The following is a 107988-nucleotide window of genomic DNA, read 5'->3' as shown; positions in this document are numbered from 1 at the left end:
CCATATGAAACAAGTCCATATAATTTATTGTTGTGTGTAAGTGGACCACCAGAATCTCCGTAACAAGCATCTTTACCGCTTGTGAATGCACAGAAATTTGAAGAAGTTAATGAATAGTATCGAGAGCATGATGATCTAGACGTAGTTTTAATATCAACAACACGTAAAACCTTAGATTGGGAACCAGAATTATCTATACCCCAACCCCAAACTTTTACAACGACATTATCAGCGAGAGCTGTTGTGCCTAAAGCGATTGGTGTGATATTGGTACCAGTTAGTGCAGATGTTAAGTGTAACATTGCTATATCCATATTGTAATTATTGGTGTTGTAAAGTTTTGATCTCACAATTCTAGTTACACTACGAACCACTCCACCGCTGTTCAAGTTAGTAGTTCCTCCTCGAACTTGTATTTGACTGACTGTTGAATCAGATACACAATGTGCAGCAGTAAGAACTAAAGTTGTTGATATCAATGCTCCGCCACATATAACTTGCCCGTTCTTCATTAACTGTATTATATATGGTGCCTGGGATATTGTTGTTGTTGTTCCTCCAACGATTTTCGCATCCTTTTCGGCACATTGTATGTGTGGAATCGAAAATAGTCCTATAACGAACAAAAAACTGCAGATGGAGTATTTGACGAACATTTTACCTTTCTACACTGATCTTAGGCAGTCACTGATCGATACTTTTTTCACAGCTGCCCTTTATAGCAACTACGTAAATCTGATTTTTATTAATTTTTTTATAATTGTCTAAAAAAATAAAACGTTTTATATAAAAAATGTCTCTATGTCTCTACCAACTGAATAAACAGTTTGAAACCATTTTATATCTTACGTTGGTAAATATATCATTTATCAACACTTTAGTTAAATATAATAACGTCATTCATATCCTATTATTGTTTATTTGAATTAAATACATAAATTCTTTTCATCATTGTTTTCTGAAAATTAATAGTTGATGTTTAATTAACATAATTTTAACGATTTTTTAAGAAAGATTTTGATAGAATTAATGATGACAGCATTAGGAAAATAATTACGTAAAGATGCCGCAATTCTTATAGTATTTTCGCTTTAGATCGTCAGTTATTTGTTATATGAAGCTAGACTTAAGTTTTTTTTGATTATTTTTTTAGATGTTATCGTACTTTGTGACTATTATCAAAAGTTTGTAGTATTGATTACTTCCAAATCCTAATTGCAGGGTAATTGTAAATTGGCATTCAGAATTTCAATTGTAATTGAAACACCAAAATCCAAATTACAAGTAATTGGAATATGTAATTTAAATGTAAGATAATAGTCTATTATCACCTATGCTTACAAGGGTCTTTTACACCTCGTAACTATAATAACAGTGCAAATAAAATATTTAATATGCTGTAATTGAAATGCTAATAATCCACATAAGAAACGCAGAGGATGTCGTTCAGATCAAAAGTCATAAATTTTAAAGGCTTATACCTTATATTATTAAGTAAATCGATAGAAAATTGAGATTATATCAAGATTATGACACCCGGTAAAAAATCTTCATGCAAGGGATAATAAAATGTCATCTAAACGCTCCATGAGAAAAGATTTATAGATAGCGGAATTGGGATAGTATCTGCCATTGATGTGATAGTATCAAGATTATGACACCCGGTAAAATATCTCGAGCTAAAAATGGGATAATAAAATGTCATCTAAACGCTTGATGAGAAAAGATTTATAGATAGCGGAATAGGGAAAGTATCTGTCATTCGAGTAAGAGATCTAACATCTACTGCCGTTTTTATAGATTTATATTATTTCTTCAAGTCGAACTTTTTCGATATATTGTAGTATTCAATCCACTTCATCTAGCTTCATTTCTTCAACGAATATGATACCAATCTAGATATATATTTCGTTTATGTATTAGAATTACTTAGTGGCACACTACTAAAAAGTCAGTCAAAAAAAGTCAGATTAGCAAACATTTTTATTTAGAATTCAATAGATATTTTCTTTTAGTCAAATTTATTAAACAAATGGTTGCGATTCTTAATTATGCAAAAGTTTAAATAAATAAAGCTTTTTTAATTAAACAACTGATAAAATATAAATAAAGTAAATCATCAGACATGTATTCATATCAGTACTCGGATAATATCTATAAGGAATATAATTAAAAGACAAATAAATTCATAAATAAAATAAATTTTGGTCTGTTATTGTGTCCATGCATATATATTTCTTTAACTATTCAGACTATATCAATTTCAAAATTTCAGATATTTGTTTCTGTTAAATGATACAAATAAGAAATATGATCAATGGCAGTACTTATATTTTTAAATAAATACACGAAACGAAAATTGTTTTAAATAACTACTAAAATTAGATTGATTGGGTTAGATTGGAATAGTTACAATAGTGAACATTTCTCTTTCTCTTTCATAAGTTCTCTCTTTCATAAACCATAGTTAAAGTACAGAAAAACTATTATGCAGTTTCAGAAATAAAATATACTTATGATTAAAATTTTGATATAATTTTTTTTCAAACATGTTCATCGAACCTTGCCATTAGATGTAAAAAACAATATCATTGAATTATTTTCCATAGGATATCTTACAGTATTGCATTCTTTTGATTTAACTTTATGCGTTATTGGCACATAGCTGGCATGAAGTCGGAGCTCAACGGAGCTACGTTACTTTCAAAACGTAAAGAATTTAAAGATTTTTCACATAAACACGATCCTTTGCGTAGTGATCAGAATTGATTATTAGCTTAATGTGAGCTAAATCCCTGCTCCCAGTAATGCCTGTTATTTGCTCAAGATATTTACTTGTAGATTACAACTGCACAAAATACAAAAATTTTGTTTGTTGATATATCCACCAAAGGGTAAATAAGATAACAGTGCTGTTTGACATATGCCACTCAAACAGTGCTGCCAAGATAGAAATACAAAATTTGTTATATTTAGGTTAGGTTAGGTTAGGTTAGGTTCTACCGGTGATTCTTAGGATCCACTAAGGCCTATTAGCTCATTTTATATTGGACCTTATAAGAAATTAAACGTTTAAAAATTGCAAAAGGTTGCAAAGCCTGAAATACAATTTAGAAGAAAGTCCTATAACTGGTACTCCGATCATATGTTGGACAGTAATAAAGCAGATGTGAGAGATAGTACGAAGCTCTCCAGGTCATGGAGTTTACTAAACAATTCTAAACAATTTTGATAGGAATCTGATTTGATGCTCCTATATATTCCGAAATATGATATATATATATATATATAAATATATGTGCATGTATGTATGTATGCATAAATTATAAGACATTATAAGCTAATGTATTACTTATTTATTAAAAATTATTTAATTTTAATTAAATATGTTTATAATTAAATTTATTTATAATGATTATGAATAATAATGATAACGAATAATAATGATAATGAGACTTATTTCTTAATATGTATATTTCAGTTTCTGCAAGTGGTAACAAAGTTATAACCGGACCATTTCTACAAATAGAAAAACAATTATCAAGACTGACTATAACAAAACCGCACTTGGCTTACTGCCTACCATGCAAAGCAACAATCACAGAAAATTTTTATAAAAGTATGCCTTGTACCATAGTATAGTATTGTTTCCAATCATTAATAATGCATTCCTTTTACATTTAAGATAACTTCAAATTTTTCTATACTTGGTTTCGAAACGATAATAAACTGATTGATCCACCTAAATATAGAAATGGTACTTTGTGTTTACCGCCGAATGAGAGAGCAACTGGAGTTTATCGTTGCATAATCAATGCTAATGAAACGGCACTACTTTCAGAACAAATTAATGTAGAATATCCTGGTGAGTGTAAAAGTATAATACATGTGTATATCGGTACTAATGAAATGTTTTATTTAGTATTGAGACGTGTTCTGAATATCTCAACGAATATAACAGCATTATATGGTCTACCTCTGACACTTAATTGCCCCGTTGTGAGTGTACCTCCTGCAAATATATCCTGGTATATTGGGAATACAACGTTATCGAAAAATTACAAAGACGACAGGCGAGTAAAGATCAAAGATGTGATATCAATCGAATTTCTATTACAATTAAAATTTTGGTTGTTCACTTATAGAGAACACAATTCGATTGGTTGAATCTAGTTTAAATTTTTTTAATTAAATTATTTTCAGTTTTCTATAATATGCAATAATTTTTCATCTTACAGTTTCATTGTCCTTGCCAATGGCAGTTTAGTTTTAAGGAATATTACTTTAAGAGAAAATGGAAAGTATAAGTAAGTACTAAAAATAAATTGAATTAAAATATTTTTTAAATTAATATCTTAAAAATTTTATATCAAATGTTAGATATGTGCAATTATTAATAAATTAATTATTTATCTCAGATGCTTAGCTCGAAATGAATTTACAATAAAAAATCATCGTAAAATCACTCTGACTGTAACAGTGGATGGCGCAAAAGATCGTCGTAAACGTTCGCAGCTAATACCATATTTACAGAATCCTACAGAATATGTGCCACAAGGAGATGAGTTGAAACTTTATTGTAGTGGAGTCAACAATTCAGTTTCAATTGAATGGTGGTTTCAGCGTACAACACACTCTCCACTAACTAAACTCAATAACGATAGCAACGAATATCACATAAGCTATGCAACTGTTGAGGATCACGAAGGTTACTACACATGTTCAATACCAAACACATTAGATACTCAAGTAAATAATTTTTGAAACTAATGGTTATTATAAAGTATATCATTGTTCTCATTATTTTAGACTTTTTACGTGATTGTAACAATACCACCAAAGATAATCGAGCCTCTACCCTCATATGAAAGTCTAATAACATCTGCGATGACACTTCAATGTCGTATTAGTGGTAACCCCAAGCCAATTGTACGTTGGTACCACAATGGGTCTCCTTTAAATAGTTCCTATACACGTAACATAAACGGTAATGATCTTGTTTTTTATTCGTTCGATCCAGATGAAGCAGGCATGTATCAGTGCTTTGCGCATAATATTGCTGGTGAAGTATACTCTGCTGCGGAAATACGTTTGGGAAGCAAAAGTGAAGAAATAAGAAGTAATCCACTACAAAATATTCGTTGTTTTCCACACAGCTCGAATACAATCAATGTTACTTTTGATAGCAAAGCTACTGACGTAAGCTTGTATTGCCCTTACTCATTTCAGATCACAAAAAATGAATTAAATATATACTTTTCACTTACAGCCCCTGTTTATTGCATACATTGTACAAAATAATCCTTATCGTTGGACGGCTCCATTTCCTCCTAGAAAACTAAACAGTACCTCTTATGTGATATTATCTAATGATTTTCCTTATTATCGTCCATTTGCGTTAATTATTCGTGCTCTATTTCCTACATCAGAATATCGATACCAAGGTAGCAAACCTCAGCAACAATCAATGCAAAGCTCAATTCGAAGTCCGCCAATTACATGCTTCACTCAAGGATGTAAGGGTTTTCTCCTTTTTTTAAGCATAACTATGAAATCATTTTGAAATTATTTATTTTTTATAGTGCCGTTACATGTTGTATATTTTGGCAATGACACTTTTGTTACATGGTCCCAACCCGATCTAAGTTTAAAGAAGTATTTTATTCTACAATTTTCCATAAACTATACTAATCCACATCCAAAACAAATGCTTGATCAACAATTACTTGGCACCACTCGTCACGTAAACCTCACTCAAGAAGATGTTTCTAAAGATCTCACTAACATCGAGCCACTTAACGGCACAGTAGTGCGTGCCATTCTCAAACGAGCGGAAAGTAAGTACATTGACAATGATGCTCGAGTGAATCATTTGGAAACTGATGAGGACATTTTCAACTTGGTGGTACCAGCGAATGTCTCTGGTGTTTTGATGCAAAATTTTACATGTATCAAATTACGGGTTCTCATTATAACATCAGAAAATGAAAATTTGGCACAAGATTTCCGTTATGTACATTGGAAGTCAGTAAGTTAAATTCAGAATTCTAAATTTTCTTCGGGCATAAAAATACTCATTTTTTTTCGTAATATTTAATGAAACTTTTTTTGTTATTATATGTATATATATATTTAACTATATTATTTATATATTTAATCCAGATCGACAACAATACTTCAGAACTTTTAAGTACACCATTTCGTTTGAAAATCGTGGAATCGCGTATGGTGGTTTTTCATTTTCAGGACAATTTCAATGAATCGTGCATACGTGTTTGTCATTCACTAACAAAATATCCAAACATCAACAAAGATAAGCCTATATGTAATGATCGTATGATTAAAAACTCTCAACTAGAAGTTAGTGGCTTAAAACCAATAAAAAGTTATCGTTTGAGCTTTTCAAACTGTGCATCACACCATTTTTACGGACAACTGGATGTCAATACTTTACCAGATCGTAAGATTAAGGCTGAATACAAATCACTTAAAATTTTAAACCTATTTATTTTTAGCACCAGGCACCATCAGTAATCAACGTATAACAAGGCACAATGGCTTAAAGTTGAGCTGGGATCCGCCACTCCAACCAAATGGTCAGGTACATCATTACAATATAATTTGGACGCTAGGCAATGTAACGCATGAGGCTAATGTTATGGAGTGCAACATATGCTATTATAAGGTTTGCATTATAAAATACTATTTTATGTAAAAATTTGTTAATAATATTTTTTTTATCTACTAGTTTCCTAATATTTCTGAAAGTGCAAAAATAAATGTAACAGTGCGAGTGGTAGGTGAAACAGGTATTGGTGCACCAATTTTTATAGATCTAAGGGGCATAAATCATCACATGATCGAGATAGAACAGAATTCAAGCACGGAGTTATATAGTGGTATTTTAATTGGAACCTTGCTTTCGGTACTGTGCGTTGTTATTTTTGCTTTGATAATTATATTGCAACGTCGGCGTTTCAAAGCACGTCAACAAGGTCCAGTACACTTAACATCTACCTCAGAAATGAATTTTGGCAATTTAAGTAACACGGGAATTCAATGTGATAGTGCGGGTGGCTTGAGTGGTAGTACTTTACAACATGAATTCTACGAAATGCAGACACTAATACCAAAGACTGTAAGACGAGCTGATAATGTGACAAATCGACCGAATGATTATCAAACTACACCATTACCAAATGGTAATAAACAAGCTAATCGTGCTGATCACAGTCTTGTCATTGAAACTAATAGGCAAGGTTTCGATGGCACTTCCAGTCATAATAGCTCACAATTACCGCTATGCAGTTCTACACCAGAACGTAACGGAAAAGATGAAGTGCCACAAGATGCTAGACCCTTCTTTATTCCATTCAAAAACTCTGCAAATGCAGTAGTAACAATTCAGAAACGAGGCATTCCACCAAATTTGACAGCAGTTTGCAGTAAATTGCCACAAACTAATTTACCACTTATAGCTGCACTACCGAGTGGTACTAATAGTAATAGCACACGACGCAGTGGAAGTTTAAGTAATAGTAGCACGGGAAGTGCCAGTAGTAGTAATAAGAAACAGAATCACTCAAGTTTTTCTAAACATTCTCAGTCTATTGATGGTATATGCCTTTTAGCTGAAGAAGAATCTGCTGCAACACTAACCCCAACTTCTGAAACAGTTGCGGACAGTCCTATGGGAATACCTATGAAAAAAGAGGTAAATATAGTGATATATAACTTTAAGATTACATTGTTTTTTTAAATTTTTAAACTCTGTTTATTTTGTATAAATAATTATTATTTTATATTAAATGTTATGTGCAATATTATAAATAAAAATATTGGATTTTTGGATGGAAGTGAATTACAATAACCAAATTTTATATAATTAATTCAATTTTTGTCTGACCATATAGCCTTTTGAAGTACTGCCAAATATCCATTATTTTTAGATATATTCTTTGACTTTATAAGTGCATATTTAATTGTTGAGTTACAAATATCAGACTTTAAACTTTTATCAAAATCAAAATGCTGTTTAGTAAATTTGCATTTAACAATTATAATTAATTAATTATTCAAGCTTTAGTACTAGTCATTTTGTAATTTACTATTCTATTCAAAAATCATACTCTTAGTAAAATAGTTTTGTTTATAATAAAATTTAAAAATTAAATTTAAGCATAATGTATAGATCCTTAATTTGTATAATTTACCTCATTTATTTCTATTTTTCAAATCTTGTCTTTATTCAGAATGATTCCCATCCAATTATAAATGACAATTTAAAGTCAATTGAAAGAGCTACAACATCATCAATAGCAGTAACGAAACCCACCTTAAATTCTATTAAGTCAAATCTGGTTAATCTATGTAACAATTCAAATCAAACGAATTTAATATCAACTGATCGTTCTTTTAATCATCAAAACAAAAACAAATCTATAGTTCCTGCCGGTGGATCCATTACGGAAGTACATGTTTCCACACCACCAAATGCCAAATGTTGGCCAAAAACAACTGTTCCAAATTTTCCAATTTCGAATGCTGAGCTTTCATCAATCGGTCATTTATATCGTCGCCCCAATGTGGATCCAAATGGCTAATTTTTTTTTTTATACAGAATATTTCCAATTATTTATTAAGTTTAAATTATGTTATCCGGAGAAATTGTCGGGATCATCATGAATACATTCCAGATAGAAGCATGCTTACATACATACGTATACAAATATATATATATACATATATATGTATATATAATTTTATATATAATATATAAGATAAAAGTATATACCTATGTTGATTATGTACATTTTATAAATGTATTGATACGTATAGATAAGAAAGAAAGATATTTACATACATACATAAATATATATATATATCTATATATACAAACAAAAACGAATAAAAATTTTACATAAAGAAAATCAATAAAATATTTAATAAAATTTATACATAACATATTAAGATGCTCCTATTACTGTAGATTAATTTTTTTTTATTGTGAACTTTTTTATTTAAACTGAGGCTAATTTTATATGTAACATTTAATAAAAGTTATACATAATTATTCTTAATAAGTTGCTGTTATACAGAAAGTACGTACATATATAAAGTAATTTATTCAAAAAATATTTCACATAAATGCAATAGCAAATACCAAAATACACATAAGCATTTGCCTGTTCCAGCGTGAGCTGGTAAATAGGCTAATGAAGCAATAGCTCCCAAATGTTCCATATAGTTCAATAGTACCGTGTTCGATTATAACCAGTTTTACAAATCATTTATTTAAAAATCAAATATATATGTTTATATACAAGTATAAATCTATAGTAAAACTTTATTTTTAGTTATATATATATTTCTTTTTTTATTTTTATGCAGAAATTAAATTCAGTTAAACATATATTTCAAACGTACCTGACAACAAATTTGTACTCTTCTGTTTTTGTTATATTTTTGTTTTTATTTTAATATATATTATTTCATTTTTTAATTATAAAAATAAAGATATTTTTGCTGAATTTCTAACAATTAAGTAAAAAATAATGCTGTTTTCAAGTATTGAGAATATTTATAAAAATTTTAGTACATGTTTCATTGTTTCTATTATATTTTAAGCACATAAATGTATTTTTTACAATTAAGTTCATTATATAAATTTAAAAAATTCTCATGAAATTCTTATATAAAACAAATAAATGTTAAACGATTTTATGTATTTTAACACAACTAAGTTTTAACAGAATGATTTTAATAGTACTAAATTTTAAAAGCATAAAACCTTTCATTTTTTGTATCAATTTTATTTTTTTTGATTAAAATGATTATAATGCTTTAAAAATATTGAAAAAATTATTTTTATTTAATATTAATATCTTTATGACTCCAATAAAATAATTGTTATTCAAATAGTTTAATATGGGTTCTGAAAATAATATTTTTCTGTAGAGAATGACTAAGTACTTCTGATTATAATACAAAAGATTTAATATAAAAATAGCAAAAATATTAAAAACAAAATTTTTTATTGTAATAGTATATAAAATAAATTTGAACTTCTACAATATTTTTCGGACTAATAGATTCAGTTACCATAAAATCAATTTGCATTACAATATAACAATATATATATATTTTTTTTCTTTATATTCTGAATTAACAAGTTTTTTAATTTTTACTGGACTTAGGTCCTTTATTTGACGTATAAAAATGTTATAAAAATTAATTAATTTTATGTTAAAATTTTATGTTAAAATTAATTAAAATTTTATGTTATTAATTAATTTTATGTTTTTATCATATTTTTTAAAAAATATATGTAATACAGATATTCTGTATTAATAATAAAAATATTTAAAATCTGTATGAAAATATATATGTTGCATTTGGGTGGATAATAATCTCAAAATTGATGTTAATAATTGTAAAGTTAATTTTTTTTAATATATATCATTTGTGTTGAATATTAAAGTTGGAACACAATAATTTTATGCAGATCAAAAAAAGATACTATTTTGTCTGAATTTTTAACTAACATAATTAAGATATATCACAAAAATAAAATCTAATTAAAGTATCACTCAACAGATATACACTCAACAACAATTATTAAATAATAATGTTCAGTGTTCAATATATTTTCTTATTAATTTGATATTATAAACACTTTCCGTTTAATATATTATGAGATAAACTAAAGATTACATATATATATATACATACACATAATTTTTCTAAATGTTTTGTATCGTGTCATAGATCAGTGTTATAAATGAGGTAAAAATTAAGTGAGAAACATTTTATTCGAAATATTTAGTAAAAAAATTAAATTTTAATGAAGTGTATTTATGCCAAATATCATTACTACTTTTAAAATAATTTTTGGTTTCGCCAAATTGCCAGGAACTGAATACTGCTTGGCTCATGTGTTAGGCAGAGTTCAATTCCTATGTAAAATTTATACTTAGACAGGTAAAACTATAAAATACATTTGAAAATGTCATAGATATTTGAGTCTTCAAATCTACAGTATAAAAATAGTGTTCAAGTTCTATGAATAATTTTGATATAGATAAGTGAAACCAAAAATTTTTTTAAAAAGAATTTTTTCAGATATATAGATCATTTTTTAATTGGAATATAGATCGAAATTTTTTAATTTCAATAATATATAAAAAATTTGTATTTTAGTTTGTAATAAATTATTCATTTGACGATCAAATTTTTTTTGATAATAATTATGTTTTTAAAACGGACTAATTGGTTAATAGTTAAATAACAGACTTTTTTAAAAAAATTTAGTTTTTAAACAATTTTTTTATTTAAATAAATAAATTAATTTTATTTATAATAAATATTATTTCATAAATATTAATTTTATTAAAAATAATTTAAATTTATTTATTTAAAATTAAAATTTATTTAAAAAAAAATTTAAAATATTAATATATTTCGACTAATTTTTATAGTCATCTATAGAAAAAAGACTATATGATTATAGAATTAAGTGGAAATATTATAAAAGTTTTTGTAAAAACTAAATTTTTTTAAAGGAATGTATTATTTAACTATTATCGAATTAGCCCGTTTTAAAAGCAAATTAATTATTCCTTTTTTGTTATCAATGTTTTTATTTTATAATAAGTCAGCTAAACCGAATAATGCTTACTAAATACATTAAATTTTTTAAATTAAATTAATATAAACAATTCAAATTAAGTGTTTTTTATTTCATCTTTACTTCATTTATATTCACAATATATGTTTAATTAATAAATACATTATAATTAATAATTGATGTTTAAAACTCAACAATTGTTGTTATTTATAAAATAATTATAAATCTTTCATTTTACATATTTTTAAATCAAACAGAATTTAAAAACAAAACATTCCATTGACGTACAAAAGTAACTCTTATATATTCATTTGCATTTCAATATAAAAATTCCTCTGTATTTATATAACATATAGTATATTAAATATATATGTGTGTAACTGTATTTAAAAATTAATTCAATTAAACCAGAAATAAATAGGCTATAAGTGCAATAACTCCAAACATAATTACAAATTACATTAACAAAAACAAACTCAAAAAATAAAAAATAGTAACAAAATATAAAACAAATTGTCAAATACAAATGTAGTACCTTCCTTAAAAAACAAAAAAAAAATTAAATATAAATAAAGAAATTAAAAACAATTAATTTAAAAATAGTAAATTGTGTTCATATTAAATAAGAAGTTTGTTATGTTTGCATTCAATAATTTAATTTCATTTAAATTTATATATATATTTTATTGTGTTCCACATTCTATGCAGAAGTATACAAACATTATGTTTTATGTAAAAATATTTAAAAATAAGTTTTAAGCAACTACAAACATTCAGAGAACGAACGTACTAAACATTCAGGTTAAGTGAAATTATGATATTCCGAAACGAACTCAAAATTCCTACTGATAAAATTAACAACAAAAAAAACAAAAAATATAAAAACTTATTAAAGGCAAATATATTAAAAATCTATTAAAACAAAAAACATACCAAAACTTAAATTTAGTACTAATTAAGAAAATAAAAGAATAGAATTAAATTAAAAAACAAAAATTAATTTAACAAAAACAAAAAATGTTTGAAACTTTGCGATTGTGATCGCCGTGCAAGTGGATGTGATAAATGTTTCATTTTGTATAAAATTAATAATTATAACTAAATGAGTTAAACATAAAACATAATTTCTACACAAAACTAAAAAGTAATTTTTATACTTTTAAAAATAATTATGTGTATAAGAATTATTTTGGGAATGAATGTTTCAAAAATTTTGTAAAATAAAAAACAAAATATTTTAATTTAATATTTATTTGCATATTTGTTACATTTTATATTTTCATAAATTTTATTTTTTAAATTTAAATATAATAATATTAAAAACTATTTTTTTTTTGTGAAAAAATTAAAAACTAAAACAATTAACAGTAACAACATAAAAACAAAATATGCTTTCAGCATTAACTGAAATTTTCGAAATTTTATGTAGTGTTGTTAAACGTAATTATAAATTGGATGTTATTTGGAAAGTTGTTTCAGCTAAAAATTAAACTGTAAGTTTGTGTTAAGCATTAATATTTGATAATTTTTGTAAAAAATTGTGAAATTTTGTATTTGTAATTCAATTAATTGTGTTTGGCAACAACACGACAAAAACGTGATTGAATATGTAATAAAATTAAGAAAAAAAAACTAATCTAACCGTTGAATTTTTTTTTAATTGTAAAATCAATAGGCAAAATACAGTTTATATTGCTACATCTATGTTTTATGGTACGCATATAATGCCTCAACTGCCTTAAATAGAGCGTAACCGGCTCAGCAGTACGATATCGGTGCTTAGCGTAGGTAACTGTTTACTGGGAAGACATGTTATAAGACTGGGAATACACTAAAATGACTTTTGTCGGGGTTGTGGTTTTGAGTATGAGGAAGAAACTGTACTTAACTTCATGTGTCAGTGTCCATTATTGGCTGGGAGAAGATTCAAATTCTATGGAGCTCGATTTCTTAACAATTTGACAGAACTGTCATGCTTGGAAAATTAGGGACTTTGTTAAATCAATAAATTTGCCAGATTGGTTTACATTCAATAGAGGGATCGTACTTTGGACATACGTTAACCATGTTCGTTTGAGAATCGCTTATTCCAAAAACTGTTTAGTTTATAAATCGCATCTCTATATTGGTTTTCCCAAACGATTGTAAAATATCCCCATACGGCAGTTATTATCTCTCCATTTGATGGAAGCTTTGTTTTACAAAATAATTTCTTTTAGGTACGAGAAGAATTAGTTGTTCCAACAACTCCTTGTCTATGTAAAATATATACCTGTTGATATTGTGCACGTTGGGATGGTTAAGTGGTTAAGAGCAACTCTGGAATCGCAATAGTTTGTAGCATATTTCATAGATTTTAGCGAAGGTTTTTTGAGCTGCGTGAGCAAGTGCAATGTCTTGATAATAATATTCTTTTTACAAATTTCCCATACAATTGGACCAAAACGCTGTTATTAAACTATGTTTATAGTTTTGACAGTATAGAAGTAATTATTTAACAAAATTCCTTTTGCATTTCAAACAGACCCTAACACCTTTATGGGCGATATTTGAAAACAAACTCTTCAGAGCTGAAGATTACGTTACGATTCACTCTTCAGCTTTGATTTAGGTTTATAGTAGATGATTCAAGTCTCATACAAAGCCATGAAACAATGCATGAGAGCATTTTTGTCCTTTCTAGAAAGTATGTGATTTGCTTACAAAGTTCTATATAATTACTTTTTTTTTGCATTGCTAATAAATATAGCAATATAGCAAATATATATTATGCCCACAGATTCTTGTAAACCAAAACTTTACATAATATATTCCCATTGTACTCAATCAAGTAGTTAAAGCTGCTACTATACTGCAATCAGTAAAACAAAGATTTTCTAAATTATATCCTATATTCTTAAGACAATTACTGGAGTTGATATGATTTTTGGTCGTCTTTATATGAAATGTCTTTAAGATTTTTGCGTATGTTTTTATACAATATATTCCTATTGTACCCAATTGAATTATATTACTATACTTCGATCGGTATAGTTAATATTTTCTAAAATCACATCATGTATACTTAAGACGATTTCTGGAGCTGAAATGGTTTTTGGACATTTTTATATGAAATGTCTTTGAGGCTTTTGCGATTATTTTTATACAACTCAGCCCATTTACAAACTATAGCTCTCAAAGAAGCATTTTTATCGAATATATTATGATTATAAGTCAATGTTTTAGTAAGATTCTGAAAATATGAATCCGTTATGACACCTACAACTCAAGATATATTAAATTGAAAAACGCACTATTTTATAATCTTAATACAAAGGTTAAAATTAATTGAACATGAATTGGTTGCTCTCAATTGTAAACATTAAAAAGATTTTTTTGGCTTTCAATTCCATTTCATTTAAAAATAAAATAATAAAAATTATATATTTATTTATCAAATTTATTTAATGTAATTTGTTGTGCCATTACAGAATAAAAATTCTCTATTAACAAATTTTTATTAATAATTAAACTTAACTTTAATGTTATAAAATATCTAATGATCACAATAATCATTATTCCAGTTGATCACAATTTTTACTTATACATAATAATATTCAAAAAACATGTCTCATATATTGTATAAAATATATAACAAGCTTAAATCTTATATTTACTTTTTGGTTAACGGTTAATAAACTTTTTTAATCATTTTAACCAGTTCCTTATACAAAATGCATTCTCTACTCCGTGGCTTACAAATTTCGCGATGGTCTAAACGTATTCCACATACATCTCCAATTCCAGGATCTGAAATTTTATTTAATAGACATTTATGTTACAAATATAAAATATAATATATAATTCAAGCAATTACCAGCTGAGTCTACGCCTACAATGCGTAAATATAGTACCGACATTAATGTTAAAGCAGTTTCCACAAAACTAAAAACTTCTATTCTTAGGTGTCCCATATGGTATAGGCAAGCAAACCGTTTATGCAAATCCAATAGATACTTACTATCTGTTTTTTAAAATACGAGTATGTTAAAGACAAGAAATACAAAAAAAACCGTACTCACTCTTTTCTATGTCTATCAATTCTATTGATCTAGTTAAAAGTGGCGCTTTAATTGAGGCTAAATGCGAACCTCTATGTGGCACTGAATAAAAAAAGCATCCCCTTGCTGAACGCCAAAAGGGTGCCATTGATGGCTTTCCGCTCTCCCATGCATCGACAATTATTTGTTTCACAAAAAGACCACCCTTTGAATGTCCAACCCATATAATAGGATGGCCATAACCAACTTGATGCTTGATTAGTAACTCAGCCATTTCATGTGATCTCTGTACTAAATTCGTACGTGCTTCCTTTTTCTTCCATAATGGTCGCCAAAGATATTGATCGGTTGTATAGTTCACAGCTATTACACGTACTCCTGGACAATCTAATGGCAACCAATCTCCAGGCCAGCATTTTGAGTAATTTGGATCGTCTGGCGATAGTTTCGTAGATGACTTACCTTTGCGATGATCATTGTCTTTATTGTTATTATTATTTTCTGCTAAATCGGACTTATTTAAAATCGACTCCAGCTCTGCTTGCAAAAGGCGACCATTATCATTCATACGCAAACGAAAAGTTGGAAAACTGTATTCTACACCTTCACAGGTTTTAATATCTATCGGTTTTCCGCATACATAGGAGAAGCTACTAGAAATTTTAGAGATATAAGTAAATTTTCAATATTACATTGTATTTACAACAATTTACCCATGTCCGAAATCGGTGGTTTCTAATTCATCCTGAGTGTCTCTTTCACTGGACTGTTTAAAGGAGTTGGAGTGTGCAAAACGTGCACGTTTTTGTTTGTGTGGTGGTCGTAATACAGTTGAACGAGAGTGACGTGGTCTCTTTGGTGGACGTACTGGTGGCTTAGGTGGACGCTCAAACTCTACAGGTTGCCGTTCATTTTCCCACAGACCCTGTTTCCATGTATTCACCAGTGATCCGTGTAGCCCATGGATAAAAACGATATCAGCACGTATAGGCTCCCCTGCTGGCGGCTCAGCTAAAATGTTAAGTGTACAGCATTTAGGGGCCGCTTGTACTGGTACCGTGGTTTTGCGTTTATAAGTCGAAAACCGCGGTAGAGATCCTTTGGGCTCGCGAATAAAAGGAGAATACATCAGGGGTGCAATTGGCGTAGCAGGTGCAGAAATATCTGGTAGACTTTCTAAGCCATCTTGCGACTTACGAACTTTCAATAATTTTAGAATTGGTTCCAATCGATGGGTAACTACTAAAAACAGGTGGTTTATCACAATTAAAATTGTAAATAGATCATTACACAAACCTTGCACGGAAGATAAATTCATGGATATTGTGTTAGCTGCAAATGCAACCATATTTGTTAGAGCCTGTCGACTAGAGACTATCGACTTTAACATTCGAAGAAAGTTAGTATCTCGTATCCCTTTTATACTACGTGCGACGCCATTAGCTAAGGGCAGCATTAAACGAAGAATTATTCCAAATGCTACCCGCATGCTACTATTCTGTCCCCTGCAAAAATGTATTTTTAATAAGTGTCATTAGAGTGAAATATATATACATACACTTCCACGATTTCTTTACTATCTGATACACGAACCAACTCTGTTATGGCTTGCTCTTCTTCATTACGATCAATTTCTATGTCATTAAGGTATAAATCTGTTAAGCTTACTTCATCGCTATTCTGTGAAGTTGTACTAGAGGAATTTTTTCGCGTTGGGGCTTCAGTAAATAAATCGAGCGACTCATCACGATTAAGAGAACTACATTCTGAAAGTGACAAGTCGTAACCATCATTCTCCTCATTCTGTTCATCATTGCTTGTTAAGTCGTTTATATCTTCCATATTTTCTTGGATGTTGTTATCTGAGTTTGCTTCAAAATATACATCGACGGTTTCGGTGGTATCGTTTACATTATTTGAACTTGTCTTAATCATTTTGGACTGTGCAAGGTTGGCTTTCAATAATCAGGAAGATAGTTGTTGTTGCAATCTTAAAACATTTTTAATAATATGAGATCTGTAAAAAATAAAGGATAAATATTTAATATTCAAATATTTGTAAAAAAAAAAATTATTTGGAAAAATTTAACAAAAAACTTAATTTTAGGAGGATTTTAAGTTTCCAATATTTTAAAAATTATTTTTTTAATGAATATTATATTAATTTTCAAATCATAGTTCTTAAATATATAAATATAATTTTAGTATATAATATAAGAGCAATACGCTATTTAAAGCGTTTATCAAATAATGAATAGTTCTAAACTCTACTGTTTCATTCCGCAGTGCCTTATCTATAGCAATCAAACACCGTTAAACTCTTGTTAGAGTTACACTTTCGATAGTCTATTAGATTTCCCAGAGAATGAGTAAAGACCACAGGATACTAACAATAAACAAAAAAAAATATTATATATTAATATCATTATTTTTGGTAGAAATTATCGTTTATTCCAGATAGAGTCACTTAGATTATAAGGACATCATAACTGGACATCATAATAAACCATCTGACATCACAAGAAGTTATCTTGCACGGTAGCTGACTTGTATGTCATAACATACATCAAAATCATCTGGTTTATAACCAAGAAATTAATATGTTGTATGTTTTCATCAAATGTATATTTGAGATATGGAGCTCTCATTATTGAAGGAGTCTCCTCTTTGAGACTGCAATTTGGATGCAGTCTTTCTTTGGTTGATAGGATACAAATTTGTACAATATTTAAAAAAAGTAAAAGGGCTGGTTAAAAAGAATATAGCTTGTTTTAGTTCGTTGAACTTGTAGGTATTCTAACTTTGAAAAGTTTAATTGCATCTGGAAAAATTGTTCTTCAACATTTTCTTCAAGATTATTGGTGAATATTTGATTGACATCGATGCTTCAAACTTAAATTTATTGTAAAATAAATTTAAATAAATTTATGCTATTGAAATAGCATAAATAATACAAAAAAAAAAAATTAAACTAAGACATTGCAGTATATTCCCTGCAGTACCTCTGCAATATATCACAGAATATTCTCTGCAATACCTTAGTTTTGCATACCTTTGTAATACTACAGATATTGTAGTAATAATTTGTAATACTTTTGTAATACCTAAAATTTTTTTAGAAAATATATCTTGCCACCTGAAGATTCGTGTAATGAGAAAGTTTCCTTTCAGTATTAGAAAAACAAAAATACATAGTGAAATTTAAAAATGTTTTATAATTCTCTTTTTACTTTTTCAACAAAACCCCTGTCTACTACAGGCTGAGGTGGACTTCACAAAGTCTCTTCTAGTTTTAAGAGTCTTGCACAAATATTATATATTTTTCATTTTTCTTCAAAGTTCCGTCACTCTCATTGCTAAAATTAGTGTTGTTGTTTCCACTTACTCCGTTATTTAAAGTTTAGCCCTCAACACACTTTTCGATATTTTTTATTTTGACATAATAGATATGTCTCCAAACAGTACTCTATGTTGTAAAAACTTCTTGCGAAAAATTTATTTCCAAACGTTGCATTTGACATTTTTCCTTTTTTAATCAATTAATTTATTTATAACAAGCTCATTTATATGAAAATTCCTTTGTGGTAAATTATCCTCATTAACGGCATTAATAAGCAAAACTGCCTAAATAAGACAGTGGAAACATGGTATAAGTGATATATAAGTTGTTGCTATACTATACTCCAAATGTTATTTATCATATATCATATATTTATATATATGTGTTTCTTATTTAGAAGATATTTAGTTAACGGAAAGAAAAAGACTATTAATGTCCATAATTCAGATAATAATTTCTTTGATAATGAAATTTTTGCTTCAGAGTTAACATTTTATTTATTTAAAAGCTTATGTTAAATTTTAAATATTTCAGTATCTACACTTTTCTTGCTTTTAATACAAGACAACATTTAATTAGATTCTGAAATACAGGGAGGAAGGGGGAAAAAAAAGTAGGTGGATTAATTTGTTACCAAAAGAAGAAATTTGTAACCCTTCGAATCCATACAAAACAATTTGTTTACCAAATGACGCAAGAATTGTGTTTAGCATAATTTTCGATTTTGCAACAATTTAATGGACACTCACCCCTCAACTATATTCTGCAACGCAATATTATTTCAGCATTTCCGTGGTTAAAAATGTTGATTTCGAATACTCAGTGCCAGTAAAATCCTACGTTCTAAAATATCTTACGACAGAACATTCTTTGGCATGGCATGCAAAACTAATTAAATTAGTTTCACTATGCAGTTTAGGTGAAATGTGAATTTATTTTTAACTATAAAATTTTCTAATATTAAATAATACTTTATACCTATGCTGCTGGAATATGTCACAAAGCCACATTTTCGAAGTTATCACATATTCCGCTCGAGTAGCTAATCGTTATGTTATATTACATATCAAGGTGACTATGTGGTTGCATTTTATTGCTTATTAAAATTGATTTATTTTGTTGCATTTTTGAAAAAAAAACCATAAATTGTATGAATTTATAGTTATTTATTTATTATGTGTTAAAAAAAAATTCATACTAATTTGTCGAAAATTTAATTTAATTTAAAAAAATTAATTTAATCTATGTAATAGGTCATCGTTGTCACTCGATAACATTTTATGTTAGATGAAATTATAAATAAAATAAATAAATATATTTACCTTTCAACATATTAATATTAAATAACATTTTATGTTAGATGAAAATATATATAAATAATATAAAAAAATAATAATATGATATATATAAGTATAATTTAAGTCTCCAAATATTTGGAGACTTAAACTTACTTCAAACTAAACAGAAGAGGAGTAACGGTGAAATCAGAACATACAGATGAAATTGGATTGAAAACACCATTAGTGAGCTAGAAAAAACTATATAAAGTAGTCTTATTCTACGATATAACTTAGAGTAGAATAAACAGAAAACAATCTTCGGTACATAGGCACGTAATATGATATTTTCAGAGAAGCAGCATTATGACACTTTTTTCCACTAAACGAAATGCATACTAAGAATAACCTTTCAGTTTCGTTAAGTTATTAATCCCCGAAGTATCATTTTTCTACTCTAAAATTCTCGCCAAAACTCTAAAAATTTCGCCAACTCTAGATATTTTGGTTTGTTTCAGAAAATAAATATAAACTCTGTATATTTCGGTTAAAAAATGGTAATTTAAAACGTCTCTTTTAGAAAAAATAAATAAATGAAAGTTTAAGAAATACCAAGTGTTTTTTCAATATATTATGTCCGCACACGACTAGGGAACTACATAGTACATTCAATTGGTCACTCCGATTATTCCTAGAACTAAGAAACGTTTGATATCATTTGGCTCTTGGAAACATGTTTGATATGAAGTTTCTCAACATGCAATATAAGATCATATAAATTATTATAATTTATTATTACATAAATAATATAAATTATTTTAAATTATTTTAATATTTAAATTATTTATTTTATATATAATATAAATTACATAAATAATAAATATATAAATTAATGCATATATGCATCCAAAATTGATAATCAATAAAAAATGATTATAGAGTGCTATATGATGAAATACGATGCTTCCTTTCGACTCAGTAAGTTTGTTCATTAAAATAATTGTGACATTTGGAGTAAAAGAAACCCAAAGCCAATCAATCATATATCTCTGGACTCTTAAAAATGCAAATTTTGTGCTATTTATGAACTGGTCTAATATTATTAGTCCTTACTTGTTTAAAAATAAAGATAATTGAAATATAATCGCGAATGGTGCCCAGAATAGTTCAATGAATAATGAGTTATTTTTCTATGTGTGGATCAAAATGCTCTGGATAGCTTTTCGTTTCAACGAAACTGTGCTGCGTGTTATATTGTTAGAGCAACCAAGGAATTGTTAAGGCATATGCCAGATAATTATATGGTCTCCAAATTTTGAACCTTGGTGTTACCTTATAGATCGTGTGTTTTAAAGACTGTATTTAATTATTTGTAGAAATATTTAAAGCTATTGACCAATGCGGAAACGTAAATACCGACTTCACACTTAAACGCAATCAATGATTGCAATATTCAATATAATCCTGAATATTTCAAGGCAAATAGAAGCTCAAAGACATAGTTTTTAAGATGGTTCTGGAACGATAAATCGGCTTAAATTATTTCTCCTTATAAAAGTCATAAAATTATATGTCGCTTAAATTAATATTTGTTTCATTTATTGTTTTTAAATTTGTTTTATTTAATTTAAATATTGAAAACTACACTGTATACTTTCCTTTAATGTTTCTTCCATTGTTGTTATATTTCATACAATTTTTTTAATAATTCATTGAATTGTCCTACTGAATTTAGTATCTGGATAATTAGTGAAAATCCGTTTAAGGTTATAATTGTTCAATATATTGAACTGAACTGAATTCTGGATAATTAGTGAAGATCCGTTTAAGGTTATAGTTGTTGAATATACTGAAGTGAACTGAATTCAGTATCTGGATAATTAGTGAAAATCCGTTTACAGTTATGTGGTAATTATTGAATATGAGGTCTTACTCATGCGACATTTACATTGAAAAATTCAATTGTAATTGATCATTAAGATTTAGGTACTAAGTCCAAAGTTCTAGATTAAGACTTTGAAAAAAATCAATTATAAGATTTTGATATTCTTTGTAAATATAATGAAAATGGTGTTATTTTCAATTTAGAAAACAATAGGATGACTAATGTAGAAACGTTCTAACTTTGATATTCTTAGAAAAATATTTGAAAAAAACATGTACTTATTTACATAATGTACCAGATGTTTTTTCTTTCTTGTGACAGTAACGAGTGTAATTTTTCCAAGGCGAAATAACAATAATGAAAAATAATATTTATAATTTAAATTAATAAATAAGTAAGTCAATTTTTGCAATAATAAAGTTGTGTGATAACTCATTATAAAAAATAAATTAAACATAATATTCGACTAATTATTTCAATGTGTCGTATTTGTCACAAATATTACAAGATTAGAACTCGGACTTGGTGTTTTCGATAAATTTGGACTTTACTCTTTAGCAAAAAAATAAATTGTTAGTTTTTATGTTTTATCAAAGTTAATAGTTTTGTTTACATTACTTATAATCTGTTATGTTAATATTTGACAGGCTTAAATAAAACTGATAAGAGATTATATTATATTTTCTTATATGAGTTTTTAATAATTACAAAATTGCAAAAAATAATAAATTGTTATTTTCAAATATATTGTCTTTAAACAACTTTCTATGATCAACGCAAGCATTATATTTTTAGACATCTTATTTCTAAAAACTCAAAACAAAAACTATTGTACTCAGTTACAAATAAATAAGGATCAGCTAAAATAATAAAATATTTTACAAATGGCTTGTTTTGCACATTGCTATCTTGAAATTTTGGCGATCCCGAGATCTGGGCGAACTTGAGATCTTGGCGATCTTGAGATCTTGCCGATTTTATCTACCCTTTCATTTCCTTCAATGCTTTTAAAACCCGTCACCCAATAGATATACAGCGGTCTATTCGCGGCAAATCTTTTCATAGCTTCTCTGTGTTGTATTTCTAGACATAATACGATATGAGATCATTGCTTTTAGATGATCATTTTAATACTTTATAAAGTAATATATAATTTTTTTATACATCATATTGATGTAAAATGAAGAATATCAATACTAATAATTTCGTAGTAATTTTTTAAGATGATATCAGTTTATAATAAAAAATTTTGCTCTTAAACCAGTAATAAGGTTTGCAAAAAAGTGTTTAAAATAATGATTAATATAAATTGAAATGAAAAAATGATTAATAAATTAGTACCATAGTCTTAAAAAAAAGAATCACTTTATATATAAATATTAATATTCTTAATAATGACTGACTTAAATCCTGAAGAATTAATAGGAGTTACTACGATTTGTGAACAAAACACTAAAGCTCTATAATTTAACGAACTGATCTTTTATTTATACTTTTATATATTTATATTCTAAAAATTTTATATTTTCACTTATAAAATGTTAGATGTACTATCTTAATTTATTTCTATATTATCATGTAATTAAAGGCAGTGGAAACACGCATATGAAAACAATACATCAGATAATACAAAATACTATCATTAATCAATCTAAATAGTTTGTATTAATAATATACATTGAAATAATTATTAAATATGCATAAACAATAACTTTATATCTATAAATAAAACACTTTTATGGTAGTATCTGAACAATTCTACGGAGAACTGCGAACTGAAAGTTGAGTGGGGGGTAAACCAGATAATATATGGTACATATATGGCATAAAATTGAAAACCGTATGTTGCAATGGAATATAAAATAATAAACAAACTCATATTACAATCTCATAATAATATTTTGTATATAATTAGTAGTCACAGCTTTGGCTAAGAACCACAAATGTCAAGTAATATATATAGTAATATTGTATATATACAAAACTAAAGCGTCGTACGTACGAGAATTCACAGCAATCAATAGTTTTCATATATAAAAAAAAAACACTTGTAAATCGAATAAAGATAACAACACTTAAGTGAAAAAAACTAATAACTTAAGTAAATATTTATTTGATATGTTATAAATTTAATGGTGGGGCACCGAGTCAGTTGCTATGCGGAGGAACTGAATCGCCAATGCACTTTGCCGAATCCGATTTTTCTTATGATTTTCTAGACAAATTCTAAGGCTTAGCACGCAATCCAAGCCGTCTTGGGTAACGTTTGCGACTGTGATTTGCTAAATTGAATCAAATGATTAAAATTTATGTCAATTGAGGTTTTCCATGTTGTCTACACGTGACTACATTCGCAACAATGGATACTCACAGATACACACATACATAGATACACAGATACTTTGTGTTAAAAAATTCATGAATTGAATTCTTGTTGCAAAAATTATTTCTAATTAAATTGATTTGCAGTTACGAAACCGAAAAATAAATTAAAAATTTGTTCGATACATAACATATAGTATTTCGCAAAGAGGCCTGCACTTGGCAATCAAAAGTAGATTGCATTCCAGCTATGCAAATTGTTTTACAATAAATGCGAAAATACGTTATATAATATATTTTGATATTTGTAGGTTTTAAAATCACTTAAGCGTTAAAAACAAAAAAAAATTTAATAATAGAAAACTGAGCTAAATGCACGTATTCTAAAAATTTATAATAGAAAGAAATTAATACATGTATCATGAATTTGTAACGATAAGTCTCTATTTCCATAGGTGATTTAGGTTCGCATAACCATCTGAGTCGCAGTGTGTAGAATTCCTGATACAATAATTATAATAATAACAGAAGTACCTACGTATTATATGTCAATTTTTAATTATAAATCGATAACTTGTCTAATAACTTTTCAAGTTCTTGTAAACCAACAAAGATACTGCGTCTACATAGTTCGATTTATAATAATAACAATATTATTGAATTTTAATTCAGTGCGAAATTAGAACTAATATTTGTATAAGGTTTCTTCCTCGTTAGTAGAACTGGATCGATCAGACTTCGGAGAAGTTCATAGTTCACAGTTAATGACATTCGCAGAAGCGCATTGTAGTGATATTGTCAAGGCAGCAGAAAAAAAAGCGACCTAGTAACCACAGCGAATATGGTTAGCGAATGAAATGATAGATAAGTTTAGACTTAAACATTTTATTAAGGTCCTAAGTTAAGAATAAAATTAAACAAAAAATAACATAATAATATAATGCTTTTCTTTTTATAAAGTCCTTTACGAACTGCTATCAACATAAAGTTCAACTGTAAGATCTATATGTACTACTATACTCAAGTGTATATACATAGTATTGTAAAAACAACATTGAGAACAGAATAGAGATAAAATTTTTGTATAAATATATATATGTATCTGCAATTTGATTGTTATTTGATATGTATTTCAAAAATTTTTATTATATCTGTTCCCTATAGATGAGTATAGACAATTATCGAAATATCCGTAGAAACAAATTTTTAAAAAGTGATCACTTAAAATTTACTTTTTCAAGTAAAAATATATAGAATTATAGTTTATCTCAACTATAATGTTTCTCCGTTCGTTGTAATAATGACCCATATGACCCAACGTTAGATATTGTTTGTTTTATAAAAATAGTATTTATTCTTCTAATCAGTAATATAAATTTTAGCAGTTCTTTGAACTACATATCATTTTCTAATTGTTATTGAGTGTAACATACTATAAGCATAAGTTTTTAATTCAATTTGATTTGCTTTAAATATTTACATTTATCTCTAATTGTGACCTTTTTTTGGTTTAATATTATAATATTATTCAACTATCATATAAAATAAAATAGAGGTAAACTCATGTCACTTTCTAAAAACTACAAGAAGTTGTATTTTTTTTGAATATGAATAGATTTTGCAAAACATTTTTTTTAAGTGTTCTGTAAATGGGTTATTTTGTTCTGAAGAACTTCTGGCTTTATTTTAAGTCCATTCAGAATGCGAAATCATATTTTTTAATTTGTAGGTGTTTTTAGAAATCTCTATTGGTCATATGAACAAATTTATTTTAATTCAAAACTCTTTCGAGTTCTTCAGTTTCCTTTTCATATGTCTTGTTAGTAACTTGGGTCTCTAAATTAATATAGATTATAACTGCAGAGTCAACTATTTAATTGTTCTTTGGTGAATATTAATGACTTAATGTATTTATGATTATGAAAAAATCTTAATCACAATTATTAGGAATAAAAAACCAAAATCAAATATAATATACTATATATAAAATAGTGTGCAAAATTAATAATAATAAAATATACTTTTCTATTAACTATTATGTTGAGTTATGGAATAGATCAATTAATCATTCTATATGCATATATATAAATATATATATAATGTATATATAAATATATATGTAATATATATATATTACATATATATATATTATGTATATATGTAATATATATTTACAATAAATTAATTACTAATTTCAGTTTTGCTGATTATATTTATATATATTTACAATGAATTTATAATTTATTAATTTCAGTTTAGCTGAATGTAAGATTTTCGTTAATAAAAAATTCTTAAACAAATAATTTGTTTATATAAAATTAATTACTTTGTAATATTTATATGCATATTTCTTATTTAATAAATTTTTAATTGCAAAGATTACAAAATCAATAAGTTTGTTTTCATTGCTACATTTTCATTTTTTTAAAATTTTAATTAAGAAAGTCTTATGAAATAATTTCTAATTAGTATAAGAAGTAAAATGATAAATAAATTGTAGTTTATTATGTTTAAAAAATTCGTAGATAATTTTTTAAAAAAGTCATATACTAAGTGAATCTTTATTAAGCCACATTAACCCATAGTTAGCAATCAATAAATAAATATTTCACAAAAACTTTGTTCAGTTAGTTAGTATTATATATATTAAATTCACAGATAGACAGCAACCTAAAAGATGGGATAATTACAGTGATTGTTAGCCTTTTTGTGAAATTAAGAAACAATTCTTCTTTAATATTCTAGATATCGAATACGTCGATATTAGTTGGTCTATTAAATACAGAACGGTTTCTATTTATAATTAGGCCGGCCGATCAATTTTTCGACTTGATTATTGATTTAAAGTTGCCATATCACCCAATTTATGATAAGTGAAGTGCAAAATATTTATAATAATCCATTAAGATTAAGAGTCATGGTATATGTTACTATCTATAAGAACCCTATTTAGATTTATGAAAATGAGTATAGTAACAAAGATTAGTCAATAAATATTTTAGTCCACACACAGCCATTAATACGATTGAAACTTCCACATTAAACATTCTATTATAGATTTATTGTGGGGTATATCGTGATAATTATTAATTAACTAATGAATAATAATATATTATTTATTTAATATATATTTTGAAATATATAAATAAATTCATTTATAGTCTAAATTGTGACTAGTTATTATAAATATAATAATATATTAAATGTATAATATATTATATATCTACTTTACTAATGGATTGAAAGTACGTTTAATCCCCTGTAGTTATTTTTAAACCCGTAGTTTTGCAGTATATAATTAGATCATATTGTCAAGAACCGATCCGAAGCCTAATCTCTCCAAGATATGCAACGAGAATAAATTATTATTTACTTTAAAAATTTGTTTAAAAAAAAAAAGTTCAGAAATTGTGAAATATTGACTATAAGTTGCGAAACTCGACTATTAGAAGAACTATTATCTAATTTGTAGATAATTAGATGTTAAGTTATATTTAATTTAAAATTAATTGCATTAATTACAATAATACAATAAAGTAAACAATTTATTGTTTAAAATTATTATTAATAAATTCAATTAAAATAAAAAGAAAATAATAAGGTGAAATTATTTAGTTCCCTAAACATTTATAAAAACTTTTAATTGCCGAAGAATGATTATTTTTTTTTATAAACAATAAAGTGCCATTTAAAATAAAATAAATGAGTTATTGATTTTTTTTTCAGTTGCAAAAAACATAATATTAGCTTCCAATAGCTAATCTTGATAGTATATTAAATACAAGTAAAACCAGAAAACATCGGTTCAAGAAATTAATCAATTAATCGTGGTAATATCTAGTGGGATGTAGTTAATAATTATCCCAAGAAATCTATATATAATATACTATGAAATATTAGTGTATTATAATTTTTTAATTTATTTTTAAATAGCTCGTTATAATATTAATATTTTATAGAGCAAGAAGAATAAACGTGACTTAACCTATGATTATACTGTGTACTATAATTATTATAAGAATTATTCAGGGAAGTAATTTAATAGAAATTTATTTTAAAATACTGTATATGTAGAGAATTTTTTTAAGTAACTTGTATTTTTACTTATATATATATATATTTCGACATTAGATTATAGTTTATTTTCATTCGATTATTTATTTTTTACAATATGCTAACATGAAGTAGTATGGAATATTGTACAGATCAAGCACATTTAAAAAGACTATATAAAATTAGTTAATGTTAAAGACACGTGATATAAATGAACAACAACCAACCTGAGAAACCCCATTGCCGAACTTTAGACTTAACTCTAAATATGAAATAGGTGAACTAATAAACAGAAGAGAAAGTGATTTGTTATATTTTAAAGGAAAAATCAGGAAAAAGGAAAACAAGTCTATTATAATTAATATCAATTATTAATAATAGCTATTATTGTAATTAATAATAATTACCTTATAAAACCGATTTTGATTGTTTCATGTTCCGAAAAACTGGCATAGGTTATCACATTTTATTAATAAAATTTCAATTCCAAAATAACGTTTCGCATGATTGAAAATCTGTGACGCCCGAGATATCAACCTACTCCTAATGCGCCCTTCCTATACACAAAATTCAGCTAAATCTAACAAAATTCTTGAATGTAGTATTGATTGAAAAGCCGTAATTTGCTTTTATGAATTAATATAATAAATAAACACTTAATTTGTTTACTATACGTTGTCAACTGAAAATACTGCTATAAATATCTGTGGAAATACCGATTATTATATACAATAAAACTGTCACATACAATATATCACTTAGCTGAGGTTTTGAATGTAATATTAATGAACTAATATTATTAAGTTAGAAAATTCTCGGTACAATATTCTTTAGTAATACTTAAAAATATCTAAATTTGTGCTTTATTCTTTATTTATAATATTTTCGTCATTTGATTATATAGACCTTAATATTTTTTTATTCATGCATATTTCTCAATTAGTCTGTAACTATAATCCAAACAATTGCAAATTTTGAAAATAAAAAATTTTTTTCGATAAGATAATGTTTTATAATGGTTTAAGAAAGTCTACTTTTATTATAGTTGATAAGGGTCATTGCTCGAATAACACACTAAAGTTTCACACAATAGTGAAAATAAAAAGCGTATATATTTAAATATTAATTAAAATTTATTTCAAACTACCCGACAAAATAAAAGTTATAATTATGTTGAAGAGTCCAAATAAAGATTGAAAGATAGCTGAAAGCTGATAATAAAATTACATATCAATGTATGATGTATTAAATCGATATAGCAAACACCATCGTCAAATTTAGTTTTGAAACTATTTAGACTAATAGTCTTCAATATTGAGTTTAATAAAGTCAGAGATAATGTTGATGTAATGTTATACCAAGTGATATCATTGTCATCAAGGTTTTCCACATATAGGTTCACATATATTCCAAATTATGATGAAACAAAATTTGTTATTAGTTATATAATTTAATATAGGTCGGTCTCTTTTTCAGGCACTTCTACGCAACGTTTTTATATAGTGAACATATGAAGGCATTTTGTATAGTAGATATGTTATAGCTGAAATAGAACTAGTGGGTTTTATACGGTAAAATAAAATTCTAACCTTTAAACTTAAATAAATTTACGGAGAAAAACTAAATGTAAGATATGGTCTTATATGTATATGATTTTTATTGGATGAGCAACTGTATCGGAAGGTTTATATTCAAGTCAAACTATATAAAACATTACTTGCACTACATTCATACAAATGAACAATTGGAATGAAATGGCGACAGACATTCACTTTAAACATCTATAGTTATACTGATTATCTGTTATAGAAAATTCTATCATTAGATAGATAAAAGAATTCATTTCAAGTCCATGAACAAAGTACAATGATTATTTTCTGTTTTTATAATGTGGGTCATGAGAACCACATTGTCGAAGATGTTTTAAAGTATTTAGAATCGAATTCCAGTCACTCACTTTGCCTTCTAGATTTTTATTAAATACGCTTTAAAATTAAACTCCAACAACAATAATGACAAGGAAATCAGGGTCAATCTGCAATTATGCACAGTGATCCTGATCCAGCTTGTTCATGTACCGATTCCTACGGTTACACTGATAATCCCACAACACTCAATAGTAGTTAAAAAATTTTAAATTCTGCAAGGTGTAATTAAAATTATGTACTGTTAAATAGTGATAAGTCAGTTCATATTTATACAGATTATTTAGAACTACGAAATTCATTTGAGGACCATATCTTTATAAATAGTCTTAAATACTGTAAATTCTTAAATACACTTGCTGTATTTTCTAAGCTAGAGTTAAGATTATTTATAAGACAATTAGGGTTAAGCTAGTATTGGGGTTTGTTTTCACCTACAGTTACGTTACTATTGATTCATTTTTAACACAAAACCAAAACCAATAGCATAGTATAGTTTATCTTTCAATAAAATATATAATCAATCAACGCTAATATCATTTAGGTTCTAAATCAATCAGATATAGCGGCATATCTAAACCTGGTGATTCTTCTGGTTGACATTACTCTTTCACAATAATAACACAATCATATCATAGATAGAAATGCATATATCCATCTTACCACATCTCATGAGATGAAAAATAATTATATAGACAGATAGTTACCAGAAGTTAAGGCCTATTTTTCAAATACCAATGCAACTTTGGCTGAAAATAATTAGAAGAAAATAAATGCATAAAAAATCACTAAATTTAACAAGAAAAGGTTTCATCGTGCTTTGTACAACATTACACATCATTGTTTGATGGGCATACAAATTAATACCCTGTATTAGTACAACGGCACTTTGCCTTTATACATAATTATCATATCTTTAGAATGCGTATCTAAGTATTGCGCGATATTAAAATATCTCACAACGCCTATACTTCTTATGGCAACATTGTTGCAAATTGTTTTCTTTTCAAACTGCAAGTATCTTGCAGAAAACATATCAAGTATCATTTGAAATACTTGATGGATGAGGTGTCCAAATACTATTGGATATTAATCTCATCACCTGGCTATTGACGTCAAAGCCAAAAACGCTTACGAGGCGCTTTAGAAAATAGAAGCTCCAATCTGAGGATGGAGAAAAAAAGTTTCTAGAATATTCTTATCTTCAAAATCTCATGAATGACTGTGGTTATTACAAAATAACTTCTTTCAAGTCAATCATTGGGAAGAGTTAAATAAGTATAATAGTTGGTTCTAAAATGTTCGAAATATTGTTATAAAAAATTAGTAAACTTTTAAATGTTAAACAAATTAAAATTATATTAAATAAAATTATTGTAAAAATTATATACATAAAACACAATTTATTTTTTAGAACCTGGTAGATTGGGTATCTGTAGCAGAGACTTCTCCAAAAACTTTCAATATGACAGAGTGTTTGAAACGGTTAATTATGTATAGAGAATATAACATAGGCATTTTCTGTCTAAAGTTAGAAGTTTTAAATTAGTCCGTAGGTTTTATTAAGGAAAAAAAATATTTAAAAAATCCTTGTTTGGTGATTTTTGGTACTAATGCTGTACTATAGAAATATTTACAAAAGTCAGCAACTCTGAGCACTCATGATGTCACTGTAAGATTCGCACCGGACAAAGCACTATCTATACCAATGGTTTCTAACCTTTTTCTGACTAAGGACTTTAAGAATAATAAATTCTATGATTATTTTAATATACTTTATGCATCTCTGTTATAATGTATAATGATCATATAAGTGCATAAGTACATTTTATAGGCTATAAGATAGGTATATAATTACTTGGAAAAATTTTGTGGGATCTCAGTGGACAAATTACAAGTTATGTATCTTTACTTGTTAAATTTGATTCACGCACCGTTTTTAATCATGGTTTCTGACCCCGGACCACCGCTTAGGAATCAATGATCTATATAAAAGATTTTTCGTTTGAGGAATTCGCATAGCTGTTCACATTTGACTTTATAAAACTTATGAGTTTTATTATTAAAACAAGTTGGTTTAATAATTGTCACAACAGATTGCTGATCAATGAAGGTCCCAATAGATATTAATTCGGACTGTTTTTCTGCTATAAATAAGCGTTTAGCATTCATTCACACAAATTACATATTAATATTAGTTTTGCAGTGTCAAAAAATTATTTACGAATAATTTAATATAAGAAATAGTTCCTAAATTTATTTGCGAAAACTGACAGACTTACCAACACCGCGTTATCAAATCTTAAAATGGTTACAGGCTCCTCGGGGAGGTATGCAGATCTGAAGTCAATTATTGCTTAGTCTGATGAAGTGATAAACAATAATTTAGTCAAGGTGTAAAGAGGGGTTTTGAAAATAGCTCGAGTTAAAAAAGATTATAAGTGCTTAAGTGCACTAGCTCAAAACAGCTTCAACATAATATAGTTCCAAGATTACTGTTGATGGGTATTTGGTTGTACTCGAAACAGCTGTACGGTCAGCCAAAACTTCAATTATTAATAAATTATAAACATTTTTTTTGTTGTAATTAACTATTGTTCGACATATCTCTCTACTGAAAGATATGTCGAACAATTTATTCTCTCTCTCTATTAAGAATTTAGTTTCTTTCGTCGAAACGGAGGTTAAAAATCAATTTAATATATGTTTTTGTGGAAAATTATATACATAATATCAAATATCAAAAATTATTTTGTTTTGTGATTATGTGATGGTATGAAGTATTCAACTTCAGTTGACTTAATAAATCAGTAGGAATTAAATAAATTTTTGATTTATGAAAATTTAAAGATTTATAAAGAATACAATCAACTTTTTGAACTATTTTAATCAGTATATATAGTGCGCAAAAATTATAAACACTGATAAGATTTGATAGTTGAGTACTGGAAAATCACACGAAAATTTATAAAAACTATTTGCTAATATTTTTATTTAGATTTTATTTATCAGCTAAGATATTGTTATAGATTCTTCTATTTATTCGTTTTCAACTCAAGAATTAGTTTATGCAAATTTTCACTGATTTTAACATTAATTTAAGCAATTTCTTTGATTGTTTTGAACTTCTCAGTTGAATAACTTTTTGAGAAATTCATGCCATCAATGATGTTTTTTACCGGATGCGGAAAGTTGCGATTTTCGTGCGTCTGGAAGTGTACGGTGTCTTCGAATTAATATACTTTTCGTGCTAAATTTATTATTCGAACTCAATGCAAATTTTTAAAATACAATAGAGTATGTTAGTAAGAATAAACAAAAATAGCAACAAGAAGAAAAAACAGAAATTAATTTTCAAGGCTTAATTAAATTAATTTTGTACATTTTGTCTAAAATTTGTAAATATGAAAAGTTATATGTTTAGAATACAAATCAAATTAACAATTTTTTTAAAAAATGTTAATTCAATAATTTATTATAATTACTGATTTGTTAATAAGTAATTAAAAATAACAGTTTACTTTAAGAATGTATGACATAAATAATTGGAAAGAGCAATAACCTATAACGATTGGCTCTCAACATTAAGCTATAACATCATAGATCTCTCTAATTTATCATGTTACTTTTGAGTACAATTAAATGAAAAACTTCATAGACTTTAAAATAGTTTTTAGTTATTAGAAATTAAAAAAAAAAACGTTTTTAATGGTATATTAATAAGACTCTACAAAAGGAGGAAATAATAATAGCTGCTTAAAACAAAGTCTTAAATCTTTGTACTCTTTGGTAGAGGACTTATGCTCCACGAGGAGAAGAGGACAACGCGAGACGATACTCTTTGAAAAGTGAAGAAAATAAAACTGAAAATAAATATAGTAGTTCTCAAGAAGTTTAAATGTCGATATAGAGTAATTTACAATAACTGCATTAATTGATTTTTTATTGATTAGTTTATTGTTTTTATTTACTAACAAATTTTTGTGGACTTTAAATCAAGTTTTTAATTAAAAACCAAATTTTAGATCATTAAAATATTACGACGGTAGTTAAAACAAAATTGAATTTAAAACAAAATTCAGTAATTTAAATTATATATTTTAAATAAAGAACTTGATCTAAACTCCTCAAAAATTTATTAATAATAATTTTATTCATATCATATGAATCTCTGGATCATTAATACAACAGTTTTATAAGTATCTTCAATACATTCAGAAATAAAAAAGATTCAACGAATACTTCAAAATAATCAATATGAACATTAGTCATATAATAACGAACCCTTCTATATATACCATAGTATTGTAATTTACATTCTGATATAATTATTCATAGACTAAATATGTAAGTAAATCATTGTCGTAAAAAACTCACTTGAAGTGAAAAAACACTTATTATACCATACTTTGTTTTGATATTTGATTAAGTATCGATAAAGATATTCTAAAAAAAAACAAAATACTTCAGAATTAAATAATAGTGATTAATTACAGTTTTACTACATATACAAATATTTCATTTTTAATAGAGAAATTCCTTGGGTAATTTGTTTTTATCAATTAAAATAGTTCCTATAGATTCCAATGATGGTTGGAAGTGTGAAAACGAAAAGTTGATGACATATTAAAGAAATTACAAGCTAATTTCATTAAATATAAAAGTTTTATGTACGTAATGACGTCAGAACTATTATTCTAAATAAAAAAACAACATATTCAATTAATAAGGAATATACAAATGTTTGCATTAAGATATCCTCATACACTTTAACAAAACATCATGGTATTAATAATTTTTATTTAGAAAGAAATAAGCTCCTTCGAATAAATAAATATAAAATAGCTAAGATTACAAAAGATTTGTATATCGATCAGTCATATTCAAATAATAACATAGCTACTGAAACTGAAAACAGCCTCAAGAAAGATGAAGAATAAGAAGATGGTCATAGCAAAAAGAATGGTAAAGACATCTTTATTTTATTGAAAAATTTTTTCCAAAATTCTCGGACATATTGTTTTCATGTAAACCAGCATACTCAAATTAATGGTAGCTGCTACGTATGAGTGATATTATTATTACTAAAATAACAAACTTATACGCAGTGTCGTCCTAAACAATTTGGAACCAATGAATCCAATAAAAAATTGTCGACTTTACAATTTATAGTGTATCAACTCATACACTAATTAAAATTGACGAGCCTAGTACGTTCCACATTATGCCTTGAGAATCGCTTTGGTAATTTACGATAAATATAGCCTGATGCTTCTTCGTAGGTAGGAAAGTGTAAATATAGTGGTTACCGCATCTCAGCTGAGTATTCAATATTGACTGTTTAGATTTTTATTTGATTTGTACACTAATCAAAATATTGTGCCGTGAGAATACCACGACTCTGGTTATGTGTGTCTCAATCCAAAATACATTACTAAATAAAGCCCCTCACTTTACCGTCGGTAGGAAAATATAGTTGTTACTGCATCTTAGCGGACTGTTCGACATACTTATGAATATCTATCTATGAGAACTGATGATCTCAGTATTGTGTCCTAGTATTGTCCGTATTCTGCTGTGAGAATACAATGGCTCTGGTTATGCATTTCAGTCCAAATGTATAACCATAACGAAATGCAGACAATGCATCACCCTTTGTCATAGGTGACAAAATCGAATAAAGTGGTTATCACATCTCAGCGAAACGATCGATATAGACTGTTTAGATATTTATTTGGTCTACACAGTAATCATTGATGGTTTAGGTGACAAATATATGATCTACATGCACATTTTTGACTGACTATTCAAATTTATTTTTTAAGTTTGATTAGTGGGTACTAATTACGATTTTAAATATTATTTGATCTATTCTAATAGTCCAGCATTTCTATGTTCGACTATGCTTGTATACGAACAGTTGACTTTTAAGTTAATAATGAATAACTTGAATATGTTGGAACACCAAATTGTGATCGAACTTTTGCTGTTATTCGTATTTATTTAAGAAAATCAAAAATAAAATGCACATGAAACAGATTTGTTGTTCGAATACATTGAATGGCTAGCCCATTTCCGAATTTTTGTAGTGTTCGTTTCAAGTTTTCGAATTCGAGCATACCCGACGATACTCTGATTGTTTGCGTAACAAACTGTTTGAGTATCAAACTGTTTGAATATTCATTTGATCTATATACGACTGATTGTTGGATGATATATATACGTATATAACCTACATATATATTTTTGACACGTATAGTTCGATGCTCGAACAGTTTCATGTTTGAATGTTGACACACTACTAATATATTATATATTAAAGTATAACAAAAGGTTAAAAATTGGGTAATATTATTGAAACAAGTTAGTTCCGACGACTTATAAAGAAAATGATAATTATAAGTGAGTGTTTTCATGATTTATATATGTATGTGTGTACGTTAATGCATGATTCAGAATTTTAGTTCCTTTGTGTAATTTTTTTCGAAATGGGTCTCGTGACGTTATTACAACTTATTTCAGTTCACTTAAGAAATTATAAGCATTTGTTTTTTTTTTTGTCATTAGTTTATTTGTTGAATCTTTCGAAATAGTAATTGACAATAATTTTGCGAGTCTTAAAAATCTTAAAAAATCATTAATCATAATTTATTTCTAAGACAATTTAGTGCAGAAGATAAGTTTTGAACATGAGGATTTGGGTGCGACTTGATTCTCTCTCGGAATTTAGATTATGCGTTTGTGAAGTACATAATAACACTCCTTAGGAAGCGCTGTGCGATAACTTGATTATATTGTAAGGATCAAAGATAAATTATTAAAATTATTTTGCTATTAAATTTTTTTTTGTTACTTTTTTCTTTGATTATTTCTGCATTTCATACACAATAAATAGAACAAAATTTTCTTTAACTAAATTTTTTCTATGGAAATAATTCCATGTCATTTCATATTTAAGGCGGTTCATGATACCATTTGGTTCGAGTGATTCTTTTGTGCATTTCGGAAAGTGTTTTGTGATACTTGACGATAGTAAAGGGGCGAGCGACTTTGTGGAGCGCATTATTGTGAAATCTTCTATAGTGCAATTGACTGATAATAATTTTCAACTTTAGTCTATCATCAAGCTATTCAATCCATTCAAAGCAGCTGTAATTACAAATACCGTAAATTGGCTTTTGTGCTTATCAAAAGTTTAGATAACAAAGCACAAATCTGCCTCGAAACAGAGCGAGCAGCGTTTGAATTGAATGCTTTGAAAATTTAATTTAATTAAATTAAAAAATTTAAAAATCAAAGAAAAAATTGTTTACATTACACAATGCGCGTACATAAGGAATCGAAACCGAAGCACATAATAGGAAGGGAATTAATTGTTTTGTTTGATAGCTCAGCGCACATATCATACAATATTATCAAGGCAAGGCAAGGCAAGGCAAATAAAGCAACAACAAGACGAGAGCAAAACAAAACAAGACAACAAAACAGAAAAAAATAACAATAAAGAAAACACAAACAAAAACAACAGCTAAAGTAGGCATATATTTTAAACCAACTCACTCACCTCAAGCTTTGTCAACTTGTTGAATATGGCAATTGTTGATCTCTTCTAAAAAATTATTCAAAAATTTAATCAATGGCAATAATTTTTTTGGTTTTGCTTTTGAATTGTATTTATTTTATTTTTATAGGGTTTAAGTAAATTTTTTTTTAAACATTTTCTTCACCACCAGCTCGTATAGCAACAAAATGAATTGTTGTGCTCTTTGTTTCTTTAAGTTAAACACACAGCCACGATGTCAGGTTCTTGTATTAACAGAAATAGTTAACATAGAAAACAAACTAAATTTATATGCACAAATCACGGCACGTGTGAATAATAGTTTATAAGCATTTTATATTTAGTTTATGTAGACGATTAAAAATTAATAAAAAAAAAAATAAATTAAATAGTTGTTGGGCGTCAAGAACAACAACAATGACAAAGTTTACGCAATACTTATGCTGCTCAACATACACAAAAGCAACTCATAGTAAATAAAAAAATATTTGTCAATTAAAAGGCGCAATTTACTCTTTACTATTTATTTACTATTTACATCGCTTATCAACCGCAACAACAACCGCACCGTTTAACGATCCAAACACAACTGAAAAACTGTTGCTCTTCAATTCTATGCTGAACACAATATAACAACACAGTTGGTGTCGTTTCCTATACATATGCGTATGTGTGCGACTGACGACTATTAAAGCCCATTAATGTGAAAGCTCTCTAAGTTTATTACATGAGAAAAAGCATAAAAAGTCATATACCGTATAGTTACACAAATCAAAATGACCGTGTAGCGAAGACCGTAAAAATTTATTTGAAGAAAACAAGTTTCAAATCATATTTTAATTGTTTTTATTTTATGTGTACTTATTTTGATAGCCACAGTATTTTATAAGTTTTAGAAGCAACTATAATTTGTGCATTGGCACTTAATATCAATTAAACTGCCTTGAATAAATTTAGGTACACTATTCCTGTAGTATGTTTCATTGTTAAATACATACGTTTTTTTATTGGGAGTGAAATATATCTAACCCAAACATATCCACAAAAGTTATATAATGTAGTATAATTAATTCTACAAACTTATTCTATATAATTTATTATTATATGTATAACTATTTAAATTAATAGTTATTAATTTTAAGCATATTATAGTACATATATTATAATATTATAATATAACTATTAAAATTGATATATTTAAACATATTAAAAATAAATAAATTAACTGGAATAATACTATAACATATTTTTCAATAAAACATATCATAGAAATAGTGTACCAAATTTTATTCAACGCAGTTTATTGATATTAAGTGCCAATGCATAAATTATCGTTGCTTCTAAAATTTAAAAATATTTTACCAATCAATATATATAAATATGTAAAGAATATGTGCATATGTACATATGTAACAATAATTTTTTGTTACATTGCTTGTTTTCTTCAAGTAAATAAGCAAACATTTTCTTTCATTAATAAATTTTTACAAAAAATTGATCTGCTTAAAGCAGTAAAAATTAGCAACAATTTGCTTTGCCTAGTAAAGCCGTCATATAAACAATTATTACAAATGCAAGTTGTGATCTTACTTTCTTTAACAGAATTGTATTAATTTCTGTTAAAATCATAATAACAAAATATACGGTGTGTAGAAAATGTGGATTGTGTTCATTGGACATCTAATGTTGGTATGCTTCAACGAAAGCTCTAAAGTGTATAAGAGCGAACTGCGACATCTTATAGAATTTATTATTTTTGTTTTTGCGTATAGTTACACAAATCAAAAAGACCGTGTAGCGAAGACCGTAAATTGAAAATCATATTATTACAAGATGACTCATTACAATGTCAATACGATCTTTGCTTATTACCACTTATAATAATTGAAACGACGGTTAAATTTTAAAGATTGTGTAATAGGAAAATAAATCCAAAAATCGTAAAATTGTAAAAATATAATAATTTTGTTTTTTTACGGGCTAATTGGTCAATAGTGAAATAACAAACTTTTTAAACTTTTTGTTTTTAAGAGATTTTATTTTAAACGATATTTCGACTATAATTTATTGTCATCATCAGGATATTATAAAATGTAAATACTTTTATTAAAAACAAAAAACAATTTAAAATTAGCCCGTAAAAAAATAAAATTATTATTAAAAATTTTTCGTCATTAAAACAATAAACTATTGTAAAATTATAAAATCGTAAAATTGTAAAATAGCAAAATCCAGTGAAAAAGCGACATAATGCATTTTGTTTTTGTTAATATTTCGTAACTGAAGTGTTATTATAAGAAGTGATCTTATATATAAGCGCATATCTCAACAACGCCTGGACCAATTTGGTCAATTCATTTTTTCAATGTTCGTTGAAGTCCAAGAATGGTTTTTACGGCGAGAAAAAAATCGGATTATTGCTAATTCCAAATTGGTCCAACCAGAATAGATGAGTTTGTGTGTTGTAATAAGTTTTTATTTATTGTAGGTAGGTTTATTAAATCCCCATGACTTCCTTTGCTGATCATTATCTCCACTATCCAAGCGAGCTACCCACTATTTACATATTTGTCACCTTTAGGTTTTCACTGTCCCTTTAGATTATTTTCCAATCAGGTTTGAACCCTAAGTTCACCTCTAAGTTTGAAACCCTCTGACAGACATCCCAGTCGGGGTTTTTTAGTGGATCCCAGACTGTTCCGTTCAGGAGATTTTTTGCCCCGACTATAAAATAGGTAGGAACAAAAAACTGCCACATTCCAAATCTTTTTGACAGAACGAAGTCTGTCGGGTCTGCTAGTTTATGATAAAAGTATTTATGTTTTTAACAAATTTTATATCCGGCTATAGGTCACTTTTCTTTTGAAAATAAAACCTTTGTATATATTAAAAAATATTAAACAAACGTTTCATTTTAAAAATGTTTAAAAAGGTGACCTGTAGCTGGATATAAAATATATAAAAAACATTATTAAAAAACCCCAGGTGGAGAAACAAACTATATAGTATTTAATACTTATATTTAATATATTTAATTATTATTATATTAATTATATGCTATATATTAATATATTACATATATTATTATATTAAAATTATGTTATTTAAAATAATAGTATAAATTTATATTTTAATAGTGCGAAAATGATGAAAAAAATATGAAAGCCATAATATTTATATGCTGTACATCTAAAATAAATTATTATGTTATAATATTTATATATTTAAAAAAAAGTCTTCTCTTTTTAAATCAATACAAAGTTTGATATTGCATAACATACCTCTTCCAAAATTTTTTCGTTAGATGTTAATAAAATTGACACTATACTAACATTTCCTACTTCTCATATATTTCAGTTGTTTTTGCTGTCGCCATCGTTTAGTATAATACTAATCTTTGGAAAGTCTAAAATAATTTGGAAAGTCTATTCTAATAATTTCTCTTAGAATAACCAAAAGTCAATTCTGTCATCAAAAGCATATTGCAATTAAATATATTGAAACTCTAACTGTAGAAGATTTCGACAGAAGAATATTCAATTGGGGTCCACCTCTTATTAAAAAAAGGAATATGAAAATAAAAAGTCTGCAATAAAGATCAAACAAAATTCGAAAAATATAGTTATAAATACAATATAAATATAATATAATATATAATATATATATAGACAATAATAATTACAATAAACACTTGGGGATTCATTAGTTCTGATCCATTATTGCTGTTCAACTGGTTATTCATATGTAAGGCCAATACTCTAATCAAACTCAGTCTCTGACAAAACTATTGTTAGCTATGTGTTAGCAATGAATTGAAAATTGTCTTAAAGGGATCATAAACTGAAAAATGTCCCATTGGAAGCCAAAAAAATATTATATTTCACACCCAATGGTAAGGTCCAAAAAATATATTGAAACAAAAATTTTAATAAAATCTAAATAACAAGTTTGTAATACTAGTAGTTTGTTTTTATGTTTGATCGATTGGTTATAGTAGCTGATAACTCTTATACGGACTATTCATAATTAACGACTATTCGAGCTATTAATACTACGTTTCTCAATAGAAATCATTCACATAAGTTAGATTAATTTTGTTGAGCTTATTTCTACTTGCTGTTGATGAATAGTCTGACATACTCTTAAGAAAGTACTCCCATAAAAAATGTTCCCAAAATTATCCAAATTTCATTTCAGTGCATCGATCAAAAAATTCGAATTTCGTTAACCGATTTTAATATTTTGAAAATGAAATGAAAGATTAAATTTCTTCATTCATGTCAGTAAATTTGTGTAAACTATTTGGTAGATATATTCAGATCTGTACGTCAAAGTTTAAAATTTTTAACTTGAATGAATTATTAATGCAGATTATTATGTTTTAAGTATCTTTTAGAGTACAGAAAAATATATCTAAATATATTGAAGCAAACTAAAGTGATCATATTTTGTATAAGCGCAAATATATATATTTATTTCATAACATTTTTTTAATACAAATTTATGATATTCAACAGTACAAAAGTATTATCTCCTTACAAATTTCTTTCAACTTTTTTATAGTTTTTTTTATAAATATTCAATATTTTTCGTTTTCAATTTCTTCCAAGAAATTGAAACAAAGACAAAAATCTCATGAGATGCTTAATAACCTCAAAGCCCTATTTTTTAGGACTACAAATACAAAAAAATCTTATTTGATTTAACAAATTTTCTAACGACTTCTACTCCTAAGCTCTTATGCATCAGTTCAGGACGATTCGGACGACGAGTTATCTGAAGAATCTGTTGAGCTGGATGAACTTGAAGAGCGCTTATGTCGTTTCGATTTTTGTTTCTTTTCATTGATGACCTCATAACTAGGTAGCGTTGAGTGACTAGAATCCGATGAATTACTAGAATTTAATGACTCTTCAATAACCGCTTCGATTCTTTTTGATTTTCTGCAAGAGAAAGAGAATATGTTAAATATAGTTTAATTCTTATTCATTGCGAACCTTTCGTTCAACCAACTTTTTATCGTTCTTATCAGCATTTTTATTTCGCCTTCCTTTCTTCGCATCCACGTTTTCACTGCCACTTGGAGAACTGCTACGATCTCGTTTAGATTTTTTGCCTTTCTTGTCCTTGCGTCTTGAGTCTTTCTCGTGTACGATTTTCGTCGAGTAAAGGTTTTGGGAGCTGCCAGTAGAGTAACCGGTATCCTTTCGTTTCCGTTTCTTTTTTCTAAAGTGGGGAATTCATAAAATAATTTATTTTTGATATATATTTATGGAGGAAAAAATATTTGTGTATTACTTGTCTTTCTTCGCCTTTTTCTTATGATCATAATCATCTTCTACATAGTCTTTAGCTCTATGAAAAAAAGAAATAATTATTTATGATTTTATTCCCGATTGATATAAATATAGTTAATTATTCAATTTGAATAAAACTATGCAAGGATAGTATGTAATCAATAATTTAATTCATACATACATAGATTATTTATATAAATACATTGGTATATAGATATATATACATATGCATAAATATATTTTTTAATAATTTTATGTCAAGAATCAATTTTTGCTATAATTCAGCAATTTCAAAGAGATTATGTTTAGAATATTATATATTATATATAAAATATAATATATCATTTTAGTTTAAAAGTAAGTAATTTCTCTTATGTATAACACGAAGTATTACATATTGATGTGTTCAAGATGATGTCTCAGGTATTTAATAATTAATAATATTTAATAACCTCAAATATTACATTTAAAAATAAAATAATATTTTACCTCTTAATTTTTCTCTTCATATCCGTGCCTCGTTCGGAGGATATCATATAGATACTATTTGCATCTTCATCGCGTACTCTTCGTCGTGACTTATAATGTCGAGATTTTGAAGCATTTTTGAGTTCCCGACGATGTTTCCAAAACTCAGCATTCACAACATAAAGTCGATATAATTGCAAAATAATGACCAATGAATTTTTGCCTGCAATATTTAAACATTTTACATATGTACAATATAGTTCAATAATATATGTCAGGGATATGCTGTTATCTTATGCCACTGTTAGTCAAAAGTTTCATTTATTTACTCATTAACTTACAAGTGAAAAAGACGTTCATGTAATTAATAATTTTATATTGAAAAATGATGAGTAGACGAAATGTCAGGAAGGGCGCATCCTGTAATATAACATTGAGAACAATTCCCCAAACATCAATTCCGCAGCAGCAGTTGTCGCAGCAACCGGTGGGACTGAAATATTTACAAGTTTAATATATAGAATAATAATTAGGACTAAGACCTTCTACTAACTCATCGCTTTGTTGTGAACCACTGCCGCGTGGTCTACGTGCTCTAGTCGCTGATAAAACAATAGTGAATTGTAAAAGACTCCATGACCAAATGCCAAGAGTTAAATATACCAAAAGCGGTATCTTGGCTATGGAATCATCCTTATATGAATCAAAAAATTCTATTATATCAGCAGCCGTACCTTAATAATTATAATTATTAAACTGTATATAAAATACGTAATTATTTTTAAACAAAAAACTTCATTACCGATATAAACTAAAAGCAACTGACTTAGTTGATCCCGCGTTAGATCACCTTTTGGAAGTAACCAACGTCCAACAATCAGAATCAACATTAGAAATTGTTCAATTAAAGTAGTCCATGTATCAACATTTATTTGAGGCATATCAATGCCTGTATCGCCTAGTAAGTTATCGAATTTATCGAGTGGTGATTGATCACTGGCATTTGTTCCAGTATTAGATTTACCAGATAAACGGCGTTCGACTTTATCCAATTCCAGAAGCCAAATTGCAGGTACTATACTGCCTAAATACAAAAACACTGATGGGCAAAACCTAAGAATTGAAAGAATAATAAAAATATATAATATTCGATTTTAAAATATTAGAATGTCTAAATTATGAATTTATAATTCGAAGTCAAAATTTCACAATTCCGGTTTATGACTAAATTGGATGATTTAAATATCGAGTCCAAGTAAAGTAAGTCTCAAATGAAAAATAATAATCTGTTAATGTAACTGTAACATCGAAATTCGGGTAACTCAATAAATAGAGTAATAATAAAAAGACTCCCAAACTGAATATTTAGGAAGACCGTTTGCTTATATTTATTGTAAAGCACTTTCTTCCTTTTCCCAACAATTGCGATTAAAATCTTTAAATGGAAATGGAAGATTAAATATTCTTGAACAGTTCCCTAAACGGTTGTGATTCGTTTACAACCAAAAGTTGTATTCTTACAGGGTATTTTAATAAGACTGCTAGATTTATTTTAAATAAATAGAACTCATATCTGCATATCATTGAATCTTCCTATTTTTAATTAAATTTCTCGATACAGAAAGATTTCAATAACAGTTTGCACGCAGTATGCTCAGATCTTTTAGTTGTTTCGAATAAGTACTTCATGGGTCAAATGTGCGAGCGGTCTCGTCCGACCCAGTTCATCTGCTACACGATTATTAAGAAGATCAATGTTGAATTATGTGAACTATCACTTAAAAATACATTCTAAAATAGCCCTAGGTATAAATTGGATTGAAAATAAGAATTTCAAAGCAGTCCTTCTCTCTTTATCTGATTTAGTCTATATATTCCTAATCAATACATTATCCATTTCAAGGTACGCTATAGCTTTTCTAAGAGCATCTACTTACAACAGAAAATACTGCAGTAAGCAAAAACCTATAATATGTAGATGGAAATGAGAGAGAAGAGAAGAGGAGAAATTGGAGAACTAAAAATTTCTCCTGTGTCTACATTCTCACCGATTTTATAACTGTCTAAAATTATATTTTTTCCAAAGACCGACCTACAACTAAGTGTCTCTGGATAAAAAATTAATTTTTTAAAAGTTTGATACCATATATTATAATAGTTAGTTTAATAATAGTATCCTGTTAAACCTAAAATGGCAGAGATCTGAAAGTGAGATTAAAAAGTATATATAAATATAGTATATATCAGGTGAACTGTGCCGAGGAAAACTATAAACAAATACATATAGTAACACTAAACGAACATTGGGAACTTATATTAAAGAATCAGATAGAGAAGCACAGCTGCCAACTAAGTAATAGATAAGAATATAGTTCGTAATGAACAGGACAAATGAACCGACAATATTAGTACGAGCTATCTAATAATTCAACAATAGCAAACATTTTAATTGTTATTATTATTTTCATTATTTATTATTATTTATTTATTTTTATTTCGAAGTTTTGATTCTATTAAAAATAGCACCAACTCTATGTTTGTAAAATCTGTTATTATAACATAACTCTGCCCTGATAAAAGGGTCAAAAATATTAGTAACGTTAGCAATATTTTTAAATAGAAACATAATTCATAATTTTGTATAATAATATCATAATTTTGTAAATTATAATATTTAATAATTATAATTTAAAAATAAAATAAAATAATAAATAATATCAATTATAATTTATTTATATTTTAAGTAAAAAAAGCTTATTTAATGGAAAAAAAAATTTTAACTTAAGAAATCAAAAAAAAAATAATTTCTGACTAAAATGATTAAATAAATAAATTAATCAATTATAGTTAAATTAAGATAATATAAAATTGCATGAATGTACTGTTAAAGAACTCAATAACACTCATACGCCATGTGGAACTACTTAAGCTCTGCAATTGATTTCAAAGTAATTGCAAAAAATTAAAATTATTCGAAAATATGTGTACATAATTATTTCATTGTCTATAAATATATTATTTATTATATTTGAATATTTCATTATAAATAATAAAAGGGTTTAATATTATTAATTTTTATTACAGAAAATAAATTAATTTGATTAATTGCGCTATAAATATTATTAATTAATTATTATTAATTATTAATAAAACAATACATTTAATAATGTGAAATTTAAAACTGAGGATATAAACAACTAACTCAAAAAATATTAAAACATAATATTTTATTTAAAAATATATAAAATTAAACTGAGATGTAAATAATATTTTCATTAGTTTTTTAATATTAATTTCGGAAAATAAATGAAAATTTATTGAAGACATCTGTTTCAATAATATAAATTTGTATCTTATTTCCAATCAAGTGTGAACTTGGGAATTTCATAAAAATATTTCATTATTGGAAATAAATAAAAAAAAATTATGATTTCACTTTTTAATTGAAAATCAAAGCAAAACATGACGTAATTTCATTGTTTACATTGGAAAATAAATCAGACCATTTGGATCATAAGAAAAAAAAAATATATTTTTATATGTATAATATATAAGTTTATCGACTATAGATTTACTATTCGTAGTTAAATAAAAAATTTAATTTTACAAAATAAATAAATAAATAAAAAAATTACTAAGTATCTTACCAACGCCATTCTTGGGTTTTCTTAATCATCAACGTAAAAATAGCCTCCAATAATAATATGAACAAAGGTCCACAAAGTGTCCAATATATAATCTCTCCTTTATTCTCGGTCACCTGCCAAATTGCAATCATGCTATGGGCGCTGAAGATAATGCGAGTTAAAATCGCTTTGATGGTTGATATAATTTTCGCCATGATTTCATAATTCCTACTTTATCGAAGAGTCTCCCCCACATAAGTGTATGTGAGAGGCAGGGGGAGACAATTTCACTTTCACTTTTAAATACTGAAGAACTTAACCGTTGCGAACACAATGAAGAACAAACCGAAACTGAAGGCAAAAGTGCTAATAGAAAATTAAAAGTGGCTAAATGATTTTAATGGTCGTCTTTTAAAAAATTGAGGACAATAGCAATGATTGTCTTATGAGTATTTAAGTAAAAAGTAATCGGTTAGTCTTAAAAATTTTCTAACTACTCAGAGTAAAAATATTTACTACAAAGAGTAGATTAAATATAATATATAAAAATATAAATATAAATATAATATAAAAAAGTAAAATACTTTCAATCGAAGACATTTTTTAATAGACATTTATTTTTATTTATATATATATTATTATTATTATAATAATATATTATATTATTTATTATTATATTATTTACTATATATATTATAGTATATTAATTACTATATTATTACACTTTATTTTTATTGAACTTTTTTTTATTTTATTATTATTATTATTATTGTTTATTAAACGCTTATTATTTATTTTTTAATAAATCTAATATTTAATATTAAAAGTTATTTGTAATTTAAAGGTAGATAATTTAAAGGAATTTAATTTAAAGGTAGGTAATAATTTATTACATTTTTACATTTTATTATTATATTATATATTATTTTTATTTTATTATTATATTTATTTTTTAAAAAAATTAATAAATAAATCTAATTAAATGTAGAGAGCTAGGAAAATTATACTACGTTTTATTTCACTTATAAACAGTTTTTTTTTTAATTTTACGATAATAAGCTTTTAATAATTATTAAATAGAAATTATAATTGTATTTCATTACGTTAAATATTATCATAATACGAAATGGTTTTCAGGACTATTTTAAAAAAGGTTCCGTTAATAGTTCCTATCTCCATAAAATTTAATATGTTTCTACATATATTAATCCATTAAATTATTTAGTACACCGATCAGTTCAGATTTACTTAGCTTGGTTTTTTGAAAGTACCTATATTAAAATTATTCTACATCCAAACTACTTCAATACTACAGATCTTCCCGTAAAATGTTGATGATTTTTTAATTTATATAAGTTGCTATATATAATATTAGGAGGAAATTAATAAAAAACAAATACAGTATTGTCTTACAAATGACTTACCTAAACCACAATTATTCTTTAAACTATATGAAAGGAAGAGATATTTCACCTTTATAATACCTTTAAGATACCTTCAATTTTTTTCTCTTTGATTATTTTGAGCTTGGCAATCAATATCTTATAGAGATTATAGTTTTTATAGCACTGGTACGCAATTATAAAATAATATATTTGAAGTCTTAGTATGTTTTCTATAGAAATAAGAATTATATCTTGATAATCTGATAAATCAAAACTGATTTTGATTTTTGAAGTGAAAGTCTATTTTGGTTTAAAAACTCTCTGATATAAATCAGAGAAATATAAGAGATATAAGTACGATTTCAATAGTGTAACTAGCATTATAATTTAAAAGTTAGTTATAGTAAATTCCGTAAGATGTTACACTATCTGATAAGTAATGTCTTATAGGACAATATATACTTCATTACTAATATATGTTTAAGAGTTTATTGCAAAATAGTTTATTATTATGAGTTTATTATAAAACAATATTTATAAACAATTCCAAAATAATTCATAAATGAACGCCATTAATATAGTTTGTTGAATAGCCAAAGTCGAAGTCAGAACCTTAAGCTATCCTTGTGGCTTAAATATTCATTTCACTAACAGTTTGAAAATATATACCACTTTACTTATTTTCATTGGCATAAATGAAAATAAGTAAATTATATTAACATATTATAATGAAAATACTTTGAAATTGTTTTTAATAATTTCTCATATATTCAAAATTATAAAGAAACTAAAACACAAAATACAGAAAGAGGTAAAAGTAATTGGTCTAAAGTAATGTCAGTAATAATAAATTGATTAATATCGAACCAAGTATTTATTCAAGTCAATTACCAAATCAGAATCAGTAGTATTTAATATAGAACTAATTGGTCTAAAGTAATGCCAGTAATAATAAATTAATGAATATCGAACCAATTAATTTTATTTAAGTCGATTACCAAATCAGAGTCAGTAGTTTTTAATGAATTTTTCTCCATCGCTACCATTGCAGACATCACACTTAGGTTGGGTTTTTTTGCACTATGCGTTATATTTCCAGTCCATATGTGTAAATACCGTTTAAATTAGCGCTTCCCACCTGCAAGCATTGCAGGATGTCGACGTACCTTATTTGGCGCTAATAATGACTTTCCATTTTGCCTTCCATCAGAGCCTTCATCAGTTCAATTAGTTTTACGCGCTTCTCAGCAAACAAATAGTAAACAAACCACACGACTGCGGCGGTCAACCTCAGAAATTCACAGTCAAAATCATAAAAAGTGACGTTTTACAGCATTACACACCCAAACTGTGAACATATCGCACATCGCACAAGGCACACAAACACATTGTTTAGTGCTGCGTAAGTTCATTTTGTAGTCTAGTTTCCTTGGGTTTGTTTTTCTCATTTATTTTGTTAAATGCTTTTCAATCGTTTTCAGAGACTACTTATGGGTCAATGTGATAGGGCAACTTTGATTGTTTTATTCATTTGTGGAGTCTTTTTTTCTTGTCAAAATATTAGGGGATGAATTTAGTGGTACTTAACTGTTGATATGGTCACAAAGTTCTTTAATCGTTTAATGTAGAAAATTTAATTTTATGTCATTTATTGTAAGGATAATGCCTTATACATAGTATAAATAACAAACTTACTATTAAAAGTATTTTAGTGTAAGATTTATAAAATTTTTGGGGGGAAAAAAATTAATAATTAATAACTGTAGGGTATAAAAAATCTAGTTAAACATATTATTTTTCTAATACTAAAAAATATTATTAACCATCTAAACTCTCAAAAGCTACCACGAACTAAATGTTGATCATAGATCGTTGCATATTTGATTCCAGCTTGGCGTTGTCTGCTTTCCAATTGCTAAAATAGAATATAATTATTAATTTATTTAAATATATTATATCCAATCATATTTACAATATTTAGTCCAGGAATTGTGGATGCATTTGATTTCTTAGGTCGACGACGGTACAAAATCATCAGGAAGACAAAGACTATTGCAACGATTAGAAGCAATGCAACTGGTATAGCGTAAATTAAAGGCGAAGCTACAAATATGAAAATTATATAAATTAAATAAATTAAACTCAAATGCAACTGAGTTAGTTAAATATATTTTTTAATTGTTTTAATAAACAATAAAAATTTATTTTTCTTAAAGAAATAGAGATTAAGATTTTAGTACAGAAGTAATAGACAATATTTTTAAAATCTGCATAATACTAACAATATCTAACTTAAGCCCCTATATGAATACGATAGATCCAAAACAAAACTATGAATACTGTAAGCATCTGAATGACGTCAAAAATGTCAGCCGTATATTTAAAAAAAATATGTGTGTTGTCAACTAGTGTCAGTATAACCTAAGTTTACATTATGCTAATTTTGTAAAGATCTTAATAAACTAGAATTTAATTCGCCCTCTTCACATACTCTCTTATCTACGCCAACGTCACACCCAAGCTTTCTAACTTAAATAAACCTAGATAAAGAGAGGTGTTAAACCTTTTGATCATATATCTCTCCCCTAATAACTGAAATGAATTTTCCTCATTGATGTGGATATTTTGAATAATTTTCAATTTTTAAAAACAACTACATCAGAATCTTTACTATATCATGATATATGATATATGTAATATGATAAAAAATATTTCTAGGTTAAATACATATATATTTTTTCATTGGAGAAATCAAATAGACAAATTAGAAAGGTATACCTAGATGACCGTCTGTGTCAAATTTCAACCATTTTCAGATTAAGAGGAAAACGGAACTTACTTCTCTACTTCTCTTCAATTGGTTTAGACAGTTACTTCAATAGTTTACCCCTCTCTAGTAGTTATAACTGCTCATAAGGCAAAGTCTTGTTAGAGTGGTAATAAACAGGATTAGCGAAAAGTAATCAAAGTCAATCAGTTGCTTTTTTCTATTTTATTTGTGGACGGGTTGTGCCATATGGGTAGTTTGATATATATATACCTTAAGTCATTTCTTTCAAAATATCGTGTAGGCAAGATAAATTTTATTAAGGTTCAAGTAATAAACAGATTCAGTTAGATTGATGCTAAAGGCAATATTATACAGTTTTAGGCTGATTTAACGGAGTTACAGTAACTATAACCATTACTTTGATTATTTTAGATTTATTGTTGATTACTTTGATCAGACTCTTGACGGTCATTTTAGAGCGATATATTATTAACGGTACACTAGTGTTATTCGAGAGAGTTTCGCTAGTCTTCTCATGTTCCATGTTCCAACTATGGCTATTAACCTATTATCTGGCCAATTTTTGAAGCGTGTTGTTTTTGTTTTTTGGATAAAAGTGTCGTATGATATATAATTTATATTGAAAATTAATGAAAGTACCTTAAATTAGAAATCTCAATTATGTTTACACAATTGTTTTAATTATACCAATTTGCTTTTATGTTATGTGAAAAATAAACAATAAATTAAAATTTTTAAAATTATTCTAATTATATACCTAAGTTAGCAAGTATCTAAATTTTCTAACAGTTCTTCATTACTAACCAAATAGTTTAAGCGAAATAATGTTGTTCAGCGGTTTATTTTACGTTTTTATTATTATCTCTATTTTAGAAACTGGATACGTTAATGCTAATAAGAAATTAGGTAAAATAGTCGGTGGTACAACAACAACAATTTCTCAAGCACCCTTCATAGTTCAATTATTTTCAAGTCAAGGTGTATTTTGTGGAGGAGCTCTAATAGACCCAGACAGAGTAATTACTGCAGCTCATTGCGTTGATGGCAAAACTATTGCTGATGTGCAAGTAAGAGGCGGTACAACGGCCTTAAATAGTGGTGGAGTTACAAGAAGTGTAGCAATGATAACTATTGCAAAACGTTTTAATTCACGAAATATGAATATGGATATAGCTATGCTTAAATTAACTTCTCCATTAATTGGCGATAATATTAAAACTATTGCTTTGTCAACAGGTGGCACAAAAGTTGGTAGTAATGTGAGAATTTGGGGATGGGGTATTGATGAGACAGGCTCTCAATCAGATGTATTAAAATACACCGATGTGAAAGTGATTAAAAAAGCTAGGTGTAAACGTTACTATCCAACAACAAGAAATAATTTTTGTGCATTCACATCTGGCAAGGATGCATGTTTTGGTGATTCAGGTGGTCCAGTTACATACAATAATCAATTAATTGGTCTGGTTTCATATGGCAAGGGTTGTGGTGTTCTACCAGGTGTGTACACAAGTATACGTGCTCTTAAAAACTTTATAAGCAAAACACGAAAATTATAAAATTAATATTATTATTATAGAAATAGTTTAATTGTGTTATATGAAAATAAAGAATTAATTAACAACTAAATAAATAAAATGTTTAATATATATATTATGAGATTGTGAATGTACATGTACATATCTATACATAAATACACATAAAATTATGTTGGTATATCGTTAGTATTGTTAAAACTAAGACTAACACTATTTATTAAAGAAAGCAAATTGATGATATTACATTCTACAGAAATTCAAGAAGATATATAATTAATTTCTAAAAAAGGTCTTCAATCAAATATTGTGAAAGATTTATTTTAATTTTAAGTGGGAATATTACAGGTCACTACCCAACTTGAACACTTCCGTTCTAAATATATCATTTTGAGTCTATTTTTAAAAGAAGGATTAAAAAAATATTGTCCTCTAACCATTAGATTTAATATTTTTTAATTAAAATAAACATTTTTGAAACTATTAGTAATATTCCAAACTAATTATCTTCCAAGTCTGAAGATATCATTTGGTTATGACAATATATACATCTCAAGGGTACAAATATATACAAAATTTGTTGTATTTTATTTTCTTAATTTAATATAGAATTATATTCAATATAAATAAATCGACAAACTTTTAAAGAACCATCCAATTGCTCAATACAAAAACAAACATTTGTTTTGGTTGTATTTAGTGAAATGTAGTGATTATAATATTGTTTCAATAATTACACAAGTGTAGTTTTAATAATTTAACCTTGTATAACACGATACATAAGTGATTTATTATTATTATTTCTTATTTAACAAGTTGGAAGCTTGGATAGATTTAAGTGCTAGGCTTTCAAAGTTTAAACATTAATATAGGCGGTACTTATGATGTTTTCGATTGCTAAAACTGGGGTAACTTTTCCAATCAAGATACACTTTTAGTACAATTTTTATTGTCAAATGATAAATCTCGAGCGAAATATATAACACTCAAGATTAATTTATAGTACTCTAGATATTTTCCAGATTAGCAAGATTATCCTGAAATTTTTAGCTGCTTAAAATTCATATTAATATATTTTTTAAAATTATATATTAAATTTTATATTAATATTGAATTTGTATATAAAAATATTTAATAAATTTTTTATTTATAAATAAAATTATTCTTTCATAATTTAAATTGATAAAAAATTAAATCTTATATTCAAAAATATATTTTTATTAAATTAAATTTTTACATTTTATTTTTAAAATAATATTTATTAATTATAAAAAAATATATTTTTTAAAATTACACATAAAATTTTAAATTAATATTGAATTTGCATTCAAAAATATTTAATAAATTTTTTATTTATAAATAAAATTAATTTTTAATAATTTAAATTGATGAAAAATTAAATTTTATATTTAAAAATATATTTTTATTAAATTTAAGCAGATAAAATGTGAATATATTCAATATATGTATTTATGAAAAACGTAAATACCCACTAACATAACTATAAAAGAGTAAGATTACTCTAAAAACGTTCGTTTGACAGATCGAGTGTAAATCTAGATTGAATCTAAATTTACCAATCGACAACGCCATTAATGAATGCTGATAGACTATTAAAAATTTTAAAATACTGAATGTAGTAAGTCACATATAATATCCACAAATTAAATCGTAACTCTGCAAGTTTAGTCAACAGGAAAGAGAAGCCTTATGTGAATATTTCATAATGAAAATACAATTGTAGGATATTCAATTCTTTAAGAGTTCATAGTAAATATCCCGTCGATATGTACACTTAGAAAAATATCCATTAACCACATACTAGTTAAATTAACTTTATCATTTTTTTAGAATAATTTTAACTCATGTGGTAAAGATGATATAAAAACAAACATGTGGTATGATTGCATCGAGTAAGAATATTTTGACCTGAGATTTAGTTAAAATCTGTCTATATATATATTTATGAATACAATGAATACTAATGTAATGTAAGATGAATATATGAAATAAATATGATTATATGATAAATATGATTCTGAGCTTCATATTTGGCAGGACCCGAGTTCGATTCCTGGTACTTGCAGTCTCAAAAATAATTATTTACGAATAATTAAATATAAGAATTATTTCCAAGACCACTGATGAAGGGTATTTGGCAATACTGAAACAGCTGTATGGTCAGCCAAAAATTCAATTAATTAAAATAATTTAAAAAATAAATTTTTGTTGTTGTTTCACTTCTGTTCGAAAACCTCTTTATATATGAAATAAATAAATTAATTTCAAATGCAGTGAATGCTTGTATTTAGTGTTACAGTTTACTTTAGATATCTGGACAAACAAGTAAATGAATTAACTGGATTTTAAGCTAAATTTTTACTGTATATTTGTACTACTGAATAAACCTATTATAACCTATTAGTTATATGTTTGCTATAACTTACCCCTTGGTAAGGAGTGAGACCTACCAACACTTCTACTGATCTTTGGGCCATATCATACAGTATGAATACGCAGTTCCACGCCGAATGAAAGTAAAATGCAATCATTCTTCCCGTGAAAGTTTAGGTCTAACCACAGCCACCACGACACTGTCAACTTCAATTGGTCAGGACAGCCGAAGTTGCGGACACTGTCCCCGAGGTACCAGATATAAACCTCCGTTCGGTATCGAACGATAGATATGCCTTAACACGAGAATATTATAATTCCTTTACCGCAAGGTAAATAGCAGCGACCTTAGCTCTGGCGTTCTAAAGAAGGTTAATTCTTTATTGGCCGAACGATAAACCAGCTCACTACTTTAGATGCTCTTAAGGTGCTTATTCTAGCTATGTTGTTTACAACTTTTTAAATATCAGCAATTACAGCATGACCGTATCAATAGCCAAAGCTTGTGAATTAATGATCAGCTAAGCAAATGCTACAAACTGTATCTACACCATAGATTAATAATGGATACATTCAATTTTAATTCTAAGTATATTTTTTTTTTAGAAGCAGATATTGATTCTCAATAAGAATAAACATTTAAAATAAGTACTTACCCTTTTTAACCGATTCATTTGGTTTAGCAGTTTTTATATATCCTTTCTCAATATCCGCATCAATTTTATGATTTGCTGGTGTTGTAGTTCGAAGTTCTTGTCGAGTTACATACATTGTGGTAGCTATATTACTAATATTTTGTGAAGGTACTGCCGCCATAGTAAAGAGAGCTGGTGTGGTTGCTTCACTGGTCGATGATAAAAATATGTTCGGTGTGATGTGATTATCATTAGGGAAACTAATAATATTCTTAGTTGGACTCGGACGAAAGCTAATTCCATTGTCATGATTGTTTTTTATAGCAGAGAGTCTAAAATATTTTATAGATTTTTATAAGAGCATGTTATTTAAGTTTTTATGTTTAAATCTATAGTTAACTATACTTTAATAAATTCTACAATATAAATTCAATCACAGATAAAGATAAATATATTAATAGGCTTTAAAAATTCCCTTAATTATTTATTTTAATAAAATTAAATATTAAATTTATTTTAATACTTTATATCTACACTTTTTACATAAAAATGTAGGAACCATTTATCGGATCCGTTTCCTACGTTTCGGCTGCAAGATTAATATACCTATTATTATAGGTATTAATATACCTATCTTTCATTTTTAAAAAGCTATTTATTATTTTTAATTAAAAAGTATTAATAATGTATTTTTCGATTCCTGGTACTTGCAGTCTCAAAGAGATTATTTATGAATAATTAAATACAAGAATTATTTCCAAGACTACTGATGATGGGTATTTGCCAATACTCGAAACAGCTGTATGGTCAGTCAAAAATTCAATTAATTAAAATAATATAAAAAGAATTTTTGTTGTTGTAGTTTACAACTCCTCGAAAAAACCTCTTTAAGTATTAATAAAGGAAAGTATCTTAGCCATTATTATTCTTTATCGAATAATATATTCGATTCGTGTTTCTTTATTGATCTATCAATGGTATAATATTATACCTATTCGATATTATTATTACCTGAAGTATCCTAAGTAGAAGCAACTACAGAACACATGTAGAATACTAACAGCTTTAACCTTGCAATTGTCTGTTACCCAAGCACTATTCCTATTCCTTCTAGAGAGGCACTAAGATGAGTTTAATGATTCATGATTAATTTAAAACGGATTATTTACTTTAAAAAAACTTACAATATTTTCATCTGATTTAGATTTCGCTAATTTTATTTGTAAACTATGAGTATGCGGTTCCTGATGTGCTTCATTGGCCTTCCAATCTAATACAGACGTTAGGATTTTTAAGTCAAAGACGGCGAGGTTAATAACGTAGTTATTTTGATTAGTAAAAAAATCTTCAGTATATTGCACTATCGACACACAATATGGAGTTGTTTCAGATATTAAATTTGCTTGACGTATCTTAAATGAGCCTTCCTCTTTGGTATGAATAGCAGAAATAGAAAATTCCTTTTTTAATAGATAATTCCCTGTCATTTTAGAAATGCTTATACTAGCAAAATTTGTTTCTGCAATAATCAAAAATAATATTTATATATATATGCCTATATAAATAAAATCTTTAGAACTTAAGTAACAATATTATTGAAAAGGCCCACAAAAACAAAGAAATTGCGCTTTGTGCATTTCTGGATATTGAAGGAGCTTTCGACAATACGAGTTATGGCTCGATCTCGAATGCCTTAACTAACAGAAATGTTGATTTTAATGTTATTTCCTGGATTGAGGCGATGCTTCAAAGCAGAAAAATTACATCAACCTTAGGTAGAACGTCTGTAGCTGTTGAGGCCGCAAAAGGTTGCCCACAGGGTGGAGTACTGTCTCCTTTGCTCTGGTCAGTGGTTGTTGATGAACTTTTAATCTTGTTGGAGAATATTGGTTGTGACGCCATTGGGTATGCAGACGATCTAGTTATAATAGTATCTGGAAAGCATGGTAGCAGTCTATCAGAGATCTTGGTAGGGTACCTTCGACGCATTTTAGCGTGGTGCGAAAGTGAGGGTCTCTCCATAAATCCGGAGAAAACTGTTGTTGTGCCTTTCACACTCAAACGTAAACTAGACATAGGTCCCGTACGTTTAGGAAACACTAATATTTCTCTTTCCAGTGAAACAAAGTACCTAGGTGTTGTCCTAGATGGTAAACTCACTTGGAGTTCACACTTAAATAAAGTATATAACAAAGCATTAACGGCTTTATGGACAATACGGTCCTGTATAGGTAAAACTTGGGGCCTAAACCCAAAGATTATATTTTTGATATATCAGGCAGTAGTACGTCCTATCATGACATATGGTTGCCTGGTTTGGTGGCAAAAGGTCACACAGGCTGGATCTATTGCTGTTTGCATGAAGCTCCAGAGATTAGCGTGTCTCTTAATGACTGGTGCTATGAGGACAAGTCCAACTGCAGCACTTGAGGCTATACTTGGATTGACACCTCTGCACATACACATTCAATCTACGGCTGCGCTTAGTGCGTTTCGACTAAAACTCCACATGAACAAGAGTTGTCTTGACTATGGTCATACAACAATATTAAAAATATTTGGAGCACATAAAATTCCTCAATGCGATGGAGACTATACAACAGAACTCCATCGTTTTGGCAAAAAATTTGAGGTACACCTACCATCACGTTCAACGTGGGAGAATGGAGGCCCACAGGTTGACCCAAAAAGTTTGGTTTGGTACACAGATGGATCAAAGATGGATGAAGGCACTGGCGCTGGTGTATTTGGACCCAACACCAGCATTTCGGAAGCAATGGGCACATGGCCGAGTGTCTTCCAAGCTGAAATCCACGCAATCAACTTATGTGTAAGATCCAATTTAATCAAAAAACCTTCTGGCTCGAAAATTGTTATTTACTCTGACAGCCAGGCTGCTCTTAAAGCTCTTTCTTCTTGGACTTTCAAATCAAAACAGGTCCTTGAGTGTTACGATCTTCTGCAATCACTTGCAGCTCGGAATAAGGTAAACCTTTACTGGGTTCCGGGCCACAGAGGAGTTTTGGGAAATGAAAAAGCTGATGAGCTTGCCAGAACTGCATCAAAAACTGCTTTTATAGGCCCTCAACCCTTTTGTGGAATAAACTGGGCTAGTACAAAACAGATTATCAAGGAAATGGAAAATCATATGCGGCTAGAGTACTGGGTAAACTTTCCAGGACTCAGACAAAGCAAAGCACTGATAACACCTTACTCCTACAAAAACATTCTTAAATTCTCAAAATGTAATTTAAGGATGATAACGGGTTTCATTACAGGTCATTATGGTCTGAAATATCACCTTCATAAACTACAATTATCTGCTAACTCGGAATGCAGATTATGCCTCGAAGATGAGGAAACAACCATGCACATTCTTTGTGACTGTCCAGCTTTAATAACGCACAGAAGAAACCTGTTTCATAAGGAATTTCTGTCACCAGAACAGATTAAGAACTCTTCTCTAGATTTAGTTCTAGACTTTATTCACAAAGCTTTAAGGGGCTTTGTTTAATCAATAGTGAAACTGGTACAATAGGTCTCTTCTGGCCGCAGTACCGGCTGTTGGGCAATTTTCACGAATACCTTTTATTATTATTATTAACAATATTAAATATTGTTATATCTTCATTACTTACTAATGTTCTCATTAAGAATTAGCTCACTGTAGCACATTTTCTCCACCAATGAATTTACTCTCTCAGTAACTTTTATGTTATCCGTAGAGCCATTACTACTCCTTGATTTGAGTATATCTTGTATAAGTTGCAAGTTCATTTCAACATAAGCCAAATCCACAGAAATTGTTTTTACTTTATTATTTGTGTATCGGTCACCGGAGTAACTTCTATATCTATCCAACATTTCTAAATTTTTTCCCTGCGCATCGGGTTGACTTGCTATATCATTATTTGCACTCACTGTAGTTATTTGATCTAGAACTTCCAGAAGTTTTTCTAAAGTCGATGGATCATTTAAATCAAGTAATTCCAAATTATTTTTGGCTCTTGAGACAAATTGTATAATTTCATTATGGGAGATATAAAATTGTGTAGTCGGGTGTTCCACCAATTTATTTATTTCTTTATGCATAATATCTTTTATATAGTCTCGCCATTCATTATATCTTTTCAGATCAGCATTCTTTTTGAATAAAACACAGATGAAATAAATTCAATCAACTTTTAAGAGGTTAACTTACCTTATATGTAAGTGCTGCCATAAATATGAGATTATGTGCAGTCTCGTAATCTGTTCTTATAAATGCCGATTTTACAATTTCTTTTTGCATGTTGAATTCCGTATCAGTTATTGTAGTATAGTCAATAGATAATGGGTCTCCATAAATTATATTACAAGCCCCTCTAACATCACATATTTTGACAAATAATTTAATCGGACTACCTAGAAAAAAATAATATACATTAATTAACATAACAAATGCATATATATAATACATATGTTGAAATAGATCTATTGTCTATATTAGGATTGACACGTATTCTGTAAATTTTTAAATTATAACATAGTTTTTATTTTTTTATTCCATAAATTACATTGAGTCATATATATCACCTAAGTGATGAAGCCGTTGTTTGTCGAAAACTGAATACTTACAAAAAATATACTCTAGACTCTCAATATTTATTTTACAAAAACGATGGACATCAATATCCGAGACCCCAAATTATATAAGTGATACCTCAGGTTGCAATGATTTGTAAAGTAATCAACCCAGAGAGTCCTTAAGTCTACCGTGTTAAGCGAAAGTATCTAACTTGATACTTTGATACTCCCACCGATAGTATAAAAATATTTTTCTTGAGATTGATCTACACTATTAGGCCAATTGTCCATAAATTTTGTCTCCTTCCATTTCATAGTAGCCTTATTTAAGTGGTGAGTTTATAAAACGGCTCTGAACCAATTAAAGACATATTTTTATCTCACTTAGGATCTATTCTATCAATATAGTAGTAAGCTCCCTAATGCGTTGGGAAGGTCTAATGAATTATTTATTATATTTAATGTAATCCTTGCAGCTTGAAGTACTCTTAATGCGCCGTGACTATCTAACAATATGTAAATGTGGGTTCCTTAGATCTTCTTATTAAGAAAGTATGGAGGTATTTTTCACTGATTAATTAATAGTTAATTTATTATTACGTTTAGGTACAGTAGTGTACTATTATCTATGAGACTCACTTTCTTAACCCTAGAGAAATACTTCACATCTACACTATGCATATATTAATTAAATTCATAGACCTTACTTCAGTTGAATAAAATTTTCTGACCATTATTAATTCAGTAAAAATAATATGAAGGTACTAGACTTATTTTGTAACAATATTAACACTTAAGCATAGAAGATGGATAGTATTGTATTTTGTTTTCGTTTTGGAACCATTTCAGAAAAGTTTTTCTATTCTATATAGTAGATAATATATAAGACATAATATACATTATATTTACTTGTGTAAGGTAATACAGAATCCCATGATTTATACTCCAGATATTCTCCAAAACAAATAGTAGAACCATCAAAGTTTCCACACAATTCATAAGTGATGGGAGAATCCAGTAATAAATCTTTACCACTGGAAGCACTTATTTGAAATACTGTTCTTAAAGCTGTTCCTTTATATGGTCTGATCTGCAAAGTTATTAGTGGTTTTAAAAGGACTCCATTTTAACAAATGCATTATTCATATTTATTAATTGTACAAGTATATTTTAGATCACCTCAATTTTTCCTGCTGCTGGTGGAGAGTTGGTATTAATTATAAACTCAAAATGACTGGTTACCAATTGTTTTGAAGTTTCCACCTCACTGTAAGCCATTGGACAAACTGCATCTAAGCGAAATTTATAACGTACATCTCCTTGTAAACCTTTCCATCGAGTATTATCCATACTTGGAGCAGGTATCTTTAAAACAATTTCTCGATTAACTGTAGAATTTCCAAAATCTGCTATTTCTGTCAAGAAATTCTTTTCTAAATTAGAAACTTCAGTGTGCCCAAAGTTATCTTTGCCCTAAATGAGAATTAAATAAATATTTTATTAAATATTGTGTAAATACAGCACCCACAATATCATCCTGATTAATGTACTTAAATCCTTCTTCTTGGGCACAAGTCCAACCTGCTTTGCATTCCGGAATTAAATCCGTTACTAATACACTCAAATGAAATGAGGAATTTGTAGCGGGATTGAGATTAGGTACATGCGAAAAGTCATAGCTTAAAAATATATTGGAGACAACCTCAACTTCAGCGATTTCTTTAGTGATCTTTTCATTGAATTTTATATTAGCCACCACTTGATATCTGTGAAATATAATTTCTTAAATAATGTCAAGTTTAAAAACTAATTAATTACCTGGCAGGTTTTGGAAAAGTAACAATAAATTTCGTATCTCTTTGTTGTATATCGGTATATATTTCGGAAACATCGTCCATATCAAAATATTCCCAATACATCTACAAATCGATTTATTGAGTTTGTTATTATTGTAGTTTTTTATATTTCATTCTTACTTCAATATTTTCCATTTCATTATCAAAGTCTCTTATAAATAATTGAAATGCTAAGGGCTTATTTACTCCGATTTTCGCTGAACATGGAATTATGTGTGTTTGAAGACCTCTACTAACAACGTTGATATCAATAGAATCCTTTAATATATGGAAAATATTATTATTTCTGTTATTTTATTTTTCAATAAGTAGTTAGCCCTTTTTATCGTTTTAGAATATTGGGCGTTAAGTAATTACTTTGGCTAGTAGTCTTGTGCTATTCACTTCCAATACGAGAGCTTCAATGGAAATGCTGCTTTCCGGTTCAAACACATTTTTTGGTATATTAAGTGTAGTGGCGGTGACATGCTGCAACTCTTGAAATTCCTCATCTAAGTTATGAATTTTCCAACGTATCTTAAAAGAAATGAAATAGTTAACATTTTTATATCTTAGTCGCATTTTGTTATATTATAATATATTTTTAATATAAAATTTATTATAAGATAATTTATGAGACTATTGTTCTATAGTTCTGTATAGTTCTGGTAAAAATTATAAGTCTTGGAAAGTATGCAGTAATTCCGGTAATAAAAGTTAGTTTTTTTTAACTTTATAAGATCGAGTAATATTCAGATATCTGATGTATTACGAGACGTAGTTAAACATAGTTACCTGAAATAATAGTCGGCAATCGGCAAAATTACTTTAGGTTCAGCTCTATGGCACATTTATGGACATACTGTTTTGTAATATGAATATTATGATGGAATAATAAACCTTGTAATACTCTTGAAGTTATATATATTGGAAATATATATAAATTAGATTAGATTAGATTTTAAACGGGTTGAAAACTTGTCACTACGTTACGGCATCGTTTGAGAATTATTGTTGTGGCATCGTTTGAGTATTATTGTGACAAACCCACTTCAGTTCTATAGACGAGTTGCAGTTAAAAACGCCATTATGTCCTTTGGAGAGATGTTGCCTAATTCAGTTATAAGGGGATAGGCAGTTGATAAGTATTAAAGTCTGAGTCTGGCAAGGCTATCACAGTGACACAAAATGTCTTCTGCTGTTTTCTCTTCTTCGTAACAAAGTCTGTGAGAAATCCTGTGACAAGTCGGATGCCATTTATATTCAGCATTAGAAGTTCTTTCGTTATAATTATATATAAATGCAGGAAGCGATTACTTAATCTCTTAGGTTAGATTTTTTTGTATTATAAGTCGAACAGATAAGTTGCCACAGATAACTCAATATGAAAAAGTTAAAAGGATTCACTATAAAATCTATGGATAAGGCTTTACTTTTAAAGTTAAGAAATGCTTCATATGATTCATCCAAATAGTTGGAGAGTCTGTTTCCAATATAATTCAATTAAGCTATTTTTATAAGTAAATCGTGTTTGTATGATAATTATCTCTAATACACTGTATTGAAGAAACCAAATATTTTTTTTTGTAAAATAAAAAAATCATTAACTTACAAATTTGGTATATGTGGTATATATAGATAGTTATATATTATTTAATATAGATATATTGAAAGTCATTATACTTACAAAATAATTGAACTTTGGCTTACAAAATGATACTTTCGCATGTAAACTATATTTGGAGGCCGCAACTGTTGTTTCTGATCCAATCAATAATAAATTTATACCTTCTGGAACCTGGAAAAAAATTTTAATTTAATATTATTGTTGACATAATATATTTGAATTATTTATTTAATTTAGTTAAAATAGGTTATAATTTTTTCTTATTTACATTTTCATTTTGAAAAACTCCATTAGAATATTGAATGGTGAACACTTGCTCTTTAGTAGTTTCTCCAGCATCGGTAATACCATAAACATGGAATATATAACTTACACCGGCTACAACCTTAAAGTAAAATAAAGATAAAAGTTACTTCATATTCAAAATTATATCATTATAATATAAATTTAAATAATTATGTTGAAGCTATTTGAGCCAGTGCTGAAATAGCTTTCTTAATTCGAGGTATTTTCAAAACCTCTCTTTACGCCTTGACTGGATTATTGTTTATCAAATCATCAGACTAAGCAATAATTGACCTCAGATCTTCATACCTTCCCGAGGAGCCTGTAACCATTCTGAGATTTGATAACGCGGTGTTGGTAAGTCTGTCAGTTTTCGCAAATAGTTTCAGGGCTCTATCCTTTATATATTTTTTAATCAGATCAATCTTGAGGTCCCTGAGGATGTCATTAGTCCTAATGTACAATGGTATCTTGAAAAGTCTTCTCAGAGCCTTGCGTTGTGCCATTTTACATTTATTGTAAAGATGATGATATTGAGCAAATTGTGTGTTTACTATAATTGGAAGGAATAGAACTACACATATATATATAACTTTCCATGTATCTCAGTTACCGATTTTTCACCGTTTTACTACCACATACACATACATATATATAATTGTTACTATTATAATATAAATATATAATGTAAGTATATCAGTATATTTTATCTGTTTACAGGCTGGCTTATAGCTTATAGACAAAAAGAGTAAGGTGTGAAAGCAATCAAATAGGATAGCTTATTGCTAGTAATTAATATTTATTAATATATAATATCAATAAATATTTCAAAAGATATACTGGTTCCAGACTGATATGAAGCTAGATTTATACTGGACAAAACCGATTTTCTTGATATTACAATAACTTTGTACAAAAATAGTTATAATTGTGTTTCTAATATTGTTGATCATTTGGTTTTATATATATATATTTTAGTTGGGATAAATAACATTATCTATTGCTAATAGATTACAACATCATTTAGTTCGTTTAACAATGTAAAGTAACTCGGAAATCCAATTAGAATATTTATATAGTAGTAAAATTTTAAAATAGGAGTTCAAAAATAAGATTTATAGATCAAAAAATCAATATTAAAAAAAATTTATAAAAAGGTATGAACCAGGTATCAACATTTTACACTTTACTTACTTCAGCTTTACTTATGAAAACCATGTTATCCTTAGAAATCGTCAATCGATCTTTAGTGTTGAGCCGCTGTTCAAGGGCTCTCACTGCTTTCCATACAATCAATGTTTCACGTTGTGTAAAAATCTCTGGACCTATCGTTTTAAAAAATATTCGAAACTTGTATGAAAGCTTAAAGCCATCCTTTGGTTGAAAACTATATATAAAATAAATATTTTATTAATTTATTTGACCAATCACAAATTAAATAAAAATACTAACCTAACAGTTATGCCATCGGGTAGCTTCAGAGCTGTAGCATTAGAATCTTGTTTGCAAATATTTTGTGGAGCTATAATTCTAAACGAAGGAACTTCCTGTAAAGTTAAAAAAAAAATTTATTAATTTGATATTATTAAAATATATTTCAAATTTTTTAATAAATGTACTTTATTAATAAGTACATACAATTCGTACAGATGTCACTGACTTACTTCAATGGTTTCAGTTCTGTTAAATATAAAAACTAATATACATAATATGTAAACAAACTTTAATTTCATTTTTAATTTTTTTTTTATTTTTAAACCTGAACCTAATAACAATTTATTTAATTTTTACAACTTTTAAAAACAAATATTGACATACACTTCATAACTTTGACTAAGTGGATTGTATGCACCGGCTTATTTTCTTCGGAACTATGGTAACTAGCCCGGGCCAAACATTGGAACAAACCAAAACATAAAATGTTATTTAATTGTGGAATGATACAACATTCAACAACATTGAAGGAATTATATTTTCTAAAATCAAAAAAAAAAAAATAATCTAATAAAGTTAATATAGGTTTCTGAAACCTATTTATTAGCTCTTCAATAATATTGCTTTTTTTATCTATTTAAAGATTAGCTTTACAATATTCCGCATAAAACAATAGGTATTATGTTCATAACATACCCAGACTTTTCGAGGATTGTAGTGTTGAGAATTACAAATTAGAACCATTGTCTGTGTTGTAAGGTGGGTGCTTTCGTTAATAATTGTTAATGCAAAGAAACTAAATATAATATTATATATGTATAAATATATAAAATCGAGTGTATTCTAAATATTTCTATAGATATATTAAACTAAAAATAAAATGTAGGAATACATTGCGAACTATATTTTAAAATAAAATATTTTTAAGAAAATAAAGTGAATATATAATAATTTAGTATATTGGTACAATTATAATATTTAAATTATATCCATAATATGTTATTGTTGCATAAATTTCGAACTTGGCGTAGTTGTTCGAAATCGGTGGATTCTGATATATAATTAAATAGTCGACTCTGTTTTATTGCTTTAAACTCTAACAATTGCCAACACACAAGTCTGTCTAATCATCATAATATAATACAATTTATTTCCCCACCTGTCATTCTTAGAAAACTATATCTAAGTATACTTAGGTTCTAAATTCAGAACTATATTTTTAACAGTTTTGCAGAAATTTTAAATTACTACTTGTCTAGGTACATGCGAAAAATCGTAGCTTTAAAATATGTTGGAGACAACCTCAATCTGAACGTCCAGTTTAATTTTATATTCGCCATTATTTGATATCTGTAATATATAATTTTTGAAATAATATTAATCTTAAAATATTATTATTATATTTAAAATATAATTGAATTTTAGCTTACAAAATGATACTTTCGTGTTTAAATTATATTTAGAGGCCAGAACTGTTGTTTCTGATCCAATCAATAATAAATATATACCTTCCGGAGAACCTGTGAAAAAAATTTTTAATTTAATAATATCACATAATATACTTGTATTTATTTAATTTTCATAAATTTAGTTAATATGGTAATTTACAGTATGTTAAGAATTTAATATTCTACATTATTTACATTGTTATTTGGTAGAACTCCATTAGAATATTGAATGTTGAACACTTGCTCTTTAGTGGTTTCTACAGCATCAGTAATACCATAAATATGGAATATATAACTTACACCGAACACAAATTTAATTTCAATTTATTGTTAAGATCGTAATAGTGAGAAAATTATCTAAAATAATAATTTTATTCACTTATGCCCGGTAGGCAGCCGGGTATAGCCGGGTGTTGGTACTAACTAACAAAATACTAACCTCTAAAATACCAGACGTTAAATTTGGAATGGTATAAATAGGTCGAAAGGAAATATAGAACCATTTTTTGGTCTTTCCTGTTAGCTCCCATCTTCATTAGTTACCCTTTACGCTTTAATAAACTTTAAGGAAAGTCCCAAAAATTATATTAATAAATTCACCAATTGGCTTAATTATAAAAAATATATTAGTTTACATTTAAGTCTTCCCTAAAAACCATAAGAAATGTAGACTTAACAGTCGAAAGCATTATAATATATTGAATTGAATGGATACATTGTGACCGAAAAGTTTCCGGTCATAAATAAATAAAACGCAAAATTCTTAATCTTCATCAATATTTATTTTATCTCCTTCAAAATATGCTCCATTAGAAGCGATACACAAATGCCAACGTTTCTTCCAATCATCAAAACATTTTTTATAGGCGCTTTCCGGTATGGCTTTGAGTTCCCTCTGCGAATTCTGTTTTACGTCTTCTATGGATTCAAAACGCGTTCCTCTGAGTGGTAATTTGAGGTTGGGAAACAGGAAAAAGTCACACGGTGCAAGATCAGGTGAATACGGTGGCTGTTCGATGGTATTTATTGAATGTTTGGCCTTAAAATCGTTGATAATGTTGAACAAATTGAGGTGAATCGGAACAAGCCGGGCGTTGACACGTCGCATACACAAATTGTCCACCAAAATCAAACGAGCCATCTCACGACCGATGCCTAGCTCTCGTGCTATCTCTCTAACACTCACATGAGGATTTTTGAACACGATTTCCTTTGCCTTTTCAATGTTTTCGTCGGTGGTAGAGGTCGAAGGTCGTCCAGAACGCGGCATGTCTTCGACGGTCGTACGACAGTCCTGAAAGGCTTTGTACCACTCATAAACTTGAGTTTTCGATAAAACTGATTCCCCATAAGCCTTTTGTAGCATTCGCAACGATTCTGCACACGAAATTTCGTTCGAAAAACAAAATTTGATGCAAACTCTTTGTTCAATATTTTTTTCCATTGTTTTTTTCGCAACGCACTACTGAGGTGAACTGGTTTCAACAGCTGCCGTAAACGAACTGTCCGACAGATCGCGCTCATTTTTGGCATAGTAATTAAGGACAGTGCTGGCAAACTACATAAACTTAAAATATCGAAAAATATACAGCGCGCGAATTTTAAATGAGAACCTCCGAAAACCTTTCGGTCACAATGTATATTGAATGAATATCCAACCCATATTAATGTTTTTAATAAACTAATAATGATTACTAAAGTTTTAGTACTAAAGTGATAAAAAATCTAACACTGATGTACTGTAAATAAATATTATATAACAGACTGATCTTTTATTTTTATTCATATATATACATATTTTTTATTTATTTATTTAAATTTCATATTTGCACTTATAAAATGTTAGATGTACTATCTTACTTCATTTACATTATCATGTAATTAAAGGCAGTGGATACATCAGATAATACATCAGATAATACAAAATACTATAATTAATCCATCTAAATAGTTTGTATTAATAAGATACATTGAAATAATTATTAAATATGCATAAACAATAACTTTATATCTATAAATAAAACACTTTTATGGTAGTATCTGAACAATTCTACGGAGAACTGCGAACTAAAAGTTGAGTGGGGGGTAAACCAGATAATATATAGTATATATGGTCTATGGCATAAAATTGAAAACCGTATGTTGCAATGGAATATAAAATAATAAACAAACTCATATTACAATCTCATAATAATATTTTGTATATAATTAGTAGTCACAGCTTTGGCTAAGAACCACAAATGTCAAGTAATATATATAGTAATATTGTATATAAGCAAAACTAAAGCGTCATACATACGAGAATTCACAGCAATCAATAGTTTTCACAAATACAAAAAAAAACACTTGTAAATCGAGTAAAGATAACAACACTTAAGTGAAAAAAACTAATAACTTAAGTAAATATTTATTTGATATGTTATAAATTTAATAGTTGGGCACCGAGTCAGTTGCTATGCGGAGGAACTGAATCGCCAATGCACTTTGCCGAATCCGATTTTTCTTATGATTTTCTAGACAAATTCTAAGGCTTAGCACGCAATCCAAGCCGTCTTGGGTAACGTTTGCGACTGTGATTTGCTAAATTGAATCAAATGATTAAAATTTATGTCAATTGAGGTTTTCCATGTTGTCTACACGTGACTACATTCGCAACAATGGATACTCACAGATACACACATACATAGATACACAGATACTTTGTGTTAAAAAATTCATGAATTGAATTCTTGTTGCAAAAATTATTTCTAATTAAATTGATTTGCAGTTACGAAACCGAAAAATAAATGAAAAATTTGTTCGATATATAACATATAGTATTTCGCAAAGAGGCCTGCACTTGGCAATCTAACGTAGATTGCATTCCAGCTATGCAAATTGTTTTACAATAAATGCGAAAATACGTTATATAATATCTCAAATAATCTTTCGTAATAGAAAACTGAGCTAAATGCACGTCTTCTAAAAATGTGTAATATAAAGAGATAAGTCGATAGGTTTTCCATGATTGTATAACCACAAGTCGCTTTAATAGGTTACAATTGGTTAAGATAACTGGTATCACCAAAACAAACTATCAACAAACAAACATCAATACTCAGCATTCACTCAAATCCTCTTACTGTCACAACTAGGCTGAAGCAGCAATCAAAATAAATGGAGGAAAATGGAGGAACTAAATGGAAAATTAGTGTTTACTCTTTTTCTATTATTGAACAAACTATTTCCAAAAAGATTCTGTTAACTATCTGAGAGTAACACTGGACTGGAGTTAGACATGAAAAAATCATATAGATAATAAACTAATATAAGCAACACTGAAAACTTCTGATCCCAATTGAACTGTTGGTCCTAAATCAAAACTTGTACCAGATAATAAAATTTTTCTTATAGCTTAAAACTATTTTGAATTGTGAATAGTTTTAAGCTAGAAGCCAAAATTAATAAAAATTCAACACCCTCGACAGATGACTATCAAGTCATTGCCGTATTTTTTATTTTTCAATATAATTTAAGTAACTCTAACCGATTTTTTTAGATTTAATGCATAATACTTACTTATGTTAAAAAATTTTGAAATAAAGAAGAAGTATCTATCTATCTAGTATTTATCTAATAAAATACAATGTTATTATTACAATGATAAAACCGTGCTGGACATATGCGATGCAACTATGGAGTACTGCAGAGTCCGATAGTATTTGCAGGGTTCTCGGGTTTGTAAGAAATATTAATACGTATATTCTCAAAGTCCTAAGGATCGATATAATCAAAGAGAATTTAGAAAAATTAGGCATTAAGGAAAATTAGGCAAATTAGGAAAATAATATATATATCTAGGTTATTAAACCACTCTAATAACCTAACTAGTCTTAATAAGACATTACCCAAGGAAATTAAAAAGAAAGAACTTTAAGTTCATAAATTCAGATACAAATAATCCTTATTACGCCTAGATCAGAACGCACAAGGGAGTTATTTTCCCTCTCTAACTATTTGTTGATATAAATTATATTAATGTTGGTCAAATTTATGATTATTAACATTTATTATTATTTATTATTAATTTATTATTATTTGTAATAATAATTGGTAATAATTTCTTACAATATATTTTCGCAAAATCTATTTAAGAACTACTAATTACATTGTAACTTATTAGTGATATTTATATAAATATGTAATATTTATAAATATGTAATATGTAATTTATAATAAATTGTATTGTTTTTTAGTACAGTGGTACAGGAAATAAAATAAAATATACTGGTAAGATATGATTCCATAAATTAATGTTATGAAAAAAAAAATATAATTTTTCTTCTTAAACATGGACTTAAATATTATTTAATGAATTGTTAAAACTTTTAAAAACAAATATTTACAAAAACTTGAAAACTTTTGCCAAGAGGTCTGTGGCCAACGACTTATTTTTTTCAAAACTATGGCAACTAGCCTAGGTCAAACAGTTGAAAATCCAACACTAAATTTATTCCTTAATTGTTGAATGCTCTATCTAAAGGTATTTTTTTATTTATTATTTAATATAATTTTATTTTAACTATATAAGAAAATTACTATCCTATAAATTTTAGAATTAGATGTACTATAAATCCACATAAAACTAATATAAACCTAAATAATAATATATCTAGCTCTTTCAAATATAGTATACAAAAAATAATAATAATAATAATAATAGTTAGAAGAAAATAAATTATTTTTTTATTTTATAATTTAATAGAAGATATTCTTGTTTACAATATAAATATATCATTTTTTCTATAGAGGCTATAACTATAGAGGCTGTTTAGTTTTCTCTGATATGAGAACCTAATCTAAAGTACCAAACTTTTCAATATATCATTTATCTCTACTACTAAAAAACCACGCCATGGATTTAAGCAAACGTAAGTAGTATGTCCTAAGCACTAAGATAAAACTTTCAGAGATATGGTCATTGCGTGAGGTGATCTAAGAATTGATGTTAAACAACTAGCAGAAAATATCCCTTTAATGACATTAGCCAAGTATTTAATGGGTTGAATATAAAATAGAGGTTATAGCTATGGATACCCAGGCAGAGAACGATAATAAAACAACAAGAAAAAAGTTTTAAATATAAACCAAATATATAATCACAAATAGATATTAAAACTTTGACAGACTTACCAACACCGCGTTATCAAATCTCAGAATGGTTACAGGCTCCTCGGGGAGGTATGCAGATCTGAGGTCAATTCTTGCTTAGTCTGATGAAGTGATAAACAATAATACAGTTAAGGGGTAAAGAGGGGTTTTAAAAATACCTCGAGTGAAGAAAGAGTAAAAGTGCTCAAGTGTACTGACTCAAATAGCTTCAACATAAAATTTTGATATTATATAAAATTGTATGAATTAAAATCATAAACTTAATATTCAACTGAAATCACCATCAGTTAGAATTGACTTATAAAATTATATAATCTGATAAAAATATTTTAAACATTAGACTATCGTAAGAAGCTTGTACTCAAAGTATATTCTAGTTCTAATTTTATACTTAAACATGTTCTTCATGAAATTGTTAGAATAATTCTTCAATAACAATATAAATGGGTATGTTTGAATATTTCCTAACCTTTGCAAGTCTATCCATGTAATTAAATATTAAAAGTTAATGCAAATAAAAAGTTTCACAGTTGAAAAGTTTTTAATATTATCCAAAACTAAAGTTTGTTTAAAAAAATTATAAATACTCTTTCAACACCAGGAAAATTTTAGTTCTTATAAAAATGTTTTCGATTTACAATTTTAACTCGCAACCGGACGAAAAAATTGATGGAACTCTTCTCAAATCGGAGTTGAATTCTTTTTCAAAACTGGGTTCACTGAGCGACAATAAATTAAAAACATTGGATTTGAATACTCAAGAGAGAGAAATTCAGCGCATGTTGAGATCGAAGTTGGATTCTGGAAACGGTGACAGAGTTGAGGAACATGACCAAGTGAGTCTGATGTTATATTCAAGTACTTAAAATATATTAAAACTGATTAAAATTAATTAATTAATATAAAATGAAAAGCTTTAAGATTATATTAAAATACTATTTATTATATATTTTCATTTACATTTATTTTTGCTAAATCCCCCTATCACCAAGACATTGTAGAACTATTAGAGGTGTGCTTACAACGTTATGCGATCCACATTTTGTGAAGTTGGTACAGGTCTCAGTAATTGAATTTCAAGCACTCCTTAGATTAACAAAAAAATGTGTTATTTTTTATAATCCTATAGAAAGATTTTTGGAAGGATTTTATTTAATACTTACTTAATGCAGTTGTCATCAATAATTGTTAATACAAATAAACCAAATGTAATATTATATAAATACTAGTATATTTAGACATCTATAAACATAGATATATTAACTATAATTATTATATATGAGTTATTAACTTATTCATAATATTCTTGACAGTTTTACAGAGATCATAAATTACTACTAGTCCTGTTTCGAGTTCTTGCCGTTATGCCAATACTACGGTCTCAACCTGGACGTATAACGTTTTCTTGGAAATCGATGGCTACCATTTATGCCATTTTTTTCTGGTGTTTGATGACCTTTGTTGTAGTTATTATAGGTCGCGAACGAATCCATATTTTACATACCACCAAGCAATTTGATGAATACATATATGCCGTGATATTTGTAATATATTTGGTACCACATTTTTGGATTCCTTTTGTTGGCTGGGGCGTTGCTAATGAAGTTGCTATATACAAATCATCATGGGGAACTTTTCAAGTATAAAATAAAATAGTTACTTAAAAATGGTTTAATAATATAACTTATTATTTCAGCTTAGATTTTATAAAGTCACAGGAACTTCATTGCAGTTTCCACATCTCAAAACAATGATTGTTTTCATATCTATAGGATGTTTACTCTGTGCTATAATTTTTCTGTTCTTATTGTCATTTTTGTTGGAAGGTTATTAAAAAATTATTTAACAAACATTTTTTTATTCACATATTCAAAAATATTTGCAGGTTATCCATTATGGCACACATTGGCATATTATCATATTATAACAATGATAAATATGAACTGCGCTCTCTGGTATATTAACTCAAGAGCAATTAAAGCTGCCTCATATTCGTTAGCTACTTGTTTTCGTAAGGTAATTATGTTAGTTTATCTGTTTTGAATAGCTGGGTTATACATACAGATATATGCCACAAAAAGATATATAATTATAATTATAATTAGATATATAAAGATATAATAAAAAAAGATATATGATTATGACTTTCTAAAAATTTTAATAAAGCTGAATAAAATACAATATATTGGTATATAACGAAAACTATTTCGAAGAGACACTTATCGTTAGTCAATCTCTCCTGACGGTAAAATGTCCGATTTCATTGTAATGACTAAATATTGCTCTCAAGTTATCAGTTTAACTACACTTATTTTCTTTTATTTTTATTATTCTTTTAATTTTATTTTATCTATTAATGGTTTTTGTTTTAAAACATTTTTAGGATATGTCGAAGGAATGCTCAGCCACAGTTATCTCGAACTATCGTTTTCTATGGCTCAATTTAAGCGAATTACTTCAGTCTCTCGGAAACGCCTATGCAAGAACCTATTCGACTTACTGTATTTTTATGTAAGTTATTATAAAGATATACACTTTTATATCATTTTAAATTTCATATTAATTCTTCTGTCTTAAGGTTCGTAAATATTGTAATAGCAGTTTATGGTGCATTTGCTGAAATCATGGATCACAAAGAAGGATTCCGGATATCATACAAAGAGTTGGGTTTGATTGTTGATGGAGTCTACTGTTCTATGCTATTGTTTATATTTTGTGATTGCTCTCATAATGCTACCCTTGGCGTTGCTAGGGGTGTTCAGAAAACTTTATTGTCTATAGATTTAGAACATTGCGATAGAGAGACTAAAAATGAAATTGATCATTTTATTATTGCTATTGAAATGAATCCAGCTATCGTAAGCTTAAAGGGTTATGTCAATGTAAATCGGGAACTTCTGACATCGGTATGTATATATTTATATATATATAGATCTAGATAATATAAAAATCAAGTAAGAGAAATAGAAAAAATACGAGAAAGTATGACTGGTTTAATGTTGCTTGCTAAAATTAACCAATTAAAAGAGATATTAACTTTTTCGGGAAAATGTTTGTGGAATTAGAACGTATTATAGAAGTTTAGAGTACATATAATTTTAATTCATTAATGACTTTTTTTATAAATTTATTTTAATTTTTAATAGGAACTTAAACTTTTCACTTTCATACTATTTTAGAGCATTGGAACAATCACTATTTATCTTCTGATACTAATTCAATTCAAATTTAGTTTGGATAAAGGAAAAGCCTAAAAACAAACATATCACCGATCAATCCAACAGTGTCCAACAGTAATCTATTCATGCCTTTATAACGAAAACCTATATTCATATTTTATTTATAGATTTGTTATGGATTAATTAAAGATATCTGAATCTATTAAATACAAACATGTTTTTATTTATATAAATATTATTAGAGACAAAGTGATTATTTGTTCTATGTATACTGCCCTTAAAAACAGGCTTTTTTGATATTATTATTATATATGTATGTAAGAATAATTTAATGGGAGCACATTTGTAAGAGACGAACACATGAAACTCTACTTTTCTTTATTCAAGATTAAATATTATCTGTATTTAATGTTCACCATTTATTTCAATATAGTTCTGTAGCCGCTGGTATTCGAACGAGTTACAATAGTCCCGTATGTGCAAACAACTTAAAGATTACTTGGAATATATAATACTTAAGAAATAAAAGCAATGGATCTACCTTTTTTTTATGTTTACCTAATCTGGTTTAGAATTATATCCCACTATATGGAATTGATTCAGGCATGTGAAAGGAAAGTTCTTCAACTTTTCGTGTTGATTGTGTCAAGTTAAGCACTGAGCTGATGCTAAGTGCCATCCAAACTCCATTCTATATAAATAAATCACTTCTAAAGTAGCTCATATAGATGATTTTTTATTTTTCCTGGCTAAGAAATTCGTTGTGTCGCTCCTGACATGATTTAGGTGGACATCGTATCGCTTAATTTGCTTCCAGCTATGAAATACTAGTCTTCTTAATTTTTAGCCTATTAAATCTCATTTTAATGAGGTCCAAGTCAGTGCTCCTCTGCCGTCTCTGTATAATCGTACTCATTTTGACCCAAAATTTAAAATCAATTTTGTCCACAACCTTGCTTATCTTCAACTTCTTCACCCAGAGGCAATTCTCTCCATTATAGCACAGATTTCTTTGTTTTCTAACTTATATAAAGTTTGTTTGCGAAATATTACCTCTATTGATCTCCCATTTCCATCCAAAATTACTGAAATGGTATTTTAGTCATTTATTTTTGCGGTTCAAGACCTAGAATCATACTCTCAATTTATTCCTTAAAGGTGGTTTGAAGGGAGTTGTGTCTCTTTATGTCTGATCAGTCAAAAAGTATTAAAAAATGTAAAGGTTTTAATATCACTAAGTGGTATTCCTTAATGAGATTTCGAATATTAAAGTTGGCATTTTAAATGAAATAATGTAGGTTTATAGATTAAACTCATTTTTTATTTTATTTCATAGATAATTTAATTATTTAATATTAAATTTTCTTAACTGACATTTTTGTGGTATTAAAACGACTGTTTGAAATTAAATTATAAAAGTGAGTGTAACTTCTTTGGTAGACAATTAATTACTTTGACAAACACTTTACAATAGATAAAAGGATGGCCTACACACGAATATTTATGAACTATAAAATATTCAGTTATGGAAACGCCTATTAGAGTTAATCACAATTTAATGATTTAACAATTACAAAAATTTAATCTAAATTCATTCATGAAAACACATCAGTAAGTATTTATGATTGAAAGTATAAGGAGCTCAAACTGTTTTCGGTAAAATGATATCCATCGCGGAGTCAGAATTCGAAGAGGCTCTTCAATCCACAATGCTGCAAGAGGACATGAATTACATTTTAAAGTCACATAAAAACAAAAAGACTACTTTTCATAACTTCAAAAATCCGGAATTATTGGAACGAAATCGGAACAGGGATACACGTAATCAGTTGAAGTCGAGCAATGGAACAACTGCAGACATTTATGATCAAGTACAACTACTAATGTAATATGAACTGATAATATCCATTAATCCAAGTATATTTTTCGGGTAGTTCTATCGCGATCATCAATTGCTACTTAAGCTATTCGTTATTCTGGGAGTTATGCCAGTAGTACGCTCGGCACCTGGTATTGTGACTTTTAGCTGGAAGTCCTACGAGATGATTTATGCATTTTTTCTATATATATTTACCTCATCATTGGTACTACGAGTTGGCTATGAACGTGTTAAATTCATACAAACCACTGAAGAATTTGATGAGTACATTTATGGTGTGATTTTTGTTATATTCCTCGTGCCGCATTTTTGGATACCATATGTCGGCTGGGGTGTCGCTAATCAAGTTGCACACTACAAAACTATGTGGGGTTCTTTTCAGGTAGTACCGTTTATATGTTAAAGTTTGTTTAAATCAATATATAATATATTTAATATTTTAATATTATTATACTGTGATTGTAGTATATATACCGATTCCATTTTTTACTTTAAAGGTTCGTTATTATCGCGTGACTGGCACAACGCTCACCTTCCCGAAACTTAATTTTCTTATCATTGTGCTCTTCATTGGTTGTGTATTACTAGCTGTCATGTTCCTTTATAGTCTCAGTCGATTACTTGATGGTAAATAAATTCAGTAACTAGGTAGAAAAATAATAGTATTTATATTAATTTGTTTTAAGGTTTCTTGCTTTGGCATACAATAGCTTATTTTCATATAATCACAATGATCAATATGAATGCAGCTCTATTTTACATCAACTCGAGGGCTATTAAGAGAGCATCTCACAGTTTATCGGCTTGTTTTAAAAGAGTATGCTCTATTAAATACCATTGATTTTTATTATTTTTATATGAACTATTTGTCTTAATTTCAAGGATATTAAAGTTGAATGTACATCCACCTTAATAACACAGTACAGGCTCCTGTGGTTAAATTTAAGTGAAATTTTTCAAACCTTCGGTAACGCCTATGCCCGTACTTATTCCACATATCTACTCTTTATGTGTGTATAAATTTGTGTATATGTTTCTAATAAACATACTAATTATTATTTAAATTTTTATGTATTAGGTCTATCAATATAATAATTGGAGCATATGGATCTTTATCAGAAATATTTGATTCTGGTTTTTCCTTCAAAGTTTTGGGATTAATCGTGCTGACAATATATTGTGCATGTTTGCTATTCATTGTTTGTGATTGTGCTAATAGCGCTACATCGGTAATCGCCCATGGCATACAAAATACTCTACTTAAAATAGATCTTTTGCGTATTGACATTCATGCACAACAAGAAATCGATTATTTTATATTAGCAATAGAATTAAATCCGCCAGTGGTCAGCTTACAAGGCTATAGCGTAATTAATCGTGAACTTATATCAGCGGTAATATTATCAAAATATGCATTAATGAATATACATTAAGACCGAAAAGTTTTCGGAAATTCTCATTTAAAATTCGCGCGCTGTATATTTTTCGATATTTTAAGTTTATGTAGTTTGGCAGCAATTAAGGACAATTACTATGCCAAAAATGAGCGCTATCTGTCAGACAGTTCGTTTACGGCAGCTGTTGAAACCAGTTCACCTCAGTAGTGCGTTGCGAAAAAAACAATGGAAAAAAATATTGAACAAAGAGTTTGCATCAAATTTTGTGTTTCGAACGAAATTTCGTGTGCAGAATCGTTGCGAATGCTACAAAAGGCTTATGGGGAATCAGTTTTATCGAAAACTCAAGTTTATGAGTGGTACAAAGCCTTTCAGGACGGTCGTACGACCGTCGAAGACATTTCGCAACGCACTACTGAGGTGAACTGGTTTCAACAGCTGCCGTAAGCGAACTGTCTGACAGATCGCGCTCATTTTTGGCATAGTAATTAAGGACAGTGCTGCCAAACTACATAAACTTAAAATATCGAAAAATATACAGCGCGCGAATTTTAAATGAGAATTTCCGAAAACTTTTCAGTCTTAATGTATATATATAATAAGATTTATTCCAGACAATTTCAACAATTGCGATATATTTAATTGTTTTATTACAATTTAAATTAACAATTATAGCTGAGCAAACATATCGTTCTGCTTTAACACGAACTACATAATATATGGGTCTTAGAGATTGTCCAGTCGAAGTGATAAATAAGACAAGTTTTAAGTTATAGTACTTCAAAGAATAGTAGTCCTGTATTCTGAAGAATAGTAGTTCACCCTTTAAATTACAGATGGTTCAAAGACTGGTCGGATCTACGAACCGGAATCACTCGTAAATTTCGACGACCAAGTGCCGTTCACCACCTCCCAATGGGACTATACAATCCCCGTGGGTTAAAACAAAAATAACAACATAAATTACAGATCTCGTTGACTTATAAGTTATAACCGTTATATGACGTATCTTAAATAATACAACTACAATATGAAGTTTTATATTTTCTGTATAGAACTATAATCAATGAACGCAAAAATAATTACTCATTTAGAAAGTATAATGCCAGAGTCATAAGAGCCTCAGGAAATTTATAAAATTATTTTTGTAATTAAATATTAAAAAAAGTAAACACCAATAAAATATAATAACAAAAATTTTACTACTTTAGTTGTTTAGATTTTTATTATTATTTTAATTATTATTTGAGGAAGTCAAGAAACTTAGAAAAGTTGATAACGCAGTAATAGCCGTTAAATTAAAAACACGTTTCATTTTTAATATTGGTCAGCCTAAAAATTTAATAAATTATTAATAGAGAGGTATCAAATAGTACTGAATTGCAACAACAAATATTTTAATTAATTTTCGATTAATTGAACTTTTGTCTGACCACACGGCTGTTACGAATATTACCAAATAGTCACCAACAGTGTTCTGGGAATTATTTCTCATATTTATTTATTCGTAAATAAATTTTTGAGACTGAAAATATCAAGACTTAAGCTTGTGCTCTGCCAAATTTGAAGCTTAAAGTCAGTTTTATTATAAATGAGTGTTGGGCTATCAGTCAGATTTTGTAATTTGGTTTTTTAATAAAAAATTTTTCTTATTATTTTACTTATTTAATATTTATTTCCGACGTTTCGGTTTTTTAAAACCATCATCAGGGAAAAAATTTTAAAACAACTGAATAGAATAAAGTTTGTATATAAAAAATATTTTTGACAAATGTTTTAAATAATTACAACGGAGAATATACAATCAGTTTATCTTAAGAATGATTTTTCTAGCAATGCACAGTAAACAACAGAAATATTTTCTATATCTCGCCGCAAATTATATGTGGGTTTAGTCATTATATGTAAGGACTCTAGGGTAAGACGTCGAGACAAGGAAGGTTCAGTATCAATGACTTTCACTGAAGTAAAATCTGGGTAATGATTTACATCAAGAAAGTGTGAGACTAAAGCTGATTGTTTATCCGGATTAATTTGTTTTAGACTATTTTTATGTTGACTTATTCTTTTATGTAATTGATTTTTTGTTTGGCCAATATAGCAGAGTTCACATTTTTGACCATTATTATCAGTTCCAGTGCATGGAATTTCATAGATGCAATTAATAATGTTGTTCGTTTCAATACGATCTTTCAGTTTGGTATATATAGTTGTTTGAATTTGTGCAAATGGTTTAAAGGATATTTTTAAATTGTCTACTTTCCTTTCGATAATCTTAGCAATTTTAACTGATAGGTCATTTATATATATCATCGATCTTCTAATCATAGGAATTTGTATACTCTGCACATGGTGATTAGTTCTTGAAAGTTGAAAATGTTGACGTACTCGATGTAGTTGACTAACAATCATTTTGCGAGGATAGTTATTATCAGACAAAATGTTGAAAGCTTTATTAATGTTAGTAACGTAAAATTCTTTGTCACTTATAGAAAATATGCGGAAAAAAAGGTTGTAAATCACATTCATTTTTTGTTGTCGTGGGTGGTGTGATAAATAGTTAAGAATTTTACCTGAGAATACATCTTTCTGGTACCAGTCAATTGCTAGTTCTCGATTATTTTTCTCAGATATTAATAAATCTAGGTAGGGAAGTTTTCCATTAAATTCATGTTCAACAGTGAATTGTATGCGATTGTGAAATGAATTTAATAACTGTAGGAATTCAAGGATTTTATCTTTTGACCCAATGGTGAAAATATCGTCAACGTATTTTAAAACAATTCTAGGTTTAAATGATAATTTGGGAATTCATCTCAGCTTGCAATCTATTTGAACACCATATTGAGCAAAATTGTACATAAGAAATATGATATCACAAATAGTGTAGAAGCTCGAGAAAAATTAACTAACATTATTGTTGAAAATGATGAAGTTCTCGCTTCTTTTGATGTGATTTCACTTTTTCCAAGTATTCCAATGGATTTAGTGATTAGACTATTAGAAACCAAATGGCATCTTATCGAACAATATACAACCATGCCTCAATACCTTTTTTTAAAAATTATACATTTTGTACTAATTGATTCGACATATTTTTTGTTTAAAAGAGATATATACAAACAAATTAATGGATGTGCTATGGGCTCAAATATTTCACCTACCATCGCCAACATTGTTACAAATGAAATCTTTGATGTGACAATTCCCAAATTATCATTTAAACCTAGAATTGTTTTAAAATACGTTGACGATATTTTCACCATTGGGTCAAAAGATAAAATCCTTGAATTTCTACAATTATTAAATTCATTTCACAATCGCATACAATTCACTGTTGAACATGAATTTAATGGAAAACTTCCCTACCTAGATTTATTAATATCTAAGAAAAATAATCGAGAACTAGCAATTGACTGGTACCAGAAAGATGTATTCTCAGGTAAAATTCTTAACTATTTATCACACCACCCACGACAACAAAAAATGAATGTGATTTACAACCTTTTTTTCCGCATTTTTTCTATAAGTGACAAAGAATTTTACGTTACTAACATTAATAAAGCTTTCAACATTTTGTCTGATAATAACTATCCTCGCAAAATGATTGTTAGTCAACTACATCGAGTACGTCAACATTTTCAACTTTCAAGAACTAATCACCATGAGCAGAGTATACAAATTCCTATGATTAGAAGATCGATGATATATATAAATGACCTATCAGTTAAAATTGCTAAGATTATCGAAAGGAAAGTAGACAATTTAAAAATATCCTTTAAACCATTTGCACAAATTCAAACAACTATATATACCAAACTGAAAGATCGTATTGAAACGAACAACATTATTAATTGCATCTATGAAATTCCATGCACTGGAACTGATAATAATGGTCAAAAATGTGAACTCTGCTATATTGGCCAAACAAAAAATCAATTACATAAAAGAATAAGTCAACATAAAAATAGTCTAAAACAAATTAATCCGGATAAACAATCAGCTTTAGTCTCACACTTTCTTGATGTAAATCATTACCCAGATTTTACTTCAGTGAAAGTCATTGATACTGAACCTTCCTTGTCTCGACGTCTTACCCTAGAGTCCTTACATATAATGACTAAACCCACATATAATTTGCGGCGAGATATAGAAAATATTTCTGTTGTTTACTGTGCATTGCTAGAAAAATCATTCTTAAGATAAACTGATTGTATATTCTCCGTTGTAATTATTTTAAACATTTGTCAAAAATATTTTTTATATACAAATTTTATTCTATTCAGTTGTTTTAAAATTTTTTCCCTGATGATGGTTTTAAAAAACCGAAACGTCGGAAATAAATATTAAATAAGTAAAATAATAAGAAAAATTTTTTATTAAAAAACCAAATTACAAAATCTGACTGATAGCCCAACACTCATTTATAATAAAGCTAATTAAAAAAAGTCAGCATATATGAAATGGACTTAAAGTCAGTGTTCATTAGCCAACTAATCCGAAGCCGTGCTTGACTAGTATGTTCCAACTTGAAGTTTTGTTAATTTGCTGTGAAAGTTCATAAACAATTTTATTTGATGTGCTATATTTGCTTTTTTGTCTAATAAAATTTTAAAAATAAAATATAATAATTCCAAAATATGTTTATAAAATTTTATTTACATAAAAATCGAATTGTATTCTCAGTTGTGTTTTACACATATAAATATTTTTTTTAAAAATTATCACGTTATATATGAATTATAAAGTAAGTGCCTTTTTTCACATTTACTAAACAAATTTTTTACAATTTAAAATTTTTTACAATTTAAAATTTTTTACAATTTCAAATTATATTTGGACAACCATTTTAGTCCATCCACGGTTGTGGTTGCAGGTTTGTACTCACAACCAATCCAACCTTCATAATTAATACCAGTAATTAAAGAAAACACATAGCCATAGTCAAGTTCTCCAGAAACATCTGGCTCATTTCGGTTTGGCACCTGTGCGATTTGTATATGTCCTATAAGATCCTCGAAATCCTTGAAGCTATTTGTCACATTGCCACGTATATGTTGCAAGTGGAATATGTCCAACATTAAACGCAAATGCTTACTGTTTATTTCATTCAGCACAGATGTAGCTGGAAAATAGATTATTCTATTAATATTTAATAGATAGAAATTGATAGAAAATATACCAGTTTCATAGCAATTCATGAAGTAAGAAGGAAGGGCATATTTATTTATAGGTTCAATGACACCAATAAGATTTTGTTTTTCCAGATAACTTGCTGCATATTTTAAATTATTTTTATACGTGCATAAATGGTCTTCCCTTGTTGCTTTATTCATAAGTCCAGCCATTATATGAATTCTATTAAATTAAATTATATATTAGTTATTTTTAAAATTATAATTATATATAAATAATATAAATAGTTAACAAAATACATATATATATATATATATATATATAGATGTTCTTAATACAGTGTAAAGGACATGGACACAGCAAAATAATAAAAACGTGTTTAGATGTTTCTATGTAATGTTCTTTTACTATGTAATTTTTATCTAATGGCTTTTGTTAATAAAATGAACTATAACTGGGAGACAGATAATCAAATCATAAGTAGCAATCGATTTTATATAAAATCAATTTCAGTTGACGTTAATATTTACTTAACTTCAGAAAAGTGATCATCAAATTCTTGTGAAAGATGGTATGTCGATGACACATGTTCGACAATATGCAAGACGTAAGATCTGGTACAATCAGAACCAGAATCAGGTCAAATATTGGCAGAAGGTTTTTACTCTCTTTCGAGACCACGACAAAGTTTTCAACTAGGCTGCACCTTAATACTTTAGAGATACGAGGACGAACTATATATAGTTCCATATAAACAACTACATATAATTGTATATATGTATACAACTATGTATATATAAATGTGTATAACCATATATAGTAGAGGAAGAACTATATATCGTCCCATACATAGAACTATATAGTACTTTCGTATAGGTCGAATTGGAATTCAGACATAGCAACATACTAAACTTCTGACACATATAAACCCCTGTCAATTATGTACATCCTAACTAAATTTTTACTCCTTATTACGTTACTTATTTGTTTTCTTAGTCAAATCTACAACAAATTTTTGCCCTAGTGATTTAATGCTCCGCTTCATTGCGTTAGTTGTTGGGGTAGGCAAATGACTTCGTAACACAGACCTAATCGCTCATAGCACCAATCTTTTTTATCTGCTTGCTTTTTAGGTCAGCATTAGTTACAATAACAACAACAAATACGGTTGACATACTTTCTAAAGGTCGTTTTCTAAGATAAACATTCATAAGTCACTAGTTTATATGTAATATAAGAAAATATGATATGAAACATTGTAAGGAATGGAGAACACTTTGTAATTAGAATTTTATATTTCGATCTAGGAGTGACCAGTTCTACGTGCTGAAGCCACTCGTCAATTTCGGCGACCAAGTGCCGTTCATCACTTCTATAAGAAACTGTATCCGCAGATCTTTGCAGGCTACTGTAACAACAAAAACGGCAACCATAAAATAACAACAGTATTGCAATCTAGATTATCTTTAAGTTGTCTAAAAAAAAATGTAATATTTAAGCTGATAGCCAATGTACTTGATTCAAATTAAAAAAAAAGATGAGTACAGATAAGAGTCATATAAATGCATACAAACATACATTAATTTAAGTACAAATAGGTATTTTCATTAAAACACTAATATTTATAGTTTTACTTAAAGTGATAATAATAATACTCTTATGTATAGTAAAAAAATTAAATTATTTACTTTTCTAATAAATCATCTTATGAAAAATTCCTAACTTTTCGACTTACTTTTTACAATTAACAGCCTTCGCAAACTCCACAGTTTCTGATAAATGCTTCTTGAAGGTTTCTTCTGCACCTGGAATGCTTGCTGACCCAAAATTTAATTCTCCAGTCCCTAAAATTGAATGATAAATTAAATAACAAAATAATAACTTTTATTTGACCCACCAAGGGCAATATTAATAAGTGCCACTTCAATTCCAGTTTCATTTTTAATGTCCACGACTTTATTTAGATCGGAATTTGGAAAGGGTATTTCTACCGCCTTGAATCCTGCACGATGTGCCAATTTAATTTTATCAGCAAGACTTGGAGCGCCTTCCGTAAACAGAAAATTCAAATTTGCTGCAAATTTAAGTACCATTTTGAGTGCAACTAAACTCTGTGTTTTGATAGCAAAAACAGATGAAGCGGAATCGCGGTGATGCCAGATCCGAAAGTTTTCAATAATTGTGTAATTACACAAAGTGAAACATATGTGAATAACGAAATTACAAATAAATGCATTTGTAGATATGCATTTTTATCATCGCTTGCAAATTATAAAAAATTTAATTAAAAATAATAAAACTGCCAAACCAAGGAAAACCTAAAGTTCTGCGCGAGACATAATACTATTAAAACATATTAATAAAAAAATGTGTTATACTACTTCTAAAATAAATTTTTTTTATAGTTTATATCCGGCTACAAGTCATCACGTTTGTTTAATATTCTCTATATTCCATATTTCGATTCCATGGATTCGAGGATTTGCAAAGATAATTACAACAATTCTTATATTTTAATAATCTGTTTCTTGATTTTTTTGATAATTAATTTACACCTAAACATTATGAAAAATCATATACAACAAACATTTTTTCATCAGTACATACATACCTGCATACATACATATATATAATTAAAATTATTTACAAATTTTTATATATTTTATAAATTTTACATATTATAGTATTTAACTAGGAATATTCTGATTAACTTAAAATTTATAAACATTAATTAATATTACTAAAATCTATATCCATTGGTCATGTTTTCGGTTTTGTCATTAAACAATTATATAATTTTAATTAAAAAAAAAAGGTGACATGTAGCCGGAGATAAAATATACAAAAAACATTATTAAAAACCCAGGTCGAGAAACAAATTCAAAATTTAATACTTCTAAAAAGTTAAAATATTTAATATTTTTATTTCAGTACTCTGTTTTCATCGGTAATTTTGTATTATGTATTGAAATACTGGTGATCGTACCTCGAGCAGATCTTGTTCTATTGCTCACGTGTTCAATTATATCAATAATCATTTGACCTTTTTAACTCATGTTCTTTCTTATTTCATTCGAACATTTTTCTCGAAACTAATTTAATTATCGATAATATATTTGTTATTTTAATTAGTATTTCATTTAAATTAAAAAAAATTGGAAAGTACAAATACCTTTTCACCACAATAGTTAATTCTACAAATATGCAACATTTAAAAATTGAAGACGGATTTAATTGTATTAAAGTTACGCTTAAAATTGGAACTGACTACTTTACAACATAGAAAACAATATATGACGCCTCCAGATTATTTCTTTTATTATTATTGTAATACATAACATGCAACTCCACAATAATTGTTGGAGAAGTGATCAAAATATTCAATTCAATTCATATTAAAATCCAACTCATATTAAAATAACACAATAAATAATAAATATTTTTGACATATATAATTGAAATTAATCTAACATAATGAGAATTATAATTTTCAAATTAATAAAAATTACTATTGAAGAACGAAATTTATAAATCTTTTTTATTATAATTAGATAACAAACATAATTTGAGTCTTTTAAGTAGTTGTTATTCAATGTAAGCAACCCAAGGAAACTGCTTATAACGAAAGTACAAAGCCGTAGCCCACATGCCCTAACCAACTCCATACCGTCACTCTAATTTAAGAGCACTTAGGTATATACACTAATTTAAGAGCACTTAGGTAGTATGTTAAGTTATTCTTAAGATAAACTGATTGCAATCTATATTATAAGATTATAAACAATAAAAAGAGCTATTCAGTAGTTGTTATTCTTATAAGACTAGAAAATAAGATAATAAAATAAGATCCTTAGAAAATAATAGCAAATAATAGAATTTTTATTTATAGTGTCTATTAAAGCCATATTGCTAAAGAAAGTGAATAGTGCTCATAAAATAGATTATATATGACAAATTTTTGAGACTTCTTGATAAATACCTTTACGTATAATTTAAATCTGATTTAAAAAGAGATCTTACTACTTTAAAAGGAATTAATACATATTAAAAAAATTACTTTGATTTTATTTTTTCACAGCGAATTCAAATATGAAAAAAATATATTGTTCACTTGGGCCAAGTTTTTAGTAGATTTCAGAAAACAAAATTCTACCTTATAAAGTCATGCTAAAATCGGTTTCGATATATACTTTATATCTCTCAAGCTCAGTGAATATTTTTTAAATAGAAATGTTTTAAACTACTAAACTAAAACACCTAGAAGTATTATCACCCATCGTTGGTATGTATATAACTACATCATTAATCAGAATTATATATATACTTTTTGTAAGATATATATTGCTAGAATAATAGATAGCATGATGAGCTAGAAATAGTTTCAGATTCTATATAACAAATCTACGCTCGTGATGGAGTATGGTTAATAATATAATATGCTGAGCTTTTTATAAACCTAGTCGACAATAGTTCGCCTTTTAGTGGTTTGAAGAAGTTTCAAGTTTTAGACCTATTAAATAGAATTTAAATAGTCCGGTATTATTTTCATAATGTTAATCATTTTTCTTATTTTCTATATACACTTTCTAGAACAGTTCTCGCAATCGGATTCTTTTTGATCTGTAATTACATTAATTATACGAATAATCTCTTCATTTACCGAAACTCATACTTTCAATTTTTTTTTTTATTTTAAGAAAGAATCAGAAATTGTACGTAAATATATGGTTTAGGGAATATGGAGTTGGAGAAATTTCTTCAATACCTGCTAGCGAAATGAAATTGTTCTTTTTTTCAGCTGGCGCGGTAACATAATCCAGAAAGTATGGACGCAGTTTCGTTTTTTTCTAGTTTCCTAACAAATTTGCGAACGGGTTTCTGTATAGCATTTAGCAGTAAATGTCTGTACAGTTTAAGAACTAATGAGAGCTACATTTATTCTTTTGGTAAAGTAAATTGACATCGTTCTGTTGTTGTCTTCTGTTGCCTGGACTTATTGAGCAACCTTCTGGGATTAACTCCATTTGAACTCTATAACATTGACTGTTGCTTTGTTTCTGGATAGGCCTTGTGGTACCAACTGTCATCGTTTGTTACAATTTTGTTGGATTATTCATTTTTAAATTTGTGAAGAAAATACATATTAAGCAAAATATATATGTGTCTTTTAATGAGATTCAGTTAAAATTTGAGGAATCTATCACGGTTATTTTTTCATATATTCATATGAAATCATATGATTGCTTATTATACGCTGTACAGCCATGGCATAAACGCCCAGTTAAATGTCGAAACCTTATCATACAGATATTTTCTTATGTATCCAAGATTATTACTTTATATTCGCAATACAGTCATGGCATTCAATCCCATCTGGGTCATTCGGGGATCTTCATCAATTTTGAACATCAAATTAGTCGAAGAAATTGTTTGACTTTCAGAAGATCCGCTCTCCACAGAAAAATGTTTAGTTTGGAATCTTTAAAAGCAATTCCACATTAAACCACCATCACAAACGGTAGTGCATTCTCCTCAAGTACTACTTGGCTCTCTTTAATTATTTCTATAGGCTGAAATCTGTAAAAAACAAATCTCTTGATGCCATGGCAAAAATGTAAAATGCCGACTCTCTTGTTTTTTTAAATTTAAGTGGTATTGTTTCCACTGAAAGTGCATATGAAATGTCTTTATACTATCCCAAATCAGCTGGCACTTTTAGATTTGTCAGTAAAAGAACTTTTGTTCGTTCCTCTACCAGCTAGTTTCACAGAAGCGTAATAACGAAAAAAAAATGCTTATCTTGCCTGGACACCACTCAAAAATTGTATTATATTATATATAATATTTTCGGTTGCTATGGTGTCTCAACGCCACTGTAGGTTTGGTATACTTAAATATGTGTAGATAATGCATATCTCTGGGCGTAAGAATGATTACATAAACTAAAACAGTTTTATTACGGTAATGATTTATTTGTTTACTAAAATAATTTAATAAACTGAGAAAAAGTAATATATATAGACTTAATCCACATAACATGTGCTTTTAAATGAATGAAAACAGATGGGATACATGATGAGTAGTAGAGATGATTTTCAAGAACAGAATTCAAAATTCGTGACGACTAGAGCTGATTCCAAGAACAGATGAGCTGAGTTAGATATTACTCATCGTTAGAGATGACTAAGTGCCGTTCACTACACTCAAGAAGAAAACTGAGTTATGTGTTTTATCTTCTTTGCCAGATAGGTGGTCTTAACGGAAACCAGTAAGTCTTGTGAATGGTATCTTCTGTTAGGAAATTATCGTATTGCTGTGTACTAGAATTTTAGAAAATATTAAAAACTAGAAATAGAAATGTTATTATCTCTTTAAAAGGTGCTTTAATAATATTTTTTTAATATATGTACAAATTTATTTTAAATAAAAGTGTTTTGCGGAAATTTATTTGCAGATAAATATACAAGACACTTTATTGTGTTTAATGGTCTTCAGAAGAAGAGTCGAGAAAGAGAGAGAAGAGTTGAGAAAGAGGAAAATTTTGTATTTCAACAATCAATTATTAATCACATTTCATTTCATTATCGATTCATCAACAATTTTTTTCTTTATTATTTTGACCGAAGAACAAAACATGATTCATGCAGAAGTACACGTAAAAGTACTCAATGTACATTTCCTTACCTGTAATCGTCTAAGAAAAAAAACACAACCAAAGTTAAGTAATATTTTTTGTTCGTCAAAATCCCCCAAAATTGCGTTTCCATTAAAAAAAAGTTTAACAAATGGTAAAGAAACGTTTCAATTTGAAAATTAAGTTCCAATGAAGTGAATTATTTGGGTCTCCATGCAACTATTTTGAGTATTGCTAAATATCCATCATCAGTGGTCTCTAAAAACACATATGGTTTCAATAGTCCATTTAACATTTTAAGATTAAGAGTATCAGGTATTGAACCTTGTTGTGTTTGAGTAGCAGAATAATGTCTTAGAACATTGAACCCACTTTAAACATAATCTACGTTGTTCAAATGTGGAGTTTTATCATTATTCTCAAACAAAAATGCACTGATATTATTCTTAGTATTAACGCATAAACCACAGCTATACAAATATACTTAATTCGTATAAATGATTGTTTATGTTGCTTTCTTAATTAAAATAAGAAAAAAAGAAACACAATTCTTCAAAGGAATGTAATATATAGTTTTGAGATTTTTCTAAATCGTGACAAATTTAATAAAGATCACTTACACTTATATAATAAACATTTAAATGAGATGTTACAGCAAATATTTATGTTTGTATGTACGCAATTATTGTATTACTTAAACATTTATAAACTATATATATACGACGATATCTAATAGAAAACTACAATATATAAAATTTGATTATTTAGCATATATATAAATATTTATATAAATATGTATATAGATGTACGTATGTGAATACATTTATATATCTTCAGGTGTATATAACAACTAATGTTATTAGAATACACTTACAGTATATAAAAAGAATATGTGCAACTATATATACGAAAAAGTAACTATATCAGAGTTCATATGGTTACCTAAAGTAAAGTTGACTTAAATGCAAACTTGATTTAATCGCTGAATTATATATTAATTTAGTGTGTTTTGTTTATGTTTTTGTTTACTTTGTTTTGTTTTGTTTTTGTTTTTGTTTTTCTTTTTTGTTTAATAATGAATGTTATGAAAGTCGAACAAGAAATTGTACAATTCACAAAAACTTTTTTTTGTATTATTAAAATTGGTTAGCTCTTATATCATAAAGTGTGTCTTATATATAATATTGTTAATTTTATTTGTTGATAGATGGGATATGACTCAAGCAGAAAGTCTGATGAAACCGTATACTTAGCAGGTTGTTTCTAGTAGGGAATCATTTTGTGGTTTATGGGTATTTAGAGATGCATTGGAACTGGAATGAGCTGCGCAACTAATCAATGCTTCGGTTGATGTGGTAATTTCTCTCCTACCATTGATAGCCAATTCGGAAGCAGCAGCTGCCTTTTTAGCTTCGCTACAACGAAATTGTTTGAGATAATCAGAAAAGTCAGCACCGCCTGCGTTAATTTGCAAAGGAGAGATTTTAAATTCCGAGTGATGAAAATCTGCACCGTTATTGACATTCCTGTCACTAAGTGATATTTTTGCAGCTCCATTTATATCTTTATTTGCCTTACGCATTTGTTCGGAAAGTCGACGTATATTCAATTGTAATTCATCCTCGCGTTGTTGATTGGATACCGAAGAGAAACTGTGTCTTGCCTGCAGTAGATTGGGATTGCAAACATCTAAATAGCTGCGATTTATTTTTTGCTGTTCGGTAACTATATTTGCAGCAACAGACAAAAATGGTGGAGGCGAAGTAGGCATTAATGAAGGTGAATCGTAATCAATAAATGGATTTGGTGCATTATTTATTCTTGCTGGCGAAAAGCTTGCTGATCTAGGTGGAGAATTTGATTGTTGTGAGTTGTATGGATAATTCAAAGAGAATGCCGAAGAAAATGGGTTTTCTGGTGTTTTAAGTATATGCGGAGAAGATGGCGCCGATTGTAGGGGCATATTACCAGAAGCCAGTACATCATCAGAAAAAAGTGGTGATTTAGAGCGTTGTAGCTTAGGTCGTGCTGTATTTTCCATGACCTCAATTCCACCAATATCAAACTTTGTTGTTGAAAACGATTTCGTTTGTCGGAAACGATCATGTTTGGGTGATCTTATAGCTGTTGCTTCACTCCTTTTAACCCAAGGATCACCATTGATTTCAAAAGTAGTATCCTTATCATGTACTGTTTGTGATCTTTGTTCATGCGAAATATGTTTCTTTCCTCTTGCGGGTACAGATTTCAGATTTGGTTTCTTCTCTTTTTTAGTTGAATTTTCTAAATCAGTCATTTTTAACCAAGGATCTGTTGGTACATATACTAAACAACCTGTACTGCGATTTGCCATTCTGTTGTAACTAAACTTTATATCGGAGAGATCAGTAGTGTTTGGAGATGTTTGCTCAGATCTACAACTTTTGGGTTTTCTACGACGTAAATGAGTTTGGTCAAGATTGTCCTCACTGTGCGCTTGTGTCGAATTATTGTTGCTGAACTGTTCTAACTTCGCACCAATTTCTGTTGGAGGTGTTAACTTGACAGAAATAACTTCATTTTCATCGGAAATAATTATTGCTTGCTGATGCCGAACAGGTGGTCTGGGTGAAAGCGAGCGCGTAGTGCGCAATTGTTTTAATGGTTTCGATTCACCTAAGGAGTTTGATTTTTCTAAAGCGATTTTAAGACCTGATTTGTTAGTTTCAGTTGTTTTTTCTATTACAAATGGTTTATCTTTTTCTTGTTTCTTAGCTGCATATGGTACTGAAGCAGAAACGGTTGCTAAACTTCCTAATTTTCTCATATCCAAACGTGGACTTGTTGCTGCATTTCTTGTACCCAAACGTTTAGAATTAGTTGTCCCGATGTTAGTTGTAGTTATTGGCATGCTAATACGTTTTTTCTCCGTAGCGTCATTATTAAATTCCTTCTCAGTATTTTTTTGTTGATCTGTAGTTTGTTGTAGACTTCGTCGTTTAGTTCGTTCAGACTTTTCGCAACTGCAAATTAGTTTAGAAGCAAGTGTTGGCAATGGTGAAGATGGAATGTTAGCTGGTGCTTTATCTGAATTTATTTTCATCGAGATATTATGTTGATGTTCGTTACAATTACTTTCATGATTATTTACATCGACTTTGGAACTTTTCATAGTAGCTCTGTTTGAGCAATTACATGAACGTTTTGGAGATGCTGGTATTTTAGACTTTTCTGTCATATTTAATTGCTTCGTGTTACATATGTTTGAATGCGAAGACACCTTATTATTTATATATCGTGCAGAGAGCTTATTTTGTTGATGGAATTGTGTGCTATGATGTAAAGGAGAGTGTGGTGAATAATTTGGTAGTGTCGGAGCTAAAGAAGTTTGAAAATCATCAGTTAAGCCAAGATCCTGCGAACCAATTCGTCTAGTACTGCAAGGCGTTGTAGTGTAAGATTTTTGTGGAGAGTCCAATTTCATTTCAGTGTGTGAATCTAAATACTGATTTGATTGTTTTTGTGGATGTTTGCTTGAGGAAGACAATGAAGTATATGATGACAGTCGTTGCCCTTGATTATCGGTCTTCTCAGTTTTTTTTCCGTTATTACTACTTATATTATTTGAAGAATCATTTTTATTACGCAGTGGGATGTATGGATTTGTTAGGGTGGCATGGGAGCCACACTTTTTCTGCTAGAGAAATTTTTCAGCTAGAGCTTTCGTAGACACTGAACTAGAAGATGATGCACCTGTCAATATAAAAAAAACAATAACAAAATTAAGATGATTTTTTTTGGTATTGCAAATTTTTAAATCAATTACCATCGTTATCATCTTTTTCTTCACCTTGGGGAGCAGTAGTGGTAGCGGTTAGGGGGACAGCAGCAGCATTAAGAGTAGCAGTTGTATTAGAACTAACAGTTTTGTTAGTTGACGCTGCTGTCTGGGCTTTGGTATTATTAGCCCCTTCAGTCGAGTTCTTTAATTGTCATTTAACTAATTCTACGGTTAGAAATTTTTTCAGTCGTTCAAAATATTGTGAATGTAGCTCAACATCATTATGCCCAGCACCCTGAAAATTAATATTTATTTATTAATTAGCAGTTAAATTCATTACAGCAAAAAAAGTGTAAAATGAATTTGCTCAATTAGCGCACTAGCTTTAATTTTATCAAATGTAATTTTGTATATAACTATTAAAATATTTTTAATAAAAATAAACTAAAGTATGTTGCACAATTTTTCGCATTGCTCATAATAATATATTTATAATATTCATAAAACACAATAAAAAAATACTTTTGAACTTCTGTTTTTAAAGTAAGAAAAACAGAAAATGTAAATTACATACTGAGAATTAAAATGTTTTCTTTTAATAGTTTTTATATATACATATATTGTCACATACACTATGAATTTAAATATATTAGTAATTATTAATAAACATCTACATAATGCCAGAAAGCTTGCTGATTTGTTTTGATCTATCAATTGTTTACATGTACCAGTTACCACTGACACGTGCATAGATATTATCTGTTTTTAAATGACTAATTACCTCAACCCAAAGAGGTTCTACTGCTTTTGGGCAACGTTCATAAATGCCAATGCCATGTGAAAAGTCAATTACTTCATCATCAGTTCCGTGAATTACTAATACAGGGGATTTCACTTTAGATACCTTATCAATACTGCGGAATAATTTAAGATTTAAAATATATTTCTTTGTTTGCAAAAATTTCTTTTACCTTGGAAAAGCATCGAAGAACCATGTACGTTTTGTATTCCTAAAAACAACTCTTAAGCCAGACATTAATGGAGAATGTAATATAACCGCTCCCACTTCATGGCGTGTTGCTAAGTCTACCGTAGGCACAGTACCAATACTTTGCCCATACAGTATAATTGTTTCTGGACTAATATTAAATCTGGAACCAGAATTTCCGAATTAATGAGGTTTAACTAGACAGATTGCAACTGATTTATTTACCTATTTCTCATAGCTTGCCAAGCAGCTTCGATGTCAGCATAGAGGTTCTTTTCAGACGGTTTCCCACCACTCATCCCATAACCCGAATAGTCATAACCAAATATATTGCAGTTCAACTGTGAACCAAGTGATATATAAAAGCTGCTCATTTGTCCTAGGTCAACAGCGTTTCCATGCGAAAATAGTAGTGTATATTTAGCGTTTTTACTGCAACGTACATAAATGCAAGTGATTAGGTTTCCTCGAGATGTGCGTGTAAAAAATGCTTCAACTTTGGATTTATCACGTTCTGAATATTGCCATTCGGCACGATCAAACAAATGCAAATTGTACTTAACATTGGCATCGTCAGCTGGAGTTAACTTATAGGTGGGTTCAGGCGGTTGAAAGGCCAACTTGGCAGCAATCGGTCCCGGACATGGTGGACAACAAAACATGCAACATAACTCACTGATACTAAACATTGTAATGACAAAATGGATGAAAAAGAGAGAGATCAAGGGGCAGGATAGGCACTTGCAAATTCTATTTTAAATATTCCAATATCCGTTCTTTTTTCTTTTACAACAATAACGAAACTTATAAAATGCAAGCAACAAAATCTTTTATCGAAACCAATGCGTTGACGCTGCTTGCTTTCTTTACGGGTGTGTTGCCGTTGTAAATGCAGTTATTTAAGTACTCCAGTGGACAAAAAGAATTTCTTCGGTGCTCATTTTTTCACGATGCAAAGTGAAAGTATTTCAATTTATTAAACGTAACCCACAATCACTTAATTTAACAGACATGCAATTAATTATAGAACAAATAAAATTAACAATTATTAATATTTCATTTAATCTTTTTTACAAATTAACTAATTTATTTCATTGAAACTTTACGAACAAAGTGGAATTGCTTCAATGGCGTAGACGACTAACAACGAAGTGCGATGGTTCATCAGGCCAGGGTTGCCAAGCCCTTTACATTTACAGTTTATGAAAAAAAGGTTAACAGAAGTACACGAAAAAATACTATTGATTACGAAAAATGTAGCATAATTATTTTACAAAATTAACTACAAATTTAATATTTGAATAAATACACAATCTTTTTAATTTAATTAATTTTAAAAATTAGTCTCCAATGAATAATGTAAACAGTGTACATAAAAAATGCAGATTAACTTAACCTTGTTCTCTGAATCTCACTATGGAAGTTAATAGTATTAACGCCTGTTTTCATGGAAGAAACTAAATTCTTAATATAAATGAAGAGATTTTTACCAAAAGTTAGTGAAATTGCATAAACAAAAATTTCATTAATTATCATTATTAATTAATTATGGTATGCTGTTACGATCTACGATTTTTTTAATAATTTGAAACGAAAAATTATAACATGCATCAACATATATTTCATTATATGTTCTACCGTTAATTCTACTCAATAATATTATTTTGGGTGGAACAAACAATTTTATGTACAATTTATATGTATCTATTCTTCCAAAAGTTATGTTTACGTTTTAATGAGAAGATTTTGTTTTCATGTAAAACAGAAGCAACAAAATTTTTAAAAGAATTAAAAGAACAAGTTAACTAAAAGTAGAGTAAAATATATTAATTTGTTTAATTTAGTGGTGATTTAGTTACATATCTTTATTATTATTTTCAAACGCTTCAATTTTTGAATTTAATCGTTATAAAAACTACTGATGGTTGTTTTATTGAAAACCGAAGAGATTTTATATTTCTGTAAATCGGTAGTGCGGTTATTTCATAAAAACAATAAATGATAGAAACAAATATGCATTAAATTTTACAGAGATATGAAGCTTGTCAGAATATTTCATGTATATTCATAAAATATTACTTCAGACAAAGAAAAGCTTCATTAAATAAAGATTATATACAGTGTTAATTTCAATATGTATAAATTATACTCAAAATATTATATCTGACTCTTAAATTTTTATTAAGACAATATTTACACATGACTTTACACTAATATTGTTAAGACTAATAACATTTATTTTGTTGTTTGTTGTCAACCCATTTAATTATTTTATATATAAAAGTTATTTTTCTTATAACTCTTTGGAGTATGAATAAATATTGTTCTCACTGATTGTTTTAAATATATAAGTTATTTTCATTACAGTTATTTGAAGTTTTGTTTTAAATATAATATAATTCAAAATAATATAAACGATCATTACTTATTTATTGCATTTATTTATAAATCTACACATATGTGTACTACTACAAATTGCATAAAGTAATTATAATTAAGTTTATAAATTATTAATAAAGTAGAATCCGTTTTAAAACATTTAAAAAATAATTTAAATTTTGTGTAAGGTTCAAAGTAGAAATTGTTTGCATTGTCACCTAGCGGTGAATAGAAATGTAATGCACTAATTTATTGTACGACAATAAATGTTTGTAGAGTTGCCAAGAATTTTTTTGTTATTATTGTAATATTATTAGTAGATCAGGATTTTCGTTATATTAACCATTACACATAATTTGTTTGATTTAAAATTTGCTGTTGTTTATATGAAATATTTTTATTATTTTAAAATTATTTGACTTGTATTATTACATCTTAATCAAGTTATTGAATTATCAAGGCAATAAATTTAATAATTTTTCTTTAATTCTGGAATACATCAATTTGTTTTTTTTATTTATGTGAAGTGTTGCAAAAAGTTTAAATTTAATAAGAATTTTAAAATTTTTGAAAAATTATATGTGAAGAAATATTTATAGAAAAAAAACATTAAATAACATAATCATTTTTATTCAAATTCTACTATTGCTCCTGAATTATTCTTGACTTTTTTAATTAGACAAAACCAGCAAACACGTAATCTGCTTTAACAGTTCAAATTTAAAAGTGGCCGAAAAAGAAATTAAATGGACGTTTACCATTATTTCACTGATTATCGATAAAGCCACACCCAAATACCATTTACATATCTTTGGAATAAGAGATTCAAACAATTTATTTTTAGTTAGCTTTAAGATTAAATAAATAATTGATAATCTGTTCTCACTGATTTTTTTTAAATTGTTTATTAAAATATATTTATATTTTGTTGAAAATTTCAACAAATTGAATTTTAACTAAAATAATTATTTAATTTACACTAATAACGTTTGTTGTGCTATTTTTGTGTCGATTTAATGAAAAATTTAATCATCAACTAAATACCCTATATTTATAAAGTTTTTTTAACTTTATTTTATATAGTCATATGAAGTTTTTAATTTTAGGCATGGTTTTGTTTTTCTAAAACTTTTGTCTATAATTAAATTAAAATAAGTTTTAAGCTATATAATCTATATAATATAAATAATCTATATAATAATAAATCTGAATATAAAATTTATGCGCGATTCCAATTATTCGGCTCTGAGGATTTTAAAAGAAGAAGAAGAAGAAGACACTTCGAATTTTATTAGAATGAGTAAATATTTATACTCTTTCAGACCTAAATTTGTAAATGCCGTCAACTGTTATCACATTATTATCACAGAATTGATGTATGTATAAATATATATTATATATAATTTTTAGTTATGTTAATCACAAATAATTCTATATTCTATATTTTTTATTATATTTCTTATTTTCTATATTCTATATTTAAGGGATCTTACTTACATATTTACTGTGCCTTAACAACCCTATTTAGAGTTTCTAAGGCAATACTCTTATTCAGGCGGTCATGCGTCTTGTCCAGTTTCGTAAGTCAAGTTCTCTTATCACACCACCGGTGTTTCTCTAGACCTTATTATTTTAGCTGCTTCCAAAAATCTTTCTAACTAGACCAACGTCTTTAATACTCACAATTTGACGTAGTCAGCGAAGTCGCAGTATTTATATTTGTTGAACAGTCCACATGCCGTGATGTCTTGAGCTTAGTATGTTTTCTATATACTATATAATTTATAATATAATATTGTATTATCTTGAATTATATTGTTAGCATTAACCAAGATACAAAGTGTTAAGAAGATATCTATATAAAAAAGGCATTTAGTTAAAGAACTATTAATATTAATATCTTTAAAGCAGCTCTTACACCAATTTCAATAAAATCCTTTTAATTTGATACCCAATCCATTTTTATACTTAAATGTATTCAGAGTTACAGACGTGAAATGTTGATCTTTGATGCAATTGTTGACTATTTTTATGGGAAGTTTCATTTTGCTCCAAATTTTAATTATATTTTAATTGGTTTATTTTTCGTATATCATTACTTTATTATCTTGCGAACATTTTTTATTCAGAAACTTTACATCTATCAAAGTCCAGTTTCCTATAAAAGAGTCCAGTTTCCTGTTATAAGAAAGTAACAAGTTTATTCTTAAATACTCAGTATATGATATAAAATGGAAATCGGAGAACATGCTAAGACCTTTTCTAAAGGACATTCTAATAGTGTTTCTGAAAATAGAAACTACAGTGAGACAAATGCAAAATATCAAAGAGGGTTGGATTAAACATTGACAATTAAATAAATACTTATTAATTAAAAGTTTTATGTCCTTCGAAAAGAAATCATTTCGAATAGAAATACTTTTTGAAAACATTAAAAATTTTCGTTATTTTTTGATTACATCTCGTATACATAATGTAATAATATTATCTATATACATTGTATTTAATATAATAATATTTCTATTATATTAAACTAATATATTTTCTATATAAAAAAAATAAAAACTTTAAAAAAAATCTTTATATAATATCACTATAAAGAATTTGAGCCTCTAAATCCTTGCTCGTATACCTTATTTTGCACATAAATATAACTGGGGTATGATCTTGGTTTGATTCAACCGATCTCTTCACAATGTCATCCATTTAGTGTTTATATAATAAATACAAAAATTATCCTATATATGTTGAATTATATAGGGTAATATATAGGGTAATTTCTGGGTTTAATATCTAAACACTAAATGGATGACATTGTGAAGAGATCGGTTGAATCAAACCAAGAACATACCCCAGTTATAGTTTCAAAACATTGGATTGCAATAGAAAATGTTGAAGAGATTGGCTAAGCTAAGCCCAGACCTCAATTTTAGAGTATGTAAGGTATATAAAAGCGGAAATCTAAATTTCTTCTGATGGACCTTTAATCAGCATAAAGTCACTAAAGTAGTCAATAACATATTACTAGTTTTTACTAATATAAAATATTTATTAATTATTTTACTAGAATATATGCCAATGTTTTATGATGAAATAAAAATGTTACAATCCAATGAATACTAATAATTAGACCCGACAAACTAAGTTGTATTTTGTATTTTTATTTGAATAATTGGATTCCTTATATTCACCTATCTTTTTCATATTTATCTAGTTAAGAGTAGCAAAAATTTATTACTGATTTCATATATAATAATCAGAGTTGAAATAAATGTACAAAAAGTATCATAAAGCTAAAAAGCTGCTAGATTCTAGTAACTTTGTTACTAAATCATTACTTCAATGTCATGAAACTTGGAAAAAAAAAGTTAGTCCTAGTTAGTATATCCGTCAACGCAGGCAAAGAAAAGGCATAAAATACGTCAATGTCTCCAACGACAATTTATAGTCTTCAGAACATAAAACAAGTTTAAAAGTAAAGATAATAAATGCCACTTTACTAAATATTGTATGAAGGTGAATAGAAGATAAATACCATACAATTTCGGAAGGAATATATTAACCCAATAATCAGTTTTTATATATTTAAATATTAATAATAATAAGAGAATGTTTATTGACTTAACAGTGGACAGTGGTAAATTTGAAGTTCTATAAATAATCAGGAAAACAAAAAAAAATGTTATGTTCAGTACGATTAGAATGAACATATGATATATGTTAAACTTTGTGCTTTTTTCTTAACCTTAAAGATTTACAGATCCATGTATTTATTTTAACCACTCGTAGATTTGCTTTCCAGGACGTATTATCTGTTTAGGACATACTATATTATTTATTAGTATTCATACATATTTGAATTTAAAAGATTTGCAAATCCATTTAATACTACAAGTTACATATATATTACAATATATATTATTTGCTTCTTAGTCTTATATTCTTGAAATGAAAAGTTTTATAGATTCCCTTTAAGCTACTTATAAATTTATTTCTACAATTCTTTTAATATTTTTCCATCATTTATATTATATATTATGCAATAATATATACAATAATATATACAATAATATATACATGAATAATGTAAATAAATGAAATTTGCATTTTAATGAATATTAGCTGTTATTAGTAATAATTAGCTAATAGTTAATATTATCGTGCTGCTTGAAATATGTTTCGCCTTGCGATATTCTGCACACCGATGAATTTCCTACTGATTTTCTCTAAGTTCTTTCCTACAGGCCTCTCCAACACATCGCTCCAATCTATATTTCTACGTGATGGATCGCTCCCCTCCACTGAAGTCCGTTGTACAACTGTACAACCTAAGAAGTCGCAGTAATGATAATGTGAACGCCCATCATCGCCCATAATTAACGTTCATTACGTTCTCACCCCTAGCTTAGATAAATTTGAAAACTCAAATATGTTACTAAGCTTCTAACATCTTTACCCATGATTAGCCATATTGAGAGTAAAGTCATCTGTGACTGTGTCAACTACAAGCACAAGCCGAATGGCCATTACTATTTTTCGAGTTCGAGTTCGTTACTCAGATATGTAACATATTGTCTTAATGTTCCTCTTGATATTTTGCATATCGAAGAACTTCCCACTAAGCTTCTGAAAACTTCTTTCTAGATACTTCCCGAATCCTTTGCTCTCTATATCGCCACAAAATTCCGTTATTGCTATTCTGCGGATATATCAACCCGCTTTGTAGAGTATACATAAAGAGTCTTAAACCTTTTGTAATATCCATCAATACCCAAAACTGACATACATGTATCACCTTTTTATTTCTAGCTAAGATAAATTTGGATTTTTAAATACTAAGTTTGTTTTGTTTCACCTCTCGATTACTGTTAAGCGTTTTTAGCCAAAAGACTTTTGTAGTCTGATGGTTGAGATCTCGTTGAATGTAGTGGGTTCAAGTCTCACACTATAGCTGCCATCTCCTAAAAAAATATTTTTATTGTATTTTTGCAATTCTTTCAAAATATACACTAATTTTAAATAATCTAAATTTGCTTTCTTCATAATTGCAATTTAGAATAATAATAAAGTAAAAATCACAAAATATATTAAATTTTTCTACACCTACATATATTAATATATATCATCTGAAAGTCTAATTATCATGAGACATTCATTTATTTATTGATTATTATTCGATCATTTTTTTCTAGTTGATCATCATAAAAAAAAGTCTATCATTACCATATATGAGTTTTCTTATAATTATACCGATATTATGATTCACTATTCGTTGTATATGTGTCCTGACATTATGAAAAACGGCCTAACTACGAAGTGTTGTATTCTTACAATGCTGTTGTAAAACAATGATCTACAATAGTGGTATACTTACATCTATACTATAAAACAAAGATATACTATAAAGCGTTGTTAACTTAGAACGATATTGTAAAATAATAATCTACTACTATACGCTGTATATGTACATTGACATTTTATAAAAAATGAACAACTAGAAAATGTTGTAAAGTTACAACAATATCGTAATAAAGTAATCATCTGGTATGATTACAATTATATTGTAAAAAATGATTGATTTCTATACGTTATATTATTATTATAATATTATATATTATTATTATTGTTATAATCTGTAATCTGTATATGATAAAATGAGCAACTACAAAGCGTTGTAAACTTACAATAGATGTTGTAAAATCATGATGTACCACTATACGTTGTATATTTATCATGACAATATAAAAAAAATTAACAACTACAAACCGTTGTTAACTTATAATGATGTTGTAAAACCATGATGTCACTATATGTTGTTTATGTACCATGACAATATAAAAAAAATGAAGAACTATAAACCGTTGTATACTTTCGACGATGCTGAGAAACCCTTATCTACTATTGTCTGTCGTATATGCACTAAGACATTGTGAAAAACTGAATATAATATTATTCTTGTTATTTTAAAATGATTCTTCTATAAGTATTATTATTATTTTTATTTCTTTGAAAGGGTACTACATATATCTAAATTTGAAACTTAAGACCATATATATTTTCTAAAATATATTATTTATGAATAGTTGTACAATGGAATATCTACGATTTTTTTTAAACCTTTTCGTTTTCCTATTTCTGGATTTATATCTGCTCTAAAAAAATTACTTTTTTTGACGGTAAAAACTTTGCAATAATTCAATACTAGCCTATATGCCTTAATAGGTTACTAAATGAGTACGTCTATTGTTATTGTGAGAGTACTAAAACCATTTTAATGACCTAAAGAGATTTTTATATATATTTCAATATATCTTGCTATATATTGTTAATTTTTATTTTCAAAATATATAAACATGTTTATTTTTATTATAAGGCTACTAATCCATTTTGAATAACCCAGAGACATGTTCCATTTGTATATGTATTTTAATATGCTTGGCTATATATTATTAATTTTTATTTTGAATAGCAAACGTGAATACAAAAATCTCCTCCATTAAAAGCGAGTTTTCGTCATAAAATTAATGAATGCCAAAGTACGGAATTCAGACAATCCTCATAATCGAATTTTATTACCTTCTTCGTTTTATTTGAGCATCGCTTAACCGAAATGATCCATTAATTCAACAAAATTATTATTTACAAAACACCGAATATATGTTTTCATTTTGTTTATTTTTTTATTAACATATTTATTTAAATTATATTTGGCTTTATATATTAATTAACACAATACTTAATAAATAACGTCGGTCCCTAACATATAATACAGAAAATATAGTTAACAATACCGCAGGCATTATTGGGTCATTGTTTACAGAGTAGTCTTCCTCGATGTTTTCTATGAACACTGTTTTTGGAAAGGAAACATTGGAGTTTTGGGGAGAAGCTTTTTTGTTAAAACACAAAACATTTACAGGAACAAATCAGTTGGCAACTAAATAAATATTATAGTACACATATATACAGTACACACCAGATAGGCATATTATATAGTTTATACATTATATACATTAGATAATGAACTTAATCATCTTTTTTTGTTTTTTGTAACGCAAGGGTTAAACAAGCGAAGTCCATCGCGACTTCCAAACAAAAATATCACAATTTTCACGAACATAAGCTTTCACGTCTACGGGATCGGAACACACTTTGCGTGGATTAGAAAACTGGTAGTGGTCCCAAGTAGGTGTTGATGAAATGCTGTTGATGTTGCTGCAGTTGTTGGTGTTGCTGGTGTTTTTGTTGCTCGCTTAAAATTGCTGCTGTGGCCGCTGAAGCGGTTTGCATCTGATAGTGGGCCGCCATATGCTGTTGGTGGTGATGTTGGACGTATGCGAGTTGGTGTTGTTGTTGTTGCAAGGAGTATTGGGTAGGTAAAATGTGTTGTAGGTTGACGGTTGAAAAATTATGTATACCAAATGTGGATGCATTATGCAGATTCATTGCAATATCGGGTCTTCTTAACTCACTGATACTCGGTTTGCTTACTTCAGTCACTTCTGCATGATCAGGACCGATTAAGCTTTCGATTGTGAATGAACGCTTTGGCCTCGAACTTGAATTAAATGTAGTACTGCTTAGGTGTGTGCTGGGGACTAACTTTTCAACTTCGATTGAAGCTTCTGATGAGTGCGAAGAAGGGCTGGAGCTTTGTGCATATTCTGGCGACGGGCTGACAGGTAGTACACACATATGTGGGCTCATTGTAGAATAGACATTATTAGGTGCCAAATCCCAACTGCTATGATGTATTTCATTTTGTTGCTGTGCCATAAAGTATCTGTTGAAGCTGGCTAGCGCTGCAATTTCACCATTTAAAATGTCTTTTTCCAATTTCTTTACCCGAAACCGTTTCCGACGGCGAAGCAAACTGCCATTCTCGAACATGCCGAAGGCTTTTGGGTGCAGCGTCCAGTATGAACCTTTGCCCAATTTGTTGGTGTTGCGTGGTATTTTTATGAAGCAATCGTTGAAGCTCAGGTTGTGTCTCAATGAATTCTGCCACTTTTGTGTATTTTTACGGTAATACGGGAATTTTTCCATTATGTAGCGATAGATTTCACTGAGTGGTAGCATTTTCTGTGGTGAACTCCAAATAGCCATTGCTGTCAAAGATATATATGAGAATGGTGGTTTCTGATCACCATAACTTTCTTTCAACGGACGTGGCATAGTGAAGTTTGTTTTGTTTTTGTTTTACAGTTTTTTAATAATTCAGTTTTTTGTTTTTTCTTAAATACTTTTTTAAAACTCTTTTTAAACCGACCTTGCACTGTTCTACAGGCTACGAGATCTAAATACTGACTGAACCAGCAATCTCTCAACGATTTGTTGTATATGAATTTTAAACTCGATTTGTTTTCAGCTGAGACTTGTGCACTCTGCTCAGCTGTTATTCTCTGCAAGAGGCAACGGGTATTTCTGTTGTCTTTGTTTGGCGCGCACGGCAAGCTGTTAGTCTTTCTCTTCTTTCTTCAGCCAATGTGAATATAAGGAGGAGTTTCACATTAAAAGTTTAAACTGGTTTTGGGCTCATGCGCCTTTAAGCAAATAACACAGCAAATCCCCACAGGAAATTTGATAACACAATTTCTTATTTAATTAAGATTAAAAAAAATAATAAAATAACGCAAAAAACATTATAAAAATGTTTATTTATATTAAAATGTATAATAAACATAAATAACGTCAGCATAAAGCAAATGCTTCAAACAAAATCCTTTAATCTTTAAAACCAAATCCGAAAAACTAAAATAACTAGAAACTGATTTAAGACGACAATCAAATTTTTGGATGCTTTATAGTTGATTATTAAATAAATTTTACAATTAAATTTATTATAAATATGATGTACATTTTTAGTAAATGCGATTTAAATTTATAATACATTCCGTGTAAGTTTATATTAAATTTGTTGTGATTTTATAGTAAATTCAATGTTATTTACTATAAATTATGAAGAATAAATTTGCTGTAAATTTATAAAAATTCGGTATTTTCAGATCTTCAATTTATTTAATCAATTATAAATTACAATACTCAGTAAATGTGTAGACTGTAAATAAAATATTATTAAAACAAAAATCAATTGTACATTTATAATAAAATTGATATAAACTTGGAATAAATTCAACATAAATTTTATATAAATTTTTAGCAAATTTTATATACATGTTTAGTAACGTTTATATAATTTTTAGTAATTTTTGTATTAAATTCTTCTAAATTTTATATAAATTTTTGGTTAATTTTATATATATTTTTAGTAAATTTTATATAAACTTCATGTAAATTTTATATAAACTTTTAGTAAATTTTATATAAATTTTTAGTAAATTTTAAATACATGTTTAGTAACGTTTATATAATTTTTAGTAATTTTTATATTAATTTCTTCTAAATTTTATATAAATTTTTGGTTAATTTTGTATATATTTTTAGTAAATTTTATATAAACTTTAAGTAAATTTTATATTAATTTCTTCTAAATTTTATATAAATTTTTAGTTAATTTTATACATATTTTTAGTAAATTTTATATAAACTTTAAGTAAATTTTATATAAACTTTTAGTAAATTTTATATAAATTTTTAGCAAAATTTTATATAACATGTTTAGTAACGTTTATAATTTTTTAGTAATTTTTACTATTAATTTCTTTCCTAAAATTTTATATAAATTTTTAGCAAATTTTATATACATGTTTAGTAACGTTTATATAATTTTTAGTAATTTTTATATTAATTTCTTCTAAATTTTATATAAATTTTTAGTTAATTTTATATATATTTTTAGTAAATTTTATATAAACTTTTAGTAAATTTTATATAAACTTTTAGTAAATTTTATATAAATTTTTAGCAAATTTTATATACATGTTTAGTAACGTTTATATAATTTTTAGTAATTTTTATATTAATTTCTTCTAAATTTTATATAAATTTTTGGTTAATTTTATATATATTTTTAGTAAATTTTATATAAACTTTAAGTAAATTTTATATTAATTTCTTCTAAATTTTATATAAATTTTTAGTTAATTTTATACATATTTTTAGTAAATTTTATATAAACTTTAAGTAAATTTTATATAAACTTTTAGTAAATTTTATATAAATTTTTAGCA

General features: G+C 27.7%; 11 protein-coding genes across 13 annotated transcripts; 3 read left to right on the top strand and 8 right to left on the bottom strand.

The window, feature by feature from the left end:
• Positions 1-5: 5 nt before the first annotated feature.
• LOC119676075 (trypsin beta-like) lies at positions 6-699 on the bottom strand (the record flags this gene model as incomplete). The annotated part of the gene is made up of 1 exon (XM_038087303.1): positions 6-699. A coding segment is annotated over exon 1 (651 nt), but the record flags the coding sequence as incomplete, so codon positions are not given.
• Positions 700-3481: 2782 nt separating this feature from the next.
• On the top strand, positions 3482-8741 carry LOC119681036 (the record flags this gene model as incomplete). The annotated part of the gene is given in 12 exon segments (XM_038094097.1): positions 3482-3619; positions 3686-3865; positions 3923-4073; positions 4239-4307; positions 4419-4749; positions 4810-5199; positions 5270-5516; positions 5583-6028; positions 6163-6460; positions 6516-6685; positions 6749-7714; positions 8253-8741. Coding segments are annotated over 12 exon segments (3737 nt in total), but the record flags the coding sequence as incomplete, so codon positions are not given.
• Positions 8742-15096: 6355 nt separating this feature from the next.
• Positions 15097-38629, bottom strand: LOC119679886. 3 transcript variants are annotated; one of them, XM_038092470.1, is made up of 7 exons: positions 38033-38629; positions 17225-17683; positions 16963-17171; positions 16380-16908; positions 15688-16319; positions 15483-15629; positions 15097-15415 (listed from the first exon to the last, which is right to left on the bottom strand). In XM_038092470.1, exons 2-7 carry the CDS (start codon positions 17599-17601, stop codon positions 15297-15299), a joined length of 2013 nt encoding a protein of 670 aa, XP_037948398.1. In that variant the 5' UTR covers positions 17602-17683; positions 38033-38629; the 3' UTR covers positions 15097-15296. The 3 variants fall into 3 exon arrangements, with proteins under 3 accessions (XP_037948398.1, XP_037948400.1, XP_037948399.1); XM_038092472.1 differs by having other exon boundaries at positions 15688-16316; XM_038092471.1 differs by having other exon boundaries at positions 16380-16905.
• A 4052-nt stretch (positions 38630-42681) lies between these two features.
• LOC119683462 (transmembrane protein 26) lies at positions 42682-47749 on the bottom strand. Its single transcript, XM_038097146.1, has 8 exons — positions 47442-47749; positions 44597-44907; positions 44348-44528; positions 44136-44287; positions 43816-44017; positions 43328-43384; positions 43043-43255; positions 42682-42972 (listed from the first exon to the last, which is right to left on the bottom strand). Exons 1-8 carry the CDS (start codon positions 47633-47635, stop codon positions 42780-42782), a joined length of 1503 nt encoding a protein of 500 aa, XP_037953074.1. The 5' UTR covers positions 47636-47749; the 3' UTR covers positions 42682-42779.
• Positions 47750-50536: 2787 nt separating this feature from the next.
• Positions 50537-66029, bottom strand: LOC119677447. The gene is made up of 17 exons (XM_038088789.1): positions 65926-66029; positions 65668-65860; positions 64457-64573; positions 64249-64359; positions 62940-63098; positions 62703-62840; positions 62545-62645; positions 62255-62492; positions 61906-62199; positions 61636-61816; positions 60362-60564; positions 59799-60303; positions 57345-57679; positions 57172-57281; positions 56182-56492; positions 50778-50908; positions 50537-50720 (listed from the first exon to the last, which is right to left on the bottom strand). Exons 2-17 carry the CDS (start codon positions 65689-65691, stop codon positions 50640-50642), a joined length of 3039 nt encoding a protein of 1012 aa, XP_037944717.1. The 5' UTR covers positions 65692-65860; positions 65926-66029; the 3' UTR covers positions 50537-50639.
• Positions 66030-73165: 7136 nt separating this feature from the next.
• LOC119677446 (gustatory and odorant receptor 22-like) lies at positions 73166-75802 on the top strand. The gene is made up of 7 exons (XM_038088788.1): positions 73166-73342; positions 73820-74146; positions 74203-74332; positions 74392-74522; positions 74890-75017; positions 75085-75412; positions 75686-75802. Exons 1-7 carry the CDS (start codon positions 73286-73288, stop codon positions 75758-75760), a joined length of 1176 nt encoding a protein of 391 aa, XP_037944716.1. The 5' UTR covers positions 73166-73285; the 3' UTR covers positions 75761-75802.
• Positions 75803-77346: 1544 nt separating this feature from the next.
• LOC119677445 (gustatory and odorant receptor 22-like) lies at positions 77347-79702 on the top strand. Its single transcript, XM_038088787.1, has 7 exons — positions 77347-77556; positions 77620-77946; positions 78062-78191; positions 78251-78381; positions 78447-78574; positions 78643-78958; positions 79576-79702. Exons 1-7 carry the CDS (start codon positions 77347-77349, stop codon positions 79675-79677), a joined length of 1344 nt encoding a protein of 447 aa, XP_037944715.1. The 3' UTR covers positions 79678-79702.
• Positions 79703-83647: 3945 nt separating this feature from the next.
• LOC119677444 (putative hydroxypyruvate isomerase) lies at positions 83648-86212 on the bottom strand. The gene is made up of 4 exons (XM_038088785.1): positions 85995-86212; positions 85833-85941; positions 84144-84319; positions 83648-84086 (listed from the first exon to the last, which is right to left on the bottom strand). Exons 1-4 carry the CDS (start codon positions 86188-86190, stop codon positions 83779-83781), a joined length of 789 nt encoding a protein of 262 aa, XP_037944713.1. The 5' UTR covers positions 86191-86212; the 3' UTR covers positions 83648-83778.
• Positions 86213-91549: 5337 nt separating this feature from the next.
• Positions 91550-94377, bottom strand: LOC119677442. Its single transcript, XM_038088783.1, has one exon. The coding sequence runs from the start codon at positions 94192-94194 to the stop codon at positions 91981-91983; it is 2214 nt and encodes a 737-aa protein (XP_037944711.1). The 5' UTR covers positions 94195-94377; the 3' UTR covers positions 91550-91980.
• Positions 94378-94549: 172 nt separating this feature from the next.
• Positions 94550-96619, bottom strand: LOC119677443 (alpha/beta hydrolase domain-containing protein 17B). Its single transcript, XM_038088784.1, has 4 exons — positions 95705-96619; positions 95463-95642; positions 95273-95405; positions 94550-94786 (listed from the first exon to the last, which is right to left on the bottom strand). The coding sequence occupies exons 1-4, from the start codon at positions 96166-96168 to the stop codon at positions 94703-94705; spliced, it is 861 nt and encodes a 286-aa protein (XP_037944712.1). The 5' UTR covers positions 96169-96619; the 3' UTR covers positions 94550-94702.
• An 8361-nt stretch (positions 96620-104980) lies between these two features.
• LOC119677440 (fork head domain-containing protein FD5-like) lies at positions 104981-106061 on the bottom strand. Its single transcript, XM_038088782.1, has one exon. It carries the CDS (start codon positions 106031-106033, stop codon positions 105020-105022), a length of 1014 nt encoding a protein of 337 aa, XP_037944710.1. The 5' UTR covers positions 106034-106061; the 3' UTR covers positions 104981-105019.
• Positions 106062-107988: the final 1927 nt, after the last annotated feature.

This window comes from Teleopsis dalmanni, chromosome 2, assembly GCF_002237135.1.
Source record: "Teleopsis dalmanni isolate 2A chromosome 2, ASM223713v2, whole genome shotgun sequence".
NCBI lineage: Eukaryota > Metazoa > Arthropoda > Insecta > Diptera > Diopsidae > Teleopsis > Teleopsis dalmanni.
The sequence above is the reverse complement of the archived record's forward strand: the minus strand, read 5'-3'. Positions and strand labels throughout refer to the sequence as shown.

Bases quoted from the DNA above. Each gene is read 5' to 3' on its own strand.
- LOC119679886 (XM_038092470.1), bottom strand. From the start codon at position 17,601: ATGATTAAGACAAGTTCAAATAATGTAAACGATACCACCGAAACCGTC. The intron at 16,320-16,379 runs GTAAATTGTTGT...TAAAATTTCTAG, and splicing joins ACCACCGATTTCGGACATGG to TAGCTTCTCCTATGTATGCG. The intron at 15,416-15,482 runs GTAATTGCTTGA...ATAAAATTTCAG, and splicing joins TGTAGGCGTAGACTCAGCTG to ATCCTGGAATTGGAGATGTA.
- LOC119683462 (XM_038097146.1), bottom strand. From the start codon at position 47,635: ATGGCGAAAATTATATCAACCATCAAAGCGATTTTAACTCGCATTATC. The intron at 44,529-44,596 runs GTAATGAAGTTT...ATAATTATTAAG, and splicing joins GTTGCTTTTAGTTTATATCG to GTACGGCTGCTGATATAATA. The intron at 43,256-43,327 runs GTAATACACAAA...TCCCCACTTTAG, and splicing joins AAAAAGGCGAAGAAAGACAA to AAAAAAGAAACGGAAACGAA.
- LOC119677447 (XM_038088789.1), bottom strand. From the start codon at position 65,691: ATGGTTTTCATAAGTAAAGCTGAA. The intron at 64,360-64,456 runs GTAAATAAGAAA...ATTTTTTTCCAG, and splicing joins GAGTTTTTCAAAATGAAAAT to GTTCCAGAAGGTATAAATTT. The intron at 57,680-59,798 runs GTAAGTAATGAA...TGATTATTGCAG, and splicing joins AATTCTTAATGAGAACATTA to AAACAAATTTTGCTAGTATA.
- LOC119677446 (XM_038088788.1), top strand. From the start codon at position 73,286: ATGTTGAGATCGAAGTTGGATTCTGGAAACGGTGACAGAGTTGAGGAA. The intron at 73,343-73,819 runs GTGAGTCTGATG...TATTCTTGACAG, and splicing joins GAGTTGAGGAACATGACCAA to TTTTACAGAGATCATAAATT. The intron at 74,333-74,391 runs GTTATTAAAAAA...AAATATTTGCAG, and splicing joins ATTGTCATTTTTGTTGGAAG to GTTATCCATTATGGCACACA.
- LOC119677445 (XM_038088787.1), top strand. From the start codon at position 77,347: ATGATATCCATCGCGGAGTCAGAATTCGAAGAGGCTCTTCAATCCACA. The intron at 78,382-78,446 runs GTATGCTCTATT...CTTAATTTCAAG, and splicing joins TATCGGCTTGTTTTAAAAGA to GATATTAAAGTTGAATGTAC. The intron at 78,575-78,642 runs GTGTGTATAAAT...TTTATGTATTAG, and splicing joins TCCACATATCTACTCTTTAT to GTCTATCAATATAATAATTG.
- LOC119677444 (XM_038088785.1), bottom strand. From the start codon at position 86,190: ATGGTACTTAAATTTGCAGCAAATTTGAATTTTCTGTTTACGGAAGGC. The intron at 85,942-85,994 runs GTGGGTCAAATA...ATTCAATTTTAG, and splicing joins ACTTATTAATATTGCCCTTG to GGACTGGAGAATTAAATTTT. The intron at 84,320-85,832 runs GTAAGTCGAAAA...TTAATTTAATAG, and splicing joins AAGGCTGTTAATTGTAAAAA to AATTCATATAATGGCTGGAC.
- LOC119677442 (XM_038088783.1), bottom strand. From the start codon at position 94,194: ATGAAATTGGACTCTCCACAAAAATCTTACACTACAACGCCTTGCAGT.
- LOC119677443 (XM_038088784.1), bottom strand. From the start codon at position 96,168: ATGTTTAGTATCAGTGAGTTATGTTGCATGTTTTGTTGTCCACCATGT. The intron at 95,406-95,462 runs GTAAAAGAAATT...ATTATTCCGCAG, and splicing joins TTCTTCGATGCTTTTCCAAG to TATTGATAAGGTATCTAAAG. The intron at 94,787-95,272 runs GTAATTAGTCAT...ATTAATTTTCAG, and splicing joins TAGAACCTCTTTGGGTTGAG to GGTGCTGGGCATAATGATGT.
- LOC119677440 (XM_038088782.1), bottom strand. From the start codon at position 106,033: ATGCCACGTCCGTTGAAAGAAAGTTATGGTGATCAGAAACCACCATTC.